General features: G+C 41.5%; 4 protein-coding genes across 7 annotated transcripts; 2 read left to right on the forward strand and 2 right to left on the reverse strand.

Annotated features, from left to right (window-relative positions):
• Positions 1 to 14,471: 14,471 nt before the first annotated feature.
• CTH (cystathionine gamma-lyase) lies at positions 14,472 to 33,004 on the reverse strand. Its single transcript, XM_009504260.2, has 12 exons — positions 32,771 to 33,004; positions 31,080 to 31,161; positions 30,437 to 30,532; positions 26,624 to 26,733; positions 25,827 to 25,958; positions 23,918 to 23,975; positions 23,047 to 23,124; positions 21,820 to 21,972; positions 21,485 to 21,606; positions 19,563 to 19,615; positions 17,589 to 17,727; positions 14,472 to 15,184 (listed from the first exon to the last, which is right to left on the reverse strand). The coding sequence occupies exons 1-12, from the start codon at positions 32,930 to 32,932 to the stop codon at positions 15,164 to 15,166; spliced, it is 1,206 nt and encodes a 401-aa protein (XP_009502555.2). The 5' UTR covers positions 32,933 to 33,004; the 3' UTR covers positions 14,472 to 15,163.
• Positions 33,005 to 37,464: 4,460 nt separating this feature from the next.
• ANKRD13C (ankyrin repeat domain 13C) lies at positions 37,465 to 66,270 on the forward strand. Of its 2 annotated transcripts, XM_064454832.1 has the most exons (14): positions 37,465 to 38,071; positions 45,120 to 45,161; positions 49,153 to 49,257; positions 50,221 to 50,306; positions 51,813 to 51,858; positions 53,547 to 53,613; positions 55,087 to 55,231; positions 56,006 to 56,137; positions 57,079 to 57,240; positions 58,062 to 58,141; positions 59,713 to 59,811; positions 60,467 to 60,567; positions 61,609 to 61,758; positions 63,832 to 66,270. In XM_064454832.1, exons 1-13 carry the CDS (start codon positions 37,726 to 37,728, stop codon positions 61,737 to 61,739), a joined length of 1,542 nt encoding a protein of 513 aa, XP_064310902.1. In that variant the 5' UTR covers positions 37,465 to 37,725; the 3' UTR covers positions 61,740 to 61,758; positions 63,832 to 66,270. The 2 variants fall into 2 exon arrangements, with proteins under 2 accessions (XP_064310902.1, XP_064310901.1); XM_064454831.1 differs by having other exon boundaries at positions 37,466 to 38,071; positions 61,609 to 66,270.
• Positions 66,271 to 68,575: 2,305 nt separating this feature from the next.
• On the reverse strand, positions 68,576 to 91,530 carry SRSF11 (serine and arginine rich splicing factor 11). 3 transcript variants are annotated; one of them, XM_064454835.1, is made up of 13 exons: positions 91,456 to 91,530; positions 91,115 to 91,264; positions 84,792 to 84,925; positions 80,704 to 80,813; positions 78,580 to 78,672; positions 77,061 to 77,110; positions 75,414 to 75,541; positions 74,361 to 74,442; positions 73,055 to 73,186; positions 72,412 to 72,501; positions 71,640 to 71,735; positions 70,867 to 71,005; positions 68,576 to 70,755 (listed from the first exon to the last, which is right to left on the reverse strand). In XM_064454835.1, exons 2-13 carry the CDS (start codon positions 91,240 to 91,242, stop codon positions 70,558 to 70,560), a joined length of 1,380 nt encoding a protein of 459 aa, XP_064310905.1. In that variant the 5' UTR covers positions 91,243 to 91,264; positions 91,456 to 91,530; the 3' UTR covers positions 68,576 to 70,557. The 3 variants fall into 3 exon arrangements, with proteins under 3 accessions (XP_064310905.1, XP_064310906.1, XP_064310904.1); XM_064454836.1 differs by having other exon boundaries at positions 68,576 to 70,752; positions 91,422 to 91,517; XM_064454834.1 differs by having other exon boundaries at positions 91,422 to 91,517.
• A 1,859-nt stretch (positions 91,531 to 93,389) lies between these two features.
• LRRC40 (leucine rich repeat containing 40) lies at positions 93,390 to 112,547 on the forward strand. Its single transcript, XM_064454833.1, has 15 exons — positions 93,390 to 93,649; positions 94,307 to 94,488; positions 95,488 to 95,561; positions 96,510 to 96,639; positions 97,067 to 97,190; positions 98,003 to 98,145; positions 99,143 to 99,315; positions 99,613 to 99,703; positions 103,235 to 103,280; positions 105,238 to 105,346; positions 106,241 to 106,348; positions 108,001 to 108,111; positions 109,813 to 109,890; positions 110,631 to 110,816; positions 111,819 to 112,547. Exons 1-15 carry the CDS (start codon positions 93,490 to 93,492, stop codon positions 111,922 to 111,924), a joined length of 1,821 nt encoding a protein of 606 aa, XP_064310903.1. The 5' UTR covers positions 93,390 to 93,489; the 3' UTR covers positions 111,925 to 112,547.
• The last annotated feature ends 344 nt before the right edge of the window (positions 112,548 to 112,891 follow it).

Genomic DNA, 112,891 nt, shown 5'->3' on the forward strand with positions numbered 1-112,891 from the left:
GGTGAGGCCAGGTTGCTCCTGCTCAAAATCACAAGCCACATCACACAGCTCCCTCTACCCTGCAGTTTGCCTGCTGCAAACAGCTGCTCCTGCCAGATAGTTTGAGCTCAAGGAAGATGTCAAAACCTGCAGGAAACCTGCTGACAAGCTTTTATAGCCAGATAAAGAGAAGAGGTGGAAGTTCTGGAGTTACGTAAATATTTTTCTTATAAGGTCAAACACAACCACTTTATCCTTCCTCAGCACTGCAATAAAAAGCACATTTTAAACAAAAAGGGTTTCAAGTGGATGGTTTGATTTTGCATATTTCATGCCTCTTTTCATTAATTGGAATATGTTCTGGCCGTAAGTACTACAGGTGACACCCCCCAGCTTGGTTAGTTACATCTGGAAAAACACTTCATGTTTTTCCAAATCCTTTGATTCGGAGTTACCTTTTGTTTTAAACTATGAAAATAACCGTTTGTAAAAAAGACAGCTTAAACTATATCTTCTTGCTCCGTGTATTTCTCTGCTCCACATTGCTAAATACGAGGAGTCTCACCAGGTGCACAGCTGCCATCCCCGGCTGTGGGGTCAGCTCCGGCTGGAAGCCCGGCAGGGATCCCCTGCACCACTCGCTTCAGCATCCCCACAACTTGGGCACAGAACCTCCTCCTGACGACCTTGGCAGTTTGACATTAACGGAGATGATTAAATTACAGAGGGTAAATTGGTTACTTGAGGAAATAGACTTTTTTTCCATTAAGGAAGCATTCACAAATCGCGGCAGATTTCTGAAAGCCTATTTGTTTTCAGTAAGCAGTTGCAAAATAATTTGCAAACAAATTTCAGCCCTGCGTATGTTTGCAGGCTGTTCAGCGCTGCTTCAGTCAGGAGGTTTCACATTGATCCAACATACTGCGCATTGCTCTGGCCACACTGTAAAGGTTTGCACATAACTGTAATATAAAATTAATATAGATGGTTTCATACTTGATTAGTGAGCAATAAACTCTCTAGTTTACATGTGAGCACAGCTGACTGTGCAACAGAGTCACATCCCAGCATGGCAAAGATAAAAATAGTTAACATAAATGTTCCCCAGGCACAACTAATAAGGATTATGGACAGAGGAATAAATATTATGCTGAGCCCAAGTACACTTTGCTAACCTCGTGTTCCTCTTCTCTGAATCCAACCAAATCCAATTAAAACAAAGTCAGCCCTGGTTGCAACATAAACTCGTGAGAGAGGGGTCGGCTTTCCCAGTCCCTTTCCTGGAAAAACTGGGGGTTTGAACCTTAGAAAGGACCAGAATTTAAGCCGTTTTACACATCACTGCATGGCAGGAGTCAGAAACCTCTGCAATAAAGCATGCTGCAGGTCTGCAGGAGGCTTGGAGTTAAAACCTAAATAGCTTTAATAAATCTGATGAGTTGATTCCAGTTTAAAAGAAGTTACTACAATAGCCCTTATTTTCTTATTTGGACATTTAAGCAGTCCCTATTAAAAAATTACAAAATACTGAGCATTGTAGGACTTCTTAAGCACACTGTTTAGAATATTTCTGATAAAATTATTTCTGTTTAAAAAACTTCTGTCCAAACCCAACATTATTAACATTAGACTTTTGTGTCTAAATTTCAGAACACAGGTTTGAGAAGCCCTGAGACCTTCCCCAGGGGGTATCCCCATGGCCATGGAAAACCCACCGTGGTTTGTAGAAAATATTTGCATTCCACTGAAATACAAAGAAGAAAAATCACTTCGATATTCCTTGATTTGCTAATACTTGTCATATCCTGCAGCCCAGACCAAACCTAAGAGAGCTGCCAAGAACAAATAACTACCGTTTCCATAGATTAGGAGATGAATCATTCATGTTATTTTTAGCAGGTCATTAAGGGCTGGCAGCAAAATTTGCAAACTGACTTGTGGGGCTTTTGATTCGTGTTAGCATAACCTTTTAAAGAAAATATAAACTGGGATTTAGAACAAAGGAAATTGAAGGACTGGAAATAATATCTCTACGTTTTAAAATGACAGTGAGAGATTAAAATAAATAGACTACATGTGAGTCTCCTACTCACTCACAGCTCGCTCATTTAAACATGATGTAGCTAAACAAATACAAGTGAGAGGTTTTATATAAAAGATGCTAGGATAAGGATTTCTTTCCACCCCGTTAATATTTATGTGCGCTGGGTAGGGGTGCTGCAGTCTCTGGGAAAAGCAGATCCCCATGGGGCACCACAATCAGATAGAGCAGGCATTTTCCACCTTGCCCACCTGGTTTCTGAGCATGGAAGCTCCTTTTGGTATTAAATATCCACCTTTTAACAGCTATTTCTCCTTTACCGTGCAATTAGCAGTATGATGACTGCCATTCTCAGGAGGAAATCCAGGGAATATCCTGGGTATTGTCTGAAAACTGAACACAACTGAAATTATCACAGACCCACATGCCCAGGGCGGGCAGCCCACCTTTCAGTTGGCCGTATCTTCATGGCAGCCACCCAAAACACCCAACAGGCAGGCAGATGGACTGCAGCTGGCATGCCTCCATGAGAGCCATACTGCACCAAACACCACGGCAGCCGAATTTCTGCCGTAGCCCAAATCTGCCAGAGCAAGTCTGAGACAGGACCTGCACATACCTGCCCAAATGCAGAGGAACTTTCTGCAAACAGGATCCCAAACATGGCTTTGACAGGGCGCTAGTCATCAGCTTTCCTGTATTTCACTGTAAAACGTGCTTAGTCTGAAGTATTAATGTTGTGTTTGTCACACTGGTGTTTGCCAGCTCCACTGGCTGCAGGTAGATACATAGGGACATCACCTCCAACAGAGCAACTCCATCCATCTTACAGAGCCTTACGGATTCACTCACCAGAATCAATGAGCCAAGGAGGCTTACAAGACCATTGCGCTCATCCTCGTTAGCAATTTAATACCACATTGTTCAAGATGCTACTGACGTTGCCGTCCCGAGCTATCACTAGGCAGCACAACCCATCCATTGGTAGTTAGAGCTGCTTGCTTGTGCAGAACCAGGATGAGCAGAGTATGAGCAAGGAGGTGCACAGCTGCTTGGGTCAGGGTTACCTGTGCAGCAAGGACGGCATGGTGTCAGGGTGTCCTCACAAGGAGAGCACCTCGCACTACATGTCTCTCCCTGGGGGCCACATGATGCTGGCCTGGCCACTGCTGGGAGAAGGACCATGGCCCCAGAGTCAGGGGTCCCTTCAGCAGGAGTTGCTGCTGCTACCAAACCTCATGCAGGATGAAACTGCAGCCTGGACAACAGGAGAGCAGGCAAAGGGAACTTGTACAAGCTCACCACAGGGCATTCTCACATTTCAGGGAAAGAACGGCTTATGGATCATAGGAGGAATGAAACCCCTGCACCCTCTGGCTGCTGACCCACCCTGACTTTTTAGGAACTCCAAAATACAACTGCAAAAGAACCCTCACTTTCTCTCTAGGCTCAGCTGCTCACAAGACCCCTGAAAGGACTAAATCTGGCTCCAGCTTTATCAGCTCCAACGGTGGTCGTTGAATTAAAAGGCTCTGGTTCAAGCCTCAAAGGCAGAAAGGATGCTCTGCTGCAGCGGCTGTGCTTGCAGCAAGGTAAATGAGAGCACACAATGTGCGGGGAGATTGCAGGAGACGGGTTTTGACAAGGCGAAGTTCGTGTCTTTTCTGAAGGGGGAAATTTGGTGTCAAAAAGGATCAGCGCTCAGGAAGGTGGTAAAAAATGATGTACCTGAATATCCAAGGGCAGAGGAGAGCTGCTGCCTCATTATCTGCTTCACAGCCTCCTAATAGAAAGCCCCATCTCCTTTACTAACGGGATCAGTAAAACTCGTTTCTCAATAGGTAATGAAATAGTACGTGTGCACTTACAGTAATTCAGATAATTGATGAAATCAGCTCTCATCCTCCCCTTCATGTTCCTTCATATCTCATTAAGTTCCGAGCACAGGCACATCCATACAAGGATGGCTCGTGCGAACAATACTCTGCAGAAAATAATGGAGCAGATGGCACTATTCCCAACAGCCGGGACAACACTCCCTATTATAAGGAACAGATGTACGGCTGGGCAAACACCATCCTCAGATGGGCCGGTAGCAGATGTCTAGGGACGTGGTGAGTCGTCCTAACTCTGTGGATGGGGGACATATGAAATGCACAGCACCAGTCACCTGTGCTAAGAATCCTGCAATGGTTTTGTTTGGATTTCTCTTTGGAGAATGGATTTAATATGGAGTAAATTGAATTTAACCTTTGCTGTAAATGGAGGCATTTTTTCTTTGAGTCTCAGGGGGATTTTTCAATAATTAGACTGAGCCCAGTGGCCAAGTATCAAGAAATCTGTTTCCAAGGAAAAAAAAAAAACAATCCAAAGATAGACTTCAATACGGTTATCATATACAATAGAAAAAAATAGCATATTTCAGCATTAGGGATTAACAGTGAAATTTGCCACCTGAAATGTATCTCTGAAAATTATAGGCACTGTGGCCAAGCTCCCTGCAGAGAGCAGATGTGCAACCAAGCTTTAATGGGGACGTGCTGTTTCTGCAGGACAGCAGTGCGTGGCATGGACCGGATTAATTTCACTCCTGCTTGTGGTCCTCCCAGACGCCCAAAACCCACCAAAATGCACCAAGGTGCAGAAGCCTTCCTCCTCCCAGATGGCCTGCTCAGAGGCTGGATCTCCTATCCAGTCGGTCCACAAAAGCCCCTTTCCCAGCGAGGGGTGTCCAGATTTCCAGATTTCTCTTTTCTCCCTAGCAATGCTGAGGTTGCAATGAGTCCCACCAAGCGCTTCATGGTCCTCCATCTTCTGGTTTGCCTCATCAAGGGCTGGAGGTGCAAGGGCAGGGCTCCCGTGGAACCAGTTTGCTGGAAAGCACAAGGACTCCTGCCAGAGACATGCCTGGAGCTCCTGGGAGCTTCAGGAGAAGCTGCTCAGAGAAATCAATGCTGGATGTAGGCAGCGGTGTTGCTAATGCAGAGCTGTTTGTGAAGACATCACTTCAGCTAAAGCTTCAGTGAATTATTTTCAGTGTTGAAGCCCTCACGTAGAAAACCCACGTGTGAAGGAGGACACCAGCACAATTCTCCAAGTTCATACATTTCTGGAATGAAGGCAGGGAGGAAAGGAGAAAAGGAGGGCAGTGCTTTTCAGTGGATTTGAATTTGCTAGTTAAACTTTTCTTTCCTTTTAAAAAGTAATTTATTTCTTTTAGGAAGGCAGTCTTCCTCACGGGGAAACTGGTGAATCAGTTTCTCCACCCCATCTGTGGGAAGTAAACATGTGAGATTCAGGACAAGAAGTGCTATGCAGAAGGAAAACACTGAAGAAGCACAGGCACCTCCTGAAGCTGAAAGATGCAGATGCCTTTGTATTTGCTGTAAAGGGAGCTCAACGAATCAGAACGGAATTTTGGTAATAGTGCAATGCACATTTTAGAGATGAAAGAATAGAAGGGATTTAACTGAGTTAGTCATGAAGTTTGCTAGCTTCATTTTTCATGTGAGGTTGCAACATCAGCAACATGGCCGTACTGGCGAGTCTGCAAAGAGAACTAGGCAGAAGGGTGGGCTCTTGGACCTGGGTCAGTAAGAACTCATTGTGTAGTTGTTATTTCATGGAAACAGTGAACGTAAAAGGATATTATCACCAAGCCAAACCTACCGCAGACCTCAGGCTGCTGGTCAGAACATGCCCCTGTAGGAAATACAAAATGAGGCCAAGGAGCCCACGTCCCTTCTAAAAAGCAACAAGATAAAGTCAAGTTCAGTGAGCCAAATATTTGGAATCTGGGGAAATTTTTAGAATTCAGGATATCTGCCTGCTTTTGCTTTTAATTATGTTATTCTCTATCTTTGCTTCCTTTCATGTGCATTTGCTTTTCTATTTTGCCTATAAACAGAAGCACCTTAATTTGACTATCTGAGATATTTCTCTCTTCAGGCAAATATTTGTTTTGATATCGCAAATGATAGTGTTTCTAAATTTTGAATCTAAACTTCCAATTTCCTCATCTTAATGTTGCTGAAACTAGCTGTAAACTTGCCGCTTGGATGAAATCACTTACCAAAAGCAGGCGTACCGATTCTGAAATGAAGCCTGGGAACAGAAAACATTACTTGTGGCTGCAACTGATCTGTTTCTGCTCTTCTCTATCTGTACAAGCAAAAGAATTCCTTTTACGTTCATCTGTCCTCATGAAAGCCTAGAAGAGGAGAAGAGATAAATTATTAACATAATCTAAATATAAAGATTTTCTTCATTCTTAGAGTCTTTGTGACATGCTCTCTTGGGAAATATTCCCAACTGAAATGGAATTTTGCTCCATTCTTCACAGATTTCATATTGCGTTTGTGAAACACACGAAGCCTTTTAAAGTCAGTAATTATGAAGTCAGTAATTGTGCCATGGTGAGAACACAACAGGCATCTGGGAAATACAGGCAGGCATGGAAATATTAAAAAACACCCTATTAAACTTTCCTACCCAAACTCTGCGGCGCAGCGAGAAGGGAATCACTTCATCTGCAGACACTCTGCGATGGCACCAGCACTACCAGCATCAATGGCCTCATTCCGTTCCCCTCTCCCAGTGATCTGGATGAAGGTCCATTGGGGTGAAATACGTGTATATACATTAACTGGTGCAGCGGCCCCACTCCAGCAGCGGGTGCAGACACACAGACTGGTTGAAGACTCTGCCAAAACTCCCGTTTCAATCTTGCAGTCAGGCACCGTAATTTCTAACAGGTAAACGAGTACCTCACATGCTCGGCAGAGGAAATGCAGTCTGTGGAATTGCCTGTAAAATTGAGTTTGTCCAAATCAGTAAATTACCTGAAGAAGGGAAAAGTGCAACCAGTTAGAGGGCTTGGCTACTTTCTTCCGTAGTGTGTCAGGTGGTTTTCAAAACACAGCTATCAGACCGTGAAATTCCTTATCAGTGTTTCGACATCCTGTTATTCTTAGTCAGAATTTTTTAAGCATTGGACTTGTGAAAAGGCAGGGATTTCCAGCTCCAGCCCATCATGGTGCCGTGGTGGCTGTCAGCTCCAGCCTGGCCCTGCCCACAGGACTTCCAGTCCCCGCCACTCTCCTGCTTCACGCTTTGAGCTGCTGAAAAAGGCAAAGCCAAGGCCAGCTTCATGCAGTACTCTGAGCGCTGCTGGTTTGCCAAGAAATATCCACCCTAGCTGAGCAGTTGTGAGACCTGACTGAGCCCTGGACTGTTCATCACTCTTTTGGTAGGACCAAGCACAGGTCCCACAGGCCCCAGCCCCTCTGCCTTACCCCCAGGTCAGTAGCACACCGGGTTTGGGGGTGAAGGGATGCCAATATGGCAGAAAGAGAGACATGCAAATAGTTCACACACTCAAAACCAATAAATAGGAGATTAAAGACTTTGCATGTGATCAGATGGTAGAACTGACCTAAATGTCTCATTAAATGAGATTCACAGCTGGGCTGTGGAGGGGAGCTGTGGAGCAGAGTGGATATTCCCACTCCTTATACGGGACCCCAGAGGATCCTTTCCAGCTCATCTGCCAAAGGATGAATTCACGTCAAAAATTGCTACTGCCAGCATGATCGTCTCAGCTATATATAGTGGTCTCCAGAGTGAGGATTTTGCAAATGTAAATAAACTGATCATGGACAGTTAATTGAAGAAGTTAAGAAAAATATATGTCTGGGAAACCAGATGGGATTTGTTCTTGAATGTGGAAGACAATCTGAACTTCATACTGTTGTACCTTGAATAAATATTGCTGCCACTAAGAACTGCAACACATTTTCTAAAAGTAAAATGCAGCTTAAACTTGGATTTACAGATTATCCTCAGAAATGTAAGTGTCCAATTTCTCAGGCAATTGGTGGTCTTCATTTTCTTGTGCTCCTCTGAAAATCACAGATTTGGGATCCAAAAAATACTTCTACATACTCTAGAAATACATTTAAATAAATGTTGGCTAGTTTTAATAATTGCAGGGATGATAAATCAGGAAAAAAACCCAGAATTTTCTGTGAAGGAGGGCTGGTAATTTAGGAATGAATTCTGTGCCGATGCAGCACTGCATCGAAGTTGGAGTATTATCTGAGATACGCGTCTTGCTGGTGCCCTGACAAACCTTCTCAATGCCTCTGAGGAGTCACACCTTCAGCACCTTTGCTACCGCAGACTCAGTTCGGTAGGTGGACTTGTGGTGTAGCTGAGAGGATGAGGACCCAGGAGAGGAGCGCAGGGAGGATCTTCTCACAGCAGCCCATTTTAGTACTAGTCAAAAAAGAAGGGGGAAAATTAATCAGATCTAATTCTATTGAAAAAAATTAACACAGCATTCCTATGGACAGAGGAAAAAAATGAGACATGTTTGTGCCCACCTCCACACTAGTGCAGCTTCAAGTTCTCCCACTTGTCTCATCCAGCTAAAAAGCTGTTCAATTTATTTATTCCAAATAACTTTGATATTTAGTTGAGATACAGGTGAAATTCTAGCCATGCACTCCAGTTTCTTCATTAATTCTAGACACTAATGTAGACTTGAGACTTTTAGGCTTTTTAAGAGCAGATTGTTCAGCATTCTACATGCAAGAAATGTACCCGAAATTTCTGTTGACCAATCTAGTTAAAAGATTGAGAGGAAACAATTGCAGAATCCTTTGTAATTTTTAAAAGATATCAATATCTATAGCCATTAATTCCCTCTCTCAAGTACCATGCATTGATCAGCAAATGACTTTTCATTGTGAATAGATCAAATAGTCTCAGTTAATAAGCATTGCTAATTGGATTTTTTTTTCTTTCTGTAAATGTCAGGATTGCACTGCAACGATGCACCGCCTTTAATTGTGTGCGACTCACACTTTGGAGCGATGGACTGGGATTTGTTTCTCATGCACAACTGGGAGAAGGCTCAGTGCTACAGGATCCCGGAGAGCCAGGAGTCCCCGCGCTTAAGTCTCTTCTTCATTTTGCAAAAAAATATGTTCTTGTTTCCATTTCTGCAACCCATGTCAGGGATACAAAAGCATCACTTGCCCTTAGAGCGGGGAAAAATGAGTTGGGTGGTGTGGTCCTGGGTGCAAGGGGAGCTGGGGGCTGCGGGGAAGGCTGGCAGGACACCTGCTGGTTTCATGGCAGCAACGGAGAGACAGACATCTACTCCCACTCCACAGGGACATAAAAAGCCCCAAGTCATTGTACTTTTTTCAGAGAATGGTGTCAGGCTCAAAACATCTCTTCTTTCACCAAATCTTCCCCTTTCTTTCCATTTCTGTCCTTGGCAATGCTTTGACAGCCCCGGTCTGAACCAGAAAACTTTCACTAAGAAAGTCAGCGCTTCCATTAAACATGCTTACTTGGAGGAAGCAGCACTCTTGGGCAAGAAATAAACAGCCAGGACGTTGCTTCCTCCTGAGGCGAGGGGACGAGAGCTCCCTGCTCTGCAGGGAGGGAGCAGCCGCCAGCTCTGGGGAGGGCTCCGCTGCCTCTCAGGGTGCAGAGCAGCTGCCAGACAAGGGCAGAAAGGGGAAGCGATTTGAAGCTAATGTCCTCATTGGTAAGGCTCAGGGACAACAGTGCCGGACACTGTGCAAACACCTGTGTAGATAAACACACAGGGAGGAAACATGGGCAGTTACACAGCCTTTTGGTTTAATAGAGCAGGAATATAAGAGGTAAAAATCTGTTATGCAATAGAGGAAAAATAAATTTTCATGGTTGTTTATAGAGCTAGAAATCTTTCCATCCCCTTCCCTGCTCCGACATCACAGAGAACCCAGCTGGTGGGATGGGGATGTGGCTCCATGCAGCCACTGCCCGCAGCAACCTGGGTGACTGTGGAGACTGAGACGCTCTCACTTCCACACAAGCTGAGCAGAGGGAAACTCTGGGAACCCAGAGCTGGGTTTGGCTGCGGTGAGGCTGGCAGGGCAAGAGCTGTGGCTCTGTTTCCATTTTACAACACCTGGCTTTTTAACAAGACCCAAGAGAATCAATATCTAATACCTATCAATATCAATACCTAATGGAAGATGTAAAAGGGAAAAACAAAATTTACATTTGTGAGTCAGTTACTGCACACAGCAGCAGATAAAAAAATTATGAAGCACTTATCAGTCTCAAACTCAGTTTAGTGTTTCACAAAGACATGCCTGCAATGGCTTGGAAGCTGTAGTAATATGGAAATGCATCTGTTTTGTGTTGCATCTGTTAATGCCTTCAAGTCCACTAAATCCACAAATACACAGCGTACTGAACTGCATTTCCCAGCTCATGCTCTGACACGCACCTACAGCAGCAGGAGAATATAAAGCCTCTTCATATTTCTGTGTTCGTGGTCAGAGGGGGCAGCAAGGGCCAATCTGCAAATCTGCAAAATGGGCAAGTGTCTCCACTGAAATGGAAAGTATGCATGGTATCACTTGACATTTTCTATGTGTACAAGTTTATATAATTATGACAAATAGCAGATTTCAGTTACAGCAACTTTCCTGTAAGTAAAAGCTGGAAGTTTCTAAGAACTGTTCTGACTAATGCGATACTGCTCTTGGCTATGCTACAGCTGAAAAACACAAAGGCCCCTCATCAATGGTTGCAACTGTGACTGCAGCTGATAAATGCTAAAAAAATCTTGAGTTAGGGGAATCTGAAGCTGCCATTTATAACGCTGGGGGCTGGAAGCCAGGTGCTGCCTCTCCTCTGTGCAGTGCTGTGGGGATGGGGAGCAAAGGTCCCCAGACCTCCCACAGAGGATGTCACCGCTCACCTGGTCCCACACTGCTCATCAGCTCCTGCAGCGTGCCCTGGCCACTGCTGGCATCCCCCATGGGTGGTTCGGGATAGAGATACCCACACACCCCCTTCCCCAAATACCCCTCCTGGCTGTGGAGGTGGGGTTTTGCAGACACATCTACCTTTGGTGCAAGGCAGTCGATTGGTACAGGAAAAGCAGCACCTCCTCTCCTTCACGATGGTAAAAATGTCAGAAAACAGCCAGATGGGGATTGCTCTCATCTACAGCTTAAAATGACATTCTAGTTCAAAGTTTTTCAGCACAAGTTTCACAGGTGGCATTTTATTTCAGCATAGTCCAATAACTCTTACAGCCAAGCCCAGGAAAGAGCAAACGAGCCGTGCCCCCACCAGCAGTGCCCAGGGCAGAGGGAGAAGGTGGGCACAGCTCCGCAGCTGGAGCAGTACCGGCAGCAAAATCAAAGTTGTCTTCATGATTCAGGATTTAGCTTTTTCCAGCAGAAACTACCTCCTCACAGCTGGCACAGTGGAGGCTTGCTGAGGAGAAGTGGGTTGCCGCTTCTGCTCCAGAGTGCTTGCACGTGTGCACAAGTGGGGCACCCCAAATAGAGAAACACTTCTGAAATGTATAGCACCACAGCAGTAAGCATGTGCCCAGTTTTCTCTGTAGCAGGTGATGCTATGCTCCAGGGGGGCTTTTGCATTTGCTTTTCCCTTTCTGATGAAAACTCACTTTCAGCCTTTTCACTCACTGCGAGTGCACTACAGAAGAGGAAGGGCAGCAGGCACTGGCAGAGCTTTCAGTGTCAAAAGCCAACTCCACTCTCATTTATTCCTGAGACACCCACTCTCCTCAGTGTTAAGGACAAGGCCTGGTTTGCCTTTGGCATCCCCCACCACGCAGATTTGCAGCACATCAAATTCACAGGGCAAGGATCAGACCTGCAACACCAGGGCTGGAGCAGATCTCCCCAACCCTCAAATCGTAGCTCTTCAGAGGATCATCCTCATGAGTGGTCCCTGCAAAGACAGCACCTGTGGTTAACAGAGCGCTCACATTCGTGTGCTAGAACTGGGAAAACGTCAGCAGAAGGAAGGATATACTGATTGTAAAGCTGTTTTACATAGTGACACTTAAAACTTGATTTGATTGCAAGCATATAAATACTTCCTGAGCTGGAGCAAGGCTGGAAGGGGTCAGCTCAGCCCCTGATCCACCAGAACAAGCCACATCAAGACCACAGGTTCTACTGGGACGGCAGGGCCCAGCCCATCACCACCACTGCTTGCTGCCCCAGGACTGGCTGGCATTGATTTCTTGTCCCCTCCACGGCCCTGACCTGCAGTTCAGCCTCCCGGGGCTCAGGTCTCCCCTGTCCACCCAGCCACAAACCAAGCGCAGGCATCACTTCAGTCAGTATTTGACATTTCAGTGTAATCTTATTTTGACATCTGTGATCTAATTTGGAAACATTGATTAAGGATATTCAGATGAATAAAGAATAATGGAAAAATTACTTCTGGTTCCTGATCTCCTGGGAAGGGGAAAAATGCAAGCTGCTCACCTTTTATTGCTTCACTGCACAAGCAGGGATTTTGGGGTTTCCAGCCCATCACTGCCACCTAAGGGTGTGCACGGCCCCTGGGATACTCACATCTCCCCCACATCTCCCCATCAATTCCTTGCAGGTACAGACACATCTTTCTGTTCAGTTTACCCTGTCTAAAACTGCCTGTATTCATTACTCGTTACAGCCGTGCTAGTGAAGACGCTACAAAAACTATCCAGACCGGGAACATAGAAATTAAACCAGATATTTAGTCAAAAAATGTTGTAGCCACAAACATGAAAATTTAAGAGATTAACATAGAAGAAAAGATGATTTTCAGTACAGCAGGGAGAGTTACTAGTGCACACAATACAACAATGCCTTTGAGACTCTTCATCACTGGCTTTTCAAAAAATGATGAAAGCACCTCATTTTCTTACCACTACCAGCCTACATCCCCTATAGCATCTTACTCATTTTGCATGTGCTTTTATGATACACTCTGCAATGCAGACAAGTAAGTGAGGTGTTTGTTTGGTATACATACCTTCATCTCAGTTTTCCCAGGATTTAATCATTCTAGATAATCAAGACTATGCTGTTTGTATGTCAATACAGATAATTGCTGCTCAGAAAGCACAGCGCCCAGACAGCTTGATAGGACTATCTTTGTACTCTGTACTTCACACCAAAATGCTGTATTGATCTGGTATAGAAAGCACAGTCTTAATTACAACAGAATTCTTTACCTATTTACAGCATTGCCTGTGCTCAGACGCTGTCCTGGGCTGCACAACACAGGCAGGGCTCTGCGGTTATATGCAAGCAGATGCACACAGGCACCCTCCATACTGGCTCCCCTCTCAGGGAGGGCAGACTGATGTGCCGCGACACTAGTTCAGCGTGCCCGCACCACCACCACTGCCGTGCAAAGCACAGTCCCACCACTTCTGACCTGCTTTATCATCCCAAACCCAGGCCCTAGGATCTCAGCACACTGCCTGCACCACAGCTGACATCCACAGCTGGCATCCACCGCAGCTCACTGAGCCATCTGATCTGTCTGACAGTGGATCTCCCCCACAGCAGCCCCTTCCCACCCTCCAACTCAGCCACCAGCCTCAATGATGTGCCACACGCCTGCACAAATGCCAGCGCAGTTAATCTGGAGCTTGTCCAGGTTTTTAAAGCTGTACTCATAATTATATATGCAAAGCCTTATTTGCTGAAGTCTTTCCACAAAAATTAACACTGATGTGCTGCTTATGCTTAGAGTCAAAAACAGACCCAGACAGTACAGTAACAATATTTATCCTGTAGAAGTTAATAAAAAGCTACCTGCAATGTTTCACTGATCTTATAGACAGGCTAAGCAACACTGACTCAGAGTAACGGGTTATTCACCTAGGCTAGGTGAAATACATTAATTTCCATCTCAGGTGCAGCCTGTGCCCCAGCCATGCAGAACCCCAAGGACTTGATTCTCCGACAGCAACAGCAGACAAGTGAACCCTGCTTGGGGTACCACCAGGGCTCACAACAACAGGCAGCCAGCTACAGCCCCCTCGTCTCACTTGCAAATGCATTAGGGTGGTCCGTACCATAATCTAAGGCAGCTTTTAATCAGCTAGCAAGTGAAAGTTGCCAAACTTGCATTTCATGTCAGCTTTCAATCTGAGAAAGAAACAAAACAAAAAGACACCGCCCGAAAGTCCCATTTTCTTTTAGTTTGGGCAAGTTAAATGTTAAACTATCACTAAATGCCTGTGTAGTCAGTCTTGTAACAAACAGCTGTCGTGCCTCTTTTGTGGTTCTTCAGCACAGATATTTAGATAAGGTCCGGGGAAGCGGGTAGGAGGGCTGAGGTCTGCTCAGAGACAACACTTTGCAGGGCACTTCAGGCACCTGCCCGCCACCTACCCCCAAACAAGCAGTGCCTTAAGGCATCTGAATACTCCTTGCCTGAATACTGCATGATAAGTTCTTATACATTAAAATTTATATCTTTTTTTTTCTTGACAAAAGTAAAAACATCAATGACATCATTTTCCCATAGGAAAATTTAAACAAATCCAGGGTCATTTTATCACCTGATTTTGAATGCAAGTAGTATATGCAGACGTCAAAACAAGTAATACATCATGGAAATTCAAAGCATATTTTAATTAAAATTATTCCCATTCCAAATGTAAACCAAATCACTACCGCAATTAACATTACATGATTTTTTTAAAAAAGGGAAAGAATGCTCTTTAGAAAGTTACTATTGTTTACCAGGTATTGGATTTCAATTAATTTTCAATACTCCACAGAATATCAACAGGTGAAAAGGCATTTAACCACATTTCCAACCGAATTTTTAAAAAAATTTAAGTTAAATCAACAGTTCTTAAGTTGGACTGTTGGATTAGAACATGTGATAAAAATTAATTGTGCATCCTGAGGAGCAGTAACAAACCCTTTTGACCTAACACCCTTGCAGCGCTAGCATGACAAATGAGAAACACTGATCTCCACTGAGAGAACTGGGATAATATCCCTGAGCATGCATCACGGCTGCTCTCAAAGACAATCCAAAGCCAAAGGATTACAATACAGCAGAAACGGACCCACAGGAGAGCACAGGCTGTGTGCCACACTGCATGGTCCATGTACAGCCAGGTGTCAGCAGAATAAACCTAACAGCACAAAGTGATAGCTCCCCAGGAATCCAGCATTGGATTGAACAGATTTCAAGTCTCAGCAGCAAATCAAAGGAAAATCAGTAGCAATTTGGCTTTCTGTGTCATCTTCTTTAGCCATTTCAACGTTCAACTCCAAGTTCCAGTTTTCAATGTCAGGCCTTATGGTCTGCAAACTGTAATGAGAAGGAAAAACGAGAGATATTATGCTATGCACCTATATCAACCATGCATCTTTTGTTTTCTTTTCATAAATAAGATATATTTTAGCATTAGAGTATCTTAACGCTCTGTGCTGGCATACAGAAATTCATTCAGTTACTGTTGCTAATTCTCCCTATCACGAAACAAACAAAAACTAAAAAAAAAAAAAAAGAGAGAGAGAAAAATAGAGGGACAAAAAACTTCCTGTCTGTACAGAACATCGAACTACTACGCATCTGCTACAATTGCTGCAGGACTCAAATTTATACTTTACCTACCAATACCACCATGTTCTCTCACACAGACAAAACTGTATTTCAAACACCTTCATTTTTTTAATTCTTTTTTTTGAGATTCAGGTGCCTGCAGGAATGCAGAGGTGGCAGAACACAATAAGGTAGTGCTGAACCTAGTTTTGCCTCAGCCACTGACTTGGAGCTGATTCAGGGTCCACCAAAGACACTGAACTCTGTCCTCAGCATTGCAAGGACTACTGAGGAGTCACCAAATCTGCAGAATTACCACTCAAAGGAAACAAACAGACAAACCAACGAGAGTTATGGTGCTCCTACGGTACGATAGTACAAGCTGGGAGAAGGGAAGAAGGAAACTCATGCTTTTTTAGTACGGTTATTTATTAAACTTTATTCCAATGCTTGCTGAAGCCCCTCTTAAGCACGTGCGTTGCTGCAGTCCTTGGTTTGTTTCCTTCTCTTTGACCCTCTTGCTCACCCCATGGCGTGGCATGGCAGAGTGTGCTGCCCTGATGAAACCTTCTCACTGCCTGGTAGCAATGTGTCTAATACCTACATTTGCCTGTGTGGGAGCAACATGTGACCAGGTGGACACAAACAGGTTAGCAGTATGTTTAGATTTTGTAAATCAAAGTTTTTCACTACCCAGGAGTGAAGTTCTGTATCAGGCAAACAGGATAGTTGGGAAAGAAACCTAAAATTGTAAAGACAGAATAACAAATTTTATGGATAGGATCGTGTGACAGTAGTTGGCAGTTCCTGAGAACAAAAACTAAGCTTGCAACAAGATCCAAAGATCTAGTACACATCCTTGAGCAACTGATACCCTAAGATCTCCAACAGCATCTGAAAGGCCTGGCTGGTGCTTTGCCTGCAGCCATCCCATACTTCTGGGCTCTCTTTGCAGCCCTCCAGGATTGAGAGGAAATTCTCCTTCCTCTCTCCAACACAAAATTATCCATATGAAGGTTGGAGGGATTTTAGTCTTCCATTGAAGCTCTGTCAATTAGAGGTTGAGGCAGAGTGCCTGGGCAGGCTTAAGGCATCTGGTTCACATGACTTGCTCACACATCCAGATCTAAAGCTGCCATGAGATTTCACATCAAGCGGAATTCTCCTGCATACCCGAAGGTCAGGGACCTCCTTCTGGGAAAAAGAAAGGACCTTTTACATGACATGATCTGCTTCCTAGGATCATCTGGGAAACTCACCTAAAAAGTTATCTGCAATTGCAGAAACCAAAGACATTGGCAATGACCTTGATAAGTCACAGCGTGATAAATACAAGGTACAGTACGACACAGCACATTCTGCAATGAAATACTGGTACATCAAACTGCAAGACTGCAGCTGCCAAAGGGGATCTGCCAGACTGATGTACCGGTTCAAAGTCAAGTGCCCATACTTCATATTTTTTAGTTATGACTAATCCTTTCCAGGAAAAAAAGTTATTTAAAAAAAAAAAAAAAGCAGCTTGCAAAACCCCCCATTATTCCTGCAGTCACAGCATTCACCGATCCAAAGCATAGCACAAAGCTGTGTACGACCAAAAGAAAATATGCATTTAACCTGCCTCTCCCCTGCACATATGCACATGTGTATACTTGTACACAAACACACGTACACCTCATGTATTTTAGGAAACCTGCCTTGAGAAGAAAGGACACAATACGGCATCACATTAATTACCATGTGTAATTAACAGTACTACTGTATGGTAGAAACTCTTTCTGTGAAGCTCCTTAATATACTTCAACCCTCTCTAAAACTATGACATGAAAAAATCAGAAGCACACACTAAGCACTCTGATGCCTATATGAGGGCCTCCCTTCCACCTGACTTCAGTGGCTATCCCCATCACTCAAATGCCAGGGACATCCCGTGTGCTGTAGGAATCCACATGAATTCAAATTGTGACTGAGGAGGACTGTAAACCTCACTGCAAAGAGAAACCTAACAAAGAAGTCTTTAAAACCCTACACATACTCTGCAATGTACGCATCTGAGTAGTTTAAAAATAAGAGAGGTAAGAATTCCCAGCAGACAGTTCAGTGAAAAAGACAAAAGACTAGAGGGGAAATTATTTTTAGAGTGAGGATACTAAGGTAACAGCCCACTTACTGCAGCTTTCAGAGCTTGGTCTAGGTCTTCCAGTAAATCTTCTTCATCTTCCAAACCAACTGACAGGCGAATTAATGTATCACTGATTCCAAGAGCTTCTCTATCTTCTTTAGGCACTGAAGAGTGAGTCATGATGGCCCTGGAGGTAAAAAATAGCCTTTTTTCTAAGAAATGTTTACTTTTATCAGTAAAGATCAAACAAATTGGCTTCTGGGCAGCACACCCTGAAATTCTGTAAAGACTTCACACCTTTTGTGTACCACCTGCTGGTTAACCCACAGATGGAGAGATCCTATCATCAGTTACTGTAAATTATACGAACTGCAGAGAAGTCAGTGACTTGTATCTTCCAGTCTTTCAATACAGTATTTCCAATGGCGAGTAAAATGACAAATGATGAATAAGAAGCGAATACTTGTCCTGGTTTCAGCTGGGATAGAGTTCATTTTCTTCACAGTACCTAGTATGGGGTTATGTTTTGGATTCATGCAGAAAACAGTGTTGATAATGTGGAGATGTTTTAGTTGTTGCTAAGTAGTGCTACACTGGGCTTTTTCAGCTCCCCACGCTCTGCCACTTGCACAAGAGGCTGGGAGGGGGCGCAGCCAGGACAGCTGACCCCAACTGACCACAGGAATATTCCACACCATGCTCAGCATATACACCTGGGGGAAGAAGGAAGGGGGGGACGCTTGGTGTGATGGTGTTTGTCCTCCCAAGTAACCATTACGTGAGATGAAACCCTGCTTTCCTGGAGGTGTCTGAGCACCTGCCTGTCGATGGGAAGTGGTAAATTAATTCCTTGTTTTATTTTGCTTGTGTGCGTGGCTTTTGCTTTACCTAAAGCAAAAGGTAAAGCAAAAGATAAACTGCCTTTATCTCAACCTAAAGATAGACTGTCTTTATTTCAACCCATGAGTTTCCTCACTTTTACTCTTCTGATTCTCTCCCCCATCCCACTGGTGGAGAGTGAGCGAGTGGCTGGGTAGTGCTTGGTTGCTGGCTGGGGCTAATCCATGACAGTACTTAACAATCTGGAAATGAAAAAGGAGGGGAAAAAATCCTATTTCTCTTCCTTCCAGATTTTTTTCAGGTTTTTTTTTCCTGAAAAATAGTATCTAAAAGCTCTACTTTAAGCATGCGGAGAAAAACCTATAGTATACAATCTGCAGAATAAAATCTCCAGATTTTTTTTTAAACTTCTGTTTTCTCAGACCACTTATCAAACTGTAGCACTTACATTGAAGAGTTTATTCTCTCCAGCTGTGGATTATATAGGTAAGAAGCTATTTTCCCCATATGCTCAGTCACTGAAAGCCACCAGTTAGCAACTACCTTTCAACCGCTTCAGTGTTTTAAGATTTGCTGTTATTCTAAAATGAGCAACTGAAATTATTTAGCATACTAGTTTAGTCATAACTTATATGTCCATGTATCTTTTTGAAAAGCAAATTAGATTTAAGTAAAATAATCTAATTCCATAAAAATCCTATTTTCAGCCTTTTAACTTAGACAGGGGCAACTAAGTATTATTAAAATCCCCACAATATTTATCTGACGTGCAAACAGATGCAGTTTGGTGGAGCATACTGAACATGCCCTCTTGTGTAAGCAGGCAGAACTGCAGACCTCCTTCCTCAGTGTGACCAAATCTGCTCAATAGTACTTATTCAAACATACACAGATTTCTTGGATTTGTTATCACAGCAACAAATCGAGGCTCAGTCTCCCAGCTAAAACAACGAAGTGTGGAAATTCTTTCATCATTGCATTCTTGCATTCACAAAAGTCACACTCATTTCTGGAGTAGCCACTGGTGTTTGTGCTATACTAATGCTATCCTTGAATCTCAGTTATATGCAAAATACCTTAGCTTTGTGTACTAGAGAATTTTAGAACTCCCATCAAAATACAGCAGAAACTTTTTTGTTACTCTGTGCCTTTTTTATACTTTCAGGATAAAGAATGACTTACGGATGCTCTGCTAGGCTTTCATATCCTCCCAGACTCTCAGCCAGTGCAAAAACCTACAGGAAAAATTAAACAGAAATTAACATAAGAAGTGTAAGTTTACAAATGCTTAGAAAGAGACAGTTAATGAAAAAGCAATGTTTAGTGATTGTTTGCGGTTTTCTTCCTCTAAGTTTTTCTGTAATAACTTTTATGTTATAACTTTTATGTTATGAAAGGTATTAGCTGTAATTAGGGAAAAAAGTGTACATTTAGCAGGTAAGAGCTATTAAGAGTTAGAATAGACCTGTCCTAAAAAGGCTCTAAAGGGATGCTGATAAAAAAACTGAAATAGCTCTGGAGTAGCTCCTGCAATGCAATGCATGGGCAGCAGTGGAGGAAGAGCAGAAGGGAAAACATGCAACATGAGGGAGCAGGTTCTGCCTGGGCACCACCGGAGTTTCCATTCTGTTCAGAGGAAGGATAGAGCAGGCTGCCTGAACAAAATAAGAGTCACATCTCACAAATTTCAGTTAAGGTTGAAGTGGTTATATCCTACCCTTACATACTCTTCTTTCAGCATCACTCATCAATATTCATGTTTAACGCCTACACCTTTCTGACTGGCAAATAGCAGACTTGATGGGGGAAAAACCCAAACATCTAAGATTCTCCTCACATGGCTGAACAGATTTTTTCCCTCATTGCTTCAGTCTGGTGGTTAGTTTAGTGTTTTGAAAACCAGCCTAAATTTCTCAGTTCCTAACAGGACTAGTGTTTGTGAAATGCCTACTGTTAGTTAAGGGTGTTTTTTTTAGCACTGCTCTTTGAATTATGGACGTATATTCCTGGATGACAAAAAGGCTCTCTAGAGAGCCAACTGCACTCAAACACAGATTCACGATTTGTCTTTTGTGAATGCACTTACTGCCCTCAACATTTCTCTCCAGCCCTGGTTGCTCATTTTGATTTAAAAAAAAAAATCCTTTAAAAAATACAGCTAAACCTATCAACCAAAGAATCCTCTCCTCAGCCTGATTTAAGGAAATAGCTTTAGTTTTGTACCAGTCTAGTGACAAGCTGATGGCTACCCAAGTCAAAGGGCTGAAGTGAATGTATTCATAAGGGACTACTTCTGGAACGTACTCTCTGATGCTTTTTGTCAAAGCTGGCAGATCTCCTGTGAGAGATCTGGATTTCAGGATTAAATGCTCTCTCTCATGTAAAACAATATTCTGTGGGATGATCGTATTTTTAGTAAATTCATTTTCAGTTGATGATATTAGCTGCCAAGTAAGAAAGACAGGGAGGAGAAGGAAGTTCTGATTTACCTTTGTCAATTATTACTGATTTGTTTTTCCAAGAACAAAACAGCAAAAACACAAGAGCGGGATACAAATTAACCAGAGACCAAGACTAGCAAACACATTAAAGAGTACAGACAGAATTAATACATTGCAAAGACAAAAGCAAAAGCCTATGGTTTAGTTAAAATAAGCAAATAACTATTCTCTAAACTGAGGGACTCCCTCTTTGCTTCAAGACTCATGTAATTTCTCAACAGGTGTTTCTCCTGTACTTTGAAATAGTACAACAGTATTACACCAGCCACAGCTTCTCTGCTTTCAAATACTACAGGTATTTCTGCAAAATGCTGGTATGCTGGCCCTTTATTAGAAGCAACGCCTGGCTAACCTGGATATACTACACCTACTGTGTAAACAAATGCTTCAAATGAGATGAGGCATCCTTTTCTTCCCTCTCATTAGCCTCCTATTTACAAATAATCTATTATTTAGAGATGGTTACACCCAAAAGACTTTAGGAGCTTTGCAAGTACAAATAAAGACTCTTCCCACCTCAAGAAAAACCACTTCCGTCCACTACTACCCTCAGAAGGGCAGGCTCAAGTCCCTCTTAAGTAGTGCATATTTACCATCATTTACCTTTAAATTCTTGAGAAAGGTAGCAGCATGTTCAAGATTTCCTTTAATGTAAAAGGTTACCATCCCAGGACAGCCAGTACACTGCCGCTTGATCAATTCATGCTGAGGGTGTGAAGGCAAGCCTGAAATTTGTAGAAATTGCTTTAAGTTAATTACCATCACTTCAAAGGGTAAAGCAGCTCACCCTCAGCTATGTAGAAACAGCCCATTGCCAAGGTGGCCACCTAAGCCAGAGTCACCAAATGTGAAGGGTGCACAAACGACACGTAGTAATACAGTACCCAAATCCAGCCTCACTCTAAGACGTCACCTGCTCTGAAGTCTTGCCAACCTACCTGGGAAAATTACTTTCTCCACCCGGGAATCTGACTCAAGAAATCGAGCAACAGCTAATGCGTTGTGGAAATGTTGTTTCATCCGGATTTGTAGTGTCTTCAAACCACGATTGCACAGGTAACAGTCAAAGGCAGACGGAACAGCTCCAAGAGCTACAGAAATTGAAACAAAATTCCACATAAAACAAAGAGATTTTTTTAATAAAACTAAATACAGTCCTAATTTCCAAAATTTCTAAAGACAGAACAAGACAAGTGGAAAGACATCTGATGCCATCTGTCTTCTTCATCTCACACAAATAGGAAGCCAATTAACGAGCTGAATTAACATTGAATTAATTGTTAAAATCAACCTATATAGGAAAATTCTGCATTAGGCATATCCTCTGATGTGTGAATGAGTTTAAAAAACCCCAGGTGTACTTGACACAAGTTAGGTAAAATTAAATAAACATGTAATTTAAAGGTTTCTATCCCTCTTCATATATGAAGTGAACAGAAGAAAGGATTGTGCTCTTTCTGCCATGTTCTTAACTACAACCTAAAGAGGGACTTTGTAAGCGGCGGCGCCCCATGTAACCACAGGTGCTGCACGTGGAAGAAAGACCACAGCCACTCAGCATCTGATGCTTTCAGGACGTGCCACATCTCCTGCCTCTGCGCATGATGCACAGAGCAGAGGCAGAGCTCCCCGTGCGCGTGGATCTCAGCACACCTGAGAGAGGCCCCACAGCTCAGTCCTCCCTCGGGAGCAGCGGGACACACACTTCTCAGGGGAAAGCAGGGATAGAGGGGAATTACAGTCCTGCAGTGAAGAATGCTGCCTGCATTCAAGCACCTGCCACCAGACAATTCACCCCACTCACCAGCCCTGGTGAACAAATGTTGAATAACCCACACTGCTCTTAGCATTTTTCTAGAAGCAGTTAGGAAGTGGAGACCAGTGTCATTAACTTTATTTGAGAGAGAAGTCACAGAGGCATCCTGAAAGCTATTGTGTTTGCATAGGGCCACCTTATGTCCCAGTGAAAGGCAGGGAAGATAATTCAGGTTTCCTACATCGTGTTACCACTTTCTCTGCAGTCATCTACACTTCCGCACATTTAAATGCCTGAGGTACATCTCTAGATAGATTTCATACTTGCGTGCTTGCAACATGCTTCCCATTATAAGCTGGTATATTTGAAAACAATTAATTTTAAGGTATTACCTACATTGACTACTTACAGTTTTGTAAGAATTTGAGCCTCTCGTAGAGATCATCACAGTTTACTGAAACAAGTCCCATTACAACATCACTATGCCCTAAAAATGAAAGGACAAGACAAGAACAGAATCAGCCACTCCATCTGCTCCAGGCTTCTGCCACACTCCCATTTTCTCAGTCTTGGTGCTAATACAGTCCTGTTTCTGTGAGACACTGCGTTCCTTCTCATTGCCACAGCCATCCTTCTTGTGCAGCACAGGAATCATAAGGCAGATTTCAGCTTTTTCTAAAGCTCTGGTCAGCTTTGCCATGTGCTGTACGCATGCCCCCAGCCATTTCACAAGCCCACCACCATTAGCTGCCAGAAAGCAGGACATTGTACAGGAATCAGGTGTGTCCTGCAGAGCAGCACCAGGCTGCTGTCTCAGGGAGAGTGAACATGAGCTAGAAAACTTCCACTTCTATCCACGCCACCAGGGACATGTGGTTACAACACAGCTACAGTCATGTTAGCTCCAAGGCTGAGCTGTTTGGGAAACAACACAGTGAATGTGCTGTTGGATAGCCTCCAACACAGCTATATAAAACCTCCTTTGAACCTTAATATAATTTCTGGCAGCTACCTTCTACTGAAGCCACTTACTTTGTTATAGTCAAATGAAAGCCAACATAGCTATAAATACCTCTAGGTCTATTACCTGAAGTCAGGTCAATATTCCTTCTCCCAGGGATAGTTTAGGAGCTACGAAGACTAATGGCATATTCAATGGTCCAGCTCCTCTAATGGTCCCTCTAATAATTACTGGTGGACACATTGGCTTTTGTGAACTGCCCGCAGCCAGAATGGCTCTTCAACAGCCAGCCTGAGTTGTGTTGAACGCACATACTTACCATTCATGTATTTGGTTGCAGAATACATACAAATATCAGCTCCCAGAGATAAAGGACGCTGAAATGAAATTAAAATAATAGGTCCGATTAAAACTTGTGTGCATTCTGGTTCATTTCAAGCTACACAGAAAGGCTATGATCCAACACAGAAAACAACAATAGGAGGAGAAACTAAAAAAAAACCCCAAACCCACAAAAACATAACACAAAACACCTTAAGCACAAAAACCTGAGAATGAAGATAGATAGAATATGTGACAAAACCAATAGTACACAAAAGCACTCTGAAATCAAGATAAGCACAATAAAAAGAACCCACATTAAAACGTGATTTAAAAGCACTGGTCCAATTCGCACTGGTCTAATTCCCACTGGCTTCAGGAAAAGGAGTGATTGAATACATCTAACATCCAGTCTGCTCATATTTGTGGAAAAAAAAAATAGTTATATTGCTTAGCTGAAGCAGGGATAAGTAATGGTATTTCCTCTAAAGTATATTTCCTTAGAAAATTAAGACCTCAACGCAGTCTGCAAAGCAAAAAAAATTGCATTGTTTTCTAGATATCACTATTGGTGATACTGCACTGAAAGAACAAAAACCTGAAGAAAGTGCAACAGGTTTTGTTTGCCAGGTCTCTCTTCCTTAGCCTCCCAGCTTTCTTCCCAGAAGCCTTTTTAAGGTGAGGCAAACTGAGATGTTGATAGGCAAGAACTAATGAACAATGTATTTTTTTTATCAGTCCCTAAATAAGGACTTTGCACATAATATAAACACATTATAAAGACTGAAAAGTTTCAATACGTTGAAAGGTAACAAAGCAAGCAGATTTAGAATAAAAGACTGCTGCTGTCAGATTAAACACAGACGTCTATTCAAGGAACGTGGATAACGTACATTCCCTATGCACCCCCAGGAGAACGGCAGCATAGACACCAGTGCCTTTTACATTCAATATTGCTATTTAAATCACTCTAAAGTTACGATCTTCTTAGTACAGTGTATCAGCAGCAGTTTGGAGGGGTTTAAAGACACTACCTATTATGCTTACCAGAATTAATCATTACAACTAACTGTCTCTTAGCACCAGGCCAATGAAAGATACATTAACTAGCTCACCTATCCAGATGCTCACTTTTCTTCTTTCACACAAGTCTTTCCGAAGTAACATACATTGCAGGGGAGGAAATCACCAACCCTTCGGTATGTAAAAGACAAACTCAAGTTCTGCTTTAGCTAAGCATTAACACTTTCTGTAAAGCTCTCTTAATTTATAAAGATCTCAGTACCCTTAACAAACACACCTGCCTTTTGCACTCATAAAAAAGTTTTACTTTAGACCTAAACTATAAGAGATTAGCTTGGTCTCACGGGAAATATAGATGAATATTTCTAGCCCATGTTAAGATGAACAAGACTTTGAAGTTTATTATTCCAAAGCATTTTTAGAACGTAATAAATTGTCTTCACTCTATGTATTCTAGTTATAAAAGCAGGAAAGCTATGCCAGTTGTTTGAGATCAAAACTGCAAACTTCTAAGCCACGTATTCACCAAAATATTGAAGAAAAAGATATCTTGAATGTCTCAAAGGAAGATATTCCTTTTCACCCACTACCTTTTAACCTTTTCATCCACTACTTTTTTTAGAATATCAAGTGGGTCAAACAGATCACAAACAGCATATAGAAAAGAATTAGTATAAAAAGGCCAAAGTTAGAAAACAGGACACTTTTTTAAGAGGCCTGTTATGATTTCCATCAGTGAAAACTAAAAAACATGACTTGTGAATGACAGAGAAGCCATTGTCCCAGTGGTTTACCTGACTGTCTTGATTCAGTTCACTTGACTGCTGAGCTATATTGGTTTTGCTGGTATCATACCGGTATAAGGCTAGCTATAAAATACTTACCTGGAAATACGCAGACATAAAAGTGTTGTCTACCACTAGAAGAACATCTTTGTGCTTATGTACTACATCTGCACAGGCCTGAATGTCAATAACTTTCAGTGTGGGGTTTGTGGGCGTTTCAATCCAAACGAGCTGCAGTAATTCAACAACACAAACATCAGTTTAGAGATTTTACAATGCTGATGATGATACATGTGTAAGTCATAAGTGCTATTAAATGTTAACTCATTGAGTGTCAGCTTCCCATGCATGTTTGCAGAGTGGAAATCAGAAAGTGTCCCTACTGAAGAAAGGCAAGATTTCTTGGGAGAGGTAGTATTCACCCCAAAAACAACTAATACAAGGGAAGAACATCAAAGCTTTTGAAAACCTAAGTGCATCACTTCTGAAGAAGGCCTGACATAGCCAGTAGAAAGTCTTTACACCCAAAGGTTTGTAAGCCTCTTCCAGCTGAACTATCTTCCATTAGAGCAGGGGATTAACTGCTCCACTCCCATGGAGCACCTCCTCCTCCATGGGAACTCATGTTTCCCTCTGCTGTTTCTTACCTTTCCCCTCCTCCTCTCTCTCTGGTGGTTTTTTTTGCCCTTCTTAAAATGTTTTCAGTGAGGCACCAAAAACGTCACCAAGTGGCCTGCAGTGGGGATGTGTTGGAGCCAGCTGTGCCCCAACCTGCCTCTGCAGAGGCCACCCCTACAGCCCCCTCTGCTTGACACATACACCCAGCACAACAAGAGCAAGAATAAAATTATTTAACGACATTAACAAGTAAATTCAGTAATTTCCCTCTCCCCTACCTTGGTTTCTGGTGTAATTGCAGCTTCCAGGCATTCACTTTTTGAACAGTCAACAAAAACTACGTTCAAACCCATTTTCATGGCTACTTGCCTGAAGTATCTGTTTGTGCCTAAAAACACCCAAACCAAACAAAACAAAAAATCAGAGACACAAAATGAAGCAAATTCCTTAACTTCAGTCATCTCCGCTTTCCTGTATGCATCCACAGAAAGTCTGGAGGGTACTGTTTTATGCTCTATGCCATAAATGGCACATTAATATTTTTTTATTTCTAAAATGTTTAAAGATTGCTGTAGTTTTAAACATAATGGAAAAGTAATAGTGGGAATATGGAATCAGAGTGATTTATGAAGTACTTTCAATTAATAGCTGTTCAGGGGTTTTTTTAATCAGAAAACCCCTTTCAGTTTGCCTACTACTAACTTTTCCTCCAGCCCTTTGCCATGCACAAGCTAGCGGTTCCAGTTTTTATATCCCCTTTCCTGCACCCCACTTTTAATAAATTTTTTCCACCACATATTTTCAAACCCTTTTTTCTATTTAATAAGGTTAACTGACAATCTGGGAGAAGAATAATCACAGAGAAGACTCCAGCAACCATGTTTCTTATAATTCCATTAAATAAACATGCAACAGGGAACATAAAAAAGTGATTATGATGTTCCTTTCTGTCTTTGAAGCCTTTCATTAGACAGATTAAAAGAAGAAACCAGAAGCAACCAGTTGATCACTAGATGTGCAACATGCTGTCTGGCAACACTGTCTGGATTAAAAATTAATTCATTAGGTCTTTCTGCCAAGGTTATTGAACATTTACTCACTTACGCAGAACAGCAGTTTGCCACCTAGCCACAAAGTCATAATATGTGCAGGGTTTGATTCTGTGTGCTGAGTGCTATGTCTGAATGACTTTTATTTTTTTTCAAGGAAACACTTTTATTTCTACAATAAACTATATATTATATTCTCTCTTGTGCTGTAAGAAGTTTATTCAGGCATGGGAAATTTTCACATAGGTTGTCAACTCTACAAATACAAACAGAAAAGTTGCTTTACAGTAGTCATATATACTTTTAATAACAGCACTCCACAAAAAGCCTTAGATGGAAGTGAGAAGTTACTTTAAGAAGTTACAGCAACAGCTCAATATTCAGAAGCGTCAACTACCTACAGCTCCTTCTCACACCTCTCAGAACTCAGCGTCTCTTAAACACCTTCCAGGCAACATGCTTTCCAGCACTGCCCGAGAGCTTTTCGTTTTCTTTTGCTGTTTTTCTGAAAACCTTGAATACTGCGGACTCATTTGAGTTAGTAAGCGCAGTACTGCTTTCCTATCCAGCCAGGCTTTTTACAGCTTACCAAAGCTAGTGTACCCTCCAGGGAGCAGGGACACCTGCAGCACTCAGTACCCAGTGACTCAAAAGTTGCTATTACAGGGCTGAGGTACGAAAGGCCGCAGCGGGCAAGCATGGTGGAGAAGTAAACCCCACACGGCGAAAGGGAGTCAGCGCAGGCAACACTGAGGAAGTGGCTGACAAAGGACTGGGCTGCAGCATGCAAGAACACGAGCAGAAAAGATGACTAGGAACAGCCAGAAGAGCACAGCCTAGGAGAAAAGCAAGCAGACACTTAGGGGACAAGGAGCCCCTAATACCCAAGGGAAGAAGGAAGGAGCTGAACACCTACTGGCCACTGCAGCCAGTGGCCAACCTGCATATGTACCATGTCATGGGGTGTGAACTCTACTGAATAAGGCTGTCTGTGGGGAAGTCGGTCGCTTTACAGAAGTACGAAAAAAAAATCAGGGAAGAAACAAAGAAATTAATTTCTACAGAAACCACCAGAGGCTGACACATTAATAAGCAGGTGAACTGGTTTTACGTGAAAAATACACCTATGGGCCTTTCTGAAGTAAGGAACTGAAAATACGCTTTGATCAAATGACTTCGATTTATTGAGTTCTGTGATGGGAGGGCTGTGAATTAAAAGACCAGATTGTCAGCAGATTCCTGCTGTCTTCACACAACTTGGCTCCAGATGTACTTTGGAGAAGAGCTATCTGGCATGACAGAACTAAGACATTAAAAGCAAATGTGTGTTATTTATATTTGATATGCACAAGCATAAAGAACTGACTGGCAAGCAGTAACCACTCTTAGTGATGGGAAAGGTGATCACTCCTGCTAAAAGGTTTTCCAGCTATTGCTTGGGAATACGCTACCTGTTGCTGGCCTCTCTAACCTTCCTTTGAAAACGAAGCAGATTTGATCTCTTTGTGCTTGAAACAGATGGAGGGAGACAAGCTTCACTGATCAGTGAAACACACGAGTTGGGCACTAAGGCACTGACTGTCACAGCTTATCCTGGCAGACTTCCCTGCCATGGACTTTTGGGTGGCTTCAACCTCTTGAACGACTTTGGCAGAGGTGGATGAACTCTGTTCTTAGGGAGTTCCTTGGAAGAATGGATTAAAAAAAAAAAAAAACAACAAAAAAAAACCCACAACCTATGCACAATCAAAACCTAAAGTGGGCTGCAGCATCACCGAAGCATTCAGAAGATATGGTGTCATGCACTGTTCCCAGATTGTTATCCACAGTGAGACAGATTCTGTCCGTTAATGTGCTTCACTGCTGAGACGCCAGGTGGTTAACATACACCGCAATTTTATTAAGTTTTTCACTGTCCTTAAGCAAGTCACTTTAACCTATATAGTAAGCCCGGTACATAATAAGACAGAAATTGGTAGAGCGAAATACATTAAATTGGGGGAAGGGGGATACAACCTGTTCGGTGCTCGAGTAGTCCACAGCAAGGTCAAAGGTAGTGGGGGTCTCAGACCAGCTGAGAAGGAATTCCACTGAGTTACTCCCATTTCTGACTTTATAGCTGGTGGGAAACCCCTAGTCCCCACATATCTTTGTACCCAGAGCCCTAATCGCCGCAGCACACCCTGCTACAACCTTTGGAGCTGAGCAGGGGCTGTTTGGGTAGATAAATGATGGGAAAGAGGAGGGACAAAGGCCTCATGGTTCAGCAAAAGTGTTCATGCTTCTTTAATTTAAAAGAGGCATACAGCTAAACCCTCAACCATGAGTTGTGCTTGTGATTAGTGTTTAGTTGCGAGTGGGTGACAGATTCTTGATTTGGTTTAAATACTTTCCCCAGAGTGTTCTGTTAGAAACGGTCTATGCTCTTGACATAAGTTTAGGCCTAATTTTCTGGCAGCTGATAAGCAGTGTTGGAAGCCTCAGAGGCATACTATTGGAGTCTGCACAGCTGGGCCTGTGGGTTAAGCAAGGGGTGACCACCAAGACTTCACCTAGTTCCGCCCCTCACCTTGGCCACGTTGTGGCCTCCCCTCTTCAGCAGACCCCCGACATTAGTCCGGTCCCAGGGTCAGGACCCCACACATGGGCGTAACTGATGCAAGTTGTGCTTTCAGGGAAGATGACAGAATAGTTGTCTGAAAGAGTCCAGACAAAATGCTGGTTGGTACAGGGTCAAACCTAGGAAAGGAATAGTAGAAATACCAGAAACTGGCAAGCTGTGTTACATTGGACTGCAGGGGGTCCTGCTCTGCAAACCAATCTGTGTAAGGCTAGCTACGTTTTTTAAACCTCCACGCTGTGCTGCAGAACCTTTCAGTGTTTGAATTTCTAACACCAAAATCAGTGTGCTCTCATGAAAAGAAGGCTTTAAAGAAAAGTAAGGCCCTACGTGGGAAATTCAGAAAGCTGACAAGAATCACAAATAGGTACATTTAACCATTTGCACAATTAAGATCAAAAACACACTTGTGCTTTACATACCTCCGTAGACATCATCCATGCAGATAATTGTATCCCCTGCCTTTAACAGGTGAGTAATATTCAAAGTAGCAGCTAAGCCAGAAGCATAAGCTAAACCTAGAACAGGAAAGAATAAGTGGCAGACAGACTGTATTTTAATGTGATACGACCTTGTCAAACTTGCCTTCACCTTCCTCACTTTGGTTTTAAAAGGAACCTGTTCTGTCACTCTCATTTATGCTATCTCACCCATTAAGTGGATTTAGTAAAAGCAGCAGCCTGATTTTACACAGGGTGGAACCGAGACTGTGGTAACACAGTCTGATAACAACTGCTGTGGGGCTCCTGCTCCCTACTGCATTTGGTGCTGCTGCACAAGGACGGATTCAGTTTAGCTTAGGCATCAAATGCAGTGAAAGGAAGCAAAGTCACTACAGAAAGTCCAACAATTGAGCTGGACTTCCCTGAATGACAAGCGATGGACTCTTTTCACACCATAAGCAGCTCTTGCCCATTACCAGTAGTCAGTGGCTGTGAAAGCCTTGCTGTGATACAGCTGCTGCTGACAATGCAGTGTCCTTGCTCCTCAAGTTATGCCTGCTGTAGACACTGTCAGGGGACACGCACACTGACATCTTGCTTGAGGAACCTATTAATTGCTTACAGTATTTAGCTCCATCTAGTGCTGCCACAGCCTTCTCCAGGCAATTCCGGGTAGGGTTTCCACTCCGGCTGTATTCATAACCCTATTATGAAAGCAAGAAAAACAATGTCACTTGAGAGAGAACTGAGAAAGTTTTGTACAATAATTCTCCTAGGTTAAGTAACTCACTCGCAACACCAAGGTTATGCATCCATCTCCTCCAAGAACAGCAGGCTGGTTTTCTGGCTAAGTCAAGCTGCTGTACGCAACATCCGATTGGGCATCCCCAAGCTGAAAAGGGTTTCTAGGGGTGCACTGGGGGAAGTATTGTACTGCTACCCACACTCTCCTACTTTTTCTTAGATATCCATCTCCGGTCACTGTTGGAAAAAAGGCCTTGGTCTGACACACTCTCCTCATGTTACCAGCAAGAATGTGTCCCACCTCCATGACACTCTGCTTTAAAGAAGCAATAGGGCATTAGCCAGCGCCAACCAGTTCTTGAAAGCTCAAACATTTTCTTGGCATGCAATCAGGCCAAGTTCCACACTTCAGTGCAACAGCTTTGATGTGAATACTGAGAAAATTTAACAAGAAAAAAAAAATACTCATGCATGCATGGATGCACTTGATACAGAGAAAACCTGGCTAAGCCTCCTGGTATTTGCGTACTTTCAGGATTCCTGTTTAAGGACAACTTCATCATATTGAGGAATCTGGCAGACCACTCTCACGGAACTTCCTGCAAGAACGTGGCCACTCTATCATCAGTACGTGAATGCAGCAGCGTGTGACTCCTCCTTCTGTGGTCTTCTTCAACACAGCTACCTACTTACAAGCATTCACAATTTTAGTCTGTGTAAGTGACTCTGTGTGGAATCAAAGATCACAAGGCAAATTCCTGTTGCCCAACCAGCACACTGTGATATTCAGACCTCGGGTTTGGAACAAACGCCGATTTATGAGTTACAGATTTGTATCATTTCCCTCATACACACGTGGTACCAATCAGAAACTTCATGATAGTTCAAGGCAAACACTTCCATCACTTTCTACAATACATCCACAAAGTACTTATGAAATACTCATTCCGTCTGGACAACTGAAGCAGCCTCTTGCACAATCGGTGTAAATAAGAAAACGTATTCTGCCTGGGCCCAGCCGCCAAGTAAAGCATTGCTGTCTCGCAGTTTTCAAGTCCCCGGCTGCATGCAAACCGTCCGACCGAGGCCTGGTCCTTCCCGCCGCTGCAGCCTCCTGCGCCCAAGGCCCGTGCCCGCCGCAGAGCGGAGGCTGCCGAGCCCCGGGGGCGCTGGGTGCTCCCCCCACGCGCCGCGCACGCTGAAAGCCACGCCGCACGTGCCTTGCAGCCACTGCGGCGGAGACCGTCTCTTCCAGGGGTAAAAAGATGCTTGGGCTTTTTCCAGGAGCCGGCGGGAGGGAAAATATTTCCACGCAGTGCAAACCGGGAGCCCCCTCCCCTTCCCGGGGCCTGCTGTCTCCCCGCACCCCCCCGCCCCGCGGCCGGCCTGCAGCCCCCGGGCAGCCCGCCGGGACGGGCCACGTCGGGCCATGGGCCCTGGCGCTGACCCCGTCCGAGGGCGACGCCTTCGACCCCAGACCCCCGCGCCGCCCCGGAGGCGCGGGCGGGCCGAGCCGGGCCGTGCGGGGCCGGCATGGACAAGCCCGCCTCAGGGCTGCGCCGCACTCACCGCGTGCTGGCCGGGGGCCCGCTGCTTGAAGGTGGTGGAGAGGGAGATGGGGGGCACCACGGCGGCCGAGCGCCACTGCTCAGGCTCCTGCCCGGCGTGGATGGCCTGCGTGGCGAAGTGCTCGAAGGGCGGCAGGAAGCCCCGCGCCCCGCAACGCTCCATGGCCGCCCTCCGACTGCCGCCGCCGCCGCCGCCGCCGCCGTCACCACCACAGCCGCCGCCGCCGCCGCCGCCCCGCCCCGGGGGCCCGGGGCGGGCGGGGCCTCGCCGCCGTCCCCCATTGGCTGGGGCGGGGCGGGGCCGGGCAGCGCCCGCGCCGCAGGGCGGGGAGCGACGTCCCGCCGAGGCACCGCCCACCCGCCGAGGCGCGGCCGGGCCGGAGCCTCGCCGCGGCCCGCTCCCTGCGGCGGTAGCGGCCGCCTGCGGACCGCCGGAACGGCCGGCGGGCAGGTCAGGCAGTGGGTCAGCGGCGCTCCGTCCCTGAGAGCAGCCGTTCCTGTCAGCAGAGAAAACCAGCGGCCGCCTGGCAGCCTGGCAACCCGTGGCCTTGGCTGCCAGGCGGCAGGAGGAACGTTCGCCCCGGCGGGCAGCCGGCGAGGGGCGGGCGCCGTGGCCGGCGGCAGGAGACGGGGCCTGCGGTGGCCCCAGGAACGGCTTCCTCCTATCTCTGCACCCGAGGCCGTCAGCCCGACGCACGCGAGTGGGCCCAGGGGGTCACACAACCCGAACCCAAACGTGTGGTTAGGGAGCTCTTCCTGATGCGTGCGCCCTCGCTTACATTTCAGGCTGAATGTGAAATAATTTTCATACCGTTTGCAGGTAAACTTAGATCAAAACCGAATGTAAGTGGAAGAAGGACACAGATTATTCTCAAGCCAGTTTTTCAGCCTCAGCACATAGTAGAAACCTGAAATTTAGGACGGAGGAATTGAATCCTGTGGTGACAAATCTGTTTCTTCTAGGCCTGTGGAAAATGTCTACATAAATCCCATGGGCAAAGCCTTCCTTTGAACCCACCGTAATGCCAGGACACCGCATCACAAAGTTTCAGGTGGCCAGCGAATCTCAGGCAGTACCATAAAGAGTCCGTTTTCTTTTTATAATAATTTGTATTATAAAATTCAGGATAGCCAAGCTGAGACAAAGGGGAAAATGGAAATATTTCCTTGTCACACAAAATTTCTTCCTTTACCTCCAGTTTCACATTGTGGTTATCTGTGCAGTCCACAATAGTCTTCTGTGGCTATTTCTGGAGGAGGTTATCCTGTCTGTAAGTAAGGGTGCAGGTCTCTGGTGCTATCGATGCTTTCACGGACAAAGATCCTCACCCTGACATGCCCACAACTGGCCGCTGAAGCACTTCACTAAGTACAAAAAGAAACTCTGCAGGTGCTAGTCCCATGGATTAGTTTGAACAACCTGAGTAAGTAGCTTGTGTTTTTTTCTTTTTAGTAAGGAGATATACAAATTTCTGAAGTGCTTCGGGCTGGCACCAGCTGAAAAGAAAAAAGAATTAATACTTCCACTTGAATGGAAGCCATCGAGGCTACGATGTCTTAAAATTTTTTACCTACTTTTTCCTGTTAAGTTTAATTTCCTTAAATTTCCTCTGTAACTTTGAAAAATGTATTGCTCTCTAGCCTCTCTCAAGCCAGTCATTCTGAATGTCCGGCAGAAGCAGAAGTTAATTTCTCCAGAGATGGCAAATTCTATTCACTGTCCTCCAGGACCTCCATTCTTTTTGTTTTGCCTTGTGGAAGTCAGGAAAAAGGCAACCAGAGAGCACTTCTCTATACTCGGGTGCTTTCAATATTCTGTTAGGTAGTCTTCATGAGTTTAAATGTTACTGTTAGACTTACAGCTAGAATAAATGCAGAGGCACCCTTAGAGTATATCATTTTCATTTTCTGCCTACCTTTGGTTTTGTACAAATTTAGTCTTTTATTCCTCTCTGGTTTTTGTCCTATTAATTTACATTCTAAAAAAGTCAGCGTCCTTCCTGGAGGAATACACCCATGAGAAATTACTCCTCCATTGTTTATTTCCTACTTGAGGAATTTGGTAAGTGAAGTTTCCAGAGACTCACACCCCAGAAACTGTAGAAAATGCAGTTCCCCGTTGCCACAATATCTGATCCTCCTACTTCTATCTAAATTGCCTTATGCTTGGAAGAGACCAATTTAAGTAATGTAAGAAGATGGAGAATATAAACAAGACAAAGTTCTGTTGTTAGATAGTAAAAATGCCCTAACATTCTCAAGGATTGAGAATAGGTGAATAATAATTACGCATTACAGTCCTAGCACAGGAGGACGTCTGGATTCATGACAAATGCCAGTTTTCACAGAGCGGTTCTCATTAGTAATGCATTCATTATATTTCTGGCTTGAATAAGGGACTCCATAATAAGCTGGTAAACAGTGACTTCATGCCTCTGTCTCCTCTTCGCTGGCCTCCAGTAATTAAACATGCAACGTGCATCTTCCAACATCAGCTAAAACCTGAGCTAGTCCACCTCCTCCACATGACTAGCTGTGCACTGTACATGTTTCCAGCACAGCACCAGGACAAACAGCCTCTTGTGCAGCACTAGAGAACAGGCAAGAGACATCAATTGCTACCAGTGTCAAGCTCTCAAATTCTGTTTGTAAATGGGGTTTAATTTTCTCTAAATACAAGAAGAGCCAGAAAAATCTTGTTGGAAAGGCAAATAGAATATAGAGCAAAGGTGACATTTTTCTCCCCTAGAATTATTTAAAATTCCATATTAGAATTGTAAATAGCTGTGCGGAAAGGAGCTGTGCTGTCACTCTGAAGACAGCAGGCACAGAAATCGTATTTCATAGTTCCCATCTCTGCCTAGAATTCTCCTTAGCCACCTAGTATGAGGGGAGTAAATTGGGTAAAGAAAGAGGTCACCCAGAGAGGTAGTTCTTTTACCACAGCAGAACTAATCTTCCTGACAATTTGTAGGTTGCTTGCCCTGGAAGCATTAGTAAAAAATCCAGTTTACCTGGAATTTGACACATCATAGTTTTTTAAATGATTCATTCCACATTGTAAGTAGATACTTGCAGAACTAGTGCTAAGGAAGGAGCTCCTGCAGGGAAATCTGGAACCTCTGAATGCAGTTACTTTGTGAGATGATAATGCATCTACAAGGACTGACAAAAGGACAGGATGACTGTCTCGTCTTTCCCTTTTCCTGCATGTGCTTTTGTGGAAGACACTTGTAGAGCTCCTGCCAGTCTCCAGACAACTTCTTGTTTCACAGTCACGTGTCACACTGGGTCTTTTCCTTCTATTTTCCTTTCCCTCGGTGAATGAAATAGCCACGCAAATGAGGGAAATGGGTGAATAGTGAAGGGACCGGGTGACTCTTTCTTCAGAACAGCATTAGCAGCCCATTTCTCTTCTTTGGCTCACAAGGGGATTCACAGAAGGAGCGCCGAGGAGACCTATGAGTCCTGAATTGAGATTGCATTGAGAAATCCCTTGACCTTTCATGACCTGGGAAGTAACCCAGTGCTTCTGCTCTCTTAGGCTCATCTCATTATTTCATTGTTGTGTGGTTTGTTTACACCTCTGTCACGCAGCAACATACAGAACATGGGCTGGCATCATCTATACAGTTGCATAACTAAGCCTCAAACCAAGACACTCCTGGATCCACCTTGCCACTTTGTATACAAACAAATCCAAGAGGAATCCGTAGGAGTCATCTGGGCAGATTTTTGCAACAGGCTGAGACTCTGGGTCCTTCCCTCATGGCATGCATCACCAGAGAGGGTGCTCTTAGCCCTTGCAAGGCTGACAAAGGCCGGGGAAGCTGGGACCGCTTCCCAACAGCCAGAGCCTGCGAGGTAGCGGCAGTAATGGTCCAAAGATACGGGATGCAAGGTCTGTAGGAAGGCACAGCCCTCTGTGAAGTGCAGTCACCTCAAGGGAAGAATGGTGAGCTGCCTGGCCATGAGGTTTTCCTCGCCCTGTACACGAGGCAACGCAGGCCATTAGTGCTGGCGTAAGAAGCAGCTGTTTCCCAAGAAATGACAGATATATTTGAGGCGAGCAAGGCAAGGCAAGGCATGTAAGATGATGCTGTTTGCCTAGAAATGCCAGATATATTCGAGGCGAGCAAGGCAAGGTGAGGTGAGGTGAGGCAAGACCTTGCCTCTTGTTGCCTCGCCTTGCCAGGTAACAGCTGACCACTACTGCTAATATAAGATGTTCCTGAGAAATACCAGATATATTTGAAGTGAGGCAACAGGACCAGTGTAAGAAGCTGTTTCCCTAGAAATGCCATATGTATTGGAGGCAAGAAGGCGAGGTGAAGCAAGGCAAGACCTTGCCTCTCATCACCTCGCCTCACCAGGAAACAGCCGCACGCTATTGCATGTGTAAGATGAAGCTGTTTCCCAAGACATGTCAGGTATATTTGAGGCAAGGCGAGGCCTCGCGTCGCCTTATCTCGCCTCGTTTCGCTGCCCTCGAATGTATCTGGCACTTGTAGGGAAACAGCTTCGGCTCATCCCGGCACCAACGGCCTCCTCTTGCTTGGCGAGGCGCGGCGGGGCGGGGGAGGCGAGGGCGGTGCCGGGCCGTGGGGGCAGCCATCTGCCCCGCCCCGCCCCTCCCCGTTCCCGCCCCTCCCCGTTCCCGCCTTACGCACAGTCTCGCGGTGCCTGGGGGAAGTCTCGCCTCGCGGCGTGCCTCTCGCGGGAGCAGTCGGCCAAGATGGCGGCGGCGCCGGGCCGTTGAGTGGGCCCGGGCGGCCCCCGCGGGCGGGCGGGCAGGCAGGCAGGCAGGCAGGCGGCTCCTCCTCGGCGCGGCGGGCTCTTTCTGGCGGGGGATGCCGACGGGACGGGACTCGCCGCCGCGGCTCTGAGCGCATCGACCCTCCGGCTGCGGCGAGTCTTCCCGGCGGGGCCCCGCCGCCCGCGGGGCCGCCGCTGGCGATGACCGGAGAGAAGCTGCGCTCGCTGCGCAGGGACCACAAGCCTAGCAAGGAGGACGGGGACCTGCTGGCGCCCGGCGAGGAGGAGGCGGCCGCCGCGCCTGGAGGCATCTTCACCGGGGGTCGCGGGAGCAGCGGAAAGGGCGGCCGGGCCGGGGGCCACCGCATCTTCAGCAACCACCACCACCGGTTGAAGGGGGGGCCGGCGGCCGGCGGGACGGGCGCGCCCGCCGAGCCCGACAAGTGCCCGGCGCACTTCCCCGTGCACGAGTGCGTCTTCAAGGGGGACGTGAGGCGGCTCTCGGCCCTCATCCGCACCCAGGGCATCGGCCAGAAGGACAGTCACGGTGAGCGGCCGGGGCGGCGGGGGGAGCGGGCGGCGCTGCCCGCGGGGCGGGCCCGGTGCCCGGCGTGCCGGAGGCGGCGGCCGCGTCCCCCGCCGCGCTGTGGGGAGCTCCCTCGGGCGCCGCGGGAGCCGCAGCCTCCTCTCTCCCTCAGTCTGTCTCTGCCCCCGGCGCGGCCGGAGAGCTCGTGCCGGTGCTCCGAGTTGCCGCCGGTGTGTCTCTCCGGGGTGCGGGCAGTCGGCGGGGTGGAAGCGCTAACGGGCTCCGCGGAGTAGCGCGGCCGGACGCTTGGAAAATCTTTGGGATTTTCATAGTATGAGTGATCGCGGTACCGGCTTTTGTAGCAGCGTGATGCTGGGAGAGCTTCCTCTTACCGGGTGCCGTTTCAGGTCCCAAATCCGACTTTATTAAGAAAAAACTCCACTTATTTTAAAGTGTCTGAACCGTCACCCGTTTGCTTTCAGAGATGGCGAGTGCACTCAGGGGTGGTTCCTTTGGCTGTTGGTGGAACTACTTTTAATTTTTCCTCAGGCTAAAAACCATAAAATAAAACTTAAATGCTTTAGTTCTGGGATCTGAAAGAGACAAAATCTTGTTCTCCGCACACCTGCAAGCTTGCTTTGGACATGGCAGTAGCAGAGGTAGAAGCATGATCCTCATGCTACTCTGTAACGAATAAATACTTAAAATCTTGCTAGGACATTATTTTAAAATAATGTTTAGTTTGGTGAATATTTTACCTTGTTAGAAAAATATCAGCTTGTGAAGTCAGCTTAAGTTTCATGGTTAGTTTTCATCTCTGCTTCCTGCCTGTTTCAAGAGTAACATGATACGTTTCTGCAGGAGAATGCTAAGTTATACCGTATGTGGTATCTGGAGAAATTGTGATTAAAGGGTATGGTTATGTTCTCTTTCTAGTTAAGTATAACAAAGGGAACATTTATCTCTTAATTGCTTTATGTAAAATAAAAAGGAACGCTAAGGTAGAACGATCTTTGGGTTTGGTACAATGGGAAGAATCATGTAACTGGAAATTAAAAGCCATGTCCATGATAACATTAGGCACTCTAAAACACAAACTAATGTATGTGGAGTAATATAGGGCTCAGTCTCCTCAATCAAGATGAGGAGGAGTATTTCTTACAACCGTCGTAACATTTTTCGAAGTACATTGTTATAAATATAGCTACAGATATATTTACCCTGTCATCTTCATTCCAAACGTTGTAGCAAATACTGGTAGAATGAAAGCAACAGACTTGGGAATAAATTTTCTCACTCAGTGTAATTCCTTCTTCTGACTTTTCCCCTATACCTCCTCCACTTCCTCATCAAATAACTCATCGCCATAAGCTTAATATCTTTACTTTGAAGGCACTTCCTGATCCATCTTTGCTGCTCTCATTTTCAATGTGTATCACAAACATCGATACCATCCGTTTTTAGTATATATCACAATCACAGAATATATATGCGCACACACACGTATATATAAAAATTTCAAATTAATGCCCTTCTGGTTTCTCAATGCTTTCTACAGTAGGAATGCCTTGCGGTTTTCTGTCTCATTATCTTCCTTCAAGTTTTTACTTTAAGTGTTCCTTTGCTATTAAGTTGGGAAAAAAAAAAGTCAAAACCAACAACAAAACCCTTGATGTCTTGACATACCAAAGACCTGACTGATATTTCCTTGTTATTGTTTTCTTTCTGCCTGAGTCTATCCGTCACTTGTTTACATATTTGAATTGTGAGTTATTTGGGATAGATAACTTCAGCTACAACTATACACCAAAGCAAGCCAGAATTCTAGTACATAAGGAAGTGACAGAGGGGAGGAAGAACTTCTAGTAATAGTTATTGCTTATAATTCAGTCCCATTCTTAGTGTGTGGTTAAGGGCAGAAAAGCCAAGTCCTGTAGGATGTTAAACTCTTGGTGTTCTGATAAAACTGATGCTGGCTGTATCTGTAAATTGAGTGCAGCCTAGCTCTCTCTCTAAATTAATCTCAGAAAACACTACCCATCGGAAGGCCAGTGTCATTATTCCAAAAACATTAAGTTTCTTGGGAGAAGCTTGTCTGCATTCCTATTAGATTACTTTTTTTTTAATTGTAATATGCATTTAAGAGCTTAAACATTTTTAGAATAAAAACGTTACATTCTGGAATAGACAAATCTTCTTGCTGAATTACTCTTGGAAAATAGACTCGGCTTCCTTGTAGGTACGCCAGATGCCTAATGAAAGGTTAAAAGCTACACATGCAGGCACATGTCAGCAAGTACTGTATCTTATTTATTACAGCCCCCTTACATAGGTAAATGGCAGTGTGTTATATTTGCACCACTCTCTCTCTCTCTCTCTCTCTCCAGCAGCTGTGTCGTGTAAAGCCACTTTTTTCATGGAATCTAACACTTACTGTTGTGACTTGTGCTGTGGTTCATTGAAAACCTCAAGCTGTTAAAACCATCCATGCAACTGAAAGAAATGAAACTGCCCTCTCCCATTTTTTGCCTATCCTGGCAGAAATGCTTAGTCGCGCTGTGCACTGGCTAGGAAAAATTGATTAGTGTTGAAGTTTGCCATTTTATTTTCACCAGACTAATTTTACCTAGAATTATTCTGTGTGCTCTGGGATAGTAAATGTTCTAGAGGAGCCACAGTTGTTCTTGCCATCATGAAGCAACTAAACAGGATTTGTATTTTGGGATCAGTGGAACTTGAGGTTGCAGTATGATAGAATCCTAGTGGTGCAGTTCCCTTTGAGTCCTCTAAATACTGGTACTAATTAATTTATCGGTCTGGGACATCTATCATCCAAATGCTAGCAAAAGCATGATAGTGTGGCTCTGTTTCAGCAGCTGCTGGGATTGGTTTACATTTCCGGATCCCATTTCTTCTGAAGAAATAGAAGTTAACTTGTCCCGTTGTGCCTGCCAGCCAGCCAGGTTTCTGAGATGAAACGTATGGAAAGTCTTTGGCTGCCACTCGTTTCGGACCCTGATAAGTACTGCTACTGCTACTCAGTATTGATGGTTGGCTGTTGAAGTGGGAGACACTGGTGGCGCTGGTCTCATCTTTTCCAACGCATTTGTCTTCCCTTGGTTTTCCTGGGCAGAGCAAAAGCTTACCTCTGCTTAAGACTGCAATTAGACAAAAGAGGGGTCTTTCTGCTTGAACGGCTCTTCCTTTTATTCTGCTGGGGGAAGAAGAACCTGAAGATTGTGTAGAGGCATTCTATGAGCTTGAGTGATTCTCCACCATAATTTCTTCATTCTATGATATACAGACTTACACAGTTTGGATGGCTTATTTTGATAAGTCAGGGTTAAATTTACTACTGGTAAACCCCATTTTGTTTGGCCCAAAGAGCATCAAGACCTTCCCAGGTTTATCAGATCTTAAGATGGATGATTAGTAATGGAACTGTGCAAAATTATGTTCTGGGTTTGATTTTTGCATGTGCCAAAGCTAGAGTTGTGTCTCAGCTCTTGCTGAGACTGTTTTCCTTTTGGGAGTGGGTCAGGGAGATACTTCTGTAAAGTAGCAGTGGAATATTGGTGCAATAAAAACATACAGAGATTACTGTGGTGCTTACAGGGTTTGGTGTGCTGTGTGCACGTTAGACTGCTCGGTTGCCAGTCCTGCCACCATGCTGCAGCCAGCTCTCCAAAGCAGATGCGCACTGTTGTGTCCGTGCTCGCTGAGCTTGGCTGGTCTGGGTTAAGGGTTGTCTGGAGAGGAGTTTATCATGGGCAGCGAGAAAAAAGCCTGACTGGCTGGGTAGTCCAGAATGGTAGGAACTACAGTGCTTCTTTCTAAGTTTCATAATGTCCCTTTTCTATGTGTTTGCCTTGCCTCTCCTTCTTGCCCCCTTTCCTAAAGGTGTTTTCCTGCCTTACCTGTTAGTGTGGCTCCTCTCCCTTTGGTACAGCAGCTAACCTCTTATTTTATCTCGCTGATGTTTGTTAAACCGTAGACTCTTCCTTGGCAGGGACTTGCTGGCTAAAGACCAGCAAACAGGATGTTATCTCTTCTCAGCTTCCTCATAAATAGCTTTTTATTTTGTTCTTCTGGAATTGATAGATTCTAGTTTCTGTGCTTTATTGGTTATTGCACTGTTTTTCTGCATGCTTGTCTTCCTCTCCCCCTTGTCTACCATATATGGCTTCCCTGTCTAATTTTTAAATCGCATACTTTTTGATGTGAAGATGATCCTTGAGTCAAAGAAAATATATGCTGGAAGATTTCTTTGGAGGTGATCTTGTCCAACCTTCTGCTCAAAGCAGAGATAACACTGGCATTAGATCAGGTTGCTCAGACCCTTGTCCAGAGAAGTTTTGAAATGATGTGTGCTATAGCACAACTGCACTTTCTGCTTATCAGCTGAATGAAATCTAACAAAGTTCTTGAAAGCAGTCAAGGGCCTGGTTAGCTTTCATTTTGTTGTTTCTTTCCATTATACCAAGCTGTCATAGCTACTGGAGCTGCCTGGCTCTGTTTTATTCACAGTTTGAAAAAACACGGGTGTATTTTCTTAAATTTTAAAGTTTATTACTGTAAAACAAAACTAAGTGTAGAGCTATTTTTTTTGTATATATACATCCCATTGAAGTGCTTGATAAGGTGAGGAAAATGTTTACCCCTGGCTTGCATAATTTGAATTTTCTAATTATGTGGTTTGGCTCATTCTTAAGTTTGTTCCTCAGTAACGTTGTTATTTCAGTCACTTAAAAAATGGCTGCATCCAGTATTCTAAATTATGTTTTGGCTTACAGATGTTACAAAATCAATTAATAGAAGATTTGAGGTTAGCTTCGAGTGTGCATAATGAACTAGGCTGTAGCTGCCTGTGATGTTGCTAGTGACCTGGAAGAATAACTTGTACTACATGTTGAATAGCTCGTTCAAAACCATTTAGAGACTCTGCCTTTGCTTGCCTATCTTGATCAGAGATTTCATGATACTATAGTATGCTGGCAATTACTCTGTATGGCAACATCTCAATGTTTTGGATTACATCTTTCAGATGTACAGTACCTCATTCTTTGCATGTAGCAAGTACTTATTGCTAACACAATACTGTAAAATAACCTTAAAATCAAGTGCATTTGTTATAATGGCAAAAGAATTTTGTTTTCCAGCAATTTTTCTATGAACTCCACGAAGAAAACGTTTAAACGATAAACAGAGTAATGCAGTTAAATGGAAGAATTTTGCATCCTTAAGCTATGTAAATAAAATGCATCAGAATTCTGGTAGAATCACAAAATCATTAAGGTTGGAAAAGACCTCTAAGATCATCAAGTCCAACTGTCAACCCAACACCACCATGCCTCCTACACCATGCCCTGAAGTGCCACATCTCCATGTTGTGTTGTTTTTTTTTTTAACACCCCCAGGGATGGTGACTCCACCACCTCACTGGGCAGCCTGTGCCAATGCCTGACCACTCTTTCAATGAAGAAATTTTTCCTAATATCCAATCTTCCCCTGACACAGCCTGAGGTCATTTCCTTTTGTACTGTCACTAGTTACCTGGGAGAAGAGACCAATACCCACCTCACTACAACCTCCTTTTCTCTAGAGTAAACAACCCGAGCTCCCTTAGCTGCTCCTCATAAGGCTTGTGCTCCAGACCCTTCACCAGCTTCATTGCCCTTTTCTGGACATGCTCCAGCAACTTGATGTCCTCGTTGTACTGAGGGGCCCAAAACTGAACACAGTATTCAAGGTGTGGCCTCACCAGTGCACAATCACTTCCCTACACCTGCCAGTCACACTATTCCTGATACAAGCCAGGATGCTGTTGGCCTTATTGGCCAGTGGGCACACTGCTGGCTCATGTTCAGCTGGCTGTCGACCAGCATCCCCAGGTCCTTCTCTGCTGGGCAGTTTTCCAGCCACTCTTCCCCAAGCCTGTATCATTGCATGGGGTTGTTGTGACCAAAGTGCAGGACCCAGCACTTGGCCTTGTTAAACCTCATAGAACTGACTTTGGTCCATCAATCCAGCCTGTCCAGGTCCCTCTGCAGAGCCTTCCTACCCTCAAGCAGCTCAACACTCCCACCCAACTTGGTGTCATTCATAAATTGACTGAGGGCCCACTCAATCCCCTCATCCAGATCATTGATGAAGATATTAAACAAGACTGGCTCCAACACTGAGCCCTGGAGAACATCACTTGTGATCAGCCACCATCTGGATTTAACTGCATTCACCACAACTCACTGGGCTCAGCCATCCAGCCAGATTTTTACCCAGCAAAGAGTATACCTGTCAAAGCCATAAGCTTTGACACCGTCTTCTCTAAGAGAATGCCGTGAGCCACAGTGTCAAAAACCTTTTAAGTGGTAATTAAAGTGGTGAAAGTGGTAGCAGCATTAATCCAGAAAAACAGTTCTCTCTACCTTACAGTGCATATTTAAGAACAGAAGTACAAAATGTGTCCTATGCATAGCTGGGAAAACAGGGTCATGTTTGTAATATCTGCTAATAATCTGAGAAACTTTTTTGGAAACAAGGCATTAAAATAACCAAAAGGCTTTTTTGTAGTATAGTTACTGTTACTTCACAATCTGTCTGTTACTGTATTAGTAAAAATTTTGTACTAAATCTTTGAAAAATTAATAAAATAGGCTCTTAAAATTTTAATCAGTATTGTGTCTTTGAGTAGCATTTAACCTAGATATGTCGTTCTTTGTAAAATGCCAGACTTTTCAGACCATGATAAGCATAAAGGTTTGGGTTATCTCTTTCTTTAAGATATAATTGGACCTCTTTGGCTGGAGTAAGTTTCAAGACATCTTTAAAAAAAGCTCTCTCGACCCTTGAAATATGTTTCAGATATATTTGTTTTAACAGGTATAATCGAAATGCTTGCTTAGAAAAATGTAACTGCTCTGGCATATTTTAGTGTGTTCTTTGGTTAGGTCATGTAACTGTAGTTTCTTAACACGTATCATTTGAGTTGTATGTGCAAACACTTGAAGGAATTGCAATGGATTCTGTTACCTTGAATCTAATATCTTTTTATTTGTATGATTTATTTTAGGAAACACTCCTTTACATCTTGCTGTGATGTTGGGACATAAAGGTAGGTAAAACCTTCAGGTTTTTTAGCTGTTAAACTATCCTTAAGATAAGGGTAATTAAATTAAATTATAATTAAATTATTCTTAAGGTAAGACTTAGGGGCAAGAGGAAAAGACTTACGGGCAAGAGGGGAAGAAAGATTCATCAGTTTTCCTGAACGTGATCTTCTGTTGCAAACTAGTTTAAAGTTGAGGTTTTTTGAAAAGAATGTGCAATACAGATTTAGAAAAGTTGGAGAAATCAGATCTGTTCTTTAGGCCAGAATCAAGGAGCTAGGTAGTGAGTGGCGTAGGGTGGAAAGAAGTAGTAGTGGTTGGATTCTTTATAAGCCTAGAACAAGAATAGTGGGAGGATCCAGCTCATCTCTTTTTGCAGAGTTAGAAGGGAATTGGGAAACTTTGAATATCTTAGGAGACTGAGAAACAACTCCAAGCAGTGGAGGCAAGCATATGCATGCCACCTTCCCTTTTGGTGTCCAAGCAGCTGAAGCGGAGGGATGTACTCAGTACGTGTAGGCAGGGGACTTGATCCAGGCAGGTCTCTATTTTAATGTGCAATTAATTCATGGTACAGAAGGGTTATTAATTTATCTTTGTCTGATGATACCGTTTCTCTTTGACAATACTTTTCTGGTGGTTAGTGTCACTGTGTGTGTTGCTGATCTGCTCACTAGTGGTGTTGAACAACCCCATCTAGCTTCTTCCCAATGAAGTGAATCAGAATAACATCCTCTAGAATAAAATGACTCAGTGACTGGAAATATAATTGCTCATCTACTTTTTGCACGCTCCTTCACTCGCTTGATTCGAATTTCTGACCCATGGCCTAGCTGTTTCTTCATGTTTCAAGGCTGCCCTGTGTGGGGCACAGGACAGCCTGCAGGACTGTGCAGCCTGCTGATTCACGGTGGTTCTCATCTTTCCAGATATCCTTTGAGGATTTCTTTACAGCAGAATTTCAAGGCACAGGATTTAAATTTCTACTTCAAATAGAAAGTATAGAAGTAGATGTGTTTCAAGACTGGGAAGAAACCTGGAGTATGATTGTTCAGTCTCCATGACAGTAAAATTCTTTTTCACTACTGAAACAAGAATGGTTTGGTTCATTCAGCTCTTTGAGTTCTATGCCTGGTATGTGGTACTGCTCCATGAGAGCTGTTGTTAACTGAAACGCCTGGCAGATTTGGAAAGGGGAATGCAGGAAATGCAATAAGCTGTCTTAGGATGTTTTGGTAATACCTAGGAAGTGATCTAAGATAATTGAGTGTCAGAGTGGGAGGTCATTTTGAAGGAAGAAGGGACAGAGGTGGCTTATGCAGAAGAAGAAACAGTAGAGCTTGCTGGAATCTGCCAGTGTTGGTTTAGCCTATGAGACTTTTTCAGTTTTAAAAAAAAAAAAGTAAAATAATATAATGCAGAAAATTTTGGAGACAGCAGTGAGGCAAACAAGTGCCTGCCTCCTAGAAGTCACAGATGGGAGGAGTTTTTCAACTTGCGAAAAATGGTGCTTTGTCAGAACTGCTATTTTCCAGTGAGGGTCCTAGACTAGAGGCTTAGAACAACAGAAGGAAACAGAGGCAGAAGTCTTCCTTTAATTTCTCAGCCTTAAATAAGGCATTTTTCTTTGTAAGATAGATACTAGTTTTGCAACTACTTGCTCTGTGTTTTCAAGCAATGATGGTCAGCTGTGTATGACTTCTGTTGTGCCTTGTTGCAGTGTTTGTTTCAAGCTTTAGTTTATCACAGTAGTTAGCTAATATTTACAAGTTTCGCACTGTTGGGTGTAGGAGGGGTTGTGTCTTTTTTGATTAACAGGTGATTAGCTGTCATGAAGGGACACGTCCCATGTAACTACGACAGTATCATACCACATTGATAAATACAAACAATTTTAATCAAAGATGCTTCTTATAATAAAACTGATAGAAAAGAGTTTACCAACTTTAATTCAGTATGGTTGAATATTTATTCTAAGTCTCCCTTAAAATTAGGTTATTTTATGCTTCAGCTCCAGGATAAAAAGCAATCTATTCAGCTCTGACAGACTTCTTGAATATGAGTTATCCTCATGTATAGTACAGCGAGGAGAGGAGAGGCATTTCTTCCCTCTACTCTTTTTCTCATTGCCTGCATGTTTTAGATTTCAGTTTGCAGTTCACCTCTTGGCTCCTTTCCATATAGTCCGTCATCCTGTGTGTAAACCCCTAAATCCTTTAGGATGCTTGTAGTGAGCCTTTGTCTAGCTTCCCTAGAGCAGGCCTGTTTGTGCATGACATCCCACACAATACCTGGTGTTACTGTTTCAACTTTGAATCCTGCGTAGTTGTTGATCCACCGAGAATCCCAGGTCCTTTCCTACCTGTCTGTCTCATTGACATGAAAGGTCAGTTTTCTGTCTTTCTGGTGTGATGCATGTAGGCTGTTCAGTTTTATATAGCAGCATTATAGCCAGACTTTTCTGAAGTGCAGGGTGAATTTACATCCTGTTTGTTTAACTGAAAATGTAATCTGGCTGGTAAATGCAAGCTTACTTGCCTGCTCACTGTACAGTGTTGTTGTTGTGTTAGGCACTATAATTAAGCAACCATAAAAATATCTCTCTGTGTTTGCTGACAAAGTATTCAGGGCTTTTGTTTAATTACCACAAAAGATAGTATATTCACCAGTGAAGTATCTCTTCCTTTCCAAACACTGTGCTTCCCAGTGACTCATGATTGTTGCATCTGGAATGACTAGTACAGTTTCCTGTAACACCTATAGCAGGAGAATAATCCAGGCAGTTCCTCTATCCGTCATGCCTGCCCATCCTATATTAATAATGAGACATTTCTTCAGCCTACAGCTCTAGCTTTGTACTGCTTTATCATCTGCACATGGGTCAGGTTGATTTTAATGAGATGTGGTGAGGAAACTTTCTGTAGTTAGAAACTGAAGAACCGTTTCAGATGAGGACAGCTTATTCAAAACATGGAAACACTGAAAGCTTTCTTCTCTCCTCAATTTTAAGCGCTGTTCGTCATTCCACCATCACCTTTTACCTGTAGACAGAGAAGGGAATGCAGGTTGAGCTGTGACTCCACTAGGAACTTGTGTGTCTTTGAGATGTTAACATTGCTTTATCGGCACAGTGTGTACATGCTGAGTGTCAGGGATAGCATCGATGCACACTGTTACTGATGAAAACTGTAGCGTGTTGCAAGGGTACCTCTCTGTTGATGGAGCACAGGACCATGAGTTGTGTGCTCTATTATCAGTGCTCCAGATATCCACGTTGTTAGTCCTACAGTAGCTGTTAGTGGTTGTACAGCTGGTTATGCACATATTATGAGGCTTTCCTAGGTCAGAGTGTGCTTTTTTCCCCGCTTTAGATGCCATTTTACCATAAGATGTTACAGCACGTAGGGATGTGTTAGTGTCACAACTTCCTCTCTGCCTCCCATGGACGTGATGTTGTCAAGAGTTGCCTGAAGTCTATGTCTCCATGCATGTTTCTAGCAAATCAGTTCACCATTGACCTTTGGACAAAGAGGGTTGAGATAGGGGGAAGACCGTGCACAATTTCCATGTGTGGAAGACCATGAAGTGTGTCCTGGTACGTGGTTTTGTGCATTAAGTAAAGCGAGATGATGTAATGTTTTAAAAATACTTGTTATATAGTTGTGTGTGTGTATATGCACATACACAACTATAGCTTGATAAAAAGCAAAATATAAGAAGCAGAAGGGACATTTCTTCAGTGGTTATGTAATTGGTGGTTGATCACCAATTATGTTTTTAGTGCTAATATTTAACAGGGAAGTGCTGTAAGCAAGTACTTATGTAAATGTTCTTTGTTTGTTTAAAGTTTGAGTCAGAATCCAGATATGTATTCTGATAAACTGCTTAATGTATTGAATATCTACTACTATTGTTTTATAATTGTTTCCTTTATGATGAATAATATCGCTACATCCTCAATGTTTACTGTAAATAATTATAACTATTTTGTTGCAGAATGTGCCCACTTGCTTTTAGCCCATAATGCTCCGGTAAAGGTGAAAAATGCTCAGGGATGGAGCCCTCTTGCAGAAGCCATCAGCTATGGAGACAGACAAATGAGTAAGAACCTCTGCTTCCCAATTAATCAGAAAATGAGGCCTCATTCAGAACAGGAAAACAGGTTTTCAAGCTGGGTTTTTTGATAATACTCCTGTTTTAGTTCTCTGAAGAGTTTATCTTAATCAGCTGAATATTTTTATATCTAATGATACAGCAAGCTCTACACGTGTCCATTCCCTTGATAAGAAAGAAATTGCATTAGGATACATGATGCTAAGTAGAGTTAAGATTTTGCTTAAGGTGATTGCAAAAGCTATAAAGTAGCATTGTGTATTTAAAATTGAAGTTCCACAGTCAGAATGGATTTTAGCTGTATGGGATCATCTAATTGGAACTGCTCCATGTGGTCGTATGTATATTTGATATATCAATTGGCAATGGGATATTGCTTTTATGTTTCATCTCAACAGGCCAGTAGGCAAATCCAGTGATTGCTTATTCACTTCAGATATGAAGTAGTAAAGGGAAAATTATTCTACTGCTACTCACTAGTGGATGTTAATAGTACTCAGTATTACCATGTCCCATACCAGAAAGGTCACCATATATAATATATATAAATATATTATTAGTATATTGATGCACTAGTTTGTAATACACTAAGAACGTTCTGCATGTCAGCTCCTCACTACTGAAGAATTTTCTCAGTGGGAGTAGATGTTACACAATCTATAGGCTCATGTTCAATAATACACGTGTACCCACGTTAGTACTAAAATGTGTGTAAAAGATCTCTTGACATGATTATATGCTTTATATCATAAACAATTATTGAGGCTTTTCTTCCTGTTGTAATCAGAGTAAGCTACGTCTATGTACTATAACTTGAAGTTAATCTCTCCAAAGTCTGATGAAATGTTACGTTTGCATTGCTTTTTCTTTTTTAAAGTGTCAAATAATGACACTAAACTGTAATTAACAAGCAAATAGAATAGACTTACTTTATAGTTAATTTCTGTTTAGTTACAGCACTCCTAAGGAAGCTTAAACAGCAGTCCAGGGAAAGTGTTGAAGAAAAGCGACCTCGATTATTAAAAGCCCTGAAAGAGGTAAGTTCAGTGCAGTTATGTTGACAAAACCAGATTGTGATGGAAAGCAGTGGCTTATGTTCTTAGTATGGATGCTCTGGCAAACTGTAAAAAAAGTTCTTTACTTGCTTTTACAAATCTCTTGCTCTTAATAGCAGTTTTGGCTTATAGCACCCTTTTTAAGGGGGTCACAGAATTATGTGTATTTTTAAGATAATACTTCCTTCTCAGCTTCTGGAAATTGAAATAGAAAGGTTTATGTAAGACAGACCTGCTAGTCATCTTGGCAATCTAAAAGTTAAAGAATATATTTTTAATCTGTATTTATTTCATTAGGATTTTAAAGCTTTCTTAAACCTTTTGTTTTGGTGAATAATTACTAATTTTGTTTAGTCACCAATCATGATTGACAGGTTTTTTCTTGCTTAGTAATGAAAGAGATTTTTGGTTGAATTCTCCATCTACGTGCAGCAGCCAATTCTTCTTGAGCCAGTGAAACATTCTTCGCTTGAGGGAAACCAAGAAGAAAAGCTCAGTTTCCTCCGTTTCAAACCGCTGCTAGTGTGTTAAAACTGGTTATAAAACGCAGGTGTTTATTTTCCTTTAGGTGGGGTGAGATTCTCTTGCCCAGCCAAGTGGTAAAATGTGGATAGGTTTGTAGAAAAACAAACATTTATCTTGTTAATTAATCCATACATCAGAAAAGTTTAGTTAAACTGTGTCAGTGATACACTCTATGAATATGGTCTACCAATGTTCCTACGTTTCTCATCGATCCAAGGTAAAAAAAAACCCAAACCCTCCTGTCTGTCTAGAAGTGAAAAGCTTTCAGTTCTTTCGTGTGAGAGCAAACAGAGCACAGACACAGCCTTACTAAACCAGCTCTGCTGTTCCTTATTCCTGCTGGTACAAAGCCTGGCCTAGAGTTGGGTGTTTTTCTTCTTGTGTGGAGTGGAAGTATGTGGCTACCTCAGTGTATTAGCAATATTTGCTAATTTTAGTCCAGCCACCCCTTACTTTGCTTTTGCTCTGCATACAGTTTAAAGGAGTTGGCAGGCACGTGTTTATGGAGGTAGAGGAATTTTTATATAATGACTTAAGCATATTTCCAGAAGGCACATTGAAACTTGTGTATGTGAATACTCCTAGTTGAAACTTGACTCACTAATTTAAGCCAGAACAAACAATTCCGTAGGGTTGGATGTGATCAATGAAAACAAGCAAAGAGCTCCATAGATCTTTTCACATATTTACAATAAATCTTTTACAGTCCATGGCTTAATAGTGGTGTAAATTATTAATTATAAAATTCATTAAAAATGGGTAGTTCAAATGAGTTATGTAATTTTGTCGTTATTGATTCTACTCTCGTTAAAGCTTCAGAGATGTTTAAGTTCAGTATAAGTTAAAATACATTAGAGAAAACGTTTTATTTGGCAAAACACAACTTCTGCCTGTCTTTCAGTAAATTTCACAGTTGTCATTTAGACTAAAAAGCTTGTTAATATATCCTTCTTTTCATCTCAGCTAGGTGACTTCTATCTAGAGCTTCACTGGGATTTTCAAAGTTGGGGTAAGCAATTGCATATTCCTTTCACAGGGAGATAATATAATCAGTCTTCAGGATGCTTGTTCTCTCAAGCTTAAATTCTCTTCTAATTTGCATGTTGGGAAGTTCACAATCAAGTCCTCAAGATCTAAGTTATAAAGAAAGGACAGACAACTTTTTTGCTGAATTATTTTTGCTTATTCGTTTTTGGACCTGAATTCTATTCTGTAATCCAATGACACAATATGGGGGTGAACAAGCTGTTGTTTAAGAAAATGATTATTAGAAGAGTAAAATATTAAAATGTCTCTATGCGGTAGATTGGTGTCATTATAGAGCAGTGGTTTGAACAGTTTAGTTGAGTAACTGGACTTGGGGCATTTGATTTCCTGAATTTCAGCCTGTACTCTGAATGGTGACTGTCAGTTAAGTGCAACTATGTGGTAGGTTGTTCAAACCCTAGCTTAATGTTTCTTTCAAGTGACTGTATAATGTTTAGTGTTTTCTCAATTTCCACCTCCTTACCTGTAGAAGAAAAATCTAAATAAATCAGAAAAAATGCATTAACAATGATCAACATGTCTGAATAATGTCAAAATATCAGAAGTGATACTTCTGGTTGAAATTTAAGTTAGTAATTTTATATACTTTCATATAGGCATAGTCCAAGTATTTGCAACACCATATGGCTCTTCCAATATTCAGAGGAGGAATGAGCATCCAGGCTGCCATCAAACATTGAACAGATACGGAACAGACACCTCATTTTTTTAGGTGGCCTACTGTGTGCTGTGCATTTAATGAGTGCACTTTTTCATGGAAGAGTCAGAATAAAAAAGAGAGTAGAGCAAGGCATGGAGTAAGATAAGCCATTGCTTGATGATGAGACTGCCGCCTGACTTGCAGAGTATGATGATGGCATTCAGCCGTCACATGGAAAAAGTGATGTCAGAGGTAAAGCCAGCTTCTAGGGGTCCTCTTCTTCAGGAGTCTTACTGTGCCTGCCTCTATTTACATTATTTAGTTTTTTCTATATATTCTCTTTCTTGAGGGGAAAAAGGTGCTCTGGGCAGTGTCTCTGTCCTAGTTATTGGTCCTATAGGCCAATTATGTTTTACAGGTGGTCTTAATTCTTTGCAGTTCATTTTCAAAGTGTTGAAATGCCATTGTGTTGAATTGGGTTTATTGCTATAAAGTAAATGGTCTTTTTTAGAATAAGGATGGCTGCAGTCTCATATATCCATCTCATAATACTATACTGACTCTCAGTTCCACTGGTGGTTCAATGTTTGCTTCATGTTTTAAGCTTAGTGCGTTGGATTTTTTTTTCTGCGTGTGGGTGTTCTGCTTTAGTTGTAACTAGGCTTTCAGTTGGTGTATATGTAAGTAAACTATCAAATCATAGAATTAAATTTTCAAACAGCTAGAAGATGAGTTATTAGAATTTATAAATTATTTAGCTGTGCCTGAGGACATTTTAAATTATGTCCTGATGCTGAGAGTAGTCTGTACAATTACAGGTCAGTTTTGCAGTTATTGAGTAGAAATGACCCTGGTATTAGTCAGTTGTATTTGTATTGAGATTATGATGAAAAATGGGTATGCTGTATTTGTATTAAAATACATCAAGATTCAACCTGATATATATTTCTAATAGAAATATTTTGCAGAGGAAACTCCAAGTCCTAACTGCATTCTCTCACTACCTTTAGTGCCTTTACTTTCCCGAATTCTGCCTTCTGATGCATGTAAAATACACAAACAAGGTATAAATATCAGGTAAGTACTGATTTCACGGTACGTGTTTTCTAAGTCATAAATATCTGCATGTTAGTGAAAACACTGGGTTCCAGTGTGGTCAGAAAGAAATCACTGAGGAGCCTGCAAACATTTGCGAAACAACGTTGTGTTTGTACATTGGCATTTAGAGGCAAGAAGTGGTTTGAACTTCAGACTGTCTTTTTTTACCTATTGATCTGAGTTTAACTTCAGTTCCTGAGTCACTTAAAATGTAAAGCAGAAGCAGTTAAGCTGTATGAGGCTTTATCTACCAGAAATTACAATGATTAACTGGAAAGTAAGCATTCGATACTTTTAACACCATTTCAGATAAATGAGCTTTCAGTACTTTATGGAGAAATGTTGCTGCTCCAGTCTAAGCATTTTAAAATGAGAAACTATACCACTTTTTTTTACTACATAATGTGATGGATTCACACACTCAATAGAATGCTTCCAGGAGTCTTTCCAAGCTCAGCTTTTAACTGGCTTAGTTGGGGTTTTTTGATTCAAATGTCTTTTCTGTCTTTTTCTTTAGGTTCCAAAGTTTAAAACAAACCAAAAGTCAAGAATATGATTCAGAAGATTCAATCTGTAGAAAATTTTGTTCTATTAAAGCTGTCAGCATAGGCGTGTGGACTCACTCTTTAGGTCCAATTTGAGTTTGAGACCATTTTTTTCCCTTCTCATTTCTGTGTGCTCTGCTTGTACTAGACTGGGAGTTACAAGACTGGCACTGAGAGGAGGTAGCTACAGATTCTTTCTTGAAATCAGAGGCCAATATATGATGATTGCTTAATAGCAATCACCCCTTAGAGATGAAGTGGTGACTAAATTCAGGTTCTTTAGCCATCTTTGCTAAAGAAGTAAGTATTCTAGCAATAATGGATATGAATTGCTAGAGAGATCTTGGTCCTTGGTTCCATCTTCTAGTTATTCAGGTCAGCAGAAGCATTTCTTTTGTGTTAGTGAGGGGAAAAAGTAGGAATAGCAACTAAAATAAGTGTAAAAAAAAAAAAAATCAGTCTGTTTCTTAGTCCTCCTCATAGTTTGGGTCATGTCCTAACATTGTTAGTCAAATCAGTGGCTGCTTCTTGCAGAATAGGATTGAGCAGTTGTATTTCTCAATGTGTAGCACATACCGGCTATATAAATTCTGCCACTTCCTCACACTGGCAGTTTTGAAATAATGTTTTTCTGAAGAAAACTTTACATTTTCCTATGAAGTTAGCATAAGAATAGTTTAGAATGCATTTATAATGGTAGAGGTGATATGATGTGAAACTTACTAATAGCATTTTTTAAAATTTCTGCATCTGGGCTTCATTTATGAAATATCCCATGAAAACGTAGGCCTTAGTGTGTTTGATTGTAAATAATAGAAAAGAAAAGCTTCTGCTTACAAACTGAACTTACTAGTGTATTTGAGTGTATATGGGTAACTTCTTTTAAAGTATTGATATATTTTTGCAGGCTGGATACAACTCTCATAGACTTTACCGACAGGAAGTGCCAACGAGGGGATTTAAGCTTCATTTTTAATGGTGATGCCGCACCCTCTGAATCTTTTGTAGTTTTAGACAATGAACAAAAAGTTTACCAGCGAATACATCATGAGGTAAAGATCTGTGTGAATGTAGGGTGTGAAATACCTCAAGCTTTTACTTCATGTCAGAAGTCTGACTTAACATTAATTAAAAAAATGTGCCCCTCAAAAAGACCCAAACAAACTCCAAATAAAAGCAAACCAAATAATTGTTCAGTTGTTATAACTTAAGCTGTATAGGTGACATAAAATTTTGTTATGAAAAACAGTGCTTTTGAATGCAGACTTCTAAATGAGGAAAAAGCTAGAATGTGAATCTTTTGGAAAAATCTATCATTCTGAATAGGCAAATATGTGTTAAGTTATGATGCGTGGTACTTTTAATCTTTCCAGTGTGCTTAATTTAGGTGTTCTCAGGTGGGTTTTCCAACTTGCCACTGCTTTGCAGCCGTTTAGTCACTCTGTGGCCGCTTTAGTAGTTAACAGTGCAAGGGTATGACTCATTGGCCTCCTTGTATTTAGTGAAGTTTTTAATTATAGCTTTATCCACCAATGACTTAATCGTATGGATCTTTGCCTGTAGAAAGGGTGTGGCAGCTCAGCTGCTGGATAAATCACACTTAGATGATCTATTTGCATTAATATTTAAGATTAAACTGTTTGATAACCATTTGGCCAGAGCTTCTATGAAACTGTGAAAATTCAGGAAATGCTAGTTCTGGGAAAAGTTCCAAAGAAAAAGGTTTACTGATTTTGTTATTGTTGTTGTTGTTCGTTAGAGAAAGTAATAATAATATTAAAGAGTAATAATAAGTCCTATTTAGTATTTCGGAATTTTTATTCTAGGAATCTGAGATGGAAACAGAAGAAGAGGTTGACATTTTGATGAGCAGTGATATTTACTCAGCAACATTATCAACCAAATCAATTACCTTCACACGTGCCCAAACAGGATGGCTTTTTCGAGAAGACAAAACAGTAAGCTGAAAGAAAATTTCACAGACTGCATTACTGGAGACAAAATGGTTCAGACAGCCTTATGATGATGTGGTTGGGAAGAAATAAGGAGTAAAAGATGATGATGTTCAGGATGGAGGAAAAATGCCTCCCCCTGTCCCCTACAACTGTCACTAGTTTGAACACACAGAATATATATGATGAGCTGCATTCTTGACAAAAAAGTAGCCTGGAAAAAGATAACAAACTGTAGCTATCGGGCAGAGGGGAGAACAGACTGTACTGAAAATAACTTTTGTAGGAGTATATGGTCCCTGCAAATTCATTCCAAGGCGTGCAGTAGGGATTCTGTGCACCCCTATGTCAGAAATGCAGTAAGATGGAAGCATTCTGGGAAGCTTCCTTTGGTGTTCCTTCCCATGTTATCAGTTTGACTGAAGTACAAGTTCTCAGCTGTGAAAAAATGGAAACAGCCACTGTCATAACTTCTTTGAGTAGCAAATTGCTATCTTGTGGTTAGCTCTGAGGGGTTTTGTTTTCATCAGGATCTGTCAGGTAGTGCCATTCATTGCAAGTTTTCATCTGAGCTAGTGTTGCAGAGCTTCTTTCTTTTTGAATACCATACCCATATTCTACGTGCGTAAATTATTCTTTAACACAGCTTGCTGTTGATGGCAATTTTAGTCAAATTTCCCTTGGCTGCTGTTGAATTCTTAAACAATCCTTTCGTCTTAGTTTCCATTGATATGAAAGATCTGTTCCTGTTGGAGTTCATGCATTTGTGCTCTACATATCTTACTGAGATGCCCACTGATAGCTCATGTGGTTGGTTGTGTGAATTACAGTATTTGAATCCTGAAGTTATGTTATTGCAACGAAGTGCAATTATTTGGATATACAAGAATTTATATGTTTTTATTTTGTTTTCTGTGAGTTATTAATGTCCAATTCCTTTCTTGCAGGAAAGAGTAGGAAACTTTTTGGCAGATTTCTACTTGGTTAATGGACTTGTATTAGAATCAAGGAAAAGAAGAGAACATCTCAGTGAGGAGGATATTCTTCGAAATAAAGCTATCATGGAGAGCCTGAGTAAAGGTGGCAACTTAATGGAACAAAATTTTGAGGTATACTTAAGTAAATCTTCACAGTATGTGAATTTTTGCATAGGAGATTGATCTTTCATACCAGTCATTTAGCAAAATCTATAGATTATGTTTTTATTCTATTTTCATTGTCTTAATTTTAAAATAATAAATAAACATTCTTTAATAATAATATTATTTAAGATAATAAATAATCATTGTCTTAATTTTAAAATAATAAATATGACCTACAGTATAATCATGGTGATACGTTAATGAATTATCCTGATTAGAGTACACATTGAGGAATTTCTGTGATTACACTGGATATTTCAGTTTTAATTTGTCTCTTAGTAAAAGATGATGGGTTTGGCTCTGGCAAATCACTTCAACTTCTTTTAGACCAAAACATTTATTGCTTAGAATGCCTTTCTAGTTTTCTTTTCAACTGTGTTTTCTTTTAGCTTCATTAAAATGGACTAAGCCTGTTAATTATCACCATGAAATCAAGAGCTATTCAGAATGAGCCAGACATAATCTGGGAACATGCATACAGCCTCTTAAAAATGATTAATTTATTTCTGTATTAGCTTGTGCTTTGTTACTTGTCATTCAGACACTTGAATTAACTGATTAACTGGCATATTAAAACAGCCGACTTCTATGTAAAATACAGTTTGAGGCCAAAAACCTAAATGGGGACTATGAAAGCAGGAGATGGAAAAGCCCAGTGAAGAATCAGCTACAATCTGGATAGACTATATTGCTGGTTTTCGTAGAACTGAATTACAGTTGTATCTTTTGAATGGCAAAATTCTAAGAGACTACAAAGATAAACAGTTAAGACTTGTTTTTCTGAACAGCCTGTCAGACGGCAGTCACTTACTCCGCCATCACCCAATACAATTACGTGGGAAGAGTACATATCTGCTGAAAATGGAAAGTAAGTATTTTTGTTTTATTGACTTTAACTTCCATAGACACCTTTAGGTTATTGGGTTTGGGTTGTGGCTGTTTTGTTTTGGTTTTTGTGTTCTCTAGTTTGTGGATGCTTTTTGTTTATAGTCTTCTGGGGACAGAGGAGCATTAGGTTTGATGGCTCAGGTATTTAACATTCCTCACTAGGCTGGCTAGGAAGCTGATACCTGTATGTAAACAGTATTATTGCATCAGCTGGTGATAGAAATATTGAATGGGCATCTACCCGATACCCATGGCTTGAAATGTAAGCAGTTTGAAAATATGCACATCTGAGCTGGCTTTTTATTTCTTAAGGAAGACTTTTCTGACAAATTTGTTGCTGTAATTAATTTTATCTTTACTTATGATAGTAATAAATAATCCAATTCACCATGTTTAAAATAAAAGTTTATGATTTAATGAGACTCTAGTAGCAGTGGCAGTGTACAAAAATGCGTGCTTCTGGAATACAAGGACATACAGATCTCCCTAGTACTGGCTGCATCTTTGCAAGGTACTGTCATCTAGGCACGTAACTAGGTAGCGAACAGCCATAATTTAATTACAGAAGCTTTATTTATAGAAGACACAAGCAGTTGAATTTATTTTCTAGGACTGCATGCTGTCTAGCTGTTGAATGCAGGAAGACCAAAACACGTACTAAGTGTGTCACATAATGTAACAAGGATAAAAGTTCTTTCTCCAAGGATATTAGATTAGTCTATAGTCAGGGAATTGCCAGGGAATATGATGATATTACAGTACAGACTTACTAAAAAGACACATGGATCTGTTTTGGGGGTTTTTTTGTTGTTGTTTTTAGACTAATTTAATTTTTAATGTAGTTGAGATAAAATGAATATTCAAGCAGAATAAATGTGTTATACCTGAACAGCTATTACTGTTGGGGCAGAAATGTGTGTGTATGTATGTAAGGTTTCGCTTTGTTTGATAATCTGACTAACTGAAGGGAGTTTAATGGGAAATCTAGGTTTCTCACTAATACAAAGCAAGAGGAAAAGACCCGTTATCTTTTTGTTATCTATTTCTCTCCTGTAACAGAATTTTCTGTCCTGTGTTTTCCAGTATTGCCTTCTAGTGATACTAGAGTAACTTTTCCACTTTCTCTGAGATTGTTTCACATTTCAGGCTGAAGGCAAATGAACCTTTTTCTAGTTCAACTTGATAGTTTGTTCACATCTAGACAATTTTAATTAACATCTGAAATCAGCTGTATATATTTCTGGGTAGTTGTCATATCTTTCTACAGTGTTTATTAATATAAAGTTCATAAGGAATTATTTTGAGATCTTCCTTAAGTCATTTCCCTAACCGTTTTTGTCTTGTTTCCCAGTTTAGCAGAACTCATAGTAATCTAAATTAAGATGATTACTGACTCATCTTTACTATGCACAGCTTTTACTTTTAAAGTATTTGTTTTACTGTAGGGATTCTTTACTGATGTTTTCAAACCTGAGTCTCTCTTCCTTCCTTTAAAACCAAGGTTTCACTGAGAGAAAAACTGACTTTGTCTTTCTCCCCTCTCCCTTACAGAGCTCCTCATCTGGGTAGAGAGCTGGTCTGCAAAGAAAGCAAGAAAACCTTTAAAGCCACGATAGCTATGAGCCAGGAATTTCCCTTAGGAATTGAATCGTATGTCAAAATCATTGGCCGTGAATGTTATTGATATGTAGGAAATGTTTTAATATGCTGATGAACTGCAGAAATTTTAATATCTTCAGATACGGGAATTTGGCAGTTTAAAACCCGTGAATGAAGTGACATTGTTAAGCAAGTAAACTGTTAAAATTAGAGACCTCAGTGCTGGCGTGCCTGTTATTGGAAGAGCCAAGCGCTTATTATACTTGATAAGACCAGAGCTTTGACCAGGTTTATCACTAATTTGTCAGAATACTGGTGTGCCTGATTCTACAGAATTCTAAAACGTTTTTGCCTTAACAAGTTTTCGTACAAAGTTATGTCTCCTAAGCTAATGCAAAGCCATGTCAGGTTCCTTATGTTCATGGAGAAGAGGCTGTGGTATTACATGCTTCCATCTCTTGAGTACAATGAGGACAAGAAATTAATATCTTGATGTTTATTTGTACACCTATGGTAACACGATATGTATTACTAAGAACTGAATGTGAGGATGCTGATATTGGAGCTCTAAGGAGAGAGATCTATAAGCATGATGTAATTTTTCAACTGCTTTTTTATCACTTTGCTCTTTGGGTTATTTTTGTCTTTTCTAGAGGGAAGGCTTGTGAAACAAGAATTTGCAATGAAGTCTTTTTTTCCTTTTCAGATTGTTGAATGTTTTAGAAGTAATTGCACCCTTCAAGCACTTTAACAAACTTAGAGAATTTGTTCAAATGAAGCTTCCACCAGGCTTTCCTGTAAAATTAGGTGAGATAACTACAACTCTTGTGGCTTCATATTTCCAAAATGTGTGTACTTATTTGTGCAGTATGTTCAAAACTTCTGTCGAGTTTTGTCTTACGTAAGAGTGTGGAATGTGTTGTTGTAGATTTCAGGAGGACGTAGTTAAGTTAGTGGAAGTAACATTAGGTATGAAATCTGCAGCTGAAAGGTGAACATAATCCTAGTCAGGAAAAGAATGAGTTAAGTATTTTGTAGCATTTTTGTATTTCTTTTTCCTCAAGGATTACTGGTGATATATTTTTCACCTACAAATAGTTACAAAGCTATTATATTTCTATAAAGCAATTTATTCATGACATAGATTATCACAGCATGAACTGCCAAAAAGTAATAGTACCTTTTCTAAGCGTTACAGGATTTCTTGCATACCAGTAAGCTGTTTAAGTGAGGCAATTCTGAGCAGACTATATTCTACCTCCTGTCATGTTTGCACAGCTCTGTTTATTGAGGATTGGATTTTTGCTTAGCTCAGTAACTTAGTTCACGGGCAAGCCAATTTTACTGAGGATAACTCTTAAGTGTTCAACCTCAATTCGCATTGGAAAAGGGTTATATTTTAAAGCAAACATTTACAAGGTTCATCTTTTCATGTAGATTTGCTCAACTGAAGCCTACGTGAGGCAAGGTTGTTTCATCTTGTATCACCTTCAGGCCAGTGTCCTCTATTAGAACAGATTAATCTGTATGTTCATAGCACCTTGGCTTCCATGTCATCAGTCTGCCTCAAGAAAGGAAAACCACTGAACTGATATTATTAACGTTTTTTGAATGGTGTATTGAGATGGGTATTGTTTCTGTGCTCAAGGGTGTCTGGGTATATCCTGAAATAACTTTCTTTAAACCACCTCCTTTTTTAAGAGCTTTGAATTGCCATTGTATAGAATACTAAACAAGCTTCTACGTCTTTAGCAAGTCTGAAGTTACAAATCTTTAAGTAACAGATGGTAATTATTGTTAAGCCTGTATTTCTTTGCACTTCATTATATTGTTTTGCTTCCTTTCTAGATATTCCTGTATTTCCCACCATCACAGCCACTGTGACTTTTCAGGAGTTCCGTTATGATGAATTTGATGAATCCATCTTCACTATTCCTGATGACTACAAGGAGGACCCCAGCCGTTTTCCTGATCTCTAACTAAACTGGAAGGTTAATGGTGAATAACAATACCAGCGTACCACAGTGAAAGCAAATGGATGCAAATAGCCCACAGATATAGATAGAAAAGTGGGTCATAAAGGAAGGGATAAACTTAACACAGAAGAAAAGGGAACATGCATCAAATGAGTGATGTACTGATACTCACTGTAATGGGCATCTAATCTAGTTTGTGATTTACAGCAAGTCTCCTGCTGTGTTCGTTCACACTTTTATACATCCAGTACTGCAAGCGTGGTAGTCTGACACCTCGGTGACCCTGAGAATACTTAACAGCTGTGAGGACTATCATTCGTTTTTAAATTTTTTACATTTCTTGGTGATACAAAAAGCACTCTTGGACCATTAGCATAAAAGTTGAAATGTCTTAGCTGGATATTAGCCCTATAAAACATCCCACCATACTTAAGATGGCCATGTTCTATTCTTTCAAGCTTTGTTTTCATGAATTGTAAACTATGTATCATTATGTATAGTTCAGTAATTTGAATGTTAGTTGAACGTATATTAGAAGGAATGCATTTTCTGTACATGAATGAACCAAATGGTAACCATTAAACAATTGCATTTTCATACTGCAATACACTTCAGAAATAGCATTTGCTCTGCAGGGAATAAGGTACCTCCTCTAGCACCTTAGTGCAATCCATCGTGGTGCTATCTGTGTCTCTCGGAACCATTAATTTCTTCACTGAGCTGTTTGTTAATCTTCTTTTCATTGGCTCTGCACTTAACTTCTCTCACCATACTGGCTTGGGAGTCCCTGCTGTGGCCATGATGCTGCGTCGATTAGCATGCTTGGGAGTTCATTAGCTAGAAATTGTCGCTTTTTTCTTCTTTTTTTCACATTCACATAGGAGACTTGCTCAATAATGGTTGAGCATCAACTAGGTTATCTTGTATTTCTGTTCAGCAGCCACTCATAAACATGGGATGCATATAAAGGGTTACTAGAACAATAAGCTCAAGCATTAAATCTTCATATAAGAAAAAAGTCTCTCTTGAAGTTAGTTTAATTGTAGTGCACACTGAATAAGGCTCACACTGGAAGATTTTATTTGCAGCTGCTTAGGATGTTTCCAGATTAATTTCCTTCCTCCTAATATTCTGAATAGGTAGGCGGTTCAGTACTCTGGCTTTTTGAGCTTATTCTCATTCCAAGTGGTTCCAGTCTCCTAATTTGACAATAATCCAGCTTTTGGTTTGTTAGAAAGAACTTGTGCAAAAGGCTAATGGTGCTATTTGTTTGTATTAAGAAATTTAGATTAAAGTGCTGTGGTGTAATTGTAAAAAATGTAAATATTTTCAAAATTATATTCTTTGTGCACTGTAGTTAAAACTTTTTCTGGAAACCCATAGAGTTAAGCATCAAACTTTATAATAAAGAGTACCATCAATGCTTAGTAGAGGTAACCAACCTAACTAACCATGCAGGTGATAAATGGAGATGGCTTATCACAAGGCAATAAAAGCTGACTTGTCAGGCACATTGACAGAACGTGGAAATACATGTCTGAAGCAGACATTCTTTCAAAACTCCTGGAATCTGTCTGTATAAAATCCAAAGAGGCTGCTCTAGAGAAGTACAGTATCCACTCTGTAAGTGGAGTCCTAGTGAATCACTGTCAGCAAAGTACAGATAAACTCAAAACAGGAAGCTGAGGCTGATCCCCTTCCAGCATTACTATAAACCTGCAAGTTTGACAGGTGAGTACTGTTTACTTTGCAGACTGTGATCGATACACTGGAGTTATTAATTCAAAATAAAATCTAAAATAAAACTATAGCGGGAAAAAAGCAAAGGGAAATACAGAATTGTAATGACTTTTGAAGTACTGTAGCAGTAGCAGATGTTGAACATTCAGTAGGAATGATAGAACTTGCTCTTCCAAGTCATTATGAATTCCTAGAGTGTTTTACGTCTATGGTATAAATTGACACCCACCTCATGCTCCTCCTTAGAAACAGCTGAGATCCTTACCGTGAGAGACCAGGGCTGAATGTATGTAGAGACTGAATTATCCTGTCAGTGGGGCGAAATACAGATTTCTCCTGTTGCCCTCTTTTACAGATGCCCGTTGCAGGGTAGAATGTTTCATGTAGTGCTGCTGGATCAGGTCTTGTGCCGGGTGTCAAACTGAAGCGAGTGCAGGTGCTGTACAGGAGTACCAAGGTGCTTGGAAGTTTCAGCAAACAGAAGAACGTTTCTCCATAAGGTGAATGTTAGAAATCCTTTTTCTCAGTATTACAGGGAAAGAACCACGTGTTTCATATTACTTTGCATTTTTGATTATCCTAAATTACCACCACGGAGCTTGCTGACATAGGAAGGAGCATACATACCCGGAGCTGTGTGATTCAGGCAATATAGTGACTGCAATGGACTGGATTCTAGACTTCCAAAAAAACCAACAAAGAACAAAGCTTTTTGTGTAGCCTCACATGAAAACAGGGTTCTGTGTATCTCCATCTGCCTATAGAACAGCCATGTCTTCTGGTGGCAAATGAGGTGTCTGACTCAAAGCCCGCTGCAGTTTGTGGAAATGTTTTCTGTGATTTCCATGGACTCTGGCTGCAGATTTTGTGGGGTTTTTTTAACCTTCATGATTACACAACTACTAACTTTGATACATTTTAAGATTTGCAGAAACTTTTTATAGTGGGTTGCTATATTAAGGCTTGCTCTAATTTGGAGTGTCAGCAGAGAAGAGTGGACACAGATTTGGTTGACTATAGTCTTTTTACATTATTATGGTGAACATACCCTGCTACTTCTTTTCTTCCTTCTATGGAGCTGAATTATCTGACTCCAACCAGATTGTCCTTTCCAGTCAGTGAGTGTTTTCAGCTTCCTGTGACAGCCTCATGGAGTAAGACTCAGTGAACTGTTTCTCGGTACATTTCCTTCCAAATTTTGGTGATGTGTTTTCCGTCTGAAACATTCCTACTGATGAGTTTTGAAACTTAAAACATAGGGACACTTGGGACATGGGTTACTGATGGATACGTCGCAAGCTGCAGGAACCCCCATGAGTGAGAGGGATGTTAGGCTGAGCCTACCGTAGGGACTCGCGTCGTGGCCTAACTGTAGCAATCCACAGGCGTGAAGAGATGTGATCCTGGCAGCGTAGCTGTGCTGGTGCAGTTCTGTAGTGGTGACTGTGTCCACACTGATATAAATGTTTTATCCACTGTAATTTGTTTTGCTTGCAAGGGTTTTTGTGTTGTGCTGACACAAAGTGCATATTTGTCGGTATGAGTGCGTCTGCACAGAAGCTTCGCCCGCGCTGTGGATGGGTGAAGTGTTTCTAGTATAGAGGGAGCCTTAGTCTGCAGCTGTGCTGTGGGCGCCGGTGTCCTTTACCGCTTGCAATCTCCTGTTCAGATATCTTTTAGAAATTTATTTTTTCTAGCAGGATTGTTTAGTAGCACTTCAATTTCTGTTTTTCCCCTTTTCCTTAAGACCGTGTTGGGTGTTAAGGGAAGGATTCCCCTGTAGAATGATTACATATTCACAGCTGTTTTACAGAGGTTGTCTCATCACTGCTGCGCAACGGGAAGCGTGTCGGCTTTAGCTTGTTAACTTAACATGTGCACGTGTAGGGACTTCCATTGCAACACGATACCCTGGAATGTAAGAATGTCTGGGTAACTAAAAACCCCTTTGGACACACTGGCTGAGGTGGATGGTATCATCTGTAGTTACCATAAGCGGGATGAAAAGGGAGCTTGCACAGGTTGGGATTATTATCTATTAATAATCACCATATTAAGATGCACATTGACACCGTGGTGTTCTTTAAGGTGGAGCTGACAATGGTGCAGGAGTGGCGCGTGTGGAAGAGGGAGTCTCTGTACCAGGGCTGTGTTCACCTCAGTTCAGTGTTTGGGGCATTGTTTCTCTCTGATCTTACCGTATTTCCGCCCCCCTCCAATGGCTGTGAGGTTTTTTTTATGAATGGGTATTAAAAGACAGCCATTAATTTTGGTAAACTGAAATAAATTCTTGCTAAAGAATTCCTAGTGTTGTTTCTTAACCAAACTTTTACTGGTCTTCCAAAATACTGCTTTAATTTGTGGCAAAGGGAATGAGTTTTCTTTTTCCTTTCAAGGAGCTGCTGTTCCAGTCACTGTACTCACTTTACTGCAATTCTTGATTTATCTATTGAAACAATTTGTTACAAAAAACTCTGGATGTATTTTTGCTGGAAACCCACCTTGTTAAGTTGATATTCAAAGCAACTGTCTGGTTTTTAAAAACGTATTTGTTCTTGATTTGTAATTCATGCAAGGGTAACGGCATTATTTAATCTGTATTAACAAATTTCCTGTAATGCTGCAGTTTCACATTTATTTTCCTTACAATTTGTAATTATCATGGAAACAATGTCACTTTTTTTGCATTTTACTAGTTGTTTGGTCCATGTTTTTAACTTACCTTCACTAATAGTAACTTTTGGTTGTATCATTTGTTAGAATAAAGACCAAAATATGCTGTTTGATTCTGAAACTGTTCAACACATGAAAATCAAGTTTTAACTCTCCTGTCATAATACTTTTTGGGATATATACACACTGTAGACATGCATCGCTGAGCAGGGATGCAATCTGAGGGGACAAGCTCACACCGCTCCATTCTGCAAGGGCATTTCATTGGTCGTTTTTTAAATAAAATCCTGCATTTTCATTAAAGACTTTACCCTCTGTAAAGCTCCAGATTTTACTGGGCTGTCTAGTACACAGGAAAATAGCAGTGGTGGAGGAAGGATGTGGTCAGTAGCTTCTGGCATTTACCTAGAGCTAAGGCGTCAGACGTTGAAGGAGACCTTTTAAGTTTGCTGAGCCGTGTTCAGTAATTACAGAAGTTTTATCTCCTAAATCCAGGCACGTACTTATTTAAATAACAAGACGTGACAACTGGTCATAACAGTGGTCTCTCAGAAGAACTGTGGATGACTGAGAGAGCAAAACGTGGAACTTCTGAAGTTTCATTTTGCCTTGTGGATGTGGGTTTTTAATTTAAAATTGCTTTTCTGTCCTGCAAACATCAAAAGTTGAGCTTGCAGAGCAGAGGTTAGGATAGCCCTCTGTAGTAAAGATCTGCTAACTTTTAAGATCTCATAAAGGGCAAGGAGAACTCACATTTGGAGTTACAGAAAGTGCTTAAAATGGTACCAGTTAAACCCAAAGATTTCAGTAAACGGTGCAGTTGCAGCCTTTATGTTGCTATAGCACACCATTACATAGCGTGGGTAGCCACAAGCCTGGATTTTGCTATGATGAAGTACTTCTAAAATGAGTATGGTAACTCTGGAGCCTTGCCAGATTGGGCACTGTGAAGGTACGCCTGAGCAAGACATTTTCCTTTTGCATGTGGTAAGTCACCCATGTGCGATGGCCCAGCTGTTGCCACTGAATTCCCCAGCATCAACAGCAGGACAAGACATAACTTTTGCCAGCTGGATTGTTGTACTTGGGTCTCATTTAACGTGTCATATACATTCATTCCAAATGAAGTATTGCAGGATGAGCTGCATGCTGAGGGGGTACCTGAGCAGTTAGAGCAAAATCACTACTGACATTTTTAGTTTCATTTTGGAGGAAAAGCCATCTCCCTGTTCCTCTAGATCAGAGGGAGCGTGCCTTTGGCCACCTTGATGCTGATGTGCAAATGGAACAGCTGGGCTGTTGAGGAGCCATGTAAAAGTTGAAGTCTCACCATAGCAAATGGAAGGCTGATGCATAAGCAAAAAAATGAATCCTACTTGATATAGAATTCCTTTGAGTTTTAAGAACGTTGGTACCAGAAACAATAGCTACTGAAACATTTAATATAGTACAGGCTCTAACACCACCAACCCACAAAAGCAATTATTTACCTCTGGTTTCTAGCTGGCATTTTCCAACTGCTTTAGGTTTGGTCTGAAGAGTTGCCTGTCTTTGGTTGCAGCCTGCTAACAGACAGACATTGGGAGGAAAGCAAGGAACCACTTTCCCTCACCCTTTAGGTCACCGTTAGCAAGTTACTAAATTACTACGCTTCGGTGGATCTTTTGTCCGTGACCCAGCCACCCAGTACTAACGGGTGCTGCCTCCACAGCCAACCATTGCTGCCTGGTTCTCTGTACCATTTAAAGTAAAAAGACTGTCAGTTTTTCTCTGTTTAACTGTTTTAACTGTTGGTTAAATCTACTTGTAAGAACAGCAGAGGCCAGGATCAGCTCCTACTAAATCAGGATTGAACTACTTCAGTAACGCAGAGGTGTTGCATGACTTGGAAGGCTTCGCCTCATGAGGCAGGTGAGCCTATGCTCCATAATTACTTTGAATTACTAAAAATTGTTCTTCCAGCCCAGTGCTGTAATTGTGCGACGTGGCACACACGCAGCCGGCAGAGGAAGCTCTCCTACAGGTTCAAGCGAGGCAGGAGGCAGGCAGTGGTCTGCCTGTAACAGGGCAGGAGGGGAGCACTGTTATGGGTTACAGGCTGTCCCCTGAAGCGACTGGCAGCCACCTCCTGCAGCACAGCTCTATGGCTCAGCCAACACGCACCTGACAGCCAAGAAGCCAAAAATACGTAAGGTTATGGGCGTCATTGGCAAATGTGGTCTAAAACCACGTTTCTCCAGTTTGTATTTGGGCTTGGGCAGCTGGAGGTATGTAGTTAATACACACCACAGACTTGGTTTGTTAGTAGAATAAACTGGAAACAACATAATTTAATTACACGTAGCCCTCAGTCTACCATCTTGAGCTCACTACCCTGACTTGGTCCTTCATTACAGCACACAAATGACTTCCACAACAACAACGTCTAAGGATCGAAGAGGTTTACTTTATTACTATAAATCAGTTTATGTTTTTGTACTTCACATATAAATATCTTGATGACAACAAAAAAGGCACATCTATGAAGACATCGTGCACCTTGTCCGTGTCCATTTTTATTTTATTACAAGAACTATCACTCTCTCTTGCTAGAAATAAAAGCCTAGAACTGGTTGTATGACATATACCTCTCTGTATTGACAAAATATTCAAAACAGTTGGTAAAAATTTACATTTCTACAAATTCTAAAAATGACACTGCATATCTAAATGGCAAGTTCCACTTTGCCTGGGCAAAAGGACAGTTTAAAAAGAAGGTGGTTTGACGCATCAGATTCAAGAAGTTCAAGCACCGCTTACAGTTTCATTCCAAAACTTACGAATTTAAACCAGTAAATTTTTAGTTGACATTAACAGCCTACTTCCTATGCACAAAGCGCTCACTACTTCCTGTTGCTGCTAGTCTTCCATTACCATCCTGAAGAGGTGAATGTTCCTATTTCAACAAAAATACAAAAAATTTTTTACAAATATGTATTTCTTTTTAGAAGTACTTGTCCCATAATACCTCTAGATTCCTATTTAAACCCATTCCCTTCATTCCCCCCAAAAGTAAAATAATTCTTTCTTTAGTGTAACATACTTCACTACAGCTAAAATGGCAGGCTTATCAGCTCCATCACTGCGCTTACAGTTCTTGAAGAGATGGAGTTGTTACGGTCTTTTTAAAATAGACAGATGAAGGAAAATGTATACTCTAAATGAATGACAAAGTCTCCTACATTCAGTGGTGTAAATAAATACCAGCAGAGTTTTATAGGAACGTGAGTATAAGTTTTAAGGGTTTTATTATCAAAGTTTTGTAAAACAATTTCAGAAACTGTACATCAACATGGCACAGACTGTAGCCTACTTTTGTCTTTTTACCTGCACAAAAGTAAAAGCTCTGGAACTTCTGTAACTAAAGAAAGAGCTTGCCTAACTACGTTGCATATAACATGGAATCACTGTGTGCATAAGATTACTACTGCAGTGACAGTAAACACAAATTTATTAGTTTATACAACTTGAGATCAAGTAAAAAGTACATTATCAAGTAGACTTGCTTTTAAAAGCATATGAAGGTCAATTTTAAAATGCACTACCTTTTTGCAATGTGTTGAGCTCATTATCAAATAAAACGACCTGGATTATGAAAACTGCACAAATCAACCTTTAATCACTGGGCACTGATCAAGCAGAGATTTTAACTTCCCAAGGCTCAAGAAGAAAAGTTAAGAACGATCACAACTCACCTGAGATGGATTTGAACTGACAGATTAAAAAAGCCCTCAAAAAAGTTAGTGCATTTTAACTTCGTCAAAGCTGAACAAAAACCACCGGGAAAAACAAAACAAGAACAAATCAACCCCAGCAACATGGCTTAAAAAAACAAAACAAACCCCCCAAAACCTATCTATATCAGAATGCCTATTTTCAGATGTACTGTCAATTTTTTTTGTGTAGTCACACTTAAGACCCTTAAGTAGATCCACCATATGTTGTAGGACTTCAGAACATATAGGATGTTTCTGCCACAGTCAACATGCAGTCAGTGCATTCCCTATACTGCTCTATTACTGCAATGAATCAAATTCTAGAAACACTATCATAAGTGAGCTGATTTACTAAAAGAGATCATACAACAAACAGTCCATGCCTGCTGTAGATGCATGCAGCTTTTTACTTTTGCTTGAAGCATCACCAAGTTAGTAAAAATTGCTTGGCTACGCAATCCCTTTCGGCCGTAACAAGAATGGTTACCTTTCTACAAAGCTTTTGATGTGAGTTAGTATCAGGAGATCTACGAACCATGTATAGCTTAGAGCTGTATACATCTAGATTTAGGATTAACAAGTACAGCATAAAAGAATCACACAGGAATGACACTGATGCACGTCTGCAGCTGCGTTCACTGCAAAGGCAAAATTCAGTCACTCATATCCATGTCCTCTTCATGATGATCATCCCCATTTACTTTGGATTCCCTGGCTGAATCTCCACTTCCTTTATCAGCAGCAGACTCCTTTCCTTTAGGGGAGGAAGCATCTGCCATTTTCTTTTCTTCCTTTTTCTCCTTCTCGCTGTCATAGCCTTGTTCTTCTTCGTCATAATCCCTTGTGACCTGCTTTGCAGAGATAAAAAAAAAAAATGAGTAAAACTTGCTTTCAAAGCCCCTGTTGGTTTAAGATTAATACTACGGCACAGGTTGTGAAGTTAAACAGGTTTTTAAACATACTTTCACATCTTTATCACTCTCGGATTTTCGGTCTCGATCCTTCTCTTTGTCTTTGCTTTTTTTTTTCTTGCTTGTTGACCGCTCCCTCTCATCTCTACTTCTCTCCTTGTCTTTATCCTTCTTTTTTTCCTTTTTATGTCTACAACAATAAAGTATGTAGAAGAATGAGAACCACAACCACATCATTCCATAACTAGAACACAGACCATCTTCAGACTGTTACCCATAGTTCATTACAAATCCAAAGGAAGAAATAGCAGTGTGCAACTACGGTACACCATTCACTTTCAGAAAATATCCAAGCATCCCAATGTCTTAGCTCTGGATCAAACACAACCACCACAAAGCGAAGACTAAGAAACACCATGTTAAGAATAGCAACCCTATAGCATTTTATGAAGGAGCACCTCAAGTTCCCCATTTCGGGAGAGAGGATCACAAAATGCCCAGGTCCACCCAGAGGTCAGTTGACTCCTGTTGTACAGAGCCAAATGGGACGTGAACTCCGGGCATCTCCTACTCCTCACCCCTGCAATACTTCACGTCTGGAGTTCTTGAGCACCAACAGAGAAGCCCTGTGCTTATGATAAAAGCAGTAGCAGGCAGCAGAGATCCACTCTCAAGAAGTCAGCCTATGGGCTAGGTATAAGGCACAAGCCAAACACACACCATCTTCAAAATAACCCCCACTGTGATCTTTGCTGTAGTTCACACCTTTGGAATTTTCTATCCAGACACCATTTTTTTTCTTTTTAGCCAAGAGTCTTACTGACCTTCTTGGAGATGGGGACCGGGACATTTTCCTTTTAGGAGACCTGGGTTTTTTAGGTGACCGTGTTCCACTCCTGCTTCTTCTACGTCGTCTTTCTCTGCAGGAAAGAGAGATAAAAGCTTGTGGTTTTTTGTTGTTGTTTGTTTTTGTTTTGTTTTTGTTTTGTTTGTTTGTTGTTTTTTTTTAAAAAGCTACAAACAGATCTCTGGCTCCAAAACCAGCACTGCTCAAAAGGTAATAAACATGTATAACTCAAAATGGACATTCACTATTAGCAGTACTGCAAAGCCAACACAGCTGCTGATCAGCAGAGTAAACTGTTTCCTGTTCTACCTCCACCTTCACAAACTGTGAGCTTAGACTGTATTAGGGATACTGACCCTTTTTTGCAAATAGAAACAAAACAGTTCACTCTTGTTAATACTGCAAGTTAATTTTGGACATTTTTTTAAAAACGGCACACATTTTGCATGTATTTATTCCATAAGCCAGGAAAGAGTTTAACAGTGACCTCAAAGCATCGTACTATCTTTGATATAGAGTAAGTAGAAACTAGTCTAAGCCCAAAGAATACCTCCAGAAGATTACAGTATCGGGGAAAACAATACAGCATCTCATAGACATCGGTAGAGAGAGGATACATGCACTTGTGCATATACCCAATACATCTACAACAGAATCATCATCCTAGTACATACAAGAATGTTCTTTCCATTAAAGTGGATAGAGCCTGCTAGAAACAGAGACCAAGGAAAACTTTCTTGCTACTGTACCTGCTTGTGCTTCTTGATCGTCTAGTTGTGCTGTAGCTTTTGGGGGGAGTTTTAGAACGTTTCTTTTCTTTTTCTTCCTTCTTTTTATCCCTTTTAGTAAAATACAGATTTTAAGTAATTTTCAAACTATTCAAGAGCATTCACTACTTCTGCTATGTAGGAGAATGAATGAAGTCATGATAACTACATGGGATAGCATATTCTGTTCGGTATTTCTGGGGCCAATCACATTATATTAGTGGAAACAAAGATTACAATTATCTACAGCAAAATAAAACAACAGCTCTTTTATAGCTTCTGTGTACAAACAGCACAAAATCTGCAAGTCTAGGTGCTCACATTTCCTGCTTTGCAAAAACAGCTACTGAGTGGTTCAGCTAATGCCTGCTGCACCTGTTGAGCCTTAAGAAAAGCATGTTACATGTTTTTATGTAACTGTGCACATGTATAGGGCAAGTGTAGCACAGTTCTGTATCATGTTACAAGCGACTGACTTTTTTTTTTAGAGTTACTAGTTCATTTTGCCCTAGACTTTTTGTTTGCGGGGTTTTGGTTTTTTGTTTGATTGTTTTTTTGTTAATTAACCATCAAAATGTCATAATTTAATTTCTAGCAAATAGAGTAGATTTACTGAAGCAATTACCTGGTTTTGGATGTGCTCCTAGACCTTCTGCTTCTCTCTCTGGAATGAGATCTTCTTCGCCTTGGACTTTTAGATCGCCTCCTGCTCCTTGATTTTGAATGGGACCTTCTCCTTGATCTGCTTCTTGACCGTCTGTCAGTGACACATTTTACACGGGAGTTAAATATATGAAATTTTGATATACTATTCAGAATACATCTGCTCAGTACTAGTGGTATTGTAATGCACAACGACACAGAAAACAGGAAAAAAAAAAAGAACATAGAAAACAGCAAAGGACTCACATTACATCCACCAAGGAAATGGAAAAAGGAAGTGCACAAATGCTAAATGTCAAAGAACAATGATGCTTCACTCAGCTCTCTTATTACTCGCCTTGTAAGAAAATATCAGTCCTATTGTAGAGGAAAACTGGTAATTCATGTTGAAATGTGAAGAAATTTTTAGAACACTAAACCAAATACAAGCCAACTACTGAATATGCAAATAGCAAAGAAGTACAAATGGGAAGGCCATAGTTAAAACGGCTCTGCACAGACCACGGGCATGCGCTGTTTAATTGGAGTTGACAAGCCAACAGCAAAAATGAGCCCTATGTCTTTGTTTGGGTAGGACAATATTAAGATCTCTGGTCAGGAGACCTGAACAGACCAGATCTCCACATAAACCATAACCTAGAAAATGCTGGAAAAACTTTTGTCCCAGACAATGCCACTAAGCTGAATTTGCTGCACATACTAGAAACAAACAGCCCAACAGGTAAACATTTATGTACATAAAGAGCAATACTCAGAGAGGCCTCCTAGTACTTGGCGTTAAGAGAAATTATGATTACCACATGAGCACACTAGAAAGAGGCTGAACAAAGAACAGAGGTTTAAGGAACCATTGTAAAATGGGCAGCCTACAGTGGCTTAAATTTTCATAGTAGCGAGGGCTGTGTAACACCAAGGCTTTGTGCAAAGATGCTTCTTATCTGATACAGGAAACGATTTATTGTTAAATAAAATCAGAGTCCAAGCACTGCTAGGACGAGGTGCCATGAAGTTCCTTCTGCAGTAGTTTAAGGTATTTTTGAGGTATTTTTTGCTATCATCTCTTTCCCACCCTTTCTACAAAAACAGAGGCAGGCCTCCATCTCACACTACAGCTTAGTCAAATCACAGCCTCAGCTTTCTTCAGACCATTTGCATTCTTCCACCTGTCCACCTCCTCAAGTGAAGTGTCACTTCCAATACGTATTTCTGAAGGAACTGTTTCAGCTCTGTGTTTTTTGGTTTTTTTTTTAAGCAAATAAACTACCTACCTGTGTCTAGATGAAGAAGGTGTCCTCCTCCTCCTTGAGCGTGACCTTGACCTTGAATGCCTTCGTTTTTCATCTTTTTTGTCTGGAGTTAAAAAGGAAAAGCACAGAAAAAAACCCAGTGTTACTTCAGTATTCAAAAAGATTTTATAAAGGAAAGGAAGTTGAGCTTCATGCCACAGATATAAATAAGACAAAGAAAACCTAAGGCATATTTTGATATTTGAAATTAAGGCTTATCTATCCTTTTCCTCAAAAGATGACAGAAAGAATGAACACATGACAGACACATGTATGTGACATAAAACCAACATAAAATTTTATATAAAACCAAAGAAGTGAAAATTCAGAAAATGTTTCATTTAAGTCAGTCAAAAGATGATAGCTGCAGGGCAATGGAAAGTCTTGTTAAAATCTCAGAATCTCTGCCATTTTGTGAAGGGCGAAAGAATCTCTCTAAGTATTGTTTTGAATTTCCCACAAAAAGCCTTAAGCAAATCAGTCAGCACATTTTTCTAGAATAATAGAACAGGAGCATTATTCTTTCCTGAAAATGATCAGGAGGCTGCAAAACTATATTTTTCAGTGCTCCAAGTTGCTTCTCAGATTTGGTGGATCTGACATTTGTGGATGACCGTTACAATCTTTTTCTAAAATAAAATCTACTGAAATAAGCTACAAAAATTAGGAATTAAAAGAAAGGAAATCATCCCAAGAACAAACATCTCTAGGATGTCAAGAGGTTAAGCCACTTGCTGCTTCCAGTGAAATCTCAGTGGTGGCAGTATGAACTTCAATCACGGGAAGCTCAAGATTTTTGCGATTTTCAGATCAAGCGCATTTTGGCAAAATCAACAGATGATTAATTCCCTGCATCATTCTGCAGGACACATCCAGCATTCACACCGTAGGACAATTAAAAACCTGTCAATTAGAAATTAGGTCACTGCAGAACATGAAAGCATTAAGCCCGTATTTTGCAGACCATTAGTTTATTTGACCATTAGTCAAAACTCCATCTTGAATTGAACGAGGTATTGTACAGTTTAAAATTACCTGGCTCTATAGCAGCAGAAATTAATGACTGTGCTTCTCGTACTCTTTTCATAGCTTCTTCTATTTCTTTACTGGAGGTATCTGATTTCAGACTTGGTGAAACAAGACCTGCAGCTACATGGTTCAACCTGGTAAATGAAAAAGAATTTCACAAACTCTATATCGATGAATCCAAGAAATACATGGCTCCGTTGTCAGTTTGCAGCCTATTCAAAGTGACTGATCTAAGTGACTCCGAATCTGCCTGTACGTTGTCACTATTCAGATAGCAGAGTAGTAAGTCTAAGATGTGATATCTGTGCTGAAAACAGTCGCACAACATACTAGTAGATATGGCTCTTGGAATTCCAGTAAAGTTTGTATTGTCTTGCACAGATACGTTTCTAATGACACTTCTCAGAACATTTTTGTACAACACAATTTCAATTCTCATGACCCGAAAAGAGCAACTCCACAGGAAACAGTATCTTACACAGTAGAAAGTCAGTTTCCATTTTTATAAGTCATACCGGGAAGCCTATAAAGAGTGACAAAATTTATAGTTCAGAAGATCCATTCTACAAGGTGGCTTTGAAGCCAAGCAGGTGTACCCAATATACCTGACTGATGTTTATCTAATCCATTATCTTGGGTCACTATTTTGTTCAATCAGATATGCATTTCCTGCTTACAGAAATGTCAAGTTAAAAGAGAGAATAATATGCCAGAACAGTATTTAAAAAAAAGATAGATCACATATATAGCTTTATCACCTGGTATAGATCTGATAGCTCTGACAATTTAAAAACACTGGAACAGCCAAACGGGGTTAGAAGTTGTCTATTTAGCTAATACACCAGCAGGGCAAGCACACATTGATATGCTTTCCCGAAGGTGAGAGTCAAAAGAACTCTGTCCAAAGCTTCCTGCAATTTGCAGTACAAGGGCTTTCCGAGGCAGATGTGTTCTCTTTACATTTAGTACACTTTTAATCTACTAATTTGTGTAATAGCTTTTTTCAATAGCATATACTTTCATCATCCTATTGCAATATCAATAGCTTGATGACACACTAATAAATTTAAATACTACAATCCTTCCCTCCTTGCTGTCCCCATGCCATTCTGTTTTGAACAAAATTATCCTTTTTCTGAATACTGAAATAAAAATTAGCAAATACTTGTTCTTACTGTTATTTGCTCCCTTTTTCTAATACGCAAAAAGACATGCTGTCTTTTGTTATCTCTGGCAGCTGTAACATACATGAACTCTGTTATTATTGTCTTTTACAACAGTTTCCGGTCCCGGCTCATTCTCAGCCATAGCCCTTTCATTTCAGCCTTGCAGGATGCAAGGTGCTAGCTGCACCTTTACATTACAGACACAGAACTGACAAAAACTGCATACGAAAAACTGAATTTCTGTCTCTAGCAAAATGAAATCTCCAAGATTAACTGGTGTTATTCTGTAGATGCAAGGCTGAATAACCTTCATTTCCTCCCCATCTTCTCTCTACCACAGAAAAGAGAGTCCACACAAGATCCCCAAGACAAGGTTTCTCCAACCTTAATTAGGTCCAGCAGGACAAAGATTGAATACTGAATCACAACCAATATTCCCAAGATCAGGAGTACTACAATACAAATATTGCTAAACACTGATGCTTACTTTGGATCCACTGTGCTCATAAGTTTTAGTAGCTGATCTGCTGCAAGAGACTGTGAGGGGGGAAAAAAAAGAAAGTTAAAACCATGTTGGAAGACGTGTGTGCTCAAGGCTATCTTCCTCGAATGCACCCTCAGCAGTGGCTAAAGCAAAAAGTCTCCACAGATGAGAACAAAAAAACCCCACACCCCAAACAAGTTACAGACGAAAAGGCATATTGTTCTGTTTTAAAACTTGTGGATGGCGGTAAGATTGTGAACATCACATTTCAGTGATGGTTACGTACTCTTTTTCCTCACAGAGGCGAAACATAGGCCCTTTCCTAGACAGGATCAAAGCACTTTAAAATAAAAATACACTTCTGGTATTTACAGGTTACTTCACCATTACTTCAAGAGAATAGAGACCTCATTAGAGAGCTAAGTTGCCTGTCCATGGGAAGTCCTCAATGTCAATTTATGAACAATAAGCAAAGGCTTCTTTAATGATTCCATGAAAAAAAAACATTTTGCAGTTCCTAGGAAAATCCAGATATTATTACAATTGGTCACTTCCTGTACCAGTGGTGTACCACAAACAAAAATGTTTAGTCCCTACTAACTTACTTTATACAGAGACAGGCAGGTGCTGAACCCAAACAGTTCATTACAGTTAGCTTGCTTGATCAACAAAGGAAACAACCCTTCATCATACCAAACTTATATTTTCTAATATGCATTTAGAATGCTTTTTTTTTCATCTGTTACTTCATTATGACCATTATTTGGTTTCACTATACATGGCATGCATAAAGAGAATGCTGAATGGTGGATTTCTTAGAAATGCATTAAAATATTACTTCCCGAACCAGTAAAACATTTTCTCTGTACAGTATTTTGTTCTTATATCTTAAATATTAACTCCATATTCTACTATTAATTAGTATTTGAAGTTTTATTTTATTGTTTAAAAAAACTAGAGTCTAACAAAGTCTCCTCAGTATTTTCTACAACTACAAAAGTAAATTTTTTTTTTTACTGTAAGTACAAGACAAGTTTCATAGCTTGATAATGACACATAATTGAAATATTTCATTACTAGCCTCAGATTATTTTTAGGTCCTTCCAGCACTTTATTTGATACTCCCACAAATACTATTTTTTCCAAACAGGTACTTAGAAAAATCAATTGCTGGATTTTTCAGACAGTGGCTGTTAAACTGATATAAATGAAAATTACTTTTAAAACAAAAAGACGGTAGGAAAAGAGAAGTGTTCATACATAAACCTGCTATGCCAAGAAACAAGGACTGCATGCTATAATAATTCTAAGTTTAAAGAATCAGCAGCCTCTGTAGAACACATGGAGCCAAACCTGTAATAAAAAGTAAGATTTTGTAACACTTCTTCAGACCTAATTATAGTAATTCCAGATCTTCAGCTTGTTATTTAACATACTGGTGAACACTAAGAGCATCACGTATGCTAGTCAAACTACATGTGTGCTAGGGACAATACAGGCAATTTTAGAATGTGTGGCATACCTGAGAGTTTAAGTTTGCTCCAGGAAGCCCAAGAGCAGCTAGGGCAGGATCAAGAGCAGGAGCTCCTAAAGCAGCTAAAGGAACAGCACCAATCTGTAAGAAAGACAGCAATTAGACAAAGCCATATTCAATTGATAAAAAGCTGTTTGATCAAGATTCCCAAGCATTAGACATGTGGAAACTTGAGCTGGGTTTTACTTAGGCTTCTAGGTACAGAAGACATTATACTAAGGTCAATGAGAGTATTTCAGTTTTCTTTTTGCAGGTATTCCAAAGCTCAGTATAGGAAATATTTTTTTCCTATAAATATTCTAAAATGAAATTCTGTTTCCTCTGCATCCCAACCGGCTGGGGGGTGGGAGTGAAGTAAAAAAAGTAAAGCATTCCAGTACCTTCAAAAAATAGTTTAAATTGAAATTCTTCTCCAGTGTTAGAATGAAAATTCATTATAAGTTTCTGCGCCAACTACTGCATATCTAAATCAATCTAGGATTGAAATTAACACATTTTATGTAAAAAGACAATATATTATTACATCTCTGTGCATTTCTCATATTTGGTTAAAACTGACAAATGGGTTGAAATGCTGCTGGAAAAATAAGTAGGATGACAGCATAGGTCTAAATTCCTTAAATTAATCTAGAAGCCTCATAAAAGAGCTCCGTTTTTTTGCCATTTAAAGTGAGATGACCGAAACATACACTGAATGAACGCACACTGTGCTAAAAACCACGTGATCTTATGCTAATCAAACATGGACTTTTGGTATGAGGTCTTGCTCTCCCTTCCTTCCTTCTCAGTGCCTCCTTTCTGGCTGCTCCGGCACTTGAGACTCATTTGTCAACCAGTTCAACCCACTGAGCCGCCAGAGAACTTATTTTTGTTCTGCCTGCATCAAGCTAACACAACAGTTCACAAAAGGATCTGATGAGCTCCAGAGCCAGCAGAAAAGCAGCAGCAAAAGCATGTAGTCAAGAGCAAGGGAGCAGAACCTTCCACTTTTTGACAATGAGTTTTCCAGTTAGCTGATTTCTTGAAACTGTAGGGGCTTCTCCCTGCCGTCTCAAAAGAAAAAGCCGCATTCCCACACACTGATTTTGCGAACATTAACTACAGCTCTAGTTCGTTTTTACCGAGTTAGACGCACAACTCCCAACAACAGTCAAACATTACAAGTTTTCAGATGTGTCTGAAAAAAATTACCATCCACCACAATTTTCCATAAAATGGATATGTTACATAAATTCTACCATTAAGTGGATTGGGAGTAGGTTGGGATTCACAGTGACAGAGCTAATTAAGGTGGTTCAACAACCATTTTCAAGGATGTATATACATACAGTTTTTGGTGAAAGAAATCTTTAAGACGGTATTTGTTTCTTCCATCCCTTTCCTTGAGTTTCAAAGTTAAACTTTGTACTTTTCCCTCTGTATACAGTTAAAGAGACTTTCTGAACAACTCAATGGCAAGTATATCTTTCATGAAATCAGAAATTATAACAGAAGCTATACAAAGAAAAGCTAAGCACAAGTTGAAGAAGTAAACTTAAGAACTGCAGAATCAATGAAGCTTTATTCTTATTAATTTGCCTCTTGTACTTTCTCTGTTCTCTAATATATGTGCTTTGACTTAAACTTTTCCGAAAATTTATTATTCTTACTGATCACCTTCCACACAGATTCTCATGTATTTAGATAATGAGCAAATACAGGCTACAATTTTTTCCCCTCAGTTGGAGTATTAATGGAAGGCACCTCCACAGCATGTCAACTCCTTGAACTTGACAAATTTAAAATCTACGAGATCTCTACTGCTTGTCAAGTCTGTCTGTAATCATACAATGGATAAAAGAGGGATGAGAGAAAGATATAAACACACGGCCTCTGAGATACCAGAAGCATCATATTAGGGAAATAAAATTATCCTATCTAGCAACTTATCACCATTTTGCCACAATTCATATCAGATAGCTGTAACAATCCATCAAAGTACATAAACTAAAACATTCTAGGGGTCAGCATTAGCACATCAGTCTATTTGTCCTGGAAAAAACAACAGAAGTTAGAATCTAACAGAACACATCTAATCGTTTCCCTTGACTTCAGCCTAACTGGAAAGCCTACCTGAGAAAGTGGGTTGGGGGTAGGCAGGAGTCCACCTCCAGGCAGCAGACCTGCCACAGCATTAGCTGGTGCCAAGAGAGACAAAGCCTTAGTCTCATCAGGAATAACTCCTGCAGAGAAATAGCCTTGCATTAGAATGCATTCCATTTCAAAGGCAGAAAATACACAAATACACCCAGAAAATGTCTCCCTGATACACCACCTGAGTTTGTTGAAAGTACTTATGTTGGCTAAAATACAAAGCTTGATGTCTATTAATATTTATCATTAATTTTTTTGTCAGAATGGAACTTCAATGTGTGAAAATTTGACTGTTCCTTTTTCTCTACAAATGGTTAAGTTTCTAGAGCAAAAAAATAGCACAATACACACTACTTTTTTGTTAACACTGCCAAGATTTCATCACCTGTACTCGATTTTTAAGTCATGAACCAAACGTAAGCAAGCACAGTCGGTTCTCCAGGGGTGTGCTCTCAACTTTCAAAAGCTGTTTTATGAACAACGACTCGTGTCGGCTGCTTCACTATAAAGCACACAGAAAAATCAAGATACACAAGACAAAAAAAGTTTGATTTAGGGGTTAATAATATGGTACAGTTCACTATGTTTTCTTTTACACCTACCATATAAATTTTGTAAAACTTAAAGAGAAGGTATGGAAATATTTTTTGTTGAATCAAGCGTAGGGCTTTTGCTGACTTGTCAAATGAAAACGACTCTCTGCAGATCTTCAAATACACGCTGTGTATGTGTGTCTGTGGGTGGATGGGTGCATACATACAGTATATCGTGGCACATTCCTTACCTGTGCAGTAAAATGCATTTGTTCCAATATGTGCCATGCTTATTGTACCAAGAATGCTGCTACATACTGCCATTTCAGAAGAAACTTCTGGCCCAAAATCTTGCAGCCAACTAAGACAAGTGTCTTATTTCACTGCCTGCTCTGCACATATAATTTTAAGGGTCCTACTATGGAACAAGTAATTATGTAGGTATTTTTATTCTATCCAACAGCAAAAGCCCTATACAGATGGATTAATTTGTTAATGTGCCCAAGCCCCCAAAATGAGAGTTCAATAAACAATTTTACTATATATTTGCAAATACCAGTAGTGTTTCTGTAATACATATTAAGAAACTGCATCTCATCATAAAACATACAATATGTACAGGGCACTTAAGAGAAACTGGATAAGCTGCAGAAGAAAACTGTTGGGTGGTATTTTCAGCAGGGCCTGGTATATAGTTCAGGCTGAACCAGGGAAAAGAACTGTAAAACACAACAACAAAAAAGAAAAACCACTGTTAAATAAAGGTAATGGTTCCTTCCACCTATACTGAGAAGTGCCGATAATATAAACAAATGTATAATACACAGCACTGTTATCTTGCTTGTGTCATTGAGCTGTCATCAATTTAGATACCAAAAGTTATGGAGGGAGAGGGGGGAAAAAGGTCATTTAGATAAAGGGCATTAATGCATAAATATATTAACACACCTACAGAGAGATTATGGGGTAATTTTGCATGCAAAATTATGTCTCAGAGGATATTTATAAATTATATCTAAACATTTCAAATTAGTGCAACTACAACATTTCTGGCATCTAAATACAAATCCTCAGACTTATCTTGAGACACCTCATAGAAGATCTGCATCCATTAAAAAAACTCATGCATCTGATCCTCTAATTGTTTTTTAAGTATTTAGAAATAAATAAACTACAATTTTAAAAAAAGCAATGAGGCCCCTCACCAGTTAATTTTCATGCTTCAAGAGTTTTTTTTACTGCTGCTTTGTTAGAACCATGAAATACTGCATGAATGTGTAGAAATGAAAGAAAAAGAAACAGACAAAAGAAACAAACATTAACCAAAGAACCTAAATACCCCCCCCAGCCATCTTTAATCTTAGAGTTCCTTCCAAATCTAGGAATATCACAGTGAAAATTACAAATACTAAACCTTACCGTAGACTTTGTGTATAGTTCTATAACACAAAGCAACAGCCAACACCAAAATGTCTGTGTATGCTAAAACTGGAGTGCGCTTGTGATATAGGGGATAATTATTGCACTAAACAGATAATAAACATTTACTTTAGTGACAGGCAATATTAATACAGAATTATCACAATAGAAACTAAAAGATAAAGGGCCCAGTTCAGCACAGTAGTTAAGCATATGCCTGGCTTTAAGCACATGAGCAATTTCACTAAGGTTTTAAGAATCTTGCTGTATCGTGCTTAAACAGCTTGTTGAATTGGGACCCTGGCAGTATGCATTTGCAGGGAAAACTATACTCCAGTACAGGGACAAAAGCATATGATTACAAAACCAGGGGGCATAACTTAATTGGCTGACCATATCTCTTGTGATATGTCACATCATTAGGCCACAAACATCAGCATTCTGAACTGCTAGAACACCACAAGAAACAGCCCATGAGGAACTCCTTGTTTTTAAACAGGCCCGTTAAGATATTCTACGTTATTAGTTTTATTTTCTTTATACAATCTGAACCACAACTACTGGGCAGATTTCGCTATGTGCCAGATTTATTCACCATCGAGCACAATGCACAAAGTCGTTCTGACAAAGAGAAAAATGGTTTTATCCTTATTGGTAAAGTTAAACACTAACATTCTTCACCATGGGCCTTGGAGAATATTTCAGTACTAACTCGGACTGTTGCTGTATCACGCTTTAATACAAAGATGAGGACAGGATGCCTTTCAACTATGCTATTATATCTAAACTGGCGAAAGCAGAAGCAGTAACTCAATGGCAATTTCAGAACGTGTTCTCTACTCTCAAAAAGCAGCACGCCTCAAACAAAGGTCATGCTGCAGATTCCTAAGTTTTCACATCTTTTAAGCTTAAGGAATACAAAGATAAGACAGCTCCCCAGGCCTCAAAAGACAGCCTACAGCATTACAATAGCTTGATTATAGGTCTGAACCCAGGCCATGTACCAAATTTATTACTGTAGTATGACTTAATCTGCAGAGATTTTATTTAATTCAAGCGATCTGGGAAAATCCATTATTTCAGAAGTAAATCAAGAAACAGTACAATGGAAATCAGTTACTTCTAAAGCAAGTCTAGAAGAGTTTAATAAGACTTCTGTAAGAAGAGGTGTCTTCTCAGCACTTTGTTTTTAAGGTAAGTTCCAAAAACCCTGCTCATTGCCTTTCAAATTACTGTAACACCCTAAAATGTAAAAATAAAAAGAAGAAGAGAAAATGTAGTTAACAAGTGGTTACACCAGGAAAACACTTGGGGACTTGAGTGCTTGCTGGCCTTTAGTTAATGTCTAGAATCCCCTGTAGCTGCAGAGGACCCACTGTTTTTCAGTCATCTGGAAGGGCTTTGCATTTGCCTTCTCCACTACAAAAATCACACACACAAATAACAGAGAGAAGAGTTTATTATTTAGTGAAATTCTATAAAATATATCAAGGATGAACAAGAAAACTTGGAATAAAAAACTAGTACCAGTGCCCATTTGGCACCTCGTGGAAGATCTCACTTTTAAATTAAACCGTAATTATTCAAACCCTTGGTATACTGAACTTCACAGTGAGAGTGGATGCCTTTTCAGGGGAGCTGCCAGCTAAAGGCAGTGGCAGCGTATCTCAAAGAAATGTTAATCTACTCTCCCATGCACTCTCAGGGAGGGAGAAACCATTCTCGCGAAGAGATTTACACCTATGTGAAAGTGGCAAATACTTAGTTATTAAGGCAAAATTTCCTTAAAATCTTGACCTGTTTGCCTAAGTCTGCTTAGGAAAATGTCTCGTTGAGACTAATACAGAGCAAAATTTGGAAATAAATCTGCCTAAAGCGTTAATATTCTAAACTTAAGGACACACAAAACCAGTAAGAGGTAAACTTTCCTCTTCCATTCAGTGTCACTAGATTAAAAAAATTCTTTAATCCATGGGCCAATGGCAATATACCAAGGGTTTCAAAATGTTAATATCTTATATGTTTGACATTTTACTAATTCTCATTTTTGTGAACTATACTGGAATAAAATGCCATCATATGGTGGCTTCATAGGCCATTAAACAATTCACAAACCTTCTGCATATGGTACGACTATCAACGCTCTGTCAACGAATACAGTGTTTGTCAGATGCTGGGCCACAACTGCCGAGTCAGGATCATGGAACTTTACAAAACAGACACGCGACGAAACAGGCAAAGGAGAATCACTGAAAAAGAAAGAAAGAAATTACTTAGACGGAAGCACGTCTGATAGCATGAAACTTGTAACTTCTATTGTCTCTCCACTTTCACCAAACCAGGAAGTCACAGGGGACTATGGGGTACGTCTCTACACAAGAACATGATTTCAGGTTTTGTATCAAACAATTTGCAACTGGACATTAATTCTATTATATGCAATATATATCTATGACCTGTCACCTAAATGCAAATTAGCTTTCATGACCTGCCTGTGAGAAGGGAAGGAGACAAAGAAAAACTTTGCTCAAGAAAGACAGAGTTACCTACTATGTACACTGGATAAGTAACCAAAACCATTAGTTTTATACTTTCTGCTTTAGGCCCCAAATTACTTATTACGGTAAATTATGAAACTAAGAGGGTAATGATTAAAAGATCACTACAATTTTACTTATCAACACAATTTCACAGAAGCTTCTACACCAAACTTCATCATGCTTCTCACACATACAGAAACTGCCAAATTCATTCTGAAGGGACGTACGCTGCTAAACGTGTGTCTGCCATTCAGCAGCTACAGAACCAAACACAAAGAAATTCAAGAAGCTCAGGTGGGCAACACTACAGCTGAAATCTCACTAACAGGTGAAAAGTTCCTAAACAACCAATCAGTAAACATATACCTCTTTCCAAGATAGGTCTGTACCTACTCCACAGCTCAAAACGAGCATCTGTCAGCAGAGCTGTGTAAAAAATCCCAGACATGGAAAATCCAAAAGAGACTGCATTAATTTTCAGTCACTTGAAAAAAGCCAGAAATATCTACTTCCTACAACAATAGGAAAGAATTGCAGGCCATACAACTGTACTCCCCTCCCTTCCCTGAAACAAACCAAAACCAAACACCCAAAAAACAGAGGCAGAAGCAACTCGGTAAAGGTCCAGAATGGGTTTCAGAAGTCTCTATATCCTGAAAATGGTGCAGATCTGCTTTAATCAGGCATATAAACTAAAGGTCAGCAAGCAAAAATGTTACGCAGACACAACTGTACAGTAGATGAGTTAAAAGCTGCCTCCAGAAGGTGCAGGGCAGGTACTGAAAGCAGTAGCAAGTCCCAAAACCCTAGCTCCTAAACAAGGCCCGGGTACACATGCTGTTCAGTTCTGCCCTCAAGTACCAGAGGCACAAATTAGCCTAAAGAGGTAGCTCTGAGAAATATTAACGAATTCTTCACAACAAAGATCTACATTTACTAACTAGATTCCCAGAAACAGTTATAAGACTAGCTCTTCAAAATGCATCCCACTGCCAAACAGTTTCATCTGGGCTGAAGAACGTTGACCAAGTCTTAAGCACTGAAAGTGCAGAGAGAGTTGTCAGAATTCAGGAGAATAACTTTGATATCAACAAGAAAGACATCCCAGATCCATTTTTGTTAGTGCAAATGCCAAAAACTATCTAACCTTCACCACCACTGAGCACAGGCTCAGCCCAACATGCAAGTTACACAAACTCAAGAACTGCCCTAAACACCTATCAGTTCACCCTATAATATACTTCAAATTGAACCTGATGTTAAAAACTAGATTGGAGCCAGCATATGGCAGCTTTTGAAGTATTAAGATGAGAAACATCCACTTCATCCAAGGACTTCCGAATTTAATAAATTGGAAAGTAACATTGTAGCAGTAAATGGCACAGAGATAGAAAAATTGAAACCACTAGCTCTTTTGTATCTATGAATACACAGTAGCTTGCCAAAATGGTGCCTTTTCTTAATCCATTTGCATAAACACCAAAGAAGCATTAGCAGACAGTGTTTAACAAAATCACAGTACTAAAATTTTAAAGAAAAGTATATCAAGGAATTATGGCATATCTGAATGGTATACCAATCTAAGTTCAAAAAAAATTAAACAATTACATAAATGCAGTACAATATTCTCATTCTTAAAATGTCCATGATAACATAGGAACATATAACAGAGTAGATACCATTTATATAAACGAGTACCACCACGTAAGAAACCGTGCAGCTAGCTGAACCTACAAAACCAACTGAAAATACTTAAGGCTATGCTTATGCAGCCTGACATTTAATATAAATCAGTGTATTTAATTTTTTAAAATGTATTTTCAGTCACTCTAAAATCCAAGCTGTGGCTGAGCGAAATTCATCAAGAACAGAATGTTCTCAACAGTTACCAAAAAAAGGCCATCATTATTCTAATTCACCAGAGATCTAAAAATTTAGTAATTCTCTCTCAGACATCATGCCAATGAATGCTGAGACACACGACAATTTACTGCGGTTGGTGTCTGAACAACGTACCCATTCTGAAGTACAGTACATTCTGAAATACAGCGGATGAACAGGGAAATCCAACCTCCATATCATAACCTCTAACTACTCGTTCCACCAAAGTTCCCTCATGTTGCAGCCAACATCTTAAATATTAAATCTGGTTTTTAAAGGGATATTTCTGTCACCTACATAAATATTATTACTGATGTAAAATCAGGCAAGAACCAGGCTGGAGTGGACAGACTGTCCATGCAAGTGATGTTCTTCAACGTTATCATGTTCATCAGGTGAGAAGAAATAGTTAAAAAAAAGAAAAATGAAACACCCACCCAAAACCCAGAAAAAAGAACCAGTGCAACTGCTTCACTTTGAAACAGAAGCTGTCATCCTTTTCTCAGCAGACCAGTGGCAATTGCAAGTAATGCCGGTGTTCCGAAAGAGTCCATGTATAACTTCCATCAGCAGCTACTAGAGATGGCAAAAGATCTCACCAATTACTATGCCATCCAACATATGTAATTATTATTAAGCATGCTCCTAATTTTATCAATCTAACTCTATAGATGGTATTTTCCATAAATGTGCTTTTTTTCTTGGTAAAATTCTCTGTCCCTAAAAATTTGATGGGATCATTCATATCTAAAGAGCAAGAGACCAGTCCCTATCAAACACCAGTGTCATATAACCTTTTATGCCCAAGTTTCAGAGCAGAAACTTAATTTGTGATGGAAAGGCAATTTTCATACGCTAAACCAAATATGCTGAAATAGGCATATATATATGTGTGCATATACACACACCCCCTTTAAAAAAAGAAAAGGCAAAAAAAAAGAAAAAGCACCCTCAGAAACCCATTGCCTCCACTTTTCAATTTGCCTACAGTGGAGGATGAAGCTACGTGGAATACAATAAAGACAAGAACCAGGCAATGGAGTTGTGGAAAAGCAGAAGGAGGGAAGAAAGTTTGGACAAGAAAACAGAAGAAGTCACAGAGCTGGTTATGTATTAAAAGATGTTATATAAAGCTGAGATATACATAAAATGTGTAACAGCTGATTAAATAACTGGGATATGGAGATGGATGAGGGGAGAGAAAGAGAAACAGAAATTTAAAGAACTTCAGGAAGTTTTATCTGATCTGGAAGTCTGGGAGAATAAGGAACTTCTACAGGGGACAGAAGAATCAGAGTGGTCAAGAGAAAGATCAAAGAAGGAGGAAGAGCAATGGAAGTGGGACTGGTTACTCTGAAATACTATATGCAAGAAAAGAATCCCAGTATAATCTGGGACATAAAGAGATTCAGTTTATGGAGAGAATTTACATATTATAATTTGTATCCTGTACCCCCCAAAAAACAGATGAACACCATGGGCAGGGAAAAGTCAGGACCTGAAGTTTAAAGAAAGAACTAATAGAAAAGGCTTTAGAAAAAGCAGACAAAAGAACATGCCACTATTAAAAAATACACCCCTCTTCGGTATGAAATGAAATCAGAGACACTAATGCATCCCAAGATCAGATCTCTGAGCACCTCAGTAAAGATCTGCAGTGGATCTAGAGGTGCCAGAGCCCTTGGCATCTCTGCATGGAGAACAACACAAAGGAAATGACACAAAGTCTCCTTAAAATAGTAAGGTAAAAATTAACCCCAGTCCTAAAAAGTGCCCAGTCTAGTATCAAGTGCACAACCTTTATATACAGTTTTCAGAAATGCTGTTTTTCCACCAAGACATATATTCTATAATGAAGATATATGTTAATGTTCACTTCAACAGCTATTCAGTATTTTCTACATCTTCTGTGCAAAGTCTATTTAGTTACACTGTATTTCCTGTTCTGTATTAGTGTCTTCATTGGCTTTTCCATAGTTACAACTTTTTCATAAATAGTAAGAAATGTTCATAATATTCCTAGAAGATTAAAAGTATTACCCTCCTCATTCGTTTAGGGATTTGAAATAGAAATTTAGGCCAAATGTTTTTGGTAATTTTTGGTCATCCATTTTGAAATATCTGGCACCAGGGTCACTGGAGTTATTTGTGTCTTGGTGCCTTTTCTCCCTTGGTACATAGCCTTCACCAACACAGGTGTAAAGGCAGCCAACTTGATATTTTTGTATACCAACAAAATGACCCAGCTGAAGTGACAAAACAGCAGGGCCAGAACAAAGGAGGCAGAAGTCAGCAGTCAAACGCAGGAGCCTGACCTTTTTGCAGAAACAAACTTACTCAAGGATACAAACCAGAAAGTTTTCCCTAAAGACTGGTATCTACTAGTGTCAAACATTACAGACATAAGGATATGATGCAGATCTCCCTGAAGCCATTTCTTCTCTTCCCATAGCCCAGCTCTACAACACACCCATCACAGACTTCCCTCCAGTGCACAACCCCAAAACAGAGCCAATGCTTGTACTGAGTAGTGTCCTGTGGGGCCAGCACCTCACTACACATCTATACATTCTTAATTTGGCCCCTTTGCACAAGACAGTCTGGGCTACGGTAAAGGGAGAGTTGCTGGGCTGGGTTTTGGATTTGGGGATTTTTTTCTGTAGAGCACTTCATTCTGATACCACAAAAGTAATCTTTTAACAGATCAGTCAATATGTATCTAAAACTACGAAGTTTCAGAAACTGAATTCACCTGTAATAACCTTCCTTAAATACTGGGACAAAATATTAAAATGCAGAACAGTACATCAAATAACTGCATCTGTTTAAAGGCAAGTTACTTTGCTGGCTGCCGAGCATTAATGGTTCTGCCATTCAAGTACAGTTATCCCAGCTATTAACAATGCAACTCTTATGCTTGGAACTGTCCCTCAGTTTCAGTTACATACACGTTCTGTTTCCTTCTATGCTTCAATTTCCAACATGACATTGCCAAAATCCAACCCAAAGTAATAAACTGCAGGAACATCAGAAATACTATTTCTGAATTTGCACATATATTAGCTAGCAGGACAGGGGAATTTTCCTGGGTTTGTGCTAGCAGAGATTGAAGATCAAATGATAAAAGAAAGAATGCTTTGTAATAGCTTTTTTAAATAAAAGAATCCAAACAGTCTTAGGTATTAAAAATAATTGACTGTGTTCTTGTTTGATTTTTTCTCCAAACAAACAATCCTCATTTATCATGGCAAAAAGAAACCTCTTTACTTATACAATGCATATGCAAAAGATCAACATATAATGACATTAAGTTCTGTAAAACAAATCAAATTGACATGGCCAAAATCAATGTTATTGCCTAACTAACGTAATAAATGTGTATTATTTGTACATTAGTGATTACCTGCCCGTTTTGCACGGAATGCTTTGCAAGGAACGCATATTTATACAAAAATTTTAGTTTTAAGGCCAACTGTCCATAAAATGCGTACAGTTCTGGAGCTTGACCAGACAGCAGAGGTTAGTTAGACAGCCCTGGAACAAACAGCTCCTAGAGAAGAACGTGCATCTGACAGGAGGAATCCCGCGTGTAATTTGCATGCCGTAAATAACCGTCTTTTCCCCCACATATGCGCATAACGTAATTACGTGAATAATTACAATTGTATTAAGCACGTAAATTCTTACAGCAACTCCATCTGAGAGGGGAGAAGGCTGCAGAGCCAAGGAAAGGAGCTCGCTCCGACGCGACTGACTGAGACTCCCCCGAGCACACCCGCGCGGTGCTGACCGACGTGGGCTGGCGGGGATCTCGCCGCCTCATGATCGGGCGAGCCCCGCGGCAGCCCGAGGCCCCGCGGCAGCCCGCCGCCATGGAGGCAGGAGGCGGGCCGCTGGCCTGCGCTGGGGGAGGGGAGGGGAAGGCGGAGGCGGCGGCCGGGCCGCGGCGAGGCGGAGGAAGGGGCCCGCTCCTGGCGGGGGAGGGGAAGGAGGGGAGGAGGGAGTGCCGCCACTCACTCGGGGGGGAAGAGGCGCAGCTCCTCGATCTTTCCGAGGAAGCCGAAGAGCGTCCGCATCTGCTCGGAGCTGGCGCTGGGCGAGACGTTGGTGACCTGGATCACGTCGGTGCCGCTGCTTGAAGCCATTGCGCCGCCGCCCGCTCCACTGCTACAAAAACATCGGGGAGAGGAAGAGCGCGTTAGGCTCGAGCAGCTCCCCGCCGCGCCTCCTGCCGCTGCCGCCTCCGGCCCGGCCCGGCCCGGCCCAGCCGCAGCTGCCGCCGCCGCCGCACAGGAAGGGCCGCCCGCCCGCCGTCCCGCCTCACCAGCCTGCCCGGGCCGCAGTATCCCACAACCCACCGCCGCCGTCCCCCGCGCAGGCGCACTGCGTCCCGCGCCCGGACCCACGCAGGCTCACAGCCCGCCGCCCGCACCTCGCCGCGGCGCCTGCGCATGCGCCTGGCCCCGGCCTCTCCCGGGAACGCGCGGAGACGGCGCGTGCGCAGCCAGGCCCCAGCTCGCGCGAGGTGGGGGGGGAAAACACTCCCATTCCGCGCATGCGTGCTAGCCGCGCGTTGCGCGCGGGACGCACCGTGCATGCGCAGAGCGGGAGCGGCGTGAAGCGAGCGGCTTGCCTCTCGCCTCAGGGCTGAGGGCCGGGGGGGCTCTCATGCTGCCGGGGAGTGTTGCGCTCAGGCTGTCTTTTGTGCCGGTAGCATGAGAGCTTGTCCCGGCGGCGGGTGAGGTTCCAGAGCACTGGTCAGTTTTCAGAGGGGCGGATGGGCCTCAGAGGCCTCAGCCCTAGCTGGGCTGGCGCGTTGGTAACAGTGCCCTGCCCGAGGTGTTCCACACGGGCTCGGTGATGCTGCCTGCTCCTTCAGAGCTGTAAGCTTAAAATTGCCGCGTTTTAGACAGCCTAGATAAATTGGTATGTGGATTAATTGCACTCACATAGAGATGAGCAGGATGGATATTTGGTTGCCTGGATTTGCTGAGGTGAATGCACTTTGCCCTCTACATTTTCACCTCTATCGCTCCTGGTATCAGACTGTAAATAAAGCAATTGGTTATTGCCAAAGTCCATAAAACCAATTTTTAAGTAATGATGTGATCATTCCAGAAAGTTCACTCCTATCCCCCATTGTTCCCATCTGTTGCCATGATTTCTGTCTGTTACAAACCAGCCTCAGCTTCCTTAACTCCTTCCAAACACATATTTCTCTTACGGGAACAAACATAAACTTGACTTGAAGTCCTCATACAAAACTCTGGGATTTCCAGCACTTTATTTGAACACTCGGTTGAAATACCCAGCATTTTTTTATAGAGTGTTGCCTGGTGACTCCCAAAGAGGAGGCAGAAAAAAAAGGAATTAAAGAATAAGTGGTAAAACCTGAATGAGGCCAAAATCCTTAGTCTTGAGCTAGTGCCTAAAGCGTGACAGTAGCTTGAATCACATATTTATTTACCTAACATGGTATTTGGCCCATAACTACTTAATTTCAATGGAACAACTAGCAGAAGCGTTTTTTCAAAAAGGGTAGTGTTTGAAACACAAACCTGGTGTTTGAAAAGAGCTACAGCTAAAATCTTAAGTGACACTCATTTTTCATAATTTTCTTCTCACCAGGAGCTGCTGGTAGGATCATACAGTCATCGATCTGACCCACAGATTAAACGGTAGAAGCTGTGATGGGTCTCTATTAATCTCAAGTATTGGTAGGCAGCCAGAATTTTTCAGTCTGTAATATTTTTATTCAGTTTGCAAACTCTGGACTAAAGGGAAAAGGAAAAACAGTAAGTTGATATGGGGTGCACAGCTGATGTGTTGCTGAGTGTCGTAGTAAGAATTTGATGTCCTGGGTTGCCTTGTCAAATGGTTTCTAGCCTTGCTGCGTTCACAGGCTGTGTGGATTTGCACCAAACGTTCAGACTGCTCTCGAGGGAAGCGCTGCTGCTGAGGGGAAGGGAGTTCTCGTTGGGCCTCCCATTTGTTGGAGGGAGTCATGGCCCAAACTGCAAGCCGACCTGGATGATTAAAGACCTGTACGGTCCAGCGGTGGGCTCAGATCAGTACGAAGACGGCAGTTTTCACCCTGCACGAAGGTGGCAGCCGGGGAGGTGCCAGCGGCCCCGCCAGGCCGGCCTCTCCCGCCGCTCGGGGGCGGCGGGCGAGCTTGCTGCCCGCCCGGCGCCGGTTTCGGGCACCCTCCGTCCTCGGGGTTTACAACCTGCGCCGCTGGGCGGGAAATGGCCGGCGCCGGGGCGACGGAGGCCGGCAGCCCGCCGAGCGCTGCGCGGGATGGCGGCCAGGGCCCGCCCGAGGGGCCGCGCTAGGCCCCGCCTGCTGGGCGGCAGGCGAGCAGGGCGGTGCCGGCCCGGCTCCGGCGAAGCATGGCTGCGGCGGCGCGAAGCAGGGCGGCGGCTGCGGGAGACCCCCGCGCTGGGTTTAGGCGGCCGGCGGCGGAGGCGGGCCCCGCCGTGCCGCAGGGGCTGCTCCGGGCGGCGCGGAAGAGCGGGCAGTTAAACCTGTCGGGCCGGAGCCTCAGCGAGGGTGAGGGGGGAGCTCGCCCCGGGCCCGCCGTGAGCTGGCCGCGGCCCTTGCCGCGCTGCTCCGGGGTGGCGCGGACGGGCTCGGCGCCGGCGGGGACTCGCTGCTCCCTTCCCTCCCCTGCAGGTCGTGGTTGCGTCTCTTCGGTCCCCGCACCTCGGCCACGCTAAGCCGGGCTTGCTGCCGCCGAGGGCCGGGGCGGGCAGGTCGGCGCTGGGCCCGCCGCCCGCGCCCGTCTGTGGCGGAGTGGGAGCCCTGGGAAAGCGGCTGTGCTTGTGCCGAGCCCTGGGCTCTCCGGGAAACCGCACGGCTCTTCGGCTGAGGGAGCAGGCACCGGGTTTGCAGGTGGTTGCTCGCCGATTCCGCGGGCTCGGTGTTCCTTCTGTGCTTTGGGTTTATGCTTGGCAATGCCATGCGGGCAGAACAGGAAAAATACAGAGGGAGCAACAACAATTAAAATTTCCTGCCATCTGTTCGGAGCTTAGCTTACTTTTAGCTGTGGCTGGCAGATTTCCATCAGCTTGTTATTGTCGGCTCTAGAAAAATACCTCTAGAAAATGTTGACTATATGTGTGTAGGTATATATGGAAAGCACTATGACATTGGAAGTTTGAGAGTGAATATCACTATCAGTTGATGCGTATATGTTTGTGTATGTAGTGCCTCAACATGTATGGCGGATAAATTTGGATACTCCAGAGGAAGCCCATCAGAATCTCTCTTTTGGTGCTGCGGATCGTTGGTGGGAGCAAATAGATCTGACCAAGCTGATACTCGCCTCAAACAAACTGCAGTGTCTTTCAGACGATGTCAAACTTCTGCCTGCGCTCACTGTTCTGGATGTAAGTACAATGATTCTGTTATGGTAGGACTGTACTCTCTCTGTAGGAGGTGGGAAAACACGGTCTCAGATCTTTGTTTTCCATTTCCCTGCAATGGTGGATACGCAGAACTGGCATTGGTGTATTATCAGGATAAAAGATTGTATACTATCAGTGATCTGTAACCAGTTTATACACTGGTAGTGGGTACTGTTCTCCAGAAAGACCTAGGAAGTTTTATGTGGACACTGAAGAAAGAGCTATCACTGGATGCAACCACCTTTCCTGCACACATCCCTTCCTTCATATCTAATCTCTTAGCGTTTATTATCCATTCAGTCGAATTTTGAAAGATTGGCAGTTGCAATGCTGCTATTGGTAATTGCATTGAGGCATGGACATAGTTTAGACAAAATTATCCTCTGTATTACAGAATCACAGAATGGTAGGGGTTGGAAGGGATCCCTGGAGGTCATCTTGTCCAACACCCCTGCTTGAGCAGGGACACCTAGAGCAGGGGGCACAGGAATGCGTCTCTGTGGGTTTTGAATGTCTCCAGGGAAGGAGACTCCACAACCTCCCTGGGCAGCCTGTGCCACTGCTCTGGCACCCTCACAGGAAAGTTTTTTCTCATGATTCAGTGGAACTTCCTGTGTTCCAACTTGTGCCCGTTGCCCCTTGTGCTGTCGTTGGGCACCAATGAAAAGAGCCTAGTCCCATCGTCCTGACACCCTCCTTTCAGATATTTGTAGGTATTGATGAAATCCCTCCTCAGTCTTCCCTTTCTCTAGGCTGAACAAACCCAAGTCTCTCAGCCTTTCCTCATAAGGGAGATCTTTGTAGCTCTCTGCTGGACTTGCTCAAGCAGTTCCCTGGTCCTTCTGAAACTGGGGAGCCCCAAACTGCACACAGTACTCCAGATGTGGTCTCACATTAGGTTGGCTTGATTTGTTTCTGGGCTAGGGAAAGAAAACCTGCAAGGTACAAATTAGTCATTTTATTCTAAAATCTGTCTTCCAGGTGCATGATAATCAACTGACATCGCTTCCTTCTGCTTTAGGACAATTAGAAAATCTTCAGAAACTTGATGTCAGGTAAGTAAGTACATGTTACAAAACTGGAACATGAGAAATAGTGCAGTGACTTTCACCGTGTGAATAAGAGGTTGCAGTATGTTAAATCTTTCAGAAAATCAGGTTCACATTTTTAACTAGAGAATATTAATATATTGAGAATCGTAGGTTTTGGATCAAGACAGATGGTCTTAGGTTTGTTGATTATTTTCACTGATACTCAAAGTCACATACTTGCTTAGAAGGTGAAAACAGTTGTATTCGGAGTAATGAGACAAAGCAGTATCTACATTCACGTGCCTCAGTCTGGCAATTTTGTTTTAAAGGAACAAAAATAGTTTTTGTCATGACTAATATACACTGGAAGTAATTGTATAGATCTTGTTCATGCCAGAAAGTTCATATTCTTCTGTTTACTGGAGTTATTTTGTAAATTTGTGCACAAGGAGAAAGGCTATGGTGCCACTGTGTCTGTGAACTACATAAAACAAAAGAATGTAAGATCCAGCTGGAATACTGTAAATTCAGATGAGGATTAAAAGTATTCTTCAACAAATAAACATAATTAATGTCTCCTAGAAAGCTAATCCACTGCAGAGGGCTGTAACAGTTGTAGGAGACAGATTTTTCTTAAGGGTGATAGTATCCCGAACAGCAAGTGTGTGTGTGTGCTGCAGTGTGAGAATGTTTTGCGTAAGCCTGTCTCACTGCAGGTGTCATTAACAGTTAGTCTACGGCAGCACGGAATATCCAGTATATCTGATGCTGGATGTGCTTTGTACTTGCTCTAGGGTCTGAAGAGTTTGCGTTTCAACAGGCCTTGTGTGGCTAAGATAATCCAGCTGATGCAAGTGTTGTAACTCTAGTTTGGACAGCATCATATGTAACAGAAGTATTCTTTATGCAGGTGTGTTCCTAAAAGTACTTAGTAATTGGGTTTTCCCTTTGTGTTCCATGTTTGAATACTAGCCACAACAAACTGAAAAGTATCCCGGAAGAATTGATGCAGTTGTCAAATTTGAAGAGCCTTCTTCTTCATCACAATGAGCTGAGTCGCTTGCCGGATGGATTTGGACAGCTTGTCAATTTAGAAGAATTAGTAAATTACACCTTTTTGAAAAATATTTATTTGTGCAGAAAGGTTGCTTTATCTGTGTTTTGCTACTGCTAATTAAAAAAAACATAGCTCAGATGGCAGAAATTAATGAATATTCTAATGACTTACGTAGATTGTCAGTTATTACATGGTGGGTTGTTTCGGTGTTTTTTGTTTGTTTGAAACCAAGTTTTGCTCTTGGTTTGCCGAATATTTTAAGAAAAATCAAATCCCTTGTGATCTGTCAGTCATGGGAGACTTGTTTCTTCCATTCACATTTCTGCCAGGGAGATACTGAAGATGTCAGTCATCGAATTTTAATGTTCTGCCAGTAATTAACTTGCAGTAGCAGTACTCGTGGGATATTTTAAACATCCCTATTTCTAACCTCTCTCTCTCTTCCTCTCTCTCTTTCTTTTTTTATCTTCAGGATCTGTCCAACAACCATCTCACAGACATTCCAACAAGTTTTGCTTTGCTCATTAACTTAGTGCGACTCAATTTGGCTTGTAATCAACTCAAGAGCCTGCCTGCAGATATCAGTGCGATGAGAAGTAAATTAGTTTCCTCAGATTATTAAATGCCATACAGCTAGTTCTGTAGTTACTTCAGAAATGTAGTGCATATTATTCAGGATTTACAAAGTATATTCTTAAAGAGTTAACATATTCTCAAGAATATTAGTTCAGAAATATTTTTAAAAATCAGCTACAGCTACTGTATATCAAACTTGAGTCCTCTTGTGGTTCATATTTCTTGATAAATGGGACACAAAACAATCAGAAAAGTGTCAGGATTAATATTGTTCTGCTTAAAAGTGGTTAGCCTTAAGACTGCAATAAGCAATTTGACAATTTTTTTCCTTTATTGCATATTTCAGATGGCAAATAAAGCATAAATGAGAGAGAGTTGAAATTATTGGAGAGAAAAATTAGTGATAAAATTGAATTCTAATGTTTGATTTCAAGCTGACTAGAGGTTGATATGAAACATATTTTAATAGCTGTGGTGGATCTGCAGGAGCAGGTGGTAGACTGCCAGCTTTTATAAATGCTATAGAAAATACCTGCAGATCTTTCTGAGATAGTCTACAATATTGGACCCTTTCTTGTTCCCTCCAGTCCCGTACTCTAAACAAGCACTCGTATCTAGCAGTGTCATTGAAAGCGTTCCAGAATATCCTATGAAGAACAAATGAAAAGCAGAAGCCTTGTTTTTGGTGCTAATTGATTTGATTTCTTCCAAAATTCTGATGGGCAAAATGTTCTTATATTTATTTTAAAACCCAGGATATTCATGCTTCTGTAGAAAATAACTTCTGTTTTCTCTTTCTTTTCCATTTTTCACTTGCACTCTTCTTCTGTAGGCTTAAGACAATTGGATTGTACAAAAAACTACCTGGAAACTGTACCTTCTAAATTAGCGACTATGGCATCTTTGGAACAACTTTATCTGAGAAAAAATAAATTACGTTCCTTACCAGAACTTCCCTCGTGCAAATTACTGAAGGTAAGGTTTGAAATGGTTGGCGTACTGCAAATCTATTTGCTGTAAACTTTTCAAAAAAAAGCTGTTACTTTAAACACATTTTTTTTGTGAATTGCTGTGATCAACAGTTTATAATTCTGTGTGTAGAACTCTAATACGTCCCCATTTGCAATTACTCTTACTGTCCGCATTGGTCAATCTTAAGGTCATTTGGAAGACAAATGTGCAGCAGTATTCTTCAGATTTTGAAATTAAATATTTAGAAGAGCAATGACTGAAAAACTAGATCTAAAATTGCCTGCAACATTGTTTTGTATTTCTAGGACCATTTTCTGGATAAATTTATTTTGTTCACTATCATTTTTTCTTTGTAACTGCAGAGAAAGTATATTTTTTTCCTTTTAATGTAGTCAGATCTTCCAAATCTTTTGTAGCCTGAATTCCCAATATGTTTAAAATTGAGAATCACCTGCCTCAGAACATCAGAAATTTATTACTCAACTAATTTAAAAACAATTGTGCCAACTGAGTGCCTATATCACTGTGTTGTTTCCACTGACCAAATCCATCAAAGGATGCAAATACTCTTAGTGCTGCATAATTCTGAATTCAGCAGTTAAAATCCCAAGCTATTTCAGCATTTTGTAACATAGTTCGTGTTGATATGTGAAGTTCAGTGTCTTAGTGTGTCCAGCAGCACGTGTACATTCTTTTTGGTCTAAAGAATCATTCATTTTTGCCATTATAAGAAACATTTCCAATAGGGACATGGAGAGCTGCCCTCTCAACTTCCTGTAATTTGGAATTTAAGAAACTTCTTGAGCAAACTAAGTTCAGACTTGTGCCTCTGGATCTTTAGAGGCTTTCATATTTCATATGCAGGTGAAAGGGAATCAAGATCTGTGTTTTCTCCATGTCACCATATGTTTTTGCCAGTGCCATGATCTAGGAGATTACTAAGTTATAAAGTAATTTTACTAGAGTAACATAATTGTAGGTGATCTCTTTTTTTCCATAGGAATTACATGCTGGTGAAAATCAGATTGAAATATTAAATGCAGAGAATCTGAAGCATCTGAACTCCCTCTCTGTATTGGAACTTAGGGACAACAAGATAAAATCAGTTCCTGATGAAATTACTCTGCTTCAGAAGCTGGAGCGACTCGACCTCGCCAACAATGATATCAGTAGGTAATGTTAAAAAGTGCATTATGTCTCTGATAAGGCATAGCTAATGGCATCTAATTCTGTGGCTGATGTATTTCACTTTGTAAGATGTAAGTAAAAAAGGACTCAATCACAAAATGGAGGAACCCATTCTATATTGTGTAAGTGCTATGATCAAACTGTGCCTTTCTTAAATGTAATATATTCTGTATCTTTTTATTTGAACCTGAGCTTCAGAATACCAGGCCATCTGACAAACCATTGCAAATTCTGTAGAACTTGTTTTGAAGATGCTTTGAAATGAGTTGTTTCCATTTGCAGATTACCTTACACATTGGGGAACCTTCCTCAGCTGAAATTCCTGGCATTAGAGGGAAATCCTTTGAGAACCATTCGAAGAGACCTTCTGCAAGTAAGCACTGTAGACAATGCATAAAAGTTTGGTTATGTTTCAGGTGTACGTTATCCAAATTGTGTAGACAAAACAATTTAAAGTGTTAGAGAACATCCAGGTTTCAAGTAGCCTGTGCAACTTTAATCCATGTCCTTTTTTTGTGTTGTGGTTTGGGTACTCTTCCCACTGGAGTCTGACGCAGTGCATAAGATCATGAGGACTGTGGAATAAAGGAGGTTGTTGCTTTATAGGACCTGTTTCTGATTTGCTACAGAAGTTATATATCACAAATGCAACAATGGATGTCTGGGGAAATAAAGGATGAGGAAGCTGTCTGCTGCCTAATCCTGTTGCAGTCACAGTTCATTGCAGTGCTAGGCGAGTACTTGATATCAGACTTTTCCTAGATGAGCATGGATTTCTGGATTATTTTTTTTTTCGTTTCCTACTTGCCTGAATTAAGGATCTAGGATTTAATTTCCAAAGCATATTTGATGACAGATGCATTTTGAGCAATGACAATCTGATATACTATGTTTTCTTACGGAAAGCACACCTCAGATCTGCGTTCTCTCTGTAGGTAGACAGCAAAGTGAAGGTGTGGATTGTGCATGAGAAAACAAGTACATAGGGCAGCAGGGAGGCTGGAGTGTGGGCACAACTAACTGCTGCTATAGAATTCCCTTTTACTTTTTCCCCAGCAGGCCCCTCTTCTCATTAGCGGTATACATTATTTCTTTCTGTGTTTTTGCCAGTACTATAAAATAAATGTTTACAAAGCACTGGGATTCCCTAAAAATAAGCAATGCTGAAGACTCTCTGTTGAAATGAAATTTTGTAATGTCTGGCAGAAGAGGGAAAACATGGTGTATCTGATTAAGCGAGCATTACATATGCTAAATTAATGAGCTGGGATTCTGTGGATGGATGTCATACGTGATTACAGAGCTCAAATTTGGCTTAAAATGTACATGCAAAGGAGCCTGAGTAAAGGTTGCCTGGCTGCTTTAGTTCTGGTATTCCGTAGCCTCTGAGGATTTGCCATCTTTCAAATGTAAGGGCATAGATGTGTGTTATATCTTAAGTATATTTCAAATTTGTAGCAAACGACAGGCACAAGGATTCCATTATGACATTCTAGACTTCACGGAATCACAGAATCACAGAATGGTAGGGTTGGAAGAGATCCCTGGAGGTCATCTTGTCCAACACCCCTGCTTGAGCAGGGACACCTAGAGCAGGGGGCACAGGAATGCATTTGTGTGGGTTTTGAATGTCTCCAGGGAAGGAGACTCCACAACTTCCCTGGGCAGCCTGTGCCACTGCTCTGGCACCCTCACAGGAAAGAAGTTTTTTCTCATGATTCAGTGGAACTTCCTGTGTTCCAACTTGTGCCCGTTGCCCCTTGTGCTGTCGTTGGGCACCAATGAAAAGAGCCTAGTCCCATCGTCCTGACACCCTCCTTTCAGATATTTGTAGGTATTGATGAAATCCCTCCTCAGTCTTCCCTTTCTCTAGGCTGAACAAACCCAAGTCTCTCAGCCTTTCCTCATAAGGGAGATCTTTGTAGCTCTCTGCTGGACTTGCTCAAGCAGTTCCCTGGTCCTTCTGAAACTGGGGAGCCCCAAACTGGACACAGTACCCCAGATGTGGTCTCACTAGGACAGAGTAGAGAGGGAGGATTACCTCCCTCGACCTGCTGGCCACATTCCTTTTAATGCACCCCAGGATACCCTTGCCCTTCTGGGCCACAAGGGCACGTTGCTGGCTCAGGGTCAGCCTGCTGTCCACCAGCACTCCCAGGTCCTTCTCAATAGAGCCGCTTTCCAGTAATTCAGCCCCCAGCCTGTACTGGTGCATGGGGTTGTTCCTCCCCAGGGGCAGGACCTTGCACTTGCTCTTGTTGAATTCCATGAGGTTTCCCTCGGCCCAGCTCTCCAGCCTGTCCAGGTCTTGCTGGATGGCAACACAGCCTTCTGGTGTATCAGCCGCTCCTCCCAGCTTGGTATCATTGGCGAACTTGCTGAGGTTACACTCTATCCCATCACCCAGGTCATTGATGAATATATTAAACAGGATTGGACCCAGCCCAGACCCCTGGGGAACACCACTAGTGACAGGCCTCCATCCAAACTCTGCCCCATTGATCACGACCCTCTGAGTTCTGTTGTTGAGCCAGTTCTCAATCCACCTTACTGTCCACTCATCCAACCCACTTATATTGTCCTGATCCGTTACCAACACTGTAAAAATCATATAACTGGAATTTCATATGCCTATCTAGATTTTTTTATTTAGAGGAGTAATTGATAAACTTGTAGGGTTCCCCGGGCACTTCTTAGCAGCAGGTGAATAGTGAGATTAAGGATTGGCAAGGACTGGGAGGTAAGTTTAGTGTAGCAGGCACAGATTCTTCTCTTGCCCGTCCCTGCTGTGTCTCATCTTTTCCTTCTCCTCAGACCCCTCATTCAAGTCCCAAACCCGTTCTTGTTTCTTGATAAATTTCCAGTTGCCATACCGTGACCTGGCTGTTGAGCTTTGTCTTATTGTCTGCGTTACCCTCCATGCAAGCCATGTGACTGTTACGCAGCTTTCTGTTTGACCTTCACCTTTTCCTTAAAGGTTTCCAGGTTTGTCCTCCCATATTGGCTTCTTGTGTCTGGCTCAGCGCATGCAGTGCCTAGCCATGCCTGCAGTCAGTCCCAGTCTCTGCCGGCCTCTCTTTCTCAGTCGTTTGTCTTCTGTTTCTGTTGTCTCACCACGTTCAGGGTGAAAATTCCTTCCTTTCCCACTTCCACATTTCCTTTATCTCCTCTGCATTTAGATCAGCCAGTCTCTTATTGTGTGTAATATAGCTGTCAGCTAGAATGAGAAATGTTAATTCATATTCAGTGCTTCAGGTCAGTCCCTGGTTTTAAAGCATCGAGGAGCGTGTAAAATTGTAAGGAAAACATAGCTTTATCCTAAAACAAATGGGTGGGATGAGATCATGCTTAATTACTCACAGTATGCAGGTAGTAACTGTGTTTGGCCAGTAAAAGTTGCTATGAGAGGACTGAAAGTCAAATCGTCGGAGAATCCACCTCCTAAAAATCCATGCAAATTATGTAAATTGCAGTGTTTTTCCCAGAGTTACTAATTTTGGACGTAAAAAGTTACTGGAACACTGAACAGTCAGCTTCCTTGACAAACTTTAAATTTTTTCTCCATGGCATAATTGTTTTAGACCTTTATAAAGAGAAGATTAACTTTATTTGAACATTTTTTCCTTGCTCTTGAAATTGGCTAAGTACTTTAGATAAAAAGCTAAAAACACGGAGGAGTGACATGGAATTGGACATTTACAATTGTGTTTGTTTATTCCAGTTGAAAATAAGCAAGTTCATAAGCTGCCACAAGGAAGGTTTTTCTATGGGAAGCATTAGGTGGCTTTTATAGTCAGCAGTGCCATGGGCTCCACCTGTGTGACTGGAGCTGTCATTCTACGTTGTCAAACAGCTGTGGAAATACTGGCTGGCAAATGCTTATCGACTTTTTTTTTTTTTTAAGAAAGGCACCCAGGAACTTCTGAAATATTTAAGAAGCAGAATGCAAGGTATGTTGCTCTATTGCATTGCATTTTAAAGATAGTCTTTCTAAGCAATTAAAGTGGAACCTATGGAGAGTAGCTGTTTCAATCTGGTTTCCCTTCAGTTACCCTGCAATAATAGAATTTTCTTTACTCAATAGTTTGCTCTTACATTTCAGGGCAGTTTAATTTTCTTGTTCTGTTAGGTAAGACCAAATAGCAAACATTATCGAGGATTACAATTTAGAAAAACAACTTTAAGTATTTTTCCTCTGGTCCCTTTATGCATTTTGCGTAAGGAGTTCCAGTAGCTTTTTTATTCTTCCCCTGAAATCGTGGGAAGTTTACATAAGGGGTTCTTCTTTTTAAGCTTGCCATCTCTCTGCTGGCTTGGTCACAGTGTAGAAGAGTAGGTGAGATTTTGCAAAGGTATTATGTATTATTCATTCATGTAGTAACATGGGCAGTACAGCCCTGTGATTTCCAGAAAGTATGTGCATAAAAAAAGTCTGCCTTAAAGTCTTGGTGATGCCATGAAGTCTGCCACATAGCTGACTAAGAATATAAAAACTTTTGGGGGAGAAAGTAACTGATTATTTTAAACATCATTCTCATCTTTTGACTCTCTAACAATCTTGAACCCAACAGTTCCTACAGAAATAATTAAGAAGTCATAGCACAAAAAATCAGATTAAATATTCAAGCTGATTACTTCTCTGTGCAAATGCTGAACGTTTTTTGCAGAATCCTCTCTTGGATTCAAAGCTCTGCCTCTGTGGATGAAAAAGCACCCAGATGATCCTGTATCACATTTCTCTAACAGACACAGTACTTTGTAAAAAAGAATGGATCGTATTAAAAAAACGGACAAAAAGTTACTAGTTGCTGCTGCACACCCAAGTCCCTTTCCAGATTGATACCTGGGCTTCTAAGTCACTGAGATAGTGTCTTTTTGTTATGTGTTCTCTAAAGAAAGTAGTGGAGATGACAGTTTATTTTTTATTGTATAGGAAACAGACTGTCAGAGTCTCTAAGTAACTTGCATGCTGAGAATACTAAATCCTTTCAGAACAGGGGTTCCATTTACCATCTTTAGAAATCTTTGTCTTAAGTTTTGAAACATAAAGTAGGCAAAATGACCGAGTTTGCTGGTCATGTTAAATATAATAGGAAATTATTATGCTGCATTTAAATGGCAAAAAAATGCTTAACCTCTTCATTTAGAAGGGTCCTTGATAATACATGCAAGCAGCTTTTGTTGAAAACGGTATGTATGAATTTTCCTTTTGTTAAGTGGGTTTTCTTTCTGTCTGCCAGAGGATGGCAGTATTAATTAGGTTACTGCAATGTATAAAATTGCTTCAAAATGTCAGGTTCCATGCAAATCCGACATATTATTCACTTGACAAAAACTAATTGGATGCTAGAGTACACACTCAGAAGCTTATCTGGTGAACTAGAATAGGTAATATAATTGTGGATAATAAAATCAGCTAATGTCTTGCATGTATGGCAATGCTTATGGTTTTACTCTACGTGTTACAGCATCTAAGTTGGAGCTAAACCAGCAGGAGTCCTATTTCTGTAGAGGTTTAAACTGGAAAAAGTCCTTTTTAAAACTTGTTTTTGACCCTTTATGACCTCTCTTAATGAAAGGATAATTAGTTGTGGTTAGGCACAATTGTTAGTAGACTTTTATTGATGAATGCTGCTGAGTTTCCATAGGGTTTTGTTCAACTCCTTTTAGTGGAAGTTGGATTTATTATGTGTTTGGATTTCTAGCTAAGCTTCGCCCTACTTAGGCGTGTGTGAATCCCTAGGGTGTGATGCCACACCTCAGATGTGAAGAAGAATGCTTTTAATCCGCGTTTCTTAAACGTTCGAAGTAGCCTTGCAACACCAGTTAGCTTCTTCGTGTGGATTGTAGATAGTAATCTGACTGCAGCCTGTAGTTGGTGTGACTATATACATTTGCTGTCTCTAGATGATGTAACTAGCCCAAATGGAGAGCCTCCTGCGACAGCCATGACTCTTCCAAGTGAGTCAAGGATTAACATGCATGCCATAACTTCACTAAAATTACTGGAATATAGGTACGTGCTTTGAAATATTGCCTATTTCTAAAGTTGTAAGAACACTTTCCTGGTTTTTGCTTCTTCCCCTCCACCCCCCCCCCTTCGTGATATATACCAAACTGCCTGCCAATCCTGCTGCATTCGTGCATTTTTACTTTAATTTCTGTGCTCAGGAATAGGCAGATTTGAATTGCAGGTTCTTAAAATTACTTCTTTGTATTATCAAATACTTGCAGTAACATTCCTTTTAACTGACTGAAATGCTTAATACCTTCAGGTGCTTTTAGTACCTTTTAAACTTCTTCAGCAATTTTCATTAAGTCTCAGAACATCCTGTAGTAGGTCAGTATCTCTTCAGTTATCTCTTAAATGTAACCAGCAATGTAACTTGTTAGATTGGGAAGGGGGAAGAAAACTCAAGAACTGTTGGGTGAAATGGGTAGTCCTGCTGAGAGTTGGACTGTGGAAAGGACCTCGCTGTGGTGAAAGGGCTGCGATGGCTTTGGTCACCACAGATGTTCAGGAGCTCCAAACTGAGCAGTTACCCAAGTTAAACGTTGGTCTGCTGTGGATGTTTCCTGATGCTAATCTTGCTACACTTTCTGGCTCAGCATGGAGCATTCACATGTTCTTTGAGGTGGTGACATAACTCAGCTCATACCGATTTTTCTTAAGCAAAATAACAGATGAGGGTGTCAGTGTGAAATGATATTACTGCCCAGATGCCGTGTAGTGTGGTGCAGTGATTGGTAGCCTTCTGATTAACGGTCCTTCCAGGACTTCAAGCTGTAGATACTTACATACCTATTCTACTACTTATGTTTTCCTAAAAGAAGATGAAAATGTCTTGTTCATAAATAGGAAATGATGAATTTGTTCATGTTACTCAGCCAAATGCTTTCAATTGTTTAGTGAGAAACAGGCAGCCATGATTCCCGATGAAATGTTCGATGCAGTCAGAAGCAATCCTGTTGCCACTGTCAACTTCAGCAAAAATCAGCTGAATGAAATTCCTCCAAGGTACTTTTGTAAAGGTCATTCTCTATTTGTTACTTTCTTTCCTACTTTTGTTTCTCAGCATCTTGTGTTTTTCCTCGTCAAGAATATTTACACTTTGTGCTCTGTGTGTGTGTGTGTGTACACTCACCCGCCCAAGTGAAAGTGTAATTGGGGTGCTGAATAACGCGCTTGCATTTCTAGTATGAGTACCACGCAGGTGGGTTCATTGATTAGCTCAAAGATCGCAGCTTGGCTGTACTCAGTGGTCTGTTCATTACATGCGGGTTTTCATCTTGCTTTGCTAAGCATTGTTGAAATAAATGAGGGAGACTGATGTGGCTTCTCATAATAATGAAGTGCTGTACTTAACTACAGCATAGTGTTGTTTTCTTTACAAAGCGGTCTTTTTCCCATATGAAGATAATCTGTGTGGATTCACCACTTTACAGGGTGATAGCTTTGTATTATAGCTGAGGTTCTATTTAAATGCAGTTTCTTCAAACAGCATAATTGTTTGTGGTTTTGTTTTTTAAGGAAGCCTGAATAATTTCCATGTCTCTTTTCTGGATAGGTTTTGTGTCCCATTAAATAGCATTTGATATTATATATTTGATATTTGGTATTATTGCACTTGTTACTTCATCCGCAGTCAAGGAAGAGCTGTCTGTATAATGGGAATAAATAGTCTTTTTCTGTAAGGAGGAAGGTTACTGCATCTCTGGTAGCCCAAGAAAATCCTGAAAGCTGATTTTAAGGATACCACCACATTTGTGGGGGTAACTTATTTCCATTCTTGGACCCAAGTGTGCTGAACATCTAACCTTTAGCACATTGAACCTGAAGAGGTGCAATCTCTTTCTCATAGGAAAAAAATCTCTTTTCAGTACAATGTGTGGAAAATAAATTTAAGGAGATAATGTTTGTGCCTCCCATGCTTTTTCACTGTATTAGAGGCTGTAGCATGCACTGAGGAGGGAGGTATAGATGTGCAGTTGCTAGGTGCCGGAGAATTCAGTGGCAATCCAGATAGGAGAGATGAGTATTTAGCTCATTTAATTACCCTTTGTTTTTAGGGCTAAACCAGAGATTTTGTTATAGGGATTCAACAGGTAACTTTTTGAGCTGTTAAATATTTTGCGTCCAAACGCCTTGGTATAATAGCATTTCACAGAAGCAGCAAATGCTGTGTTTCCTTGAATCTGTAATAGCAGAACAGTGGAACGGAAATGAAAGATGGAAATAAAATAACAATCTTGTTCTGTCTGTTTGACTGCTAAAGATGATGGATAGTCTTTTTGTTAAAACACAGGGCAGGAGATGGTAGTGCTGGTCATCTGTGCCATAGTTTCTGAAATACTTCTTAACTGCATTTGAGTGAGTAGGCTTTTGTAGTGAAATTTACTCTCCTAATCAGCAAGAGAAAATTTACTCCTCTAATACCTTTAGAAAAGTGACTCTAAGCTTTGTCTTTACATCAAGTGTAAGACTCCAGGACATGCAGCTTTCACAGGTGAAGTTTCCATTGTCTTCACTCCACAGAATTGCTCCTGAAATGTCAAGAAACATAGTGTGTCCTTGATTTGTAGAATAAAGCAGGCTTTTTTCAACAACTTAGAAAATAGAAAATAGAAACATGAGCTTACATAATAAAGTATATTCCAATTGGGTTTCAGGATCGTGGAGCTGAAAGATGCGGTTTGTGATGTCAACCTTGGCTTCAATAAAATCTCATCTATTTCCTTGGAGCTTTGTATGCTCCATAAATTGACACATTTGGATATCAGGTTTGTGACGTGTGCTGAACTTCCTTTCTCGGTAATTTATTTTCATGCCTTTTTAAACCAGCCATCTGTTACAGTGGAATAGCTGTACTGAAATAATTTTTCATTTCCCAAAATGCCTCCACGACAGTTGAATGACCGGCAGATCTGAAATAGCAAGTGGCCTAGATTTAGGCACCGGTTAAAGAAAAGCACAAAAACCAAGTGGACGTGCTCTGAGACTTGCAGTGATGAAAGGCCTTCTCTCAGTCATAAGAGAGTCTCAGAGGTGTTAAGTTGCTATCTAAAACCAGTCCCTCCTCCTCTCCCAAAAAACCCCAAACCCCACACCAAAAAAATCCTGGAGGATAGCTGAGAAGTAACGCAGTGAAGGTACGAACCCTGTGGTGCTGCCTGAAACCAAAGCTATCTGTAGGTATTTTATCTGCAATAGATAGTTACTGCTGTCGTTTTACCTTCTCTGCTTCTGAAAAATGCTCATTGCATTTGTTTAGACACAGGAGCAACTCGCTAGCATTTATTGTCTTTGGTGTTTCACAAAATGAGAAGTAGCAAAGCAGTTGCAGAGACAGGTTTTTACTTTGGTTTAAAGTAATCTGCTGCTCCTGGAGGGAGTCCAGCGAAGGGCCAGCAAGGTGATCTATGAGGAGAGGCTGGGAGAGCTGGGACTGCTCAGCCTGGAGCAGAGCAGGCTCAGGGGGGGATCTCACCCATGTGTATAAACACCTGCAGGGAGGGTGCAGAGCAGACAGAGCCAGGCGCTTCCCAGCAGTGCTCGGGCCACAGACACAAAATGACACACAGGAGGGTCCCTCTGAACACCAGGAAACACTTTTCCACTGTGAGGGTGACCAAGCACTGGCACAGGTTGCCCAGGGAGGTGGTGGAGTCTCCATCCATGGAGATACCCAGAACCCACCTGGACATGGTCCTGGCCCCCCTGCTCTAGGGGACTACATCAGATGAGCTCCAGAGGTCCCTGCCAGCCTCAGCCAGTCTGTGATGCAGTGGCATACGTGCTGCTGATGGAGGAGTTAGGCTGAAGATTGCAGAAATGGATGGTAATATGAGATTGATGAGGGAACAAGGCTGAATATCTCAGTGATTAAGAATTTAGGTCTAAGTCTGGGTATCTTTTAGTGAGTGGTCTTTATTTTCCTGAAATGGCTCTTTGTGTCACACTGAGGACATACCTTGTTCATCCTTAAAAACCTGTGTATTCCCCCTATTTAAGAAGCTTCTGAACAACTTCCTGTTGTGGGATACACTAGGGTAACAGTAGCCATGAACGAGTTTCTGGCAGCAGCTGATGAATTTTGCTAGGCTAAATGAATTTTGAAGAGGTTTAGAGTTACCCTACTGATTCACTTCGGCACCAAGATCTGGGCAGTTCCATAAGCTTTCCTCTGAAACCCAAGGAACTGAATTGCCATGCAGGTTTGTGGAGTTGTTGGATGCCTTGAAACACATGGGAATCTTTAGAGGACAGACTTGAAATCTGCTGCTGGCAGAAATGAGAATGCAAACCTGGCTTGCATTAGCAAGCATCTGTACTCAAGCATGGTCTTGACCCATTTCTGAAGCAATTAATTGGTTCAAGATGACATATTAGCACTGATAAGTATGCATATTCTGTCTCTGTGGATTCTTAACTAAAACTTCATAGCAGTTAGTGATTATTGTTTGTCTGTATTTGATACACAGAAATAATTTTTTGACATCTTTACCTGAGGAAATGGAGGCACTGACAAGACTGCAAATAATAAATCTTTCTTTTAATAGGTGAGCAACTATTTAGATTTTTTTTTTTAATACAGTAATAAAAAGAACTGGGCTGAATTCAGTATGATTTTCCTGTGATGTAAGAATGAGGGGGCACTTGATCAACTAGCTGTGAGCTTAAAACAGATAAAGTGCACGTACTTCTTTATACAATGGGTAGTGTGTTTTTGGAACTTTCTGCCCCAGAAGTTTTGGGGAGAGGCAGCAGCAGTTGGTTTAAAAAGGGATTAAACAGTCTTGTGAACAATACATCAAAAAGTGGATACCAAGAGGACTACCCTTTGGTACGCATCATACAGCAGTTACAAATGATGGAAGAATGTGAGGGGAATGGTCAGCAGGAAGCAGCCGAGGGGTGCCCCTGAAGAGCGGCTGCTGTTGCTGCTCTTGCTCCCAGCAGGGACGCAGCGCTGGGCAGGAAGCCCCGTTCCTCTGACTCAGCAGGGCATTTCTTCTTAAGTACACGGAGAACAACTGGCCTTTGTTCTCCTCCTTCACCCTGGTGAGTCATGTTCCCTGTCGTAGCTGGCCTGCAGTTCTGCTAGAGGTGCTGAGCTGTCACTGAGCACGCTTCGTTCAGCTTTTCTCTGGGTGCAAGGTAAAATAGTGGATGCTTTCTCCTTTCAGAGCAGCATGTTTAAACATTTACCTTAAAGCTGAAATGCTGTCTGATTTTAAAGGCTGCTAGTTTTTTGAATGCCCTATTTCTGACTTTTGTTTGCCTCCTTTTTCTTCCGAAGATTTAAAGTATTCCCTAATGTCCTGTATCACATGGTAGCACTGGAGACAATCCTGCTCAGTAACAATCAGGTTGGGTCCATAGACCCGCTGCAGCTAAAGAAGATGGACAAGCTTGGAACACTGGACCTTCAGAACAACGACCTCCTCCAGGTGCCACCAGAACTTGGAAACTGTGAAACCCTCAGGTGTGTGGTCTATGTCATGGCCTGTTCTATAAAAATACATCCTGACTGAGTTCTTCAGGGCACATTTTGTCAGCAGGAAAAGCACTAACCGGCAGTATGTTTGTTTGTAGCCCTCAGTGCACAAAAAGGGTCTCTCTTACCATTTGTAAAACAATGCTTTTTCTTCTGTATTTCCTCAATATTGCAGAGAATTGGGGGAGTTGTTTCATGATTTAGAAGAAAAAAAAATGGAAAGGGTACGTTTGGTTTGTGTAAACCTAATGTTAGAGCTGAAGTTGGTTACCTTGTCTGTGTGTACAGAGGCGCTGCTGGGGCACCTGTAGGCAAGCCAGGGAGGTGAGCCGTAGCGCTGTCTGCCAGTTAATACTGCTAGCTCCTTACCTGTGTGTGTAACTCCCGTTGCCAAGGAGCGTATGAGGAGAGGCGACTGTGAATATCCTGGCGTGATGCGCCTCAAAGAGGTCAGTTACGCGCAAGCAGGCTGTCGTGTCAAAGGCCGGAAAGGACTGGTCCCTATGGGTTCCCCTGTGAGGACACTCTCCGGAGGGACTTCAGAAATACAAAACAAGACACCACCAACCCCCGCAAGCAAAAACCTCCACAGAGATTTGGGCGTACCAAAGAAGAGTGGGCTGGCAGCTAAGCTAGAAAGCGGAGGGTTGCAATTTAACACTGTTTTCCCCTTTTACTGTGCCATTTCTGTGTTTCAGCAGTTCTTTTTCTTCTGGCAGAGGCTTTCTGCAGAAGTAGGGTGGGTGTCTATTGTGTGGCTAGGATAATTTACCACCACTGATTTATGAGCATAAATTAAAATTCTGAGGTCTCTAAAGAGGATAAGTTACCTTGAACTAGGGAAGCAGAAATTAAAAATATTGTAGTAGAACAGAAGAGGAATTACTTAACAGATTTTTGAATCTTCTGAAATAATTATTTCGTGTTTGGATGTGTTGGTACAAGGCAAAGTCTTTACAAAAGTAGCTCAAAATATCTCTGTTTTTGTAGGACGCTTCTGTTAGAAGGAAATCCATTCCGCACTCCCCGAGCAGCCATTTTGGCAAAGGGAACAGCTGCAGTGCTGGAGTACCTGAGAAGCCGAATTCCTACTTGATACAACACCTGCGTCCTCGGCGGACTCGGGAATCGAAGTACAAGCAAAGCATTACCTTCTCCGACCAAATGCTGTATGGTTTTTCTGCCTTCCGCCTTCTCTCAACCGTTTGTTAACCTGGCCTGTGCCACAAAGCACTTACAGTCCTGCGTGTAGGCTGCATGCTAAGAAAGAACTCGCCTATGAACTGTTTTCCCCTCGAAGTTGCATGTTTCAAGAGTGTGTTTTACAGTACCGTGATCTGCGTTTACACTTTTTGTAATGAGGAATGCCACTGAAAGCTGCCGTCGGTAATAGTGACAATGGTTTTTTTTACAATTAAGCTAATTTTTAAAAGAATTGTCAATATCAAAGTATTTATGCGAAAGGCAGAAGTAAACACTTTGCTTTTTGTACGCCTGTTTTATAATCTCCCGTAAGGTATTTAGTCTCTTCACTGCTGCCTCGAAGAATTAGTTACTTGTCGGTGTGTGATAAAGTGCTTGAACCCTCAAACTGCGTGGCGGGGAGGAGGGGGCGGCAGGCGGTGGCCTGGCAGCTGCGCTCACGGCTCGCGTAACAGCAGCACAACGTGGCTGATGGTGGTGCTGCACTGAAATAATAAACGTTTCCTGTTAGGTGTATGGTTTGAGGGGTTTTTTTTTAAGACTATGCTATAATCAAGTTTTCTAGCCAGTAACATTTAGCTACTTTTCATTGTTTATTTAAACACGTTTCCGTGGCCTGAAAGTGATACCTTTGTAAATAATAGTAACGCATATGGGATATTAATATAAAACGAAGGGCTGCTTGATGCTGCTCGCCCGGTGACTGCGGATCCCTTGCTTTGCTGCTGGGCTGCTCCGGGCTATGACTGGGGGCATGGAAGCGATGCAGAAACCAGCTGGGTTGCCTCTGGGGGAGGTTTGGTTGGTTTTTAATCCGCAGCGAGCACTGCCACGAGCACACTGCCAAGCGGCAGCTGCCT

The sequence above is a fragment of the Phalacrocorax carbo genome, chromosome 6, assembly GCF_963921805.1.
Source record: "Phalacrocorax carbo chromosome 6, bPhaCar2.1, whole genome shotgun sequence".
NCBI lineage: Eukaryota > Metazoa > Chordata > Aves > Suliformes > Phalacrocoracidae > Phalacrocorax > Phalacrocorax carbo.

Coding starts and splice junctions, on each gene's coding strand:
- CTH (XM_009504260.2), bottom strand. CDS start 32,932: ATGGAGCGTTGCGGGGCGCGGGGCTTCCTGCCGCCCTTCGAGCACTTC. Junction 31,162..32,770: donor GGGCCCCCGGCCAGCACGCG/GTGAGTGCGGCG, acceptor CTTTCATAATAG/GGTTATGAATACAGCCGGAG. Junction 30,533..31,079: donor ACTAGATGGAGCTAAATACT/GTAAGCAATTAA, acceptor TTCCTGTTCTAG/GTTTAGCTTATGCTTCTGGC.
- ANKRD13C (XM_064454832.1), top strand. CDS start 37,726: ATGACCGGAGAGAAGCTGCGCTCGCTGCGCAGGGACCACAAGCCTAGC. Junction 50,307..51,812: donor TATTAAAAGCCCTGAAAGAG/GTAAGTTCAGTG, acceptor TTTTCATCTCAG/CTAGGTGACTTCTATCTAGA. Junction 58,142..59,712: donor ATATCTGCTGAAAATGGAAA/GTAAGTATTTTT, acceptor TCTCCCTTACAG/AGCTCCTCATCTGGGTAGAG.
- SRSF11 (XM_064454835.1), bottom strand. CDS start 91,242: ATGGCTTCAAGCAGCGGCACCGACGTGATCCAGGTCACCAACGTCTCG. Junction 71,736..72,411: donor CGATCAAGAAGCACAAGCAG/GTACAGTAGCAA, acceptor TCTTTCCTGCAG/AGAAAGACGACGTAGAAGAA. Junction 71,006..71,639: donor CGGTCCCCATCTCCAAGAAG/GTCAGTAAGACT, acceptor TTATTGTTGTAG/ACATAAAAAGGAAAAAAAGA.
- LRRC40 (XM_064454833.1), top strand. CDS start 93,490: ATGGCTGCGGCGGCGCGAAGCAGGGCGGCGGCTGCGGGAGACCCCCGC. Junction 94,489..95,487: donor CTGCGCTCACTGTTCTGGAT/GTAAGTACAATG, acceptor TCTGTCTTCCAG/GTGCATGATAATCAACTGAC. Junction 108,112..109,812: donor TTGACACATTTGGATATCAG/GTTTGTGACGTG, acceptor TTTGATACACAG/AAATAATTTTTTGACATCTT.